This window comes from Pecten maximus, chromosome 9 (genome assembly GCF_902652985.1).
Source record: "Pecten maximus chromosome 9, xPecMax1.1, whole genome shotgun sequence".
NCBI classification, from domain to species: Eukaryota; Metazoa; Mollusca; class Bivalvia; order Pectinida; family Pectinidae; genus Pecten; species Pecten maximus.
The window spans coordinates 14,895,755-15,037,365 of NC_047023.1; the positions used below are offsets into that span (position 1 = coordinate 14,895,755).

The 141,611-nt window shown below is 35.7% G+C and overlaps 3 protein-coding genes and 1 long non-coding RNA gene across 4 annotated transcripts; 3 read left to right on the forward strand and 1 right to left on the reverse strand.

Moving 5' to 3' along the window:
* The first annotated feature begins 1,131 nt into the window (after window positions 1-1,131).
* Window positions 1,132-41,085, forward strand: LOC117334509 (molybdopterin synthase catalytic subunit-like). The gene is made up of 7 exons (XM_033894179.1): window positions 1,132-1,222; window positions 2,172-2,293; window positions 14,818-14,970; window positions 16,351-16,448; window positions 26,050-26,200; window positions 40,445-40,568; window positions 40,857-41,085. Exons 4-7 carry the CDS (start codon window positions 16,352-16,354, stop codon window positions 40,923-40,925), a joined length of 441 nt encoding a protein of 146 aa, XP_033750070.1. The 5' UTR covers window positions 1,132-1,222; window positions 2,172-2,293; window positions 14,818-14,970; window position 16,351; the 3' UTR covers window positions 40,926-41,085.
* Window positions 41,086-45,501: 4,416 nt separating this feature from the next.
* LOC117334935 (DNA-directed RNA polymerase III subunit RPC3-like) lies at window positions 45,502-60,495 on the reverse strand. The gene is made up of 15 exons (XM_033894793.1): window positions 60,309-60,495; window positions 58,368-58,629; window positions 57,839-58,022; window positions 57,111-57,200; window positions 55,778-55,882; window positions 55,526-55,618; window positions 53,958-54,038; window positions 51,990-52,041; window positions 51,494-51,554; window positions 50,528-50,594; window positions 50,128-50,211; window positions 48,827-48,928; window positions 48,643-48,692; window positions 47,152-47,289; window positions 45,502-45,641 (listed from the first exon to the last, which is right to left on the reverse strand). Exons 3-15 carry the CDS (start codon window positions 57,914-57,916, stop codon window positions 45,530-45,532), a joined length of 1,113 nt encoding a protein of 370 aa, XP_033750684.1. The 5' UTR covers window positions 57,917-58,022; window positions 58,368-58,629; window positions 60,309-60,495; the 3' UTR covers window positions 45,502-45,529.
* A 9,183-nt stretch (window positions 60,496-69,678) lies between these two features.
* Window positions 69,679-77,037, forward strand: LOC117333863. The gene is made up of 2 exons (XR_004534019.1): window positions 69,679-70,308; window positions 76,678-77,037. It is a non-coding gene; the product is annotated as an uncharacterized LOC117333863 (long non-coding RNA).
* A 23,004-nt stretch (window positions 77,038-100,041) lies between these two features.
* Window positions 100,042-122,962, forward strand: LOC117333864. Its single transcript, XM_033893283.1, has 4 exons — window positions 100,042-100,144; window positions 100,464-100,599; window positions 118,636-118,728; window positions 122,531-122,962. Exons 2-4 carry the CDS (start codon window positions 100,470-100,472, stop codon window positions 122,653-122,655), a joined length of 348 nt encoding a protein of 115 aa, XP_033749174.1. The 5' UTR covers window positions 100,042-100,144; window positions 100,464-100,469; the 3' UTR covers window positions 122,656-122,962.
* Window positions 122,963-141,611: the final 18,649 nt, after the last annotated feature.

The following is a 141,611-nucleotide window of genomic DNA, read 5'->3' on the forward strand; positions in this document are numbered from 1 at the left end:
GAATATTTTACCGTTTCCACAACCTTGGGTATTCTGCTATAAGGTATAGTCTGTTTCATAAAACTTCAGAATAACTAATCTTAATAAGGGCGCCCCCCACTGTCAAATACCCGCGCCCTGCGCCCTTATTAGGTCAAATACGGTATATGAAACACAATCATTATCTACATTGTAGGTTATATTGTTCATGTGTAACAGAGCGCATGATTAATTAAATTCATAAATCACTGCCTCCGCTAGGGATCGATTCGGAGACCTTTGGCTTACTAGTCTTACGCTCAACCAATCGAGCTAAAGAGAAGATCTCTCTAGCCGAGCAGTATATTGTGGCTAGTATTTTACAGGGTTACATACTCCGGACCCTATCCAGGAAAGAACTCGGTCCTCGAGTTTCCAGGGGTAACAGTGATGCTTTTGCAAGCAGGGATGAGTATCATTCCCGAGTTCCTACATGGACGCCAATGTAACAGAGTGCATGATTAATTAAATTTATAAATCACTGCCTTCGCTAGGGATCGAGCCCGGGACCTCTGGCTTACTAGTATTACACTCAACCATTCGAGCTAAAGAGAAGATCTCTCTAGCCGAGCAGTATATTGCGGGGCTAGTATTTACCAGGGTTGCAAATGCAAAGTTACTAACCACAATGAGTTTCTGTTCAGTAAATCAAATGTCAAATGCTTTGATAAATTGCACTAATGACAGTTCTAAGACATGAAGATGTCATGCCAGTTGTAATTGAAAACAATAAAAGGAGATACAATGACAACTTCATGCTAACTTCTTCAAATTCAAAAGCGATTTCAGGAATAGCACTTTGGGATCTGTCAAGAACCACATCATATCGCCTAAACAGTAAAGCAGGAATCTAACCATTGGCATTGTTTACAAATTCATATTTCCCGCTATGGGTTAGTTTTCAGCAAACTGCTACCTGCAAACGTTTTCTATCTAATTAAACTAATTTCAGAGACAAATTTACCCAAACATACATTTCAAAGTTGTTCCGAGCTCTTCGTAACGTTTCCTGTGACATGGATTCATTTTTTCATCGTACCTTTTCCTCTGCTTCTCTAGCTGAATGTGTCGACTGCTTTTTATTCCAAACATGCGCAGTAGAAAATGAAACTAGGATCACTAAGATGCTTGGAAATGGTAGAAGAGGATATGCTAATTAAGCGCCTCGATAACACTGATACGTACACACATGGCTGATGTAGAGGTGAGAGGTGTTACCTTTATTTAAGTTATTACCCGTGTAAACAGTTGTCAGGGTATGCTTGGTATTCAGAAAGCATCATAGTTAGTTAATCAAAACAAGGGTTACATCCGATAACACAAGCATTCCTTTCAAATAGTCGAAAAATCGCGGTAATATAAGGTGACACCATTGCACCACAGCCAGTGCTGTCAACTGATGTTGCTTCAATGTTGAAACGAATGGCTATAGCATACAGGCATATTCTTTCTTACCTACACACAAACGTAGATTTGCTAAACACAATGATGTAGCACTACTTGGAATTTGATAGTTATATGAATAAAGTATGTATTAAGCCTAGGGAGAAAACAATGACTCAATATGTGAAAATTTTAAAGACAATATGTACAGTGTAGCTGTTTGTGTGGCTAAAGAAGATTCCATGTTTTATCTATAGTCATCCCTAGAGCCAGAAGGATCGTGTTATGTAGGGGAAATACAGAAAACATATGATATTAAACTACCATATATCATGTGAATGGATTTTGACCATATTGTATCTGTAAGTGTCAATGGGTTTAGGGGATTCAGTTTTATGAATGACAGAATATTACATGACCTAGATGAGGATACATATACTGGAACACGCTTCCAAAGAGGAGACTACATAATATATGGAGTCCCTGGGTTTAACCCAATTAGGGTTGTGGCACTTATATATGTATATACCTATATATAAATAACTCACTTTGTTCATGGCAGTTCATTTATGTTTTAATTTAGCTTGAAGCAGAGCCTTATACGGAAAATAGGGTAAAATCTAAAAACACTAGGGTCGGACTGTATAACCATAACAGGTGACAAATTAGTGGGTTACTTATTTGAAAACATACAGATCTACAAAAACAGCCAAACCCAGTATAAATTTTTAAATGTTAAAGGAATGAAATTCATTTATTTTTATTCACAGGTATCTGTACTGTTCTTTGCCAAAAGTCGTGAGTTAGCTGGTAAAAAGACAGCTCAAATCATCGTCGAAAGTCCAACCAATCTTCAACAATTGATCAGTACTATTGTGAGCCAATTTCCCAGGTAAAATGCAAGCTATCTATCACCAGTAAAACATTTTTTTTTCCTTTTGCAAGAGATTGCAGATCATAGTAAAAATTCTAAACATTTAAAACATACATTGTATAATAATAACATCCCATTCATCATTCAAACGTCAACTCTTCATCTGTGGTCTATCACCATCAATCTGTAAAAAAAAAATGCTAATTTTTATAGCTATTTCGTGAGAAGTATTTGAAGAATATTTCTCAAACTTCAGATGTGGGTTCTGCTTGGTTCTTTGTTGTGCCCATTTAATTTTGGGTGATCCAGAAATCAAAATGGCTAACAGACAGCCATCTTGGTCTTTGACATTGAATTTGACAGTTAAAGTTTGTTATCTATATTTTTAAAGACAAACTGGAAGAATAGTTCTCAAACTTGATATGTAATTTCCCCTCAGTCCCTAGTTGTTCCCATTCACTTTTGAGTTGGATCTGGAACAGGTGGCCATCTTGGATTTTGACAGTTGAAACTTGTTATCAATATTTCTAGGTAAGTTCTTAGATCTTTATTAGACTTCATATGTAGGTTCCCCTTGTTATCAAATAATTTATGGAAAGAAGGGAAAAGTATAGAAAAGATTCATCTTTCATAGAACCAATACAAATCATTCATTGGTAGGTGCCAAACTCCCTCTGGGATCTCTTGTTTTGTTTAGTCTAAAGTGGCTGAAAGTTTTCCAGTTATTGGTTTTTCACTTAATTTGATCTGGACATCCTTTGACAACAGAAAACAGCATTGTATAAACAAAGGTGTTCACTTCAAAGGGCACAGCATTCCCAATATTGTATGACATGAAATGTGTGTGTCACAGTGTGTACATAATTTTGTGGTTGGAAGGTTTTAAATTATTTTGTTGCTGCAAAACTTTTGTGGTTAACCCATGCACCAATAATGAAATAACAACACATACAAAATATTTGTTGTATTTGTCTTCATGGTTCCATAGCCGCCACAAAAACAACAAATATTTATACACAACAAAAGTTTCATGTTAAACAGTAGTGAATAAACCTATATGCTAAAAATCCTATTCTTTCATGAAACTTCTCCATAATTTGGTTTATGCCATCCTTAGATTAATTAAGGTCCTGAATACAAAATGGTTTTACCCTGTTTGAGGGCAGTGATAGGGCCAGTCCTATTCCATCAGTATGGATCATCACTTATTTTGGCATTGTAAATCCTTAATCAAAGGGAATGCAAAACATATATATTGTATTTTACAAAAGTCAAACACCTTCATGGACCAGATAATGGAGAGATTTTTGTATTGTTCCTATTTTTTTCTAGAGCATCCTGGAATTGCAACTCGGGTTGTACAACTTTTATTTCCAAATTACACAAGGGAACTTTAGTAAACTGGCATAAGTGTTGTGTAGTGTCATTCAAACTTTCACTTACGTACTCTATAGTTTAATTTTGTGAAGCTAATATTCTGCAGTTCTCTCAGTCCTACCTAATTCACAGGAATCCATTTTGCACGACAATTCCTTTTAAACATTTTGCAGTCAACTATTCTATATATTTGTTTATAATATTTTAATTATATATACATGTTTATTGAAAACAAAATCAACAAACAACAATCTTCTGGTTAAGTATTACTGTCAGTCCGTCCATACTCACTCAACATCCTTGTGGGGCACTGCCTTCACCGATTCATTGCATCAAAATATCTTCTTCACCTACAGGAGACAAATTTTAAAGTATTTTTCTTGTTTACCCATTAATCAACATTAAATCTCACTGCATATGTGCTTTTTTAGCGACAGAATGAACGGAAATAAAAAAAACAGATTTTGAAATTCTGATTGACTTGCGCCGTGCACCCCACATGTTTACAGACAAAACACTGCACCCCACTAGTCGACCTTGGCCGATCGGCCGTCGGTCGGTCCGTCTGGCACACTTCCTTTCTGTGCAAAAACAGCAACAAATATGATCGGATTTTCTTGAAACTTGGTAACAGCATTAAATGTCGAAATGGCTCAGCCAAGTTCGATCACCACTTTTGGTGAACATTACTTGGCTGCGTAATTGCCCCTTGATTAACAAAAAATGTATTTTTTGGATGTTTCCCAGCAATAACGACAACAAATATTATCAGATTTTCTTGAAACTTAGTAACAACAGTAAATGCCTAAATTGCTCACCTGATTTTATCACCACTTTTATCGGATGATATTTGACAGAATTATGACCCCTTGGTTAAAGCAAAATGTCATTTTTTGTGAAAAGCTGCTTTTTCCACTCAATAACTGATGGAAATATTTTCCAGCTAGGTAGTTCTCTTCAAAGTTTATACAAGGACTCCACCAAGTTCAATAGCTTTGGCAACGTCAGATCTAATTGTATCAACTGCATGAAAATTACATGTTCCAACCTAACCTCAAGAGAGTTCACCTACAATATGATTACCCCCTCACAAAAGGGGATATACATTTTACAAGCTTGTTTGGTTTGAGATAGGTGACATGATCTTATTGATCTGAAATGAAGATATTGATATGAATCTGTCCGTTTGTAAAATATGTCGGTATTTAATATTTTCACCTGTTTTTAGGTCACCTGAGACGAAGTCTCAAGTGACCTATTCTAATCGCCTTTTGGGTCACCTGAGACGAAGTCTCAAGTGACCTATTCTAATCGCCTTTTGTCCGTCGTCGTCCGTCGTGCGTCCGTAAACTTTTTACATTTTCAACTTCTTCTCCAAAACCACTTAACAAAATTCAATGAAATTTGGCAGAAAGTTTCTATGGCTGAAGGTCAACCAAAATTGTGAATTATATGGTCCCCACCCCCCAGGGGCCTGAGGGGTGGGGCCAAAAAGGGTCAAATTGACTAAAACTTCAAAAATCTTCTTCTCTACTCTCAGATATGGTAGAATCAAATACTCTTCATAGATGGAAGGCTCTTCAGGTGCTTTACCAAAATTGTGAATTTCATGACCCTGGGGTCTCACATTTGCCCCTGGGTAGGGGGTAAACTTTACTATAGTTTATATAGGGAAATCACATTTTTGACTATTATTTGTTGGATTTGTATTTCAATTCATTCTAACTTGGTTCAAATTATCAGCATGGGATGACAGTTTGATGATATGTACATGTTGGCCCTGGTTGACCCCCAGGGGCTGGTGGGCGGGGCCAAAAAGGGTCAAATTGACTGAAATTTCAAAAATCTTCTTCTCTACTCTCAGATATGTTAGAATCAAATACTCTTCATAGATGGAAGGCTCTTCAGGTGCTTTACCAAAATTGTGAATTTCATGACCCTGGGGTCTCACATTTGCCCCTGGGTAGGGGGTCAACTTTACTATAGTTTATATAGGGAAATCACATTTTTGACTATTATTTGTTGGATTTGTATTGGAATTCATTCTAACTTGTATCAAATTATCAGCATATGATGACAGTTTGATGGTATGTACATGTTGGCCCTAGTTGACCCCCAGGGGCTGGTGGGCGGGGCCAAAAAGGGTCAAATTGACTAAAATTTCAAAAATCTTCTTCCCTACTCTCAGATATGGTAGAATCAAATACTCTTCATAGATGGAAGGGTCTTAAGGTGCTTTACCAAAATTGTGAATTTCATGACCCTGGGGTCTCACGTTTGCCCCTGGGGAGGGGGTCAACTTTACTATAGTTTATATAGGGAAATCACATTTTTGACTATTATTTGTTGGATTTGTATTGGAATTCATTCTAACTTGGTTCAAATTATCAGCATATGATGACAGTTTGATGGTATGTACATGTTGGCCCTAGTTGACCCCCAGGGGCTGGTGGGCGGGGCCAAAAAGGGTCAAATTGACTAAAATTTCAAAAATCTTCTTCCCTACTCTCAGATATGGTAGAATCAAATACTCTTCATAGATGGAAGGGTCTTAAGGTGCTTTACCAAAATTGTGAATTTCATGACCCTGCGAAAACGCATGCGCACAACAAACTAAAACACATGGAAACAAAAATGGCTTCCAATGTGAATCGACTGCGGTTGGAAACGATAACAGCTTCCGCAATGAAGAGAATAATGGGAAAATGGATCAAACATAATCCTAGAATTGAACTGGGGAAGCAGTACAATACAGTTCAAACATGAAAACAGCAGTAATACGGACGCTGCTCGTATTCTGCTTGATTGCTGGATAGTAGGTCATGACAATCTCGGTAATACACAAACTCGGTAATAGTTACATAAACTCAGTAATATTTATACAGTCTGTACCAGAACATCGCTACTGTCACTATACTATATGTACAGTGTTTACACTTATTTACACATAAATATGTGTGCCGGAATATATACAGAACGTGTTATTTAACATTTAAACCACTGTATAATATCGTTATCCCAGATGGAATATTTCGCCTTGTAAACTATCGAGTGTTTGTGTTAATTGCCGCGATTTCAAAACAGTCACGTGATGATCTAAAAATAATTTCCGCGCTAAATTTAGAGGGGGATTCCCAACTAAATCAAGTGGTCAAGCTGGACATAGGGATCGACTGTAAACATTTGGACAGCACAGAAACATACCTGGAAAGGAACAAAACACGTATATTCAATGAAAATTACAACGTTTTTACCGTGATGTCCCTTTAAAGCAAAATGTCATTTTTTGTGAAAAGCTGCTTTTTCCACTCAATAACTGATGGAAATATTTTCCAGCTAGGTAGTTCTCTTCAAAGTTTATACAAGGACTCCACCAAGTTCAATAGCTTTGGCAACGTCAGATCTAATTGTATCAACTGCATGAAAATTACATGTTCCAACCTAACCTCAAGAGAGTTCACCTACAATATGATTACCCCCTCACAAAAGGGGGGAAAGCAGGGGATATACATTTTACAAGCTTGTTTGGTTTGAGATAGGTGACATGATCTTATTGATCTGAAATGAAGATACTGATATGAATCTGTCGGTTTGTAAAATATGTCGGTATTTAATATTTTCACCTGTTTTTTCACCAGTATGTCCAGAAACGGTATTTGATTGTTTATAATTCGATTGTAAATTTGATGTCGCTATATCCAATGCATTAAGAAAGTCTTTCAATTCTGATAATTTTTCTTCATCGTGTTCCCATATTATAAAGCATTCGTCCCGATCGCGTTTCCACATTTTCATTATATGTTTTGTCAAGTCTTATCCACACTTATCTATTATCATATTGTAGAGCACCTCTTATATATATTATATATAAATATTCACTGGGTATTTATTTTCGCGTTATTTTTAATGACTGCATGTGAGATGTTTCTTTCAGCTTGTCCTAAAGGTGTTGTTTGACCAAGAGTGACCACAATCGGGGTAGACTGCACTTGGTCAAGCTTTTTAGCTCACCTGCCCCAAGGGCAAGTGAGCTTATGCCGTGGCGCGGCGTCCGTCGTCCGGCCGTCTGTCCGGCGTCAAATTTTCCATTCAAGCAACTTCTTCTCAATAACCAAAAGGCCCAGAGACCTAATATTGGGCCTGTAGCATGCTGGGGTGAAGGGCTACCAAGTTTGTTCAAATGAATAAAGTTGACCTTTATTCAAGGTCACATGGGTCAAAAAGGCTTAAATCTTTAAACGACTTCTTCTCAATAACCAAGAGTCCCAGGGAGTTGATATTGGGTCTGTAGCATACTGGGGTGAAGAGCTATCAAATTTGTTCAAAAGAATGACCTTGACTTTCATTCTAGGTCACAGGGGTCAAATATGCTTAAAGAAATTAAACGACTTCTCCTCAATAACCAAGAGTCCCAGGGAATTGATATTGGGTCTGTAGCATGCTGGGGTGAAGGGCTAGTAAGTTTGTTCAAATGATTGACCTTGACCTTCATTCAAGGTCACAGGAGTCAAAAAGGCTAAAATATTTAAACGACTTCTTCTCAATAACCAAGAGTCCCAGGGAATTGATATTGGGTCTGTAGCATGCTGGGGTGAAGGGCTCCCAAGTTTGTTCAAATGAATGACCTTGACTTTCATTCAAGGTCACAGGAGTCAAAAAGGCTAAAATCTTTAAATGACTTCTTCTCAATAACCAAGAGTCCCAGGGAGTTGATATTGGGTCTGTAGCATGCTGGGGAGAAGCGCTACCAAGTTTGTTGAAATGAATGACCTTGACCTTCATTCAAGGTCACAGGAGTCAAAAAGGCTAAAATCTTTAAACGACTTCTTCTCAATAACCAAGAGTCCCAGAGACCTCATATTTGGCCTGTAGCATGCTGGGGTGAAGGGCTACCAAGTTTGTTCAAATGAATGACCTTGACCTTCATTCAAGGTCACAGGAGTCAAAAAGGCTAAAATCGTTAAACGACTTCTTCTCAATAACCAAGAGTCCCAGGGAGTTGATATTGGGTCTGTAGCATGCTGGGGTGAAGGGCTACCAAGTTTGTTCAAACAAATGCCCTTGACCTTCATTCAAGGTCACAGGAGTCAAAAAGGCTAAAATCTTTAAATGACTTTTTCTCAATAACCAAGAGTCCCAGGGAGTTGATTTGGGTCTGTAGAATGCTAGGGTGAAGGGCTACCAAGTTTGTTCAAGTGAATGACCTTGACCTTCATTGAAGGTCACAGGAGTCAAAAAGGCTAAAATCTTTAAATGACTTCTTCTCAATAACCAAGAGTCCCAGGGAGTTGATATTAGGTCTGTAGCATGCTGGGGTGAAGGGCTATCAAGCTTGTTCAAATGAATGACCCTGACTTACATTCAAGGTCACAGGAGTCAAAAAGGCTAAAATCTTTAAACGACTTCCTCTCAATAACCAAGCGTCCAAGGGAGTTGATATTAGGTCTGTAGCATGCTGGGGTGAAGGGCTACCAAGTCTGTTCAAATGAATGACTCTGACTCACATTCAAGGTCACGTCGATCAAGTATGCTTAAATCTTTAAATGACTTTTAGCGAATAGCTTAAGTGCAGAGAGACATTATATTGGTCCTGTAGCATGCTTTCAGATAACTGCAGGATCCATATATGAAAAGATCACTGCATTGCAGGTGAGCGATTCGGGCCCATTGGGCCCTTGTTTACAGACATGCTTATGTATTGTACTAGTGTCACCATGTGATGGTAGAACCCACTTACCATTGTCAGCATCGCATATCTTGTTATATATTGCATTCTATAATCGGTCATATTTCACAACAATATCACCCATTGTAAAGAGTATATGTAGTAGGTATTGCCTGCATGGTTACATGGATTTTGACAATAATTAATTTGGGTTCAAAAGAACTTACCCAAAGGTGAAACAGTGTGGTCCAATTAAACTGAATTATAGTAGTATCTCAAATAACTCTAAGGAAAAGGTAAAAATTATGTGAAATTGTGCACTTGCCAATTAGCAAGTAGTAACCAATGTTTACTTGCCCACAGACCAAATCTACTGGCCCTGGTTTTTTTCTCACCCTGGACTGACGCATCTCTTAGGCAAGTGATCTTAACTTTGTATATATAAATGGTATATATCGGGTATGTAAACCTTCACTCTCTGAAACAGATGGCCACAATATGGAAAATATGGGAAATCTTCATAAGCACTAAGACAGTCATTCCGTACATATGAATAACATTGTTTTTACCTAATGTGGTGTATAGAGACCTAAACAGTGCGATATGCAATACATTTTTTTTAGTGCCCTCTCCATTCTCTTCTCTTCAATCACCAAAGATTAAAATTGTTCCCACTATCTCTGGTTTGCTAGCCTAACACTCTACCAATCTAAGGAGAATTACTACTTATCTGAGTCATTAGTTGGATTTCAATGTTTTATAAGAATGTGTGAGTTAAAAAAATCCAAATATATTAATGATTGACATGTACTATAAACCATGAAGTAGGAAACTGATAGAGGTCAAAAATCACTCAACTAATAATTACAGGCTTGACAATTCTACTACGATTGCCCAATGGAAAGACAGATGACTTATGACATTTTCTATTATCAACTTGAAGAAAATTTATATTTATTTGAATTGTGCAAGAATATAGTCACTGATCTGAAACAGACCCCTGGCTTGGATGAAATATGATTCCATTTGTCAAAACAAAAACTACTGTTACACACTTAACCGGTTGTTCTACTGGCTTTTGTGGAGACTTTGATATAAATATATATTATTGTTCTTGTTCTCATTGTTCAACATAATTCAATATCTGTGTTGAATTTTCTTTGATGATATATAGACATGATCTAAATCATATTAACATCTATATCTCATTAGTATATTCTCAGTGATCACAATGATTCTTCACCTTCATTCCATGTCCGGTAAATGGGCCAATTAATTCACTATGGAACTATTGATTTTCTACCCAATTTATCCAGATCTGTTTCAAGTTTGTAAAATAAATATATGTAAGGATCTTCAGGCTTATAATTAAACAACCTAAGAAGTTTTATATTATTTTGTGGTTTATAATGAAGCTCAGTAAAGGGAAAATATTCTAAAAGCAAGATTTAAAAAAAAAAAAAAAGAAAATTTTGAGATTTTAGTCTTGTTTCCATGAAATGATCCTTTTCGAAAAATTAATCAATATATAGAGGATATTGAATGGTTTCAACTTGAATATAACATTTATTTCACGAGTATGACAGAATATTTCAATATTTTTCACTCGTGCTTCGCACTTGTGAAAATATTGATATTCTGTTATACTCATGAAATGTATGTTATATTCAACGGGAAACAATTCAATATCCTCAATTTATTTCACTGGCAAAATTGGAACAAATATTTATGTTTATCCCTGAAAAAGGTGTTTTAATGTAGCTCTGACTGTACTTTATCATTCCACGATAATTCAGCAAAGTAAGGGCACTTAAAAAACATTTATTCGCTAATTGTATGTAAAAATTAATATTGTTGTTCTTTTAATGATATTCAGTGGGAGTTCAGTGACGAGTTAAGAAGATACATATATATGACGAGATCTTGGCGTTGGGTCTGTTCTGATATGTAAAGGTCCAGTGGGCAGATTCACACTGATCCCTTCACACAACAAAGGAAATCAGTCAGGTGGATTTAAGGCTTTAAATATCATTTAATCAGGGTTTGTTTTGTTGGGAACATCTCGGTACATGGAGCTATGGGGTCACAGTAGACCTTTACATTACGGCCTCAAAAATGTGTGGGACTAGAACAGGCAAAGTTGATGTTGCGTTTCAAAATTTTGAATTTGACTTAAAACAATCAGGACACTTATCGTTCACCTGTTTATAATACAGGATTCCAGATATTTGAAAATGATTTTCTTCCATTAAATTTAGCAGGTTGAAATGGGGAAGTTTGTATGACATGTCTGAAATAAATGATTTCTTTGAAAGCATATAGCAGATTGTTGTCTGTCCCACAAATATGGACAAACTTAGATATCTAAAATTACCAATCAGTGGGATGTGTTTTTTTATGATATGTCATGATGAGCCAATCTTAAGATAATAACTACACCTCCTTTTACAGTCAGTCATACCTGGATTACCTGGTAATTGAATGGAGTCTACTGAACAAACTTCTGGAAGATAAAATTTAAAGGACAGAAAACAGACATATATCTTCCATCCTCCTAAATGTTCTGCATGTCTGTTTTAATCATTGTCATGCGTGTAGGCAATGTAGGATATTAATCATTTTTTCATTAATTTAAATTTTCAAACAGTTGTCCAACAGTGCATGCATCTCTAAGGGTCAACACAAAGTAGGAAGGAGGCGATACACTATCAGAGATAAACAGACCAAAACCATCATTAACATCAGACCTTTAATCTTTGATTTTCTTCCATTTAATTTGTTTTCCAATTTCATACATCAGCACCTACTTTAATGTATATTAAGCTCCCAGATAGAGATCTGTACATGTACACACACACCTGAACTTGTTGTTTAATAAAAAAGATTTAACATTTTCTTAGTTAGTAAATGCCTGTGATAAATAATGTTTCCATAAAGTTTGATTTAGAAACCTATCTAAAGACTGATTCCATTGTACATTACTGCTACTTTGTTAAGCCTATATACTTCTATTTGAAAAATCTGTTAAGTAATTGTACTAAGAAACTTTGAAATTTCAAAAATGAAAAAAAAGGTTATAGTTCTCTGCACCTGAATGCATGGATTAAAAATTATTCAAAGAAATTACCATATGAAGTAAAAAATGTGGATAAATCCCTTAATTGCAAGTTTATACCATGGGGATCTGACCAATTAACTGTCTTCGTACTGTTCACTTGTTCTATCATGTGAAAATGATCAAAAGTATCATTTAATATTGATTATAACCATAATGATTGTATTTTATATTTAGATTGTCATGGCTATTTTTGAGAGACAGTATATAAAACAATCAGATAACTTTACCTGTATGAGCTATTGTTTTTATTAACTACAAAGCCTACGTCATTATCTTGGATCACTAAGCAATTAGCAGGGGTCCTAATCAAAATTGGCAGACAAATGGAAACATCTATAATTTTGTGATCAAGTAAGCTATCTTTCTGAAGGTTTATTGGAAGGTGCTCAAATCATTTAACAAAACAATTTTTTATAAACTCTACAATATTGAAGAAGCTAGGTTATAGTAATACAATGACTGCAGTCTCGACTTAAGAGATAAAAAAAATTGTAAATTCAGTAGAGTGTGACAATTTCATGTCAGCCTAAGAATTAACTGAGTATTTTTGTAACAACTTGGTATAAAGTGTACCAGTGTATTTGCCAGTACATCTTATTAGTTATGTGTTAATTTTCTTAAAGGCATATATGTCTACATTAAAATTAAGGGGAGATAATCATCACTTATGGCAGACGGGAATTCTTGTGTTTGTTGTGAATAGGGGAGTGATGTTCATTCTACACTGAAAATATACACATTAAGGCAAATCATGCAAATATTTCATATGTCAAGATGTTTGTATGGAAGATTGTCACTAGAACAATAACGTAAATTGAAAAACTCTAACATTGACATTGTATTAACTCACCTGTCAAAGAGCTTTAGACAGCTTATGCTGTGGTGTGATCACCATCGTTCATCCATTATAACGACTTCTTGTCAGTCACCAAGAGGCCAAAAGCCATCATATATTGATTTGATATCTTTTTGGATGAATTCAAGGTAAACAGAATTTGCAGAAAAAAATATGACCTTGACTCATATTGTAGGTCACAGGGGTCAAAATTTAATTTGTTAAAACATTCAAATATATTCTACTGATTGACCAAAAGGGAAAAAATCATGTTATTTTTGTGGAACATTCCTGCATGGAATAATGCCAGAGAAAATTTGCGAAAAGATATGACTTTGATTTATTTTCAAGGTTACAGGGGTCGTTAAACACTCCAACAACTTAATTCTTACTGGGATATAAAGCTTTTATAGTAACTTTGCATGGCAATTAGATGCAAAAAGGATATTCGCTGATCAGTAGTTGGCATGAGCAATTTGACCTGGCCTGATGCTTACATATTTCAGCTTTCAGATAATCATTGAAAGTGGTTTTGTAATCCATTGTTTATCAATCATTGTGTTAAAGCTCATTCTGAATGGTGCAATGTCGATATGTTGTTACTACATTTTGTATTTTTAAACTCGCATTGCATGTGTTGTACTGTAAATAAAGAAACTCCCTGTTCGATGATTTCCCCTGTAAAAAAGAATCTTAATGAAGTAGCAGGATGCACCCTGCTGTTTATGACACGTAATTGTGTTTCACCTTGAGAATGTTTAATACACCAGATGTAATAAATTCTCTATTTATGGCGACATGAACAGCGTTCGTCTGTGATGTCTAAATGTTACTGTTAAATGCTCAGCACCTGATGATTACTAAATTACTCTGTGTTCCATGATGACAATGTCGAGACATATTTAGAAATTAATTCACTTCGTATATGCATGGGCAGAATTTTTTCAGAAATTAGCGTTTGATTTTAATTTCATTTGGTTCTGAAAAATTTCCTGTCAGGGGATGGACAAATGTGACTGAAAGTGATATATATCACAGTTTACAATCCAGCATGAATTTAGCATGTACGTGCCAGAATTGTATTTATGATAGTCTGTTTTAGGTGCAGATTTATCAGTGAGATACTGCAGCGGTCCCCAGTTATTGCCAATATGAGAACATGCAGTGAGATACTGCAGCGGTCCCCAGTTATTGCCAATATGAGAACATGCAGTGAGATACTGCAGGGGCCCCCAGTTATTGCCGATATGAGAACATTCAGTGAGATACTGCAGGGGCCCCCAGTTATTGCCGATATGAGAACATTCAGTGAGATACTGCAGGGGCCCCCAGTTATTGCCGATATGAGAACCTTTAGTGAGATACTGCAGGGGCCCCCAGTTATTGCCAATGTGAGAACATTTAGTGAGATATTGTAGGGGCCCCCAGTTATTGCCAATGTGAGAACATTCAGTGTTCATGTTTTATTCACATAAACTTTATTTTGTTGTCGTTTTAGAGGCTCAAACACTTCTAGGGCATATTTTGATTGACATTGTGTTATGTAGTTTACAGATAATAGCTGATAATTTGGTGGTATCCATTAACGAGGACTACCTACAGGCCGGACAGGAAGTACACCTGAACACAGGGGATGAGGTCGCTGTAATCCCGCCTATCAGTGGAGGGTAGGAAGTATTGAACTGGCACTGAGCATACAGGTACAAATTAGCCGATAAAATGCAATCTGTATGTGCAGGGTCAAATAACAAGTCAATTTTCTTGCAGAATCTTATTGCAAACGTTCTAAAAATCCAGTTTGTGACAGCATGAATTCCCAATTGCATTTTCATTATCTCCATGATCAAAGATAAGAGGGGGATATTATGATATTCCATCCACCCATATTTTAGGACAATTATTAACTCGAGCTCAAGATGACCAATCAAAGTAAATCTTCCCCACACTTCCTTATTGGGAGTGCTTGCTAACGTTTAGGTCAAAAGGTCAACATTTAAGGTCTTGCATGCATTACTATAAATAGAAAATTGGTTCCCACCCAATAACTCAAGTTTCCATCTTGACTGAATAAGCTCAAACTTCATGTAGTTCTTCCCTAAAGACAAACAACTTTGAGGTCAAAGTTAAAGGTCACTGTTACTTAATATAATAAAACATTATGTCGGGATCACCTGATGATTTCTTCACACTAGTGGACTGATCCAACTCGGACTTCACGCAGTACTTTCTTATCAGGAGTGCCTTAACTGGGGTGAACATTCAAAACGGCAAGATACTGCTATTATAGATATAAAGTTGGTTTCTTAAAGCAAAATAACTCGGTTCCCTTTCACTGAGTCAACTTCACACAGTGCTACCCTACCAACACATCTTGTTTGCATGATTTCTTTTGATATGATAGGTTGAAGGTAAAGGTCACAGTAACAATTGATAGAATATATGCTTCTCCTCAACAACTTGAGTTCTCCCTTTCTGCACTGTAATGTAAGTTCAAATGGACTGATTAATGAGAGATCTTATTTTAATTAGTTTGATCAAACTCAAACTTCAAAGTGTTCCAGAATTTATGGATTAAGGCAAACAAGAAATATCTTTAAAAAAGATAAACGACATAGTTTTAATGTTGGTGGTTATAATGTAAAACTGCTGGTGAAATAAATCAGAGATCTATATACTCTAGTATATAAGTCTCTGAATTAATTAACGATCTAATGCGTTTCAGCACGGGTAACAAAATTATATAAGTTTGAATCATTTTTGGTTACTGCATTTGAATCGGGAATATAATTTTATTAATGTGTCATTTGAAAAGATTCATTCTGCATTCAATCTTAACTTGTTTCGTTTTTAACTGCATATCTGCATATTGCATTTACCGCTACATTGACCAATCACATATTTCATCTTGACCAGTAACGCCACCTGTCGCGTCATATCCGGGGCAAAAAGACAATTATACGGCTATGCCGAAAAACAAACATCTTTATACAAAACCTTTCCTTTGTAGTCCATTTTAAGATGTTGAGAACAGATTTTTAAGTTTAACAGAAACATTAATAGAATGTTATTACCTTGTACAGGATGGACCATGTAGAGGTGACGGAGGACAGGATCAGTACCGACAACACAACCAGACTGGTCTCCTCACCTTCATGTGGAGCCATCTCTGTCTTCATTGGTACGTGTTCAGATGTAGAATCAGTTATATCAGAGTCAATTGTTGGGTAATCACAAATATAGGTGATACAATTCATTAGGATACAGGTGTCTTTGTTAACCTAACCCCTGGTCCTGATGATACCTACAGGTGTCTATGTTAACCTAACCCCTGGTCCTGATGATACCTGGTCAGTATGTAATTATGTTACTACAGGTGTCTATGTTAACCTAACCCCTGGTCCTGATGATACCTGGTCAGTATGTAATTATGTTACTACAGGTGTCTATGTTAACGTAACCCCTGGTCCTGATGATACGTATAGTCAGTATGTAATTATGTTACTACAGGTGTCTATGTTAACGTAACCCCTGGTCCTGATGATACGTATAGTCAGTATGTAATTATGTTACTACAGGTGTCTATGTTAACCTAACCCCTGGTCCTGATGGTACCATGTCAGTATGTAATTATGTTACTATAGGTGTCCATGTTAACCTAACCCCTGGTCCTGATGATACCAAGTCAGTATGTAATTATGTTACTACAGGTGTCTATGTTAACCTAACCCCTGGTCCTGATGATACGTATAGTCAGTATGTAATTATGTTACTACAGGTGTCTATGTTAACGTAACCCCTGGTCCTGATGATACATATAGTCAGTATGTAATTATGTTACTACAGGTGTCTATGTTAACGTAACCCCTGGTCCTGATAATACGTATAGTCAGTATGTAATTATGTTACTACAGGTGTCTATGTTAATGTAACCCCTGGTCCTGATGATACCTGGTCAGTATGTAATTATGTTACTACAGGTGTCTATGTTAACCTAACCCCTGGTCCTGATGATATGTATAGTCAGTATGTAATTATGTTACTACAGGTGTCTATGTTAACCTAACCCCTGGTCCTGATGATACGTATAGTCAGTATGTAATTATGTTACTACAGGTGTCTATGTTAACGTAACCCCTGGTCCTGATGATACGTATATTCAGTATGTAATTATGTTACTACAGGTGTCTATGTTAACGTAACCCCTGGTCCTGATGATACCATGTCAGTATGTAATTATGTTACTACAGGTGTCCATGTTAACCTAACCCCTGGTCCTGATGATACCATGTCAGTATGTAATTATGTTACTACAGGTGTCTATGTTAACGTGACCTGGTCCTGATGATACCTGGTCAGTATGTAATTATGTTACTACAGGTGTCTTTGTTAACCTAACCCCTGGTCCTGATGATACCTGGTCAGTATGTAATTATGTTACTACAGGTGTCTATGTTAACGTAACCCCTGGTCCTGATGATACCTTGTCAGTATGTTATTATGTTACTACAGGTGTCTATGTTAACCTAACCCCTGGTCCTGATGATACCTACAGGTGTCCATGTTAACCTAACCCCTGGTCCTGATGATACCTACAGGTGTCTATGTAAATGTATCCCCTGGTCCTGATGATACCTGGTCAGTATGTAATTATGTTACTACAGGTGTCTATGTTAACCTAACCCCTGGTCCTGATGATACCTACAGGTGTCTATGTTAACCTAACCCCTGGTCCTGATGATACCTGGTCAGTATGTAATTATGTTACTACAGGTGTCTGTGTTAACCTAACCCCTGGTCCTGATGATACCTACAGGTGTCTATGTTAACCTAACCCCTGGTCCTGATGATACCTGGTCAGTATGTAATTATGTTACTACAGGTGTTTATGTTAACCTAACCCCTGGTCCTGATGATACCTACAGGTGTCTATGTTAACCTAACCCCTGGTCCTGATGATACCTGGTCAGTATGTAATTATGTTACTACAGGTGTCTGTGTTAACCTAACCCCTGGTCCTGATGATACCTGGTCAGTATGTAATTATGTTACTACAGGTGTCTGTGTTAACCTAACCCCTGGTCCTAATGATACCTGGTCAGTATGTAATTATGTTACTACAGGTGTTTATGTTAACCTAACCCCTGGTCCTGATGATACCTACAGGTGTCTATGTTAACCTAACCCCTGGTCCTGATGATACCTGGTCATTATGTAATTATGTTACTACAGGTGTCTATGTTAACGTAACCCCTGGTCCTGATGATACGTATAGTCAGTATGTAATTATGTTACTACAGGTGTCTATGTTAACGTAACCCCTCGTCCTGATGATACCATGTCAGTATGTAATTATGTTACTACAGGTGTCTATGTTAACATAACCCCTGGTCCTGATGATACCATGTCAGTATGTAATTATGTTACTACAGGTGTCTATGTTAACCTAACCCCTGGTCCTGATGATACCATGTCAGTATGTAATTATGTTACTACAGGTGTCTATGTTAACGTAACCCCTGGTCCTAATGATACCTGGTCAGTATGTAATTATGTTACTACAGGTGTCTATGTTAACGTAACCCCTGGTCCTGATGATACCTGGTCAGTATGTAATTATGTTACTACAGGTGTCTATGTTAACATAACCCCTGGTCCTGATGATACCATGTCAGTATGTAATTATGTTACTATAGGTGTCTATGTTAACCTAACCCCTGGTCCTGATGATACGTATAGTCAGTATGTAATTATGTTACTACAGGTGTCTATGTTAACCTAACCCCTCGTCCTGATGATACCTGGTCAGTATGTAATTATGTTACTACAGGTGTCTATGTTAACCTAACCCCTGGTCCTGATGATACCTTGTCAGTATGTAATTATGTTACTACAGGTGTCTATGTTAACCTAACCCCTGGTCCTGATGATACCTGGTCAGTATGTAATTATGTTACTACAGGTGTCTATGTTAACATAACCCCTCGTCCTGATGATACGTATAGTCAGTATGTAATTATGTTACTACAGGTGTCTATGTTAACCTAACCCCTCGTCCTGATGATACCTGGTCATTATGTAATTATGTTACTACAGGTGTCTATGTTAACCTAACCCCTCGTCCTGATGATGCATATAGTCAGTATGTAATTATGTTACTACAGGTGTCTATGTTAACGTAACCCCTGGTCCTGATGATACATATAGTCAGTATGTAATTATGTTACTACAGGTGTCTATGTTAACGTAACCCCTGGTCCTGATGATACATATAGTCAGTATGTAATTATGTTACTACAGGTGTCTATGTTAACCTAACCCCTGGTCCTGATGATACCATGTCAGTATGTAATTATGTTACTACAGGTGTCTATGTTAACCTAACCCCTGGTCCTGATGATACGTATAGTCAGTATGTAATTATGTTACTACAGGTGTCTATGTTAACGTAACCCCTGGTCCTGATGATACGTATAGTCAGTATGTAATTATGTTACTACAGGTGTCTATGTTAACGTAACCCCTGGTCCTGATGATACCTGGTCAGTATGTAATTATGTTACTACAGGTGTCTATGTTAACATAACCCCTCGTCCTGATGATACGTATAGTCAGTATGTAATTATGTTACTACAGGTGTCTATGTTAACCTAACCCCTGGTCCTGATGATATGTATAGTCAGTATGTAATTATGTTACTACAGGTGTCTATGTTAACATAACCCCTGGTCCTGATGATACCTGGTCAGTATGTAATTATGTTACTACAGGTGTCTATGTTAACGTAACCCCTGGTCCTGATGATACCATGTCAGTATGTAATTATGTTACTACAGGTGTCTATGTTAACGTAACCCCTGGTCCTGATGATACATATAGTCAGTATGTAATTATGTTACTACAGGTGTCTATGTTAACGTAACCCCTGGTCCTGATGATACCATGTCAGTATGTAATTATGTTACTACAGGTGTCTATGTTAACGTAACCCCTGGTGCTGATGATATGTCTAGTCAGTATGTAATTATGTTACTACAGGTGTCTTTGTTAACCTAACCCCTGGTCCTGATGATACGTATAGTCAGTATGTTATTATGTTACTACAGGTGTCTATGTTAACGTAACCCCTGGTCCTGATGATTCATATAGTCAGTATGTAATTATGTTACTACAGGTGTCTATGTTAATGTAACCCCTGGTCCTGATGATACCATGTCAGTATGTAATTATGTTACTACAGGTGTCTATGTTAACGTAACCCCTGGTCCTGATGATACGTATAGTCAGTATGTAATTATGTTACTACAGGTGTCCATGTTAACGTAACCCCTGGTCCTGATGATACGTATAGTCAGTATGTAATTATGTTACTACAGGTGTCTGTGTTAACGTGACCTGGTCCTGATGATACGTATAGTCAGTATGTAATTATGTTACTACAGGTGTCTATGTTAACCTAACCCCTCGTCCTGATGATACCTGGTCAGTATGTAATTATGTTACTACAGGTGTCTATGTTAACCTAACCCCTGGTCCTGATGATACCTTGACAGTATGTAATTATGTTACTACAGGTGTCTATGTTAACCTAACCCCTGGTCCTGATGATACCTGGTCAGTATGTAATTATGTTACTACAGGTGTCTATGTTAACATAACCCCTCGTCCTGATGATACGTATAGTCAGTATGTAATTATGTTACTACAGGTGTCTATGTTAACCTAACCCCTCGTCCTGATGATACCTGGTCATTATGTAATTATGTTACTACAGGTGTCTATGTTAACCTAACCCCTCGTCCTGATGATACATATAGTCAGTATGTAATTATGTTACTACAGGTGTCTATGTTAACGTAACCCCTGGTCCTGATGATACATATAGTCAGTATGTAATTATGTTACTACAGGTGTCTATGTTAACGTAACCCCTGGTCCTGATGATACATATAGTCATTATGTAATTATGTTACTACAGGTGTCTATGTTAACCTAACCCCTCGTCCTGATGATACGTATAGTCAGTATGTAATTATGTTACTACAGGTGTCTATGTTAACCTAACCCCTGGTCCTGATGATATGTATAGTCAGTATGTAATTATGTTACTACAGGTGTCTATGTTAACATAACCCCTGGTCCTGATGATACCATGTCAGTATGTAATTATGTTACTACAGGTGTCTATGTTAACGTAACCCCTGGTCCTGATGATACATATAGTCAGTATGTAATTATGTTACTACAGGTGTCTATGTTAACGTAACCCCTGGTCCTGATGATACCATGTCAGTATGTAATTATGTTACTACAGGTGTCTATGTTAACGTAACCCCTGGTGCTGATGATATGTGTAGTCAGTATGTAATTATGTTACTACAGGTGTCTTTGTTAACCTAACCCCTGGTCCTGATGATACGTATAGTCAGTATGTTATTATGTTACTACAGGTGTCTATGTTAACGTAACCCCTGGTCCTGATGATTCATATAGTCAGTATGTAATTATGTTACTACAGGTGTCCATGTTAACGTAACCCCTGGTCCTGATGCTACTTATAGTCAGTATGTAATTATGTTACTACAGGTGTCTGTGTTAACGTGACCTGGTCCTGATGATACGTATAGTCAGTATGTAATTATGTTACTACAGGTGTCTATGTTAACATAACCCCTGGTCCTGATGATACCATGTCAGTATGTAATTATGTTACTACAGGTGTCTATGTTAACCTAACCCCTGGTCCTGATGATACGTATAGTCAGTATGTAATTATGTTACTACAGGTGTCTATGTTAACCTAACCTGGTCCTGATGATACGTATAGTCAGTATGTAATTATGTTACTACAGGTGTCTATGTTAACATAACCCCTGGTCCTGATGATACGTATAGTCAGTATGTAATTATGTTACTACAGGTGTCTATGTTAACGTAACCCCTGGTCCTGATGATACATATAGTCAGTATGTAATTATGTTACTACAGGTGTCTATGTTAACCTAACCCCTGGTCCTGATGATACATATAGTCAGTATGTAATTATGTTACTACAGGTGTCTATGTTAACGTAACCCCTGGTCCTGATGATACATATAGTCAGTATGTAATTATGTTACTACAGGTGTCTATGTTAACCTAACCCCTGGTCCTGATGATACGTATAGTCAGTATGTAATTATGTTACTACAGGTGTCTATGTTAACGTGACCTGGTCCTGATGATACGTATAGTCAGTATGTAATTATGTTATTACAGGTGTCTATGTTAACCTAACCCCTGGTCCTGATGATACCATGTCAGTATGTAATTATGTTACTACAGGTGTCTATGTTAACGTAACCCCTGGTCCTGATGATACCTGGTCAGTATGTAATTATGTTACTACAGGTGTCTATGTTAACGTAACCCCTGGTCCTGATGATATGTATAGTCAGTATGTAATTATGTTACTACAGGTGTCTATGTTAACGTGACCTGGTCCTGATGATACCATGTCAGTATGTAATTATGTTACTACAGGTGTCTATGTTAACGTAACCCCTGGTCCTGATGATACCTGGTCAGTATGTAATTATGTTACTACAGGTGTCCATGTTAACCTAACCCCTGGTCCTGATGATACGTATAGTCAGTATGTAATTATGTTACTACAGGTGTCTCTGTTAACAATATAACATTGCTTTTTGATACATATTCCTTGGTAGGTAATTGTACATGTATATAGATTATTAAGTTTGCAGTTTGTTGAACCATTTCATAATCAATATATACTATATATGTTTAAGCATTAGCCTGCCTTAAATATTTCTAATCCTGATTTTATGGTAGAGTGTAGCTATTTGTATAAATTTCCTGGATTGATTCCAGTTTTATATACTTCTATATTGGTAATCTGACTGCCCTTATGTCAATATGTTTTTTCAAGGAATTACTTCCTACAGTGATTTTTCCATACCCACTTCCATAATGAGCATGCCCTTTCTGTAATTTGTATAATACCTGATATATCCCGCTACAAAACCTTCCAATCTAACCTCAATATTCCTGAGAGAAGCAATATACAAACTAATACTATATCTTCATCTGTGAAAACATCCATGGTATCATACTGTAATTATCTAAGAAATCATCAGAGAGAGCTATATATTCATTGCATTGTGTATACTTATACTTTTACTAATAACATCCCCAGATAATGCTACACTTATAACATCCCCAGATAGACCTACACTTATAACATCCCCAGATAGACCTACACTTATAACATCCCCAGATAGACCTACACTTATAACATCCCCAGATAGAGTCACACTTATAACATCCCCAGATAGAGTTACACTTATAACATCCCCAGATAGAGTTACACTTATAACATCCCCAGATAGAGTTACACTTAAAACATCCCCAGATAGACCTACACTTATAACATCCCCAGATAGACCTACACTTATAACATCCCCAGATAGAGTTACACTTATAACATCCCCAGATAGAGTCACACTTATAACATCCCCAGATAGAGTCACACTTATAACATCCCCAGATAGAGTTACACTTATAACATCCCCAGATAGAGCTACACTTATAACTTCCCCAGATAGAGTCACACTTATAACATCCCCAGATAGAGTTACACTTATAACATCCCCAGATAGACCTACACTTATAACATCCCCAGATAGAGTCACACTTATAACATCCCCAGATAGAGCTACACTTATAACATCCCCAGATAGAGTTACACTTATAACATCCCCAGATAGACCTACACTTATAACTTCCCCAGATAGAGTCACACTTATAACATCCCCAGATAGAGTTACACTTATAACATCCCCAGATAGAGTTACACTTATAACATCCCCAGATAGAGTCACACTTATAACATCCCCAGATAGAGCTACACTTATAACTTCCCCAGATAGAGTCACACTTATAACATCCCCAGATAGAGTTACACTTATAACATCCCCAGATAGACCTACACTTATAACATCCCCAGATAGACCTACACTTATAACATCCCTAGATAGAGTCACACTTATAACATCCCTAGATAGACCTACACTTATAACATCCCTAGATAGACCTACACTTATAACATCCCCATATAGAGTTACACTTATACCATCCCCAGATAGACCTACACTTATAACATCCCCAGATAGAGTTACACTTATAACATCCCCAGATAGAGCTACACTTATAATACCCCCAGATAGAGTTACACTTATAACATCCCCAGATAGAGTTACACTTATACCATCCCCAGATAGACCTACACTTATAACATCCCCAGATAGAGTTACACTTATAACATCCCCAGATAGAGCTACACTTATAACATCCCCAGATAGAGTTACACGTATAACATCCCCAGATAGAGCCACACTTATAACATCCCCAGATAGAGCCACACTTATAACATCCCCAGATAGAGTTACACTTATAACATCCCCAGATAGACCTACACTTATAACATCCCCAGATAGACCTACACTTATAACATCCCTAGATAGAGTCACACTTATAACATCCCTAGATAGACCTACACTTATAACATCCCTAGATAGACCTACACTTATAACATCCCCATATAGAGTTACACTTATACCATCCCCAGATAGACCTACACTTATAACATCCCCAGATAGAGTTACACTTATAACATCCCCAGATAGAGCTACACTTATAATACCCCCAGATAGAGTTACACTTATAACATCCCCAGATAGAGTTACACTTATACCATCCCCAGATAGACCTACACTTATAACATCCCCAGATAGAGTTACACTTATAACATCCCCAGATAGAGCTACACTTATAACATCCCCAGATAGAGTTACACGTATAACATCCCCAGATAGAGCCACACTTATAACATCCCCAGATAGAGCCACACTTATAACATCCCCAGATAGACCTACACTTATAACATCCCCAGATAGAGTCACACTTATAACATCCCCAGATAGAGCTACACTTATAACATCCCCAGATAGAGTTACACTTATAACATCCCCAGATAGACCTACACTTATAACATCCCCAGATAGAGTCACACTTATAACATCCCCAGATAGAGTTACACTTATAACATCCCCAGATAGAGCTGTATGGGGAGTATCATGTTCTATATGTTTTTGTACCAATCATCCTATTGTTTTCACCCTGTACTGAGATCTCCGGTAGATAACCACACGTAATCAGGAGATAAGTCTGGGTTATATATAGAATCGGTAAAATCTATAGCCTTTACCTGAGATAAACTCAGTTTGGATTAGCTAAGAATTACATCAAAGAGAAATATTAATTTCAAATAACATCAGCACAAATCCATATATTAATGTTCAATATACGATATGGATATTTCTATATCTACATGCATATATTTGGCAGGTAGATTTCTTGGATGCCACTCAACAAAGTTTCCAAAAATTAACGACCTTCATTCATATTCAAGGTCATGTATGTCCACTTGTTTAAACCCTCGAATACCTTCTTGTCATTAACTAATAGACCAAAAATCAAGATGTTTGTGATATAATCCCGGGATGATGCCCAACAAAGTTTACATGAAGAAATGACCTTGAACCGTATTCAAGATCTCAGGGTCAAAAACATTAAAAGAGATTTTTTTTATTAACCTATAGGCCTATAGTCAAGTTCTTTAATTTTATAAACTGACAGGCAGAGAATCATGAAAGGAGTTATACCAGGTGAGAGATGCGGTCCATTGAGCCTTTTGAATAATGAGGGCCTGTTATTTATTAAAGGAACAACAAGAGACAACTTTGATGGGAAGAAGGTCTTGCGGCTTGAGTATGAAGCATATGTCCCCATGGCCAAGAAAAAGATGATGGAGATCTGTCAACAGATCCGAGATAAATGGAACATACACAGAATAGCCATGATACATCGGATTGGGTAAGTACAGTTCTGTATTTTTTAGGTGTTTTTCAAAGTTTTAACATATTAATACATTAGACTTGACATTAGACACACATTCAACTCGTTCATCCATTTTCATATAATACAAAATATACATCGATATTTGGATTAATATGTGTTAACTATTAACAACCAAACAAAACATATAAAGTAGAAGAGAAAAAAACCCAGAAAAACAAAAAAGGTAGGATTGCTTGTTTTAAGCTTTACTCATCAGAATTTAATGACATGTTTGACAAAGGAAGAATAAATTCATCACTCATCAATGTCGAGTAATGAGTCCACAATGTGTATTATGTATTTACTATAACTAACAATGATTTTACACCTTGACAAATTCAATCTCTGTTTAAGAGGATTTCATGTGTATGAGTTTCATTTCATATGAGATTCAAGTCTGAAGAATTCTTCATTTTATCAATTTTGAGATTCAGTTTATCACAGAATTCAAATAATTTTGCAAAAAATTATTAGACTGGTATCACTAATGACATATGGCCACACTGTTTTTTCTCTTTGTCTCTTCCTTTGATGCCGACTGGTGTTATTACATGTGTATTCATAATCTATACTGATAACAGGGTTGTTATGTATATTACAAGCTTACCGGTTATAAGTATTTATATATTAAAGTATTTAAAATGCTGAAGTAGCCATCCACGTAAGTATGGTATATCATATACACGTCTCTTCCAGAAGGTAGAAAGTTGTAGTAACATTTATTATGAAGTGTTTACAAAGGGATACGATAGTAACGTGACCCTGGGGTCAGGGTCTGCTGAGAGTAGCCAGATCACACCTGCAGACCAGTCAATTTTAAACAAAGATGCACCCTGTACATGAGAAGTACAATTATACTTGATAGAACTATCCCGTGAAGTAATTTGACTATGGTTGAGAAGATGAATTATTTATATGACCATTTCCGTAAACTGTAAAACGAAAGTAGGTCTTGCCCAACTACATATAGATTACGATACAATAGCTATAAATTAAATCAGTGTTACATTCCATTGTAATTTAGCACAATGGTGTCTCAAAAATTGCGAAAATAATCCGGTAATGTTCAATGGTCTTCTGTTTTAATTACCGTCGTGTTTTCTGGGTCGCGTTCTAATAACTGACGCCACGAAATGTCATACAGCTGATGGACCGAAGTGTTATCCACTCCAAACCTCCACTTATCGACTATAGATGCCTGATTCTATAGCATATGGGCTTCCTACGTCATCAAATTCATTTCCCGCGAAATTACTGGGAAATCTAAAACAATTCTTTAAATGAAATGAAGCGAAAGAAATAGAAAACGTCTAAATAAAAGTATCGTGATCAGTATTGAGTACAATGTTAAAGTTCATTGTAAATAATTGCTACTATTTGCTAACCTAAAGCATAAGTAATCTAAATCAAATTATTTTAAAATCCATATTTCGTTTCTATTATAATCTTAAAATTTGTATCACAAGATCATTTAGAAGCTTTGCAGTACTTACTCTTCCAAACGCACAGATGCTTTGATTTTAACAAATATGGCGACCTGAAGCTGCGAGGCGGTTTGGATTGGAATTAAATTGCGTATATTTCGGCAAGTAAACATCGTACAATGTTCCCGTATGGTCAGATCATCTAATTTTGTCATTATGTATTCAGAACAGTTGTTGTTTAGTCGCTACCGTCATTAACATAAAAATTCGGATTATTATAATATAATTTTAGGCATGGCCTATGTGAGAGCGCAGCAATCCCGGTGCCCATGGAATTCGAGAAACAAGCACACATAATCTAGTCTACTAGAATAGTAAATCCCACGTGATTTGTTTCATCTTTGCGAAACGTAGTACAGTTTCCGATGGTGTGAAATGTAAAACAGACTGGTCGTATCACTGCCTCAAATATCATGTGAATTTAAATACATGCTTTATTTAGCGTAAGATATATATATAAGATATATATATAATATTGTAATGTTTTTAAAACTCGAGGATCAAGACCGTGATTTTGATGCTAATCTATTTACGGTGGTCACGTGACTCCTCGAATACTGCGAGATCTGCCGAAGTTTACCGAGTCCACACATCACGTGGTATGCAACTCGAACGGACCGGAGCTGCACTCGTAAAACACCGGAAATATTTTCGTTGAAAATTATACCGTTACGTTTTGAATATAAAAAATTAAGAAATTGTTCGAGATAAATTTTATTAACAAATTCTAACTAGTGTGAAGTCAAACATTTGCATATTTTTAATATGTTGATATTTTGTTATCTCCCGAGAATGTGACTTTGAATACAGTCTTGCGCAACACTGGATCTTGTCGTGACTTCCTGTTTCCGGTTACTGAAAAAAATTTTGAACTCTAAGTATATTGGGGGAAAAGGGGGGGTTTCCGAGACATCTCTACCATTAAGTTCGCTACGCGAACAGGCTTCGCCCGTTTGAGCTGCGCTCTCTATAAATACTTATTTAATTATATGATATCACACCAAACATCTATAATGAGATAGAAATCATTGCATTGCCACATGGGAATCAAATTACCATGCAGTCCTGATGGGCTCATTAAGTTGGATCTGTAAGACATTTATATTAATATAATTTTAGGCATGGCCTATGTGAGAGCGCAGCAATCCCGGTGCCCATGGAATTCGAGAAACAAGCACACATAATCTAGTCTACTAGAATAGTAAATCCCACGTTACAAAATGAATATATTGCCAACAGATCTATACACTGGTTTGTAATAAAGTATATATCAACAAGAATTATGATTTAGATAACTTACTGCAAAAACTAATCGTAGAATAAGTCTTAAAATAGACTGATTAAGCGAAGACAAGTTGACGGGACAGCACAACAAAAACATTCGGAAGTCCTCTTTATTTTATGTGCTATATTTGGTAAACTTGTATGCAACTCAAACGGACCGGAGCTGCACTCGTAAAACACCGGAAATATTTTCATTGAAAATTATACCGTTACGTTTTGAATATAAAAAATTAAGAACTTGTTCGTGATAAATTTTATTAACAAATTCTAACTACATGTAGTGTGAAGTCAAACATTTGCATATTTTTAAAATCTTGATATTTTGTAATCTCCCGAGAATGTGACTTTGAATACAGTCTTGCGCAACACTGGATCTTGTCGTGACTTCCTGTTTCCGGTTACTGAGAAAGTTTTTGAACTCTAAGTATATTGGGGGGAAAAGGGGGGGTTTCCGAGACATCTCTACCATTAAGTTCGCTATGCGAACGGGCTTCGCCCGTTTGAGCTGCGCTCTCTATTAACTAGCTACTGTGGCTACGTTGGCTGGTTCATACTTATTTTTACCACATCTGGACTAAACAGCAAAGTTTTCTTACCCTATTGGCACACTGGTCACCAGGGCATATAGATATATATATACCAGTACTTACCTGTCCTTACTAAAATAGTCCTGGTTTTTGTCTGTTCTAGAAGTAGTCATCATGGGTTTGCATTTCAGTCAGGACAATCTGTTTACCATACACCTCTCATGAATGAATGAATTAATGTCCTGACTTGATATGACCTTCCATTCAGGAGAAATAGTGGTAAGAAGATTTTCAGAGGAAGGCTGTATTCGATGGCCATCGTGAATGTTGCACATGTCTGAATTTTAGTTAGGACGATTGACAGACCTTACACAACTTTATACATGAAAGTCTTGTCTTGATACAACATTCTGTTTAGAATTGTATAACAAGACTTTCAAGACTAGAAAATTGTCAAACAAGGAACTGCTTTTTAGCAAGCCATTAGATGGAGAGCCCACTGGTGGCCATTTTGAATTTTGTCAGTTGAAGTTTGTTATTGCTATTCCTCAAAAAATTTGCAATGGATTTTTTTCTTAATTTTCAACTTTAGGTTCCTCTTGGTTCCTGGTTGTGCATACGGTATTCCATTTTGTGACTGATCTGATAACAAGGGCCGTTTCCGTTTTTGTGGTCCAAACGGACGGACCAGTTGGACCAGTGTTATTTATGAAATATAGGAAAAAGTTCCCACTGGAAGATTGTCATCAAATTGATTATTGATTGTATAAAAGGAAAATAGGGAGAAATGGTCCATGTTGGGTTTATTAAACTACACAGGTACTGGTTCTCTGTTCTTCTGAATTTATTCAATAGTAATGAATTATTGATACCATACACTGTTTTAATGTATGTACTATAGATAACTGTGGTAGAGACAAATACCAGAGAGGTAACAAAGTGTGGCCAGTGTCACTTGATTCTGTATAAAGCCACAACAGTGTCACTTGTTTCTGTATAAAGCGATATACAATTTGTAACACTTTACTGATCCAGATCCAGTGTCATGACAATCATTTTTCCAAAAACACCTACCTTATCAAATCAATCAAATTGACCAGTACCTGTTTTACCTAGATTTCATGATAAACTTTCCCATATTGCCTATTCAGACTAAACCAAACGGTTTGATAAGGTAAGTCAAGAGTTTTCCTATTCAGTAGGATGATTTTGCAATATTAAAAAACTCCTTGACGCAGAACACTAATGAAAGTGTAATTGTACCCGACCAGGTATGATATGATGAATATTTAAAACAAACTTCATGTGTTTTGCTTCAGTAGCTTAACATTATTTGATTGCACTATGTCACCGATGCTCTTATGGTAGGAAAGTGGGATTTCTAATCAGGTATTCTGTTTATAGATTTTTCTGCTGTCTGTTTTGTCTCTGGGTGTCCCATTTCATTCTTTGTTTCTGATGTTCCATCAGGCTTTCTTATCAAGGGTTTCAAGTGTTGATAAAAAAAGGCTGCATTGTTTTTTTGTTTTTTTTTTTTAATTATTTCTTTTATATATTGGGAAGATTATAACTCTCCGATTCAGACACAGATCTTGATGTATGGGAATGTTTTTGTACAGATTTGTTTAGGAAAATAAATAAAAGTACTCCAAGATATCTCACTTTTATGTAATAGACATACAATGTTACAACTATCCTCTTTGATCAAAGTAGAATAATGTAGTACCTGTAGTAGAATTAAGAATTTGTTTACACTGAAAAATGGTTCTTTTATGTATCAATGTAGCTATGAACTTCAATTAACTGTCTGAAATAAACATGTATGATTTTAAGAAATTAATACTATCAATAAAGGGCATCCTCCACTGTGGATAGCATCTTATGACCTTCATATGCCCTTATATTTTTAATCAGCTGTTTTGAAGACATTAAATATCCCAAAGAAACAAAAGGAGTCCCGTTGGGGCAATAGGTTATAAGGTTACCATATCATCCTTAGTTAAGTAACATATTTATCCTCAAATAAACCCCCTCACTGTAAAAGTTTTAAACTGAACTTATCCTTAAATAAGCCCCCTTGCCTATTGTAAAAGTTCAGTACCAATTTTGTACCATATTTATCCCTGAATAAACCCCCTCACCTAGTGTAAAAGTTTGGTTCAGTATTTATCTTCAAATAAATCCCTAACCTCATGTAAAAGTTAGAATTTGGGTTTAGGGAGGGCTTACTATTTAAGAACCACTTTTAGCTTTCTATTTTAAAATTGTTGATTCTGCAAAAAATGAAGAAGGTGGCTTATTTGTTAACAGGGATTTATTTGTGGATGATTACAGTAGATTTTACATTCTGTTGGTATGGTGGTAGAAATCAGTAACTAGGTCATTAACAGATTAATGACACAAACCAGGAAGGGCGGTTTCTGAAAACATTTCAGAATCAAGTTTCCAATAGAGAAATGGATGTGAAGGAGATCCCTGTCTGTATGTTTATACTAATTAACACAGGTAATTACTGGGAGCTTTTGTAATGATCTTTTTATGCTGTCCTGTTTCTATTTTTCATGCTAACGATCTGCTCCTGTGGATCCAATATAGTTTTCCTTTGATCAACTAAGCGATTGATTGCTAATTATAAATAAATGTCAACACTTTCAAATAATAGAAACATGATCAACAGAATTTACACATAAATTGGCAACATACAACTATTATCATCATGTTCTTTGTTACAGAAGGTGTTTTCTGATTTCTCTTGTGTACACATTTCCTCAAAGAGACATGTACCTATTTAGCGTTCACCACAGTCCTGATGTTGGCTGTCTCATAATGGTGATCTTTTTACCTCGTGGAGATTAGACATAACCATTTCTGATGTTGGCAGTCTTATCATGTTATCACGCCTCTCATGTTTCTCCTTCTTGAAAGAGAGAGTATCTGTTTATTTTATGTTTTCCATCCCCTCAAGAAGACATTACCCAGTTCTGTCATGTTTTTCTATCTTCAAAGAGTTTTTCTTGTGTCCTTGATCTCCTTTATCTACTTATCTATGAGGAAGTCTTGAAGTCCACATCAGTAACCTCCCTGACCCATTTACATACTTGAAGTTCACATCAGTAACCTCCCTAACCCATTTACTTACTTGAAGTTCACATCAGTAACCTCCCCGACACATTTACTTGAAGTTCACATCAGTAACCTCCCTGACCCATTTACTTACTTGAAGTTCACATCAGTAACCTCCCTGACCCATTTACTTACTTGAAGTTCACATCAGTAACCTCCCTGACCCATTTACTTACTTGAAGTTCACATCAGTAACCTCCCTGACACATTTACTTACTTGAAGTTCACATCAGTAACCTCCCTGACCCATTTACTTACTTGAAGTTCACATCAGTAACCTCCCTGACCCATTTACTTACTTGAAGTTCACATCAGTAACCTCCCTGACCAATTTACTTACTTGAAGTTCACATCAGTAACCTCCCTGACCCATTTATTTACTTGAAGTTCACATCAGTAACCTCCCTGACCCGTTAACGTACAATGAGGAAGTCTTGAAGTTCACATCAGTAACTTTATACTGACCCATTTACTTACTTGAAGTTCACATCAGTAACCTCCCTGACACATTTACTTACTTGAAGTTCACATCAGTAACCTCCCTGACCCATTTACTTACTTGAAGTTCACATCAGTAACCTCCCTGACCCGTTAACGTACAATGAGGAAGTCTTGAAGTTCACATCAGTAACTTTATACTGACCCATTTACTTACTTGAAGTTCACATCAGTAACCTCCCTGACACATTTACTTACTTGAAGTTCCCATCAGTAACCTCCCTGACACATTTACTTACTTGAAGTTCACATCAGTAACCTCCCTGACCCATTTACTTACTTGAAGTTCACATCAGTAACTTTATACTGACCCATTTACTTACTTGAAGTTCACATCAGTAACCTCCCTGAACCATTTACTTACTTGAAGTTCACATCAGTAACCTCCCTGACCCGTTAACGTACAATGAGGAAGTCTTGAAGTTCACATCAGTAACTTTATACTGACCCATTTACTTACTTGAAGTTCACATCAGTAACCTCCCTGACCCATTTATTTACTTGAAGTTCACATCAGTAACCTCCCTGACCCGTTAACGTACAATGAGGAAGTCTTGAAGTTCACATCAGTAACTTTATACTGACCCATTTACTTACTTGAAGTTCACATCAGTAACCTCCCTGACACATTTACTTACTTGAAGTTCACATCAGTAACCTCCCTGACCCATTTACTTACTTGAAGTTCACATCAGTAACCTCCCTGACCTGTTAACGTACAATGAGGAAGTCTTGAAGTTCACATCAGTAACTTTATACTGACCCATTTACTTACTTGAAGTTCACATCAGTAACCTCCCTGACACATTTACTTACTTGAAGTTCACATCAGTAACCTCCCTGACCCATTTACTTACTTGAAGTTCACATCAGTAACCTCCCTGACCCATTTACTTACTTGAAGTTCACATCAGTAACCTCCCTGACCCATTTACTTACTTGAAGTTCACATCAGTAACTTTAACCTGACCCATTTACTTACTTGAAGTTCACATCAGTAACCTCCCTGAACCATTTACTTACTTGAAGTTCACATCAGTAACCTCCCTGACCCGTTAACGTACAATGAGGAAGTCTTGAAGTTCACATCAGTAACTTTATACTGACCCATTTACTTACTTGAAGTTCACATCAGTAACCTCCCTGACCCATTTACTTACTTGAAGTTCACATCAGTAATCCTCCCTGACCCATTTACTTACTTGAAGTTCACATCAGTAACCTCCCTGACCCATTTACTTACTTGAAGTTCACATCAGTAACCTCCCTGAACCATTTACTTACTTGAAGTTCACATCAGTAACCTCCCTGACCCATTTACTTACTTGAAGTTCACATCAGTAACCTCCCTGACCCATTTACTTACTTGAAGTTCACATCAGTAACCTCCCTGACCCATTTACTTACTTGAAGTTCACATCAGTAACCTCCCTGAACCATTTACTTACTTGAAGTTCACATCAGTAACCTCCCTGACCTGTTAACGTACAATGAGGAAGTCTTGAAGTTCACATCAGTAACTTTATACTGACCCATTTACTTACTTGAAGTTCACATCAGTAACCTCCCTGACCCATTTACTTACTTGAAGTTCACATCAGTAACCTCCCTGACCCGTTAACGTACAATGAGGAAGTCTTGAAGTTCACATCAGTAACTTTATACTGACCCATTTACTTACTTGAAGTTCACATCAGTAACCTCCCTGACCCATTTACTTACTTGAAGTTCACATCAGTAACCTCCCTGACCCATTTACTTGCTTGAAGTTCACATCAGTAACCTCCCTGAACCATTTACTTACTTGAAGTTCACATCAGTAACCTCCCTGACCTGTTAACGTACAATGAGGAAGTCTTGAAGTTCACATCAGTAACTTTATACTGACCCATTTACTTACTTGAAGTTCACATCAGTAACCTCCCTGACACATTTACTTACTTGAAGTTCACATCAGTAACCTCCCCGACCCATTTACTTACTTGAAGTTCACATCAGTAACCTCCCTGACTAATTTACTTTCTTGAAGTTCACATCAGTAACCTCCCTGACCCATTTACTAACTTGAAGTTCACATCATTAACCTCCCTGACACATTTACTTACTTGAAGTTCACATCAGTAACCTCTCTGACCTTTTAACTTACAATGAGGAAGTCTTGAAGTCCACATCAGTAACTTTATACTGACCCATTTACTTACTTGAAGTTCACATCAGTAACCTCCCTGACACATTTACTTACTTGAAGTTCACATCAGTAACCTCCCTGACCTGTTAACGTACAATGAGGAAGTCTTGAAGTTCACATCAGTAACTTTATACTGACCCATTTACTAACTTGAAGTTCACATCAGTAACCTCCCTGACACATTTACTTACTTGAAGTTCACATCAGTAACCTCTCTGACCTTTTAACTTACAATGAGGAAGTCTTGAAGTCCACATCAGTAACTTTATACTGACCCATTTACTTACTTGAAGTTCACATCAGTAACCTCCCTGACCCATTTACTTACTTGAAGTTCACATCAGTAACCTCCCTGATCCATTTACTTACTTGAAGTTCACATCAGTAACCTCTCTGACCTTTTAACTTACAATGAGGAAGTCTTGAAGTCCACATCAGTAACTTTATACTGACCCATTTACTTACTTGAAGTTCACATCAGTAACCTCCCTGACCTGTTAACGTACAATGAGGAAGTCTTGAAGTTCACATCAGTAACTTTATACTGACCCATTTACTAACTTGAAGTTCACATCAGTAACCTCCCTGACACATTTACTTACTTGAAGTTCACATCAGTAACCTCTCTGACCTTTTAACTTACAATGAGGAAGTCTTGAAGTCCACATCAGTAACTTTATACTGACCCATTTACTTACTTGAAGTTCACATCAGTAACCTCCCTGACACATTTACTTACTTGAAGTTCACATCAGTAACCTCTCTGACCTTTTAACTTACTGTGAGGAAGTCTTGAAGTCCACATCAGTAACTTTATACTGACCCATTTACTTACTTGAAGTTCACATCAGTAACCTCCCTGACACATTTACTTACTTGAAGTTCACATCAGTAACCTCCCTGACCTGTTAACTTACAATGAGGAAGTCTTGAAGTTCACATCAGTAACTTTATACTGACCTGTTAACTTACTGTGAGGAAGTCTTGAAGTTCATATCAGCAGTTTCACTTACTTGTTTATGTACTATGAGGAAATCTGGAGTGATACTGAAGTTAAATTTAACCCAATTAAATTGTACACAGTAGTATTCATTAAGTTAACAGATTCTCTGTAATGTTCAAATTGTCAGGATTGTGTTTAATGCTTCCTTTTAATCACCTATTAAGTTGTCCAACAATGCTGTGTTAATGACCAATATCAGAAAGAGGATATGTATACTAAACTTGTTATAGTTATGAATTTATCTCTAGTGCCATAATTACTTGTTAATGGAATGATTGCTTGTTTTGGCCTTATGGAATTTGAAGGCAATAAAACTATTGAATATTGATAGGTGTACTTGTCCGACTGTTTGCTCACAAGGGAGGTAATCAATAATTAAGCTTATGACCTACTAATTTCTACCGCTGTTGTGACATTTGGATACATAGCAACCTTGTTGGTGTGAAACATCCCAACAGACTATAATTTATAGGTGGTACTTCCTTTTGCAGTTTCCCTGTGTGATGTTAAACTTATATATGGCTAGCTAATTACTCACTAAGGCTACTATAATAGGCATGAGTAATTGACAAGGAGTTTTCCTATTTATCCAGTTTTCAACAGACAGCTGTTTGAATAACTTTGAGCTTGTGATATGTCTGTCTTTAATTACATTGTTTTGTTTATTTCTTAAAAGTAAGTAGGGGGTAAGTCTTGGTTTTTATGCATGTGCCGATTGGAAATGGATCAGTGAAGCCACAAGGCAATCATGGAAAGTAAAGATTATTCTCACCACATTTTAGTGTAGAGATTGTGACAACACCAAATTCATGATAATTAATTTATAGGTTCCCCTTGGTCTCTAGTTATCAATGTGCAGACACAATTTTAAAACTTATTGAGAAATCAAAATAGCTGACATGGCTGCAGTGCATATTATAGGAATCATAAAAGGGGGCTAAAAACAAACTGGTAGTTAATTGCTGCTTTTGCTGGCTTAACACCCAGTATTTTGGGAGTGGGACGCCAGGTTCATATATTGTCAATATAATGTGACCACGTGGGGTGTCTTAATGGATGCCTTCATATTGCGGTCTAACATTCACTACATGCATGCAGCTAGCACACTGGGAGGCTGTCCTTAAATGAACTTAGCTGTTGATAGGACTTCATAAACAATACCAAACTTAACCAACATGTGGCCATTGAAGTTTAATATCACTGTTTTTTTATAAGAATTCCATGAATATTTCTCAAATATGTGTAAGGTTGCCTTGATCCCTAGTTGTGCCCTTTCAATTTGAATCTGATTGGGAAATCAAAATGGCCAACAGACTGCCGTCTTGGATTTCAAAAGTTGACGATTGTTATCCCTATTTCTTGAGAAGTAGTGTTATCTCTGTTTCTTGGGAAGTAGTGGAATGTTTTATTATTCAAATTTGATTTGTAGGTTCCCTGTCCCTAGTTATGCCATTGCAAATTTGAAAGGGACTAGAAAAACCAAAATGGCCCAGTCAGGCAGCCATCTTGGATTTAACACTTGGAATTCATTGTTGCTATTCCTCAAGAATTTCTAAAAATTGATTTACCAGTTCCCATCCTAACCACTGTATTTAGCTACCACTATTTCTCAGAACGTTTTTGATGGATCTTTAGCAGATTTCACATGTAGGTTTCCTGTGGTCCCCACATATGCATTGCCTATTGTTATTTCTCGGAAAAAGTTCATTTTAGGTATCATTATATATATAGCTAGGTTCTCCATGTTATCAATGGTCAAGTGGAAAAGAAAGGAAAAGTAGAGCAGGAAACTAGTCTTGTATAAACCCAATAAAGATCATTCAATGGTGGATGACAGTGAAATCTCAAATTACACATACAACTTGTATATATATGCTTCCCACATTGCCTTGTAATGCATAAGTATTATAAAACTTGGTATTGCATGATCTCCATAAAAACTTAACCCAGAAATAGAAGTGGCTCTTATATAGAACCCCAGGAGTATAATGGTATAGGATGTCTACATTTGTTCATCCAATGTAAACTTTTGTTTGTTTGGAGATTTCCTCCGACATTTTTCAGCTGATCTTTTTGAATTTCAGTAGGCTTTACAATCATGATTTGAAGTTGTGTTCCCCTGAACAGCATTGTGAATCAACTAATTTTGTGAACGTTATTGCCCTTACATGCAATCTCTCAGTTTTCAACCAATTTCTTTCAAACTTTGTAAATTTTTCTATGCCATGAAATTGTACATTCTCAGTGGCATTGTGATTAAACAATTTATATTGCCTTTCAACGTTTGTTGACATTTGATACAATAATGTCTATTTCTTCGGCTTCGCACGGTTGTACATTGTTCTGCCCCATGCTACTCGCAGACCTAAATTCTAAGGACAAATTTCTCCTCTCAAATGTATGTAGGTACATCGTGTGATAATTATGTTGGATGTCAAATCCCTCGGCACTTTCAGTGTGTTGCAGGTATGAATTATTGCTTTGCAGAAATTAGCACCAGGCCATTAAGGAAACCAATTAGGCAACTCTAAAACTCATATGCGAATAATGAAAATTGGCAGTGTAATTCTCTGTGGAAATGATAGGCTTGTACTCCCACCTGTGTCATGTAATATTTATTGTAACCGCAGTTACAAACTGATCAGTTAGCATATCTGTAATAAGAAGGAGTAATGAAATCTCACTTAAGCATACATCCTACCACTAGACTAAAGGAAAGGAAATGTTCTGCTTGCTTGAGCTAGTAATGTGACCTAGCTTATAATACTCTATACTAAATACAACCTCCTTCACAAAGTCTTGTCTATAAGACAACCACAACCCAAGTTTTACCTCTTAGCCAGCTGCTTTACTTCTACCTCTTAAGTTGGAATGGCAACAGCACCAAATCTCCTGCCTGCACTTAAATTAGGCTCAAACTAGCATCCTCTTGGTGTCTTAGTTTTCTAACCCTGCCACTGAGGCGAAAGTAAATTTCCACCAATGTGAACTACAGTGTAGTAAAGTGATCTCTAATCCTTCACTTTTACACTGCTCCATTCGTCACAAAGTCTTCACCCCCAAAGTCAACCACAACCAAGGTTTTTTGGCTGACCATAGGAAGTCCCTCCATCTCCTGTTGCTTAAGCCAATTAGTTGCTGTTTCACCTGAACTAAGTTCTTAACGAAAATGTTTTTTCTGAGGTTTGTAGCTATTTTTTTTAAGTATAATTAATATGTGATACATGTTCTTCCTATATACGAGAAGAAAGAGTTTTGTCTAAAGACTTGAAAAACAAAAATATACACTCCTACTGAAAATAGACTACTATGGGAGAAAAAAGGCAGGAAATCTCCAGATGGGGATTTCCCCCCTCAACAGTAAATGTCAGGGTTACCAGGGTTACTGTCCTTCGAGTACCTGTGTGCTATTATTTGCCATCAAACCTATACAATCACATTATTTATCAGTTAGCAAAAACTTAAAAATTTAATTGTTTAAATTTCACACCATATGAACTTCAAATGAGGTAGTAAGTTATCTTTATTCCCTTCACTTTTACATTTATAGAAAATAAATGTTTGTAAAAAAAAACATATCTCTACAGAGCAACTGTTGTTACTAACTATCAAACCGAGATTGTGTCCTTGGGAAAGATGTATACCAGTTGTTCTAGATAGCTATGATATGATGTGCTTCTAATGTGTTCAGCGAGATAGTCATAAGCTATTATGAAGAAATTTACCTAAAAAATGACTTGTATGTGAAACGATAAACCCAGATTTAAAAAAAATATACGGTAGATACAGAGATTCCAGGGCAATGCAGGATAAACTAGTAAATCTTATAGTAAGACTTATGAACACAAATATACTGTATAACAGGAAAGTTTGTCGTGTATAAAATTTCATTGTTTTCGTGGTTGTAATGGAGCCACAAATATTGTTGTAAGTATTGTTGTTAAATTATTGTTGCATGGACTAATCACAAAAGTTGGTACCCACGAAACAATTGTTGGTACCCACAAAACAATTTGAAAGCTCCAAACCATGAAAGGAGAAACACGCAAGCATTTTATGTTTTACAGTATATTAAATGTATATGCTTACTGTAAACCTAGATTGTTATTACAGGGTGGTACCAGTGGAGGAAGCTAGCATAGTGATAGCTGTATCATCGCCACACAGGAAAGAAAGTCTAGAAGCTGTTGGCTATGCTATCGACACTGTCAAGGCAGTGGTACCGATATGGAAAAAGGTACTAGTACCAATGTGACTAATCATCACAGCTATTAAATGTATCTCTGTAAATTAAATTTGTGAAACTTGAATGTCTCTGCTCCCATTTTGATGGAAAGCATGAAGGTATCAACTCTAATGATTAAGGTAGCAGACAAAGTAGATTTTGGCCTTAAAAAAAAATGTTTTATTCAGATGAAATTAAAAATTTGGCTCCTTAAACATCAATGTAAGATGTGAAAAGAATTCATATGCATAATCTCAGCAATATAGATAGTGATGTCTAATGGAAGTGTGATTTTTACAGGAGATCTATGGGGACGAAAGTTCAGCCTGGAAGGAAAACAAAGAGTGTGCATGGAAAGATACTTCCTGATATCAGACTTGTTTCAGTTGAGCTGTGTGACAAGTTCCAAGTCATAAGACCTTAATTGGAATGTATTAAGGAAGATTTGAAATTATCATTGGAGAAATGTTATATTTACTAAAACAATGTATCTGAAATATTAAACAGAGAAAAAGTAAATGTATCCAGATTACTGCATTATTTCATGTCCTAAGAGGAGTGTAAATAATGTGAAGGTTGTTGGCTAAATAACAATGTGTCCCAAGTTTTACTGAGGTACAGAACGTGTACGAAGGCCCATAACTCTTACAAAAACTCAGAGTTCATTTTTTAGAGATTTGAATCTATTTTAGAGTTATAGATTCAAATCGGTAATTTACTGGCACAAAACTTTTAAAGAAAATGAAATGAGGCGAAATGAGGAGAAAACAGATTGGGATCATTTCTAGCTGTACAATGTTCTGTGTTAGGTAACATGGATGTATCCTGATTTCACCAGGTTTCATCTATAGATGATCAAGGGTCATAGTGCCATTATAGTGTTGATATTACACATGAAAGTCATTTTATTACCATGATGTCCTTGTCACTTATTTATTAATAAACACACTCGTGTACTGTTTTAATTTATCCCACTATCAACACCCATGTACTGTTTTAATTTATCCCACTATCAACACCCATGTAATGTTTTAATTTATCCCACTATCAACACCCATGTAATGTTTTAATTTATAGGGACCGTGGTGGCCGAGTGGTTAAGGTGAACCGACACTTTATCACTAGCCCTCCACCACTGGGTTGCGAGTTCGAAACCTATGTGGGGCAGTTGCCAGGTACTGACTGTAGGCCGGTGGTTTTTCTTTGGGTACTCCGGCTTTCCTCCACCTCCAAAAACTGGCACGTCCTTAAATGACCCTGGCTGTTAATAAGATGTTAAACAAAAACAAACCAAACCAAGTTTTAATTTATCCCACTATCAACACCCATCTAGTGTTTTAATTTATCCCACTATCAACACCCATCTAGTGTTTTAATTTATCCCACTATCAACGCCCATGTAGTGTTTTAATTTATCCCACTATCAACACCCATGTAATGTTTTAATTTATCCCACTATCAACACCCATGTAATGTTTTAATTTATCCCACTATCAACACCCATGTAATGTTTTAATTTATCCCACTATCAACACCCATGTAATGTTTTAATTTATCCCACTATCAACACCCATGTAGTGTTTTAATTTATCCCACTATCAACACCCATGTAGTGTTTTAATTTATCCCACTATCAACACCCATGTAGTGTTTTAATTTATCCCACTATCAACACCCATGTAGTGTTTTAATTTATCCCACTATCAAATTACTTTTTGTCCCTGGATGAATCCATTTTTGTGTATTATAGCCAAAGTCTCCCCCTACTCAGTATTAAATTCAGTAATGTTTTGTCAAGAAATAATAAGTTGAAAGATGAAAAAGTAGAAAAATGGCCAAACTCACAAAAACAAACATCATACAATTGATACAGTGATATTATGACATTTATTGCATTTCATTATGACTCTACTGTATAACATGAAACTTTTATTTTGTATAAACTTGTGTTTTTTTTATGAATACAATGAATATTGTTGTATGTGTTATTGTTACATTATTGTTGCATGGGCTAGCCATGAATGTTTATACCCATGAAATAATTTGAAAGCTCCAAACCACAAAAACAAGTACATAATACAAACATTTCATCTTATACAGTACATTAATGTATCACATAAAGGTGACTATAGTTATAGAACAAAAACAGTGTTTTCAATTCTGCTTCAAAAAATTCTCTTAATGTCTTGATATGGCCTTTAAAATTAAATTTTTAATGAAATCAATTTTTAATGAGATTTGGAAAGTGACTAATATTTGTTTTCATTATCCATGTGAAAATGTTTGCTTCATCAAGCTGATATGAAGTGGAATATGGAAACACATGTAACATCCTCCATGTTATATTGGTCACTATCAATTCTCACTTAAAACCCTATCTACATTAATTTAGTAGTGGGAAACTATGGTGTTTGTACGTACCCTTTTATATTTATTAGATCATCTTATATAATTTTAGAAATATATACACTACATGTACATTAATTTATTATGCTATGTGGTGGCTGATGCCTTCCAACTTGTCACCAACATATATTTGCTTCGTACTGAGGTTGCTGTACAATGTTATCGGTCCATTAGAAGCTACCACCTTGCCTCCAAGGCATGCTTCTAAGAGTGACAGGAGTCAAAATTAATGACATCATCATTTACGACTTGGTTACCCAACATAAAATGATGACGTTATGTTATTGTGAGCAGCATCCTCCAGGAGATCCATAAAAGGCTCTTGCCCTGAGGGAGGAAGTAAGGACCATGCTTCGCAAGAGCACGTCGAGAAGGTTCCTTTGATGATATGCACATACGGCTTAAGGTTTGCAAGAAGTGGTTGCCTGGATTCTCATCATTTTTTTCAACAAGCACATGGACTCTCCTCACTTCAAGATTGAGATTCCACAGGACGTCTCAGCAGCCCTTTGGGACAGAATGTGAGCAACTTCAGTAGACCCGAAGGATGTGAAGGTTGCGAGTTTCCTTTACACCAGAAATATAGATGTTCATATCTACTTCTATGATTCCCTCAGGGTTCGGGACTTTTATATAATTTTAATTGTTATAAGCAGAAGTGGCAGAGGATATATTGTTAGTCACATAGACTTTACAAATATCCAGTGTTGTGTATATTCATATATCTTTATTGTGTATACGTTTAATTTTGCACTAAATAAAATCCTAGCATTCTTTAAATTGTTTTGTTTTAATTCATTACTGGAATAGAGATATTATAATGGCTGTTTGTTTAATTCACTTTGGACTCTACTGATCAGTTGGGCGACAAAGCAAAATAGGACAAACAATGAAGAAATATTCTTTACACAGTTTCATCAACGTTCCTCATATACTCAAGAAATTCCTTAACTAAAACTCAACTTAACGAAATTCCTTAACTAAAAATTTTCCTGAGAATTACAGAAAGTTCCTAACTCAATAACAAACTGGTCTTACTGCAAAACCAAGGAAAATGAAAAAAAACCCACTAAAATCTTCCCTTTTTTCAACAAAACTAAGGTAAAAAAATGCCTGTATTTTGATAGAAATGTTGTCTGTCTTGTGGCAGACAAACTGCACCTTTTCTGCCATTGCTATGGGAGTTGTTGAAGGTGAAGAATCAGAATATAGAAAACCACAGCTATGGTTATGGAATGGGGATCTAAACATTTTCGAATACAACTCCAGGGGCAATTTTACATCGTGATTGTGTTCATCTCTTTATGCCCAATCGATGCTCTATATGGTTATAGTGTGGGATCTAAATGGTTTCAAAGATATGTGAATGAAACTAAATCCCCAGGGGTGGGGAAAGACCCCTGGAGCCTATTTCTACAACAGGATTGTGTTTATCTCCTGGTGCCTAGCAATGCTATACAATATATATGGTTATGGGATGGGAATCTCAACATACATTGCTTACTTACAGAGAAGTAGTAAATATCAATATTGACAAATGGACCTCTTTTGGCCCCACCCATCAGGCCCCTTGCAGGTCAGCCCCACCATTTGTACAATTTTGAATCCCTACCCCAAAAGGGATGCTACCAATCAAATATGAGTGATATCCACTGCTAAGTTTCAGAGAAGTAGTTATTTATATCAATTCAGCCAAATTGACCCTTTTTGGCCCCGCCCCTCAGGCCCCCGGGGATCAGCCCCACCATTTGTACATTTTCGAATCCCAACCCCTAACGTTGCTACCAGTCAAATTTCGGTAATTTCAATCAGCAGTTATGAAGAAGTCAATTGATTGATGGACGGACGGATGCCACAGTATGCCATAAGCTCACTGTGTTCCTTCAGACCAGTTGAGCTAATAATTATTATTATCAACAGATAAGACCAGTGATAAATTGTCATACAAAAACATACAGCAACTGAAATCAGGTCTTTCATGAACTAGAACTGTCGCCAGGATGGCTGACTAATACCCCCGCAATCTGCACGAGTCAATGGTGAATTGGAACTGTTAATTAGAGGCTAACTAAGATAACCGAGTAATATAGTGACCAGTTGCCATAGCAACCATAATTTTGAGAAAAAGAAAGTGGCATGCACATCTACACATGGTCCTCTATATTTGTGTGAAGTTTCATTGAAATCGGCCCTTCGGTTTAGGAGGAGTTGTCCGGACAAACTTAGGAAGTTATGGTTCTTATCGGAAAACCTGTTTATAGTGACCAGTTGCCATAGCAACCATAATTTTGAGAAAAAGAAAGTGGCATGCACATCTACACATGATCATTAATATGTTTGTGAAGTTTCATTGGAATCGGCCCATCGGTTTAGGAGGAGTTGTCTGGACAATATGTGTCTACAGACGGACGGACAACCTGATTCCAGTATACCCCCCTAACTTCGTTGCGGGGGTATAAATAAGTAGGTTTACACTAGTAGTCCATACATATTTTATACTGTATGTGTATGAATTCCAAATAAAATACATAAAACAGACTATAACATAAGTAAGATATTTATTTTTGTCAGCGTTTCTTTTTAACAGCTACATTCTCCAGGTTGTGTTGTATAGATGCCTGTAGATAGGACTGGAGAACGAAGAGTGTGTCGTCTAGCTGGCTCTCACATTGGTCTAACCTACAACACAGAATAGAGGGACATGTCAGGAGTTTATCGCCCCATGAACAGACCGGGTCATTTTGAGGAGGGTCTCCTTGCAGTAGTTAGTGACCTCACTGAAAAATATACTGGAGACTTGTCAGATCCCATGCATTCAGGGTAGTTTGGGTAAAGTGTCTTGCCCGAAAACCTAACCAGGGCAGCTTTTCTCAGCTTACCAAGAAACACAAATCACCACATGAGTAGGGGTGTTGAACCATGTACCTCCGGCCTTCACTTGCTCACGTGGGCAGCTGTCTAATTATAACTAATTTTATCTTACAAAGTTTAATATGTTTGGGACTTTAGGCATATAGCTCTTTTAGATGTATCACAAACATATTTAGTTTTATATTTTTAATCTTTACCAGAGTTCAGACATACTTATGATAATTGGATAGTATTTTAGTAATTTTACTACTGTCAGCATGACTTTGACTACCTCTCATCCATTCTTTGTGTTCTTTGTGCTTTTTGTAGATTTGTACTCTCTGTATGACCTTGTTAACTTACATTTGTACTGTCTGTATGAGCTTGTATGACTTACATTTGTACAGTCTGTATGACCTTGTATGACTTACATTCGTACTGTCTGTATGACCTTTTATGACTTATATTTGTATTGTCTGTATGACCTTGTATGACTTACATTCCTACTGTCTGTATGACATTGTATGACTTACATTCCTACTGCCTGTATGACCTTGTATGACTTACATTCGTACTGTCTGTATGACCTTGTATGACTTACATTCGTACTGTCTGTATGACTTGCATTAGTACTGTCTGTATGACCTTGTATGACTTACATTGTTACTGTCTGTATGACCTTTTATGACTTATATTTGTATTGTCTGTATGACCTTGCATGACTTGCATTAGTACTGTCTGTATGACATTGTATGACTTACATTCCTACTGTCTGTATGACCTTGCATGACTTACATTCGTACTGTCTGTATGACCTTTTATGACTTATATTTGTATTGTCTGTATGACCTTGTATGACTTACATTCCTACTGTCTGTATGACCTTGTATGACTTACATTCCTACTGTCTGTATGACCTTGTATGACTTACATTCGTACTGTCTGTATGACCTTGTATGACTTACATTCGTACTGTCTGTATGACCTTGTATGACTTACATTCGTACTGTCTGTATGACCTTGTATGACTTACATTCCTACTGTCTGTATGACCTTGTATGACTTACATTCGTACTGTCTGTATGACCTTGTATGACTTACATTCCTACTGTCTGTATGACCTTGTATGACTTACATTCGTACTGTCTGTATGACCTTGTATGACTTACATTCCTACTGTCTGTATGACCTTGTATGACTTACATTCGTACTGTCTGTATGACCTTGTATGACTTACATTCCTACTGTCTGTATGACCTTGTATGACTTACATTCGTACTGTCTGTATGACCTTGTATGACTTACATTCGTACTGTCTGTATGACCTTGTATGACTTACATTCGTACTGTGTGCTTGACTTTAAGTATCTGCTCCTGTTCCGGAGGACTGATAGTCTGCTCAATCTCCTCCTTCTGTTCTGGATCAGTCAGTGTCACAACAATGGCGTCTACTCTCTCCTTCTTGTCTAGAACTCTCCTATAAAATACACAGTACAGAGTATTATCACATCAGCTGCTGTACCATTTCACTCCTTGTCATTAAAATTAACTACATGTATACAGAAATGTTTCATGACTCCTATTTATAGAAAAACATTGATAACTGGTACCACAGCTTTCTGTAAGCCAGGCCGTTGTGTGAATTTGTACAGAATATCCTGTATATAAATCAGTGTGATATACAGTAGAGATATTCCAGGATCAGAAGTTCATATATGTAGATATGTCTTTTTAGCTCGTCTCTTTGAAGAAGAGTGAGAGCTTATGTTGTCACTCCGGCGTCGGCTTGGTTTTTTAAATGTTAAGTTTTTGGTGCAAGTGTTGAAAGGCATAGTAATTTATGGTAATATGGTCCCTGTGGGGGTTAAACTATCCCCTGCCGCAGTTAAACTAAAATATTTTTTGGGAAAAAACCAGATTTTTTAAATGTTTTGGAAAATTTTGCGTCAAGTTTTTGGTGCAAGTGTTAAAAGGTTTTTATACATCACTTTGTACTAGGGTGCTGATATTTGGCAATAGAGCCCCTATGGAGTAAGACAATCCCTTCCTGGAGTAAAACTTTAAAAAAATGGATTTTTTCTTTTTAAATCTTTAAATCCTTGGACTTTGTGTTAAGTTTATGTTGCAAGTGTTGAAAGGCATAGTAATACATAGTACATGTATTAGGTTCCCTGTGGGGGCTAATCTATCCCTTGTCGTAGTTAAACTGAAAGATTCTTATTGGGAAAAACAGATTTTCTAAATTTTTGTGCAAGTGTTGAAAGCTATTAACACATCACTTTATGATTGTACTAGGGTGCTGATAATTGGCAGTAGAGTCCCTCTGGAGTTAAACTACCCCATGCCGGAGTTAAACTAAAAGATTTTTTGGGGGAAAAAAACAGATTTTTCAAATTTTTGGACTTAGAATATTTCTGCATTACACTATCCCTTCTTGGAGTACTAAAGTGAAACTGAAAAAAAAACAATGAAAATGCTCACATTAGACAATTTATACCGGGCCACATTTTTCAAGGGAGACAACTCTCATAAGGATAATATTTCATCAAAAAATTGAAGAAATAGGTCCAAAAGCAATTACATACAACAGCATAGCTTGTCTCCCGAATGTTTGTCAATAAATAATTTATATATATATAAATTGGTATGGTTTTGAAAATTGCATGAATTCACAAAACACAATCTGATCAAGTAAACAATATAAATATTTTTAATGCAATTTGCGAAACCATACCAATTAATATATTTTAATTATTTATTGACAAACATTTGCGAGGCGAGCTATGCTGTTCTCCAACAGCTCTTGTTAAATATATATAAGGTGTATTACTTGTTCTCAGCCACTTCTGTCTCGCGTCGTACCATTGCATTCTTCACAGCCTGGGGGAACAAATACATACAAATAATTGTCTATCAAAATAATGCGACTTCATTGGTGGAAAATTTTCAGGTAATAAATTATTTTGGTTAAAAATCTTTTCTTTTTTTGTAATATAACAATAAACAGTGTATACCTTGTAACATCTCTGCTCCACAATCCTGGCTACCTTGGGAACGTCAACATTGAAGAGGTAGAATGTGCGGGAGGGAGCATGGTCAGGAGTTTTGGACACTTCCTGTGAGATGTATACATGTCCATCAATTTTATTACCTTTATTTTTACATTTGAAAAAATTCAAAGTGCTTACACAGAAAAACTGGCCATGGCACAGTCGAGTAATGCCTGTTATGTTAAGAAGGTAAATCTGATAAGAGTTCTGGAGGAAAACCATTAAAAAATAAATTCAGGTTAGATTAAATGAAGTGTTCATTAACAAGGTTCTAAATGCTTCTTTGATGTTAACAAAAACATTTGTCTTAATAGAGTGATGAAGTTTAAGATGGCTTCATATACTACTTTTAATACTAAAGTGATGAAAATGGTGGGGAGCAAATTTAAGTTAAAGCTGACAGTGCAAATTAAAAAGCTTCCAATTCAGATTATTTTTCAAATATATGAAGCTGCAATATTCAGAAATCGTTTCTGAGATATCACTATGATTACAATATGTTCCGGTCATTGTATTTAAGGGAGTGCCAACAAATTAGTTAATTCTCTGCTTGGTTTTTGGAAATTTAATGACAGACAATGACGAACAGAGTATGATGGCTAAAATGTCCTCCTGACCCTTCTGGTCAGATGACCTTAAACTACATAAGAGTTCCTAGCATAACACAACATATTATGTGCTCTTATATATTCTGTCTTGCTTTTTTATTCCTATTCCATATATATCGTGAGTAAACAGACAACCTAAGCTAACACAAAGTCAAACGATAGTGACGGGCCCCCTGTGGTTAATACTATAGTTCCAAGCCCCTCAATGACAACGCTTAGCCCCAGATATATAAACTATTTGGGATCTGAACATTATTTGCCGCTGATTATTTGTGAGCTAATTTTATTTTGAGAGGAATTTGGGATAGCTGTGAGGCAATCTTTACTTCTCTATTATTACCTTAGATAAGTGCAGTAGTATTCACATGATCACTGAGGTCATTCAGTGAAGAATACTTATTGTAGGGATGCAAGCAATGTGACATTTACACAGGCTTTTTTTAGTTGTAGGATCCAGGTATAAAATGTTGGCACATCCTTAGACATGATAACCGAAATATATAGCGGGTATCTCAGAAACGATTTCTAAATACTGAAACTTCATATACATTGTATACATGTATTTTCAAAAACTCAATTGGAAATTTTTTAACTGGCACTGTCAGTATTAAGGTTGTTTTATAATAACTGGAGTGATGAGGTTTACATAGTACTCACTGTTAGAGTGATGAAATTTTCAGAAAACATGTTATACAGCAATTCCTTAGCTTCCTTGGCAGATATCATAGCATAATCCTCAATCTGTAATACATATTTAGTTTCATAAATTATTAACTTGATCAGACAGCTCAACATATTAAATTTCTATTTCAAAGGATAAGTACCACTGTGAAAATTAATGAAACTATAGTAAGGAAAAGGATACAAGAAAATCACCAAATATATTTTGGCAAATTTGCAATTTAAACTGTCACTATGTTTATAAAGAACATCAATTTAAGAATATGAAAAGTTAGAAGAATAATTCATCCAAGCTTTACAATACAACATCTGTTTTGACAACATTTTAATTTTGAACTATGGAAATGAAGACTGTATGACAATAAATTAAAATTACCTGTTTTTGCTTTGAGTGTTGCTTCAACAACAAAACTCTGAAGATCCTTAAGCACTTGGAGCCAAATCTGAGGTAAAAAGAATAATTAGTAAGTGATATTTTATCAGAATTATCACACTACACTACAGAAATTAAGATATGCAATGTATGCAATGGCAAACATTTACTTTTACATGTGTGTTTTTCGTTTTATTCTAAACATTATGGAATTTCTTTATCTAATAAGAAAACGGAATACTATTAGGCTTAACAAATAGAAGTTGATCATATCCACAGTATTAAAAAGATTGTACGAGGGCTGATTGAGATGTTGTGAGCCTGGTGTTGAAGGAGGTACTCAAGGATGTTCTTTTTAAGTCATACTATTCCCTGACTATATAGGGCTGTGTACCTAAGGACTGATCTTATTTGGTTAGTTCAATATCGACGAGGTAGCACTCTAAAGTAAACAAGACAAGCAGCTTTTGCAAAATGGACAAAATCGGTTAGGGTTAGGGTGAAAGAGTCGGGACAATGCTCCTGTTCACAAGTCTGTCATTGCCATGGCTGCCATTATCGATTATGGCTTTAACATGATTGATCATGAGGATCTAACTTATTCCCCTGATCTCAGCTCCATCAGACTTTCATTTATTTCCAAAACTGAAACAGCTATTTCAGGAATCCTAACCTTAACCCAAACCCTTATATGCAATGGATGACTTTCTGAACAGCCATGAAAAGGAGTTCTATACAAGTGGCATTGAGGCCCTTAAACACTGCTGGCAAAAGTGTATACATCTGTAGATACAGAAGGGGATTATGTTGGAAAAATAATACAATATGGCAAAATTTAAATCCTTCAACATGAGGCTCACAACTTTTCAATCAGTTCTCATATCATATTTGTTTTAATGCTGTGTGTTAATACTGTCAAGATTATGAACAGTACAAACCAACCACTAAAGGGAGACAATCACAACTCACCGTTCCTGTACTACAGACTCTAAGTGGGCCTTCGCAATCTCTTGCAAACCTTTGTAGAAATCTCAGCAGTTAAGGAATTAATGAACAGTAAATTAACACACTAAGAGAAACATATACCTGTACTACAGGCTCTGAGTGGGCCTTCGACATCTCTTGCAAACCTTTGTAGAATATCAGAAGTCAAGGGATTAACAGTAAATTACACACTATGAGAAACATGAAAGCAAGGGCAGATGCATTATACACCTGAGTGTCTTGACCCTGTTCAATGATTTTTTCTCTCTTCTTTTTTTTCTTCTTTTTCTTTATATTCAATTGGAAAGAAAAATCATAAAATTGAAGCTTTTAATGTATGAATATGTATCATTATGTCAATAGGAGTATGGAAATCTCAGCCCATATTTAATATCTTGAATGTGATATTGGTACTTCAGTTATAGTATCTTAGGAGGGAATTGATCAGTTGTAATATTTTGTTTTATTTTGAAAAGGATACTAACAACATACAAACCACCAGACATCTCATCCACCTTTGTGAACATTCCATTCTGAAATATAGGTATTACCAAACACTTAATTCTTAATAACCTTCAACAAAATATATAACTTATTTTACAAAAATACCCTTTCATTGAGGAATATTATTATATATCATTTTTAGAAAGCTGTGGATGGGATTAGATCTGTGGACCACTGTTAGAAAGCCATAGATGGCATTAGATCTATGGGCCCCTCTCAGAAACCTGTGGTTGGTATTAGATCTATGGGCCAGAGTCGGAAAGTTCTTAAAGATATTAGCTCTATGGGCCTCTGTCAGAAATCTGTGGATGGTATTAGATCCATGGACTACAGTCAGAAATCTGCTAGTGAAATTAGCTTTATGGGCCAGTTTCAGAAACCTGGGAGGCACTAAACCATGGACCACTGTCAGAAAGCTGTGGGTGGTATTAGATCTATGGACCACTGTCAGAAAGCTGTGGGTGGTATTAGATCTTTGGGCCACTGTCAGAAAGCTGTTGGTGGTATTAGATCTATGGGCCACTGTCAGAAAGCTGTGGGTGGTATTAGATCTTTGGGCCACTGTCAGAAAGCTGTGGGTGGTATTAGATCTATGGGCCACTGTCAGAAAGCTGTGGGTGGTATTAGATCTATGGGCCACTGTCAGAAAGCTGTGGGTGGTATTAGATCTATGGACCACTGTCAGAAAGCTGTGGGTGGTATTAGATCTTTCGGCCACTGTCAGAAAGCTGTGGGTGGTATTAGATCTTTGGGCCACTGTCAGAACGCTGAGGGTGGTATTAGATCTATGGACCACTGTCAGAAAGCTGTGGGTGGTATTAGATCTATGGACCACTGTCAGAACGCTGTGGGTGGTATTAGATCTATGGACCACTGTCAGAAAGCTGTGGGTGGTATTAGATCTATGGACCACTGTCAGAAAGCTGTGGGTGGTATTAGATCTATGGACCACTGTCAGAAACCTGTGGGTGGTATTAGATCTATGGACCACTGTCAGAAACCTGTGGGTGGTATTAGATCTTTGGGCCACTGTCAGAAAGCTGTGGGTGGTATTAGATCTATGGACCACTGTCAGAAAGCTGTGGGTGGTATTAGATCTATGGACCACTGTCAGAAAGCTGTTGGTGGTATTAGATCTATGGGCCACTGTCAGAAAGCTGTTGGTGGTATTAGATCTATGGGCCACTGTCAGAAAGCTGTGGGTGGTATTAGATCTATGGGCCACTGTCAGAAAGCTGTGGGTGGTATTAGATCTATGGACCACTGTCAGAAAGCTGTGGGTGGTATTAGATCTATGGACCACGGTCAGAAAGCTGTTGGTGGTATTAGATATTTGGGCTACTGTCAGAAAGCTGTGGGTGGTATTAGATCTATGGACCACTGTCAGAAAGCTGTGGGTGGTATTAGATCTATGGACCACTGTCAGAAAGCTGTGGGTAGTATTAGATCTTTGGGCCACTGTCAGAAAGCTGTGGGTGGTATTAGATCTATGGATCACTGTCAGAAAGCTGTGGGTGGTATTAGATCTATGGACCACTGTCAGAAAGCTGTGGGTGGTATTAGATCTTTGGGCTACTGTCAGAAAGCTGTGGGTGGTATTAGATCTATGGACCACTGTCAGAAAGCTGTGGGTGGTATTAGATCTATGGACCACTGTCAGAAAGCTGTGGGTGGTATTAGATCTTTGGGCTACTGTCAGAAAGCTGTGGGTGGTATTAGATCTATGGACCACTGTCAGAAAGCTGTGGGTAGTATTAGATTTAAGGGCCATTGTCAGCAAACTGGATAGAGTTAGTTCAATGGGCCATCATCCAAACAATGGGTTGAGAAAAGATGGATGGTGCAACAGTGTTAGTTATATAGGCCACTGCCAGAAAGCTGGGTTGAGACACGTCTATGGACCACTGCCAGAAGATGGTTGTCTAAAATCTGAGGAATATATTACCATATCATCACACAACATTGTCATGTACATCTCCAACACATGTCTAGTTAGGAACAGCTCCTTGGGCAAGGCACGGAACACCTGTCAGTGGAAAATGCAAAAGTGAGACACAAAAGCAACCGTGTCTTATCCTAGCAACCTTTCTATCTAACACAAGATTATTTTATGATTAAGTATAATTTTTTATCAAGGCTCTGTCATTCTAGCAAGAAATTCTTTCTTTAGTCTAGCTAAATTGAAAAAGAAACCATTTTTTGTTTTCATAACATCACTAGGAATTTAAAACATGCTTGCCAAGACTCTCATCACATCTTTAGCACTGATATCATTCTTGTTAACTTGTCAATTGTCTCATGACAAAGTCAGTTGTTTGTGTATTCACTACAAAACACTAATTCAAAGTCAGCAGATCATGTAGCCATAGACCAGGTGCAGTTTGCTTTAAGGGAAACATTCAACATGTCGTTTGATTGCATATTTCTATAGTGCTATCACATTGAAATGCTTTACCTGGACTAAGTGAAAACATAGTCATCAAGTTAACACAAGTACGGGTTAACGTAAATACAGTGCAACTTCTCTAAACCAATCGTGTATGGTGCATGGATATTTGGAGAAGTGATTCATTTAGACTGGTCAGAATCGGGGGATAAGAAGTTATTGAATTCAAAGTATGCAGGATTTATAAAAAAAAATAGACTAATTGAATAAGTTCTGACATTGAGTGCAAACGTATGCCATAACCTTATCATTTTATCAGCACTGACCTTTATTCGGCCCGTGGCTGCATCTCAGTGCTTATATTATGGGGCATGATAAGGGACATTTCACTGCAAACTATAACAATTTTACAAAAAAATAAATAATAATTTTAAACATTAACCAGTTTCTATTCAACCTTATTCGGGATATTGGTATTGTATTTTGAAGCTTGATCTACTATCAGTTTCCTTATTGTATGCAAACTTGTCCACTGCAAGAATAGCTCTTGGGGGTCTCATGCAAATTAGAGGCAAAACTCAGATTGTATAGCTCTTCTTGTTTTCTTATGGTAAACAGTATGTACTGATTTGATGATGCATGGTGATTTGGTTTCATCTTGACTGCTTTGATTATATATATAATTACTATGCAATTTAATCATAATGCTCCTCTGGTTATAGGTGTTTGCATGCCCAAAGACAAAGGTTATGATTAAAATCACCACAGGTGTTGATTTCACGGTTGGTTTGGTGGGCACCTGTCATGTTCACATAGGTAAGGCTAGTTTAGAGAAGTTATTTTGGGTATATTTTAACTATTTTGGACAGGATCAATATTGGGAAGTTTTGTATTACTATAATAAAGAAGGATCAAATGTGTACATCAACATATCGATTGGTATTAAGAGGTACTCAGTTTTGAGAATTATCGATTTTGGGAAGTTGCACTGTATTGCAAAGTAACAATAGCAACACTATAATGTACCTAATTCCCACAAACACTAATGTATCTCACTCACAAAACAAATAATTACCTCATTCACAAACCACCAACACTTACCTCATTCACAAAACACAAAAACTTACCTCATTCACACTTATTGCACATGAGGTGGTAGCACCTGATGAAAATTTTGTCTCACTCAGTCTCAGAAATGTCCGCAGCACTTCCCCTGCTTTCTGTTAAAAACATGATTTAAACACTTGTAAAAAGTGTTATTTTTGACACATGAATATATCAATTATTTATTTTAAAGTCAAAGATGCATTGCATTACGTACAGTCAATCCCAAAGAAAGAATATGTAATAATTAATTATTATGAATCCTCATGACATACCTTGTCTATTTTGCTAGCAGCAGAAGCTACCAAGACCTGGTCTCGGAAATGTTGGTGGAACCGGTCAAAATTCACTTTCCAGTAAATACCATCATCTTTTGGGAGCTAAACAAAATTATGATTACATGTAATTATCAGGCTAGAGAAAATCACGGCAGCATAAAAAACAAGTGCAATCAATGATTGCGAGAGCTCACCGGCGGCAGCAATCACATGTACACTATGCATTCATTTTTTATGCATGTATATAAGCATGTCATTTTGAAATTGTACGTCACATAATATCGCTCCTAGACCTCTTATAGATGTATAAACCAAATAAGAAGGGTGTGGGCTTACAAGCTTTCCAAAACTTGCCCCAAAAATCTTTAAAGAGGGTTTTTTTGTGCCAAAAAAATAAGTCAACTAAATGGTAAAATGCTAAAAAATCACAAATTTTTTTCTGCATGATTTTGCCATAACATTACTTCTAGACTTCTAATGAATGTATAAACCATATTAGAAGGGTGTGAGGTGTATACTTTTGGACTTAGAAGCTTTTCAAAAACTGATCCCGAAAAACTTTAAAGTGGATTTTTGTGCTAAAAAAGTTAAGTTCACAAAATGGTAAAATGCGAAAAAAAATCCCAAATTTTTTCTGCATGATTTTGCCATAACATTACTCCTAGACCTCTAATGAATGTATAAACCATATTAGAAGGGTGTGAGGTTTATACTTTTGGACTTAGAAGCTTTCCAATAACTGATCCCGAAAACTTTCTGGGTGGGACGCCGACAAAAATGCCGACGCGGACGCCGGGGTGACAGCATTAGCTCTCGGTTTCTCGTAACCGGCTAATTATTAAAACAAATAAGAAATTGCACAAATTATTTGTCAAATTCAAGACACCATGCACAGGCAGGGATGTAATAATCAATGAAACAATGATAACATTGTTGATTTACTCATGTGATGTAACAGGAAGGAGTATTAAATCATATCCTGCTTGTGCTCAAGACTCAGAACTATTTACACTTCACTATGTAAGCGAACTCTTTGCTGCAAGTACAATGTTAAATTCTCACGAGTCTGAACTAGTAAGGTAACCTTTTACTCTTCACTTTTACAGTGGTTATCAAGTACAATGTAGATCTTAGATATGTTGGGCAGAAAGCGAAACTTATCATCTGCATGATATATAAAATCCAACATTGTGGATGACGGAAAAGTTAGAACAGTCGTTAAAGCCATATGCATTCTGGTCTTTATAATATAACCATGTGAATATGTTATAAACAATGAAAGTATAATATATATACTGGCACATACATGGCAATAAAACTATTAATTCACCTCTGTATCCTCCTGTGACTCTGTCCTGCTCCTTTTGGCTGGAGTTCCCTCCCCTTCTGTGGATCGCTTTCCTCTTTCTGCTGACTTCTCCTTTAACATGAGATATTGTAAGATGAGCACAATGCATAATAGTGGACCAGACCTTTGCAACACAATTTGACATTGAATCAATTTATTATCCAAAAAGACTTAGACCACTGACCCTATAAACCGATAGGTTTCACTATCTCGTGAGGGAATTCTGGATTCTGTGTGGCATATGTGTCTATCTTTGACCTCCCTGGTATGACTTTATCTTAATCCTGCTGACATCTCTAATTTACAAATGGACTAATCGACACACATGGATTGACAGATGACACCTATATGCTATATCCCACTCCACGACTCAATGTGAAGGAATAATTAATTCCAACAGTGACACAGTTAGTGTTTCAACTTATTTTTTTCTTTCAACAAGGGTTACTTCCCTTCTAACACCATACATTCTACCTGTCCTACTTTTCAATGTTATTACACTCGTACTGTGATCCCTTGTGTCCTATGTTTAGTATAGATTTCCTTTCAGTATATACCGGTAATGACTTATAATTGATGTTTTACATTTATTTAGTTCTTTGTATATATCAGAAATCCTTTGGGTTGCTATATATGACTAAACAGATTTGTTCTGAAATAATTTCTTCAATATTACACATGCTCTTAAAATGATTCTTTAGGTAAGTTACCATCAATATCCATATTTGGAATGATATAGAGCTCCTCCTCATCAGGTGCTTGTCCAGCAGCAGCAGCAGCCACAACATCTGTGTCTTCTTTGTCTATACAATTCGGACAGCGCTGAATGAAATGTGTTTTTGCTAAATTTTCAAATTTCTCCTTCACAAGCCCAGCTTTTATCTTAGGGATGTCCTGTGTAGAAAATTTGAAATGCATATAACAGGTCATGTCTCGAAGAATTAGAACTATTATGATAGATGTAGATTAACTACTTCTTTTCTCTAAATCTCCATCAGATCTTTTCTTATTTCATTCATTTCACAATTAATTACAACTGAATCGTAATTATATGCACGGTAAACACATATCCCAATATTTTATCAGGGACTCTTTTATCTTTCCGAATTTTATACAAATGAATCCTTTTATACAAGCAAATAATCGTTGTTTGCTAATAGTCAAGGCATCTTCTTCATTAATATACATACGTAAACACCTTTACCTTCATGGACCACATTATCAAGCCTATTAACTTACCTGAGGCATCTAGGGCTTCGTTGAGTTTGTCTGTAATAGTAATGATGGTCTCACTCATCAGACACTGCCCCTTATTTAGAAGGTCCTCCACCAGAAGTTCTGCTGCATCTCCATACAGAGTCTTTGCACAGTAAATGTAGCGAGGGAAGCGAATACGCCATTGAATAACATCACAATCTATAGTGTACTCTGTCAATCCTTTCTTGTTTAAGTGAAATGTGACAATGTTGTGTTGTATTAGAAGACAGAGGAGTTTCTTTACCTGTAAATTAAGAAAGTCATTAGTCTACACAGTTATTGTTAATGCTGGCCTCTAATCTGAATTATTCTGATGTTCTAGATCTATTGACTCTTCATCATTATATGACCTATTTTGGTCTGGTGTTTATTAACTCTAGGCCAGACCTATAAACAAATGTCGATAAAATGGACTAGCAAGCCCTTTATTGCATATTAGTTATTATGATGCATGCAGCAAATGTAGCCCCATATGTATACAAGTTATTGTTTCGTTTCAATCAATTCTATTATTTACAAAACAAATGGATTGGACAACAGGCGCTAGGCAAGCCTATACAGTATATACCTAAATTATTGTTTTTATTGAAAAATAATATGTGTGAACTTATATCTGCCTATTAAAACTGACTGAAGGTTTACCATAAGTCCTCTCCTCACATATACAACACATCTATACAAGATGTGTATGTAACAGTATACTCAGCCTCAGTAAGTAAATACTTTAAAATGTTATAGTGATATATGTATATATCAAACTGTATAATGATAAATCTTAATTATTTAATTATATGAAAATCACTTAAATCATTTAGAACCATTTATATAATACTGGACAGTAGTTTAAATAAATTCATTAATACCATCGATCTGACAGGGTATATACAGTATACGTATTATCAGGAGTATTCATGATGCCTGGAGCATATGCGAATGTTACAGTGCTTACAACTTAAATACAAAATAAAGTTGAACTCGGAACAAGAAAAATTCTAACAAAATGAAATAATTGGTAATTATATATATATAATTGATCAGGCAGTGTTTTAATGCCTCAAATGATCATGTTAATGCCCAAATCACATTTGTATCTGGTAATACACCCAGGAGACAAACACATAAACTCAAAAAGGGAGTTAAATTTAGCCTATGACAGGGCAATGTTGAAATTAAATTATATACATGATAATTTTGACCTATACTTGATTAAGGACTCACACAACTTAATCAGCCAATCAACTGGTGTTTTACCTGAACCCTGAGGAAAATGTGTTTCTTAGTACTGTTTTCCAGAGTAAACAACATATGAAATGAGTACTTTCTTTATACGAGAATAAAGATTATATATAATTAGGGTCTTGAGAATTGGAAAATCAAAAATATACACTCCTAATGAAAATAGAATGACGTAGGATTCGAGGTGGAAAAGGCAGGAATTCCCCAATGCACTGCAAATGTCAGGGCTACTGTCTTTTGAGTACCGTGTGCTCTTATATATGCAATAACCTACAATATAACATTTATCCGATAGAAAAATCTTCAAACCTTAATTTGATATAGATTTTACATCACTTGAACTTCAAACGAGCGAATGAAGGGATGGAGTCACTAGTAATAATATATAAAAAATATTAATATATAAAAAATATTTAGTTGTGCGAGTCATATTAAGAAAGGACAAAATCCGTCATCCGTCAAAATAGGTGACATGGTCGAAATGTTTATTTCGTGTTTAATTAATTACACATTGCCACTATTGTTAATCTATTTATGTGAAGAAAAAAACAAAACGAATATGAGACACGCAAAAATGACAATGAGGTAGTTTCAAAACGGCCTTGGGATCTATAAAATGGCTTTTTGATTATGCGACTCTAAATCCGTTGAATTAGGTGTCGTCAGAGAGAAAAATAAGCTTTTTACCTGTTTCAATTCAAGTCCAGATTCCGCTAATATATATCTAAGTATACATGGCCCTTTCTTGAGTAAAACTTTAGCAACCTTCGAGACTAATTCCCCAAAATGTTCCCGTAAAATTAAACAGCACAGTGCATTTCTGTCTTGTGACATTTTCGCTCGAAAGCCTGCAATATCTTCACAGACAATGTCACACAGACGCTTTATTTAAACCCGACGTCACCAAGGAGCTTGACGGACATGAAAGAGAATTACTAGGAATTATTTTTTGACTGGATAGATATTTCTGAAACTTCACATGTATGTTCTCCTTCGACTCCAATTAATTGTGCCCAATCAATATTCAGACTGATTAAAAAAAATGAATATGCCAGTTGATATTTGCATGTCATTTCTTAAAAAATGGCCTATGCTACTGAATGATATAATAACAGTATTTATGCACATTCAGTTTTAATTTTGGAATTAATCCAAAAAAAAACACAAAATGGCAAACATGGGCCATCTTGGATATTGTCCGTTAATGTTTGTTATCACTATAGGTTCACTGTGTAATTTAACTTAGCATTTTGATTTCATTCTACTAACCAGAAAAAAGTCATATTTTGTAAGAGGACATATAGTACGGAAAAGTACAATTTACATAGAAATGATCGATCAACGCCGTACAACTAGTCTAACACTGGAGTCTATGATTATTATCTATATATTGAATAAAAATCAATAAACAACAAAGTTATTGTAATATATATATATATATATATATATATATATATATATATATATATATATATATATATACGAAGCAAGAATAACGTTTGGTTAAACAACCAGCCGGTCAGCAGTATTTGTAAGGATTATAATTACCGTATTCGACCCAATAAGAACACAGTGTGCTTACCAAAACACAAATGGGGCGCTTGTACTACGTGAAGTGGGGGAAAAAATCGTGTGAAATTTGAGTGATTTTTTTTGTAATTTTTATTTACATACATTTATGTGAAAATAATCTAGAGTCTTAAAAGACAAGACTATATTGGCAGATCAGTGTGGTAAGGACATTTTTACACGTTTTAATTTAATTCACGCGCCCATCCTCTTTTCCTGAAAAAGGTGGGAGTGCGCTATAATAGGGACAGGTGGGCTTATTAATGAGGTCGAATAGGGTAGGCGGTACTATGAAATATTGGTATCATGGATCATGGTAAAACGTGGGAAAGTAATTGTGCGTCCGGATATATCATTGGAAGCGATTTTAGCATCGGAAAAATGCACTTTTTAAAATGTTTAGTTTGGGATTTTAAGCTATTAATTCTTTATACGGTGACGGATCTAATTTTTATTATTGTATCGTCTTTCTTATATCACTGCTCATTCCTCGGTATTTCTAGTGATTATATGTACAATTACAAACCATTCATTATCACTTCTTACAAGTCCGTCAACGTAATTACAACTTGTCTACCGTTTCATCTCTAATTAATCCCAACTATAACATAGGCCTTTCCTTACCTCAGATTTAAGATTAAGTTTACAGGCCGAAGAATAACATTTACATGTTGTTTTTTATATATAATTATTCGATTCTACTCTATAATTATATTCCTATCTATAAGGCGCTATTGACCGGTGAGCAAGTTGTAGAATCCTTTGAAGTTTCACAGACAGTTCGTTGACCATTAAATTCCGTTTCTTTAGGTTCGCTCCTTTCATTTAATAAACCAGTCAATCATGGATTGTTTAATTTATTGATTTCAGAATATTTTATTGTCAAGATGGTACAGACAAAGGGAATTGGGCAACAGGACAAGCCTATAAAAGCCCTCTCCTTATGATATATATATACAACATAATGTACATACCAAAAATAAATATGAATGCTATAACTAATAACTGCAAAGAGATTCCAATACATGTATATTACTAAATTCAAGCGGGAAATTGCATTATGATATTGACTGATCATACTTTGTAATCCCTTAAAAAAAATAGCAACAGACAAAAAGCAGTCCATTCACAATCAATAGCCTGTGCTATATTCATAAAAATGAAGAAAAAACAGTTATGATAAATTTACAATTTCCAGTATTGAGTCAAGAAAATCGTCTGGTATCGACAATGAATCTCTGAACCAAGTCAAGAACGGATTTGTTTAAAATAATATCCACATCAAAAGAACCAAATAAAAATAATTGAGTATTCTGCAGCATATGATCACCTAGAGCAGCTAGAGAGTTGAAAAGGGATTGCCTTTCAATGTTATAAAGAGGGCAGTTTAGAAAGAGGTGAGAACAATCTTCAACTGGATAGCCACAGTTGCAGAGGGGTATCTTTTAAATGAGAATTAAATAAATCTGCATTTAGATTACTCACAGAATTTCTTAACTGACATAAAATTATATTAATGTTTCGATCTCCACCGTTTTTGAAAATAGTAGTACATTGTGTATCACGATCTAAGTCAAGATGTTGTAAGAATTCACGCTTTAAGGTATTTAAAGAGGACATTGAGGGAAACAGACAAGTTGGATTGTTCCATTCAGACATGATTTTAGGAAAAAAGCTTGTATTATAAAGGTTTGTTCTAGCCTGAGGCACATAAAAAAGTCTATTATGACGTAATGGGTAAGCAATATTATTTGTGTTCATATAAGGTAAAATAGATTCACTAAGATGAGCAGGGCATAATTTATTAAAAATCTTATCAAACAGAATATGTTGATGAAGATGTCGACGCTTAGAAAATGGAATAAGACCAGATTCTCTATAAAAAATAGCATGACTTGTTCACCGTCTCAAACCAGTAATGATGCGTATAGCCTCGAGTTGGATCGACTCTAAGAGCTCACACTCTCTTTCAGTACAATTTGCCCAAACTACGTCGGCATATTCTAATATAGGGCGAATGAATGTTGTATAAATTAAAAGCAATGAGTGTCTGTCAATTTTATATTTTAGCATTAAATTGTTTAATTTATCGTGAAAGCATAAATGGTACATATATCATATATTATATATTACAGTGAGCCTTATCAGTCAGTATATTACCAAATACTAGTAATCCACGTGGTAGTTATAATCATTTACACAGTTAGTACGAGGGATGATTGATATGTTGTGAGCCTCGTATTGAAGAAGATATTCAAGGATGTTCTTTTTAAGTCCTTCTATTCTCTAACTATATAGGGCCGTGTACCCAAAAACTGGTCTCATATGGTTTATTCATATCGACGAGGTAGCACTCTAAAGTAAACAAGACAAGCAACTTTTGCAAAGTGGACAAAATCGGTGATAAAACAGTGATCTAAGATTTGCATAAAACAGGTTTAACACCTATGGATATCCATATTAATGATATGGTAGCAACACAAGGGAAATATGCCCCTTCATATGCTACGTTGAAAAGGTGGGTGGCGGGATTTAAGGGCGACCGACAGAGTCTTGAGGGTGACCCCCGTCCTAGAAGGCCTGTCAATGTTGCAACCCAAGAAATGGTCAATAACGTTCATGATATAGGTATGCCTGGCAGACAAGTCACAGAAAGATATATAGCCAATAGAGTCGGCATTTCACCGGAAAGAATACATTCCATTCGTACGGAGGATCTTGCAATGAGAAAGCTTTCGGCCCGATGGGTACCAAGACTTCTGACAGTTGATCAGAAGCACACCAGGTGCATATTATCGCGTGCTTATCTTAACCTTTTTGAGGAAGATCCTGCCAACTTTCTTTAGGAATTTGTCACTTTGGATGAAACATGGGTCCATCATTTTACCCCGGAGGCCAAACAACAATCGAAGCAATGGAATCACCCTGGCTCTCCCCGCTAAAGAAAGCAAAGACTGCATGTTCCATTAGCTGGGAAGGTAATGGCCTCGGTTTTCTGGGATCCAGGTAGTATTCTGTTGATAGATTATCTCCAAAAGGGACAAACAAATAATGGCACATACTATGCTTCACTTCCGAGGCAGTTACGGGAAAATATTAAACTTAATCGCCGTGGAAAGCTCACTAAAGGTTTGTTATTCCATCAGGACAATGCTCCTGTTCACAAGTCTGTCATTGTCATTGCTGCTATTCACGATTGTGGCTTTAGATTGATTGAGCATCCGCCTTATTCACCTAATCTCGTTCCATCAGACTTTCATCTTTTTCCAAAACTGAAAACAGCTATTTCAGGCACCCACTTTCAGTCCGATGATGACGTCATACATGCAGTGGATGACTTTCTGGACAGCCAAGAAAAGGAGTTCTATAAAAGTGGCATTGATGCCCTTAAACACCGCTGGCAAAAATTTATAATACTGAAGGGGATTATGTTGAAAAATAGTACAAAATGTCCAGTAAAATTCAAAGCCTTCAATATAAGGCTTACAACATATCAATCAGCCCTCATAACTGATCAACGTGCGAACAAAACCGCAGGTACTTGTGTGTTTTTCATTATATAGGGCTAGTAAGAAAATAATCAATCGTTTTATAGCAATAACATGCTTAGATGCTTTATTTAAAAAATTAAATTCATATGACTTTTTAAAGCCACAACGTGGACTTAACTTAATAAACTTTTAAAATTAAGTATCTGACTGCCCTTAAACGATTTATTCCCGTCTTACTCACCATTTCTAGTAAAATTTGAACAAATCATCCGCGAGGAAATCATTCCACAAAGGTGGCGTTTCCAGCAATGTTAATGTTCCATAGGGGGCGGCCTTAATAATTTTATATCCTTGAAGACAACTCACTGATACATATATTCATATTTAATTTGGACATTATTGAGGGTATAGGGAGCTTTATCACTTATCCTAACCCTGATCAAAGATAAAAAGTTTATAATTTGTGCAAAGTGTTGATTTTTAATTTGACGTGTTTGACCCCAATGACTTGTTTGACGATAGTGGACATAACAGACCACCCTATCAAACTCCAAACATTAATGTACACATGTGCCATTCCTAATGTAGGTGCGGGTTGTTTAAGTTGTCTTTAGGAGAAACATAAAAAACTAGAAATCTGCTAGAAACATAATAATTCCCCAGCACAATATATTGGTTGCTTTATGTTTTAAAAGCAGATGGTAATAACTTTTCTGATGATCAAGAGATAGGCATGAGTGTTAAGTGTTTCAAGAACACGAAACAAGCCGCAACCTTAAGATCAAAACGTTGGTGGTGATGATAATACGTGGTAGAACATCCCATTATTATCCAGAGTATCTATTTTATGGCCAGTCATCCCACGCCAAATGTACACTATGTGCGAAGAGTTTCAATAAAAACTTAACCATTTTGTACAAAACATCAACTCATATTTCATCACAAACTGCGGTGTCCTTGGTCCACACGTTTTTGTCCATATCATCTCGCAGGGAAAGATGTTAACCCTAACGTTGGAATTCGCACTGATGAAAGAGAAATGTTGACTTCCCAGCTACCTTCCAGATCATAGGAGCCCATTAAGGATCTTTTCGAGATATCACATATGCTATGAAAGCAGGTGTCTTCCTTTACTCTGCTTTTCCCCTCTGGATGATACAGAATTCACATTGTACACTCCAAACAACGAGAAAGCGCTACTGTTGTTCTCGGTAAAAGTGAAGACGACATATCGTGGAAACAGTGTTCAACTCTTTTTAACACGAGGGTTTCCAGTATATTTAAAACATTTTATTCAATAGTAAAAACGTTACACAAAACTATTTTTCCTTGGACGTGAACATCTTACCAGAGAAAGACATTCTGGAGCGCAACACAATATTCTTAGCAGTTTTTGGCAAGCGGGCGACTGCCATTCTTGACTATGTATATATAGAGGATATCTAACAGTGTCTTCATTAGTACCAGATCGATATATTTCACGAGTGAAGCTGATATCACTTTTATATAATGGATTGTTTTCGATATTTCACTGGTAAAAATGTAATAGATCTTTATTCTTAACAGGTAGGATCATCATCTCCAGAGAATCCCCTGTGGCCAGAAGAAGCAGAACTGTTTTCAGTTCATTATCATTGCCCTGCCTGATGGTTACATTCTGGATACAGAAGGACCCTGTCCTGGAAGCGATAACGATGCGAAGATTACGAAAATCATCATGGATAGGCTGTCCTGGATGGAGAATGTCGGTGTTGACCGAGGGATTTAAGGATGTTTTATCTGATCTGGAATCACGTGGCTTGACAACAAAAATGCCGTCTTATCTAAAACCTGGGCAAACTCAACATGACGACCTACAAGCTAACCTTGATATATTCATAACTAAATCTAGATGGGTAGTGGACTCATATCACGGACAATTCAAGCAATGGCTGTTTTTAAAAAACAAAAAAACTTGCCTCTAACTATTTCATTTATGTCATCGAGAATAGTTACAACCTGTCTTAATGGAATCCGAGGACTAATATATGGTAGATTAACAGAACAAGACAAAAAGGATATGGCGCTTGATGACCAAATGAAAGCACGGCTTAGTGTTCACAACACCTCGGCTCAGCGCACCAGAAGGGTCAAATACTATTTTTCAACTTAGATGCGACTGCGGATAATTATAACTTCATGGAATAATTTCGGATAATATCATATGGCACATACCAAATACTGCTGGCAGTTGGCTACATTAGTGATCACCCCAGTGATGATGGTGACTAAGAGATCTGGATCAATCGGCACTCACGGGACATTGTACGAGGCCAGATCCACTCGAGGCATAAGAGCAGTATAAAGTGCAATGTTTGGATCCAACATGAGAGCTCCGACACTATTAATCCCATAACGTATTATTATATTATTATTGCCAGTGTCCTGCCTGACACAGACCCATGGGAATATGTAACCACGTAGCCAGTGTCCTATACTATTTAGAGCAGCCGTCATCTTCCAGGTATTGTATGGTCGACTTGGATAATTAAAACTACCATGTAGACCAACACTGACATGGTCAATCATATTTTAGGAGGAGAAAGCCATATTGGATTCAAGACTAGATGGTTTAATGTATAAACTAACATACATTGTAGCATACCTGGTACAAATAAAACCAAGTATAAACATTTTATTTGTGTTCACTTTACAACAGTTCAATGCAAAACATGTTTTACCCTATGCTCGTTTTTTTTACGAGGGCTGATTGATATGTCATGAGCCTCATAGTGAAGGATTTTAATTTTGCCGGACGTATTGTATTATTTTTCAACATAACCCCCTTCAGTATCTATAAAGTTTTGCAAGCGGTGTTTAAGGGCCTCAATGCCACTTTTATAGAACTCCTTTTCTTGGCTGTTCAGAAAGTCGTCCACTACATGTATGACGCCATCATCGGACTGAACGTGAGTGCAGTTTTGGAAAAAGATGAAAGTCTGATGGAACGAGATTAGGTGAATAAGGCGGATGCTCAATCAATCTAAAGCCACAATCGTGAATAGCAGCAATGACAATGACAGACTTGTGAACAGGAGCATTGTCCTGATGGAATAACAAACCTTTAGTGAGCTTTCCACGGCGATTAAGTTTAATATTTTCCCGTAACTGTCTCATAAGTGAAGCACAGTATGTGCCATTATTTGTTTGTTCCTTTTGAAGATAATCTATCAACAGAATACTACCTGGATCCCAGAAAACCGAGGCCATTACCTTCCCTGCTGATGGAACAGTCTTTGCTTTTTTTAGCGGGGAGAACCAGGGTGCTTCCATTGTTTCGATTGTTGTTTGGCTTTTGGGGTAAAATGATTGACCCATGTTTCATCCATAGTGACAAATTCCTAAAGAAAGTTGGCAGGATCTTCCTCAAAAAGGTAAGATTGGCACGCGATAATGTGCACCTGGTGTGCTTCTGATAAACTTTCAGAAGTCTTGGTACCCATCGGGCCGAAAGCTTTCTCATTGCAAGATCATCGGTCCGAATGAAATGTACTCTTTCCTGTGAAATGCCAACTCTACTGGCTATATATCTTTCTGTGACTCCTCTGACAGTCATAACTATATCATGAACTTTATTGACCATTTCTGGGGTTGCAACATTGACAGGCCTTCCAGGACGTGGGTCATCCTCAAGGGTCTGCCGGCCACCATTAAATTCCCCCGCCCACCTTTTCACTGTAGCATATGAAGGGAAATTTCCCCCTAGTGTTCCTACCATATCATTATGGATATCCTTAGGGGTAAAACCTTTTTTTCATAAAAATATCGGACCACTGCTCTTTCACCGTTTTCGTCCATTTTGCAAAAGCCGCTAGTCTTGATTACTTTAGAGTGCTACTTCGTCGATATAAACTTACCGAATGAGACAAGTCCTTGAGTACACGGCCCTATATATTCAAAGAATAGTAGGACTTAAATAGAACATCCTTGAGTGCCTCCTTCAATACGAGGCTCACAACATATCAATCATCCCTCGTAGCAATATTGTTAAACTCTTACTATTTAGGGGCAATTGATACTGTACTGTCTGAAGACGTTTTTAGCACAAAATAACGAAAGAACTGCAATAAGAAGTTGTATAATGTAAAAATATCATATTCTTTCTCAAAATCAATCTCATTTTCTATCTCCTGTTTCTCATGCATTAAAATGTAACGTATTGCTTTGCATATATGCTATCTAACATGATATACCTAAAGACGTTATGTGTTTACCCTGGTCAGTATACACATGTACAACAGTAACGCATTCCGGGGAATCTCTCCTCACGTTTTCGTCCTTTTCTGATTACTAGCAGTCGTGTCTAAAGGCAAGCATAATTTTATAATAGGACGTTTTGATGCGTACATGTATGTCAAAGAGGATATCAAATATCGGGTTAAAATGTAAAAACGCACCGCGCCGCAGCGAAAAGTGAAAATAATTAACTATATTATCATAATGAGCGACCAAATCCCATTCCAAAAAGCAAAATAATGCTTTTGGGATTGAAAAAGCGCAGTAGAGGGATTTTTTCTCACTGAACTGGCCGAGGTAGGTTACCATTAAGATACACGAGACAAATGTATTTCGACAGCAGCAGTGCTGTTACACGTAACATTAGTTAGGTATCGTTAATATCGGTGTTAACTATTGGTACTGCGGCGTTAGTATCGGTACAAGTACAATACAATGTTATTTTTACGCAACTAATTACACACGTTTCCAGTCATGGCACCATAGGACCGCCCCGTTTAATTACCCTTATTGAAAAACAAGCACAGTATCTATCAGCAAACCGTGATTGGGTTCTTAAGAGTTCATGAATAAAATAATTTAATCACTCGCATACAAACTGGCTTATTTGTTTCATGTTAATTTCACATAGAAATAATACAGTTATCCATTGGTAGAGTTCCCAAAGCTGTAAAGGAATCAATGACCAATAAAGTAGAGCACAGGCAATTACAGATGTAGCTTTTGACCAAGTGTAAGTTGATAACAGCTTTTCTTCTTGACCTTTAGAACTACTTGTAGATGTCTAGTCAATCTCCCAATGGGATTCTTTAATGGATGTTTTTATAAATGGACTGAAGCAGAAAATACGCCAATGTTGTGTACAAAGGTAATTTTTGGAAGTTATAACTTCCTTAGCTTGCTTCCAAGGAGGAAATTTTAAGACTATTTACTCGAAAGTCGACATATCTTTAGCAAAGAGTGCTCGTTTCAAGAACTTATAAATATTCATGAGCGATTGTAAATCTTCCTTGTTGGAGACCAGATTCTATTCGAGGAAGCACGTGCGTCAGACGATGTAATTCCGGAAGTCAGTGTAGTGAGGTGTTTGAATGAAATAAAATACTACCCACATATATAAAGGAGGACTGCGTGATCATTCCATTATCGTGCGGCTCAACATTTGTTGCGACTTTTCATCAAAGGCAATTTTGTGCTAGCATTGGTACCTCCTCAATCAGGTATATCTAAAGTCGGTACAATTAGAGGAAGCATGTTTAAAAGTGCATCCCTTACCTTGCTGCTCCTTGCCACACCTGTGCTACTGACGCTGTTTATGGAGTTGTCAGAGGCGTACACCATCCCAGATAAAGGTACAGTAAACACAATATATATATGTAAAGTAACTAAGTTTGTAAGACAGTGATACAAACTCTTATACAAATTACATGTAAAACACCGAAAACAACTTAATGAGAAAATCTAAAAAATGTATACTTAAGTTTAAAATGAAAGGATTATCTATAATTTTCTATGATAAGCGTTGTGCATTATTTTCTTATGCTAAAGATTATTTTCACATACATCTCAAGTCGATAGTGCCATTGGACATGATATGGCCTTTTTTTATACGAATGAGACAGCATTGTAACTAAAGGGAACGAATTATGGTATTGATCTTCATGAAAACATTTCATAAATATCTGTGTTTTATGTAGATTTTAATTCAATTTTACCCGCAAGAATCTACTTGTTGCCGGCGTGATTCAAAAATGATATAGTTATTCAGGTGATATGGCAATGTGCTCTGTCAGATTTTTAAAACATCGATAAAACATCAGAAACCTTCGGATTAGTAATATAGGTGTCTATCACCATGCTTGCTAATTCATTTTTGACGTTACAATGGTCAAGAGGGCAATGACATATCAAATTTGATAAATGCCACTCCTATCGTGTATGAGTTTATATTGATTTTCACCCGATCACACATAATGTAAAATGATTTACAGTAGGCGTGACTTTGTATGAGGTATGAAAGTCAGAACGTATTATAAAATAAAATGATTTACAGTAGGTAGTGACTGTATCAGGTAAGAGTCAGAAAGTATTATAAAATAGAATGATTTACAGTAGGTAGTGACCGTGTATCAGGTAAGAGTCAGAACGTATTATAAAATAGAATTATTTACAGTAGGTAGTGACTGTGTATCAGGTAGGACAGTCAGAGCATATAAAATAAGATGATTTACAGTAGGTAGTGACTGTGTATCAGGTAGGACAGTCAGAACGTATTATGAAATAAAATGATTTACAGTAGGTAGTGACTGTGTATCAGGTAGGACAGTCAGAACGTATTATAAAATAAAATGATTTACAGTAGGCGGTGTCTGTGTATCAGGTAGGACAGTCAGAACGTATTATAAATTAAAATGATTTACAGTAGGTAGTGACTGTATCAGGTAAGATCAGAACGTATTATAAAATAAAATGATTTACAGTAGGTAGTGACTGTGTATCAGGTAGGACAGTCAGAACGTATTATAAAATAAAATGATTTACAGTAGGTAGTGACTGTGTATCAGGTAGGACAGTCAGAACATATTATAAAATAAAATGATTTCCAGTAGGTAGTGACTGTATCAGGTAAGAGTCGGAACGTATTATAAAATAAAATGATTTACAGTAGGTAGTGATGTGTATTATGTAGGACAGTCAGAACGTATTATAAAATAAAATGATTTACAGTAGGTAGTGACTGTGTATCAGGTAGGACAGTGAGAACGTATTATAAAATAAAATGATTTACAGTAGGTAGTGACTGTGTATTATGTAGGACAGTCAGAACGTATTATAAAATAAAATGATTTACAGTAGGTAGTGACTGTGTATCAGGTAGGACAGTGAGAACGTATTATAAAATAAAATGATTTACAGTAGGTAGTGACCGTGTATTATGTAGGACAGTCAGAACGTATTATAAAATAAAATGATTTACAGTAGGTAGTGACTGTGTATCAGGTAGGACAGTGAGAACGTATTATAAAATAAAATGATTTACAGTAGGTAGTGATGTGTATCAGGTAGGACAGTCAGAACGTATTATAAAATAAAATGATTTACTGTAGGTAGTGACTGTGTATAAGGTAAGACAGTGAGAACGTATTATAAAATAAAATGATTTACAGTAGGTAGTGACTGTATCAGGTAGGACAGTGAGAACGTATTATAAAATAAAATGATTTACAGTAGGTAGTGATGTGTATTATGTAGGACAGTCAGAACGTATTATAAAATAAAATGATTTACAGTAGGTAGTGATGTGTATCAGGTAGGACAGTGAGAACGTATTATAAAATAAAATGATTTACAGTAGGCGGTGTCTGTGTATCAGGTAGGACAGTCAGAATGTATTATAAAATAAAATGATTTACAGTAGATAGTGACTGTATCAGGTAAGAGTCAGAACGTATTATAAAATAAAATGATTTACAGTAGGTAGTGACTGTGTATCAGGTAGGACAGTGAGAACGTATTATAAAATAAAATGATTTACAGTAGGTAGTGACTGTGTATCGGGTAAGACAGTCAGAACGTATTATAAAATAAAATGATTTACTGTAGGTAGTGACTGTGTATCAGGTAAGACAGTCAGAACGTATTATAAAATAAAATGATTTACAGTAGGTAGTGACTGTGTATCAGGTAGGACAGTCAGAACATATTATAAAATAAAATGATTTACAGTAGGTAGTGACTGTATCAGGTAAGAGTCAGAACGTATTATAAAATAAAATGATTTACAGTAGGTAGTGACCGTGTATCAGGTAAGAGTCAGAACGTATTATAAAATAGAATTATTTACAGTAGGTAGTGACTGTGTATCAGGTAGGACAGTCAGAACATATAAAATAAAATGATTTACAGTAGGTAGTGACTGTGTATCAGGTAGGACAGTCAGAACGTATTATAAAATAAAATGATTTACAGTAGGTAGTGACTGTGTATCAGGTAGGACAGTCAGAACGTATTATAAAATAAAATGATTTACAGTAGGCGGTGTCTGTGTATCAGGTAGGACAGTCAGAACGTATTATAAATTAAAATGATTTACAGTAGGTAGTGACTGTATCAGGTAGGACAGTCAGAACGTATTATAAAATAAAATGATTTACAGTAGGTAGTGACTGTGTATCAGGTAGGACAGTGAGAACGTATTATAAAATAAAATGATTTACAGTAGGTAGTGACTGTGTATCAGGTAGGACAGTCAGAACATATTGTAAAATAAAATGATTTACAGTAGGTAGTGACTGTATCAGGTAGGACAGTGAGAACGTATTATAAAATAAAATGATTTACAGTAGGTAGTGATGTGTATTATGTAGGACAGGCAGAACGTATTATAAAATACATGATTTACAGTAGGTAGTGACTGTGTATCAGGTAGGACAGTGAGAACGTATTATAAATTAAAATGATTTACAGTAGGTAGTGACCGTGTATTATGTAGGACAGTCAGAACGTATTATAAAATAAAATGATTTACAGTAGGTAGTGACTGTGTATCAGGTAGGACAGTGAGAACGTATTATAAAATAAAATGATTTACAGTAGGTAGTGACTGTGTATTATGTAGGACAGTCAGAACGTATTATAAAATAAAATGATTTACAGTAGGTAGTGACTGTGTATCAGGTAGGACAGTGAGAACGTATTATAAAATAAAATAATTTACAGTAGGTAGTGATGTGTATCAGGTAGGACAGTCAGAACGTATTATAAAATAAAATGATTTACAGTAGGTAGTGACTGTGTATCAGGTAGGACAGTGAGAACGTATTATAAAATAAAATGATTTACAGTAGGTAGTGACTGTATCAGGTAGGACAGTGAGAACGTATTATAAAATAAAATGATTTACAGTAGGTAGTGATGTGTATTATGTAGGACAGTCAGAACGTATTATAAAATAAAATGATTTACAGTAGGTAGTGATGTGTATCAGGTAGGACAGTGAGAACGTATTATAAAATAAAATGATTTACAGTAGGCGGTGTCTGTGTATCAGGTAGGACAGTCAGAATGTATTATAAAATAAAATAATTTACAGTAGATAGTGACTGTATCAGGTAAGAGTCAGAACGTATTATAAAATAAAATGATTTACAGTAGGTAGTGACTGTGTATCAGGTAGGACAGTGAGAACGTATTATAAAATAAAATGATTTACAGTAGGTAGTGACTGTGTATCGGGTAAGACAGTCAGAACGTATTATAAAATAAAATGATTTACTGTAGGTAGTGACTTTGTATCGGGTAAGACAGTCAGAACGTATTATAAAATAAAATGATTTACAGTAGGTAGTGACTGTGTATCAGGTAGGACAGTCAGAACGTATTATAAAATAAAATGATTTACAGTAGGTAGTGACTGTATCAGGTAAGAGTCAGAAAGTATTATAAAATAGAATGATTTACAGTAGGTAGTGACCGTGTATCAGGTAAGAGTCAGAACGTATTATAAAATAGAATTATTTACAGTAGGTAGTGACTGTGTATCAGGTAGGACAGTCAGAGCATATAAAATAAGATGATTTACAGTAGGTAGTGACTGTGTATAAGGTAGGACAGTCAGAACGTATTATAAAATAAAATGATTTACAGTAGGTAGTGACTGTGTATCAGGTAGGACAGTCAGAACGTATTATAAAATAAAATGATTTACAGTAGGCGGTGTCTGTGTATCAGGTAGGACAGTCAGAACGTATTATAAATTAAAATGATTTACAGTAGGTAGTGACTGTATCAGGTAAGATCAGAACGTATTATAAAATAAAATGATTTACAGTAGGTAGTGACTGTGTATCAGGTAGGACAGTCAGAACGTATTATAAAATAAAATGATTTACAGTAGGTAGTGACTGTGTATCAGGTAGGACAGTCAGAACATATTATAAAATAAAATGATTTCCAGTAGGTAGTGACTGTATCAGGTAAGAGTCGGAACGTATTATAAAATAAAATGATTTACAGTAGGTAGTGATGTGTATTATGTAGGACAGGCAGAACGTATTATAAAATAAAATGATTTACAGTAGGTAGTGACTGTGTATCAGGTAGGACAGTGAGAACGTATTATAAAATAAAATGATTTACAGTAGGTAGTGACCGTGTATTATGTAGGACAGTCAGAACGTATTATAAAATAAAATGATTTACAGTAGGTAGTGACTGTGTATCAGGTAGGACAGTGAGAACGTATTATAAAATAAAATGATTTACAGTAGGTAGTGACCGTGTATTATGTAGGACAGTCAGAACGTATTATAAAATAAAATGATTTACAGTAGGTAGTGACTGTGTATCAGGTAGGACAGTGAGAACGTATTATAAAATAAAATGATTTACAGTAGGTAGTGACTGTGTATCAGGTAGGACAGTCAGAACGTATTATAAAATAAAATGATTTACAGTAGGTAGTGACTGTGTATCAGGTAGGACAGTGAGAACGTATTATAAAATAAAATGATTTACAGTAGGTAGTGACTGTGTATCAGGTAGGACAGTGAGAACGTATTATAAAATAAAATGATTTACAGTAGGTAGTGATGTGTATTATGTAGGACAGTCAGAACGTATTATAAAATAAAATGATTTACAGTAGGTAGTGATGTGTATCAGGTAGGACAGTGAGAACGTATTATAAAATAAAATGATTTACAGTAGGCGGTGTCTGTGTATCAGGTAGGACAGTCAGAATGTATTATAAAATAAAATGATTTACAGTAGATAGTGACTGTATCAGGTAAGAGTCAGAACGTATTATAAAATAAAATGATTTACAGTAGGTAGTGACTGTGTATCAGGTAGGACAGTGAGAACGTATTATAAAATGAAATGATTTACAGTAGGTAGTGACTGTGTATCGGGTAAGACAGTCAGAACGTATTATAAAATAAAATGATTTACTGTAGGTAGTGACTGTGTATCGGGTAAGACAGTCAGAACGTATTATAAAATAAAATGATTTACAGTAGGTAGTGACTGTGTATCAGGTAGGACAGTCAGAACGTATTATAAAATAAAATGATTTACAGTAGGTAGTGACTGTGTATCGGGTAAGACAGTCAGAACGTATTATAAAATAAAATGATTTACAGTAGGTAGTGACTGTGTATCGGGTAAGACAGTCAGAACGTATTATAAAATAAAATGATTTACAGTAGGTAGTGACTGTGTATCAGGTAGGACAGTCAGAACATATTATAAAATAAAATGATTTACAGTAGGTAGTGACTGTGTATCAGGTAGGACAGTCAGAACGTATTATAAAATAAAATGATTTACAGTAGGTAGTGACTGTGTATCAGGTAGGGTAGATAGAATGTATTATAAAGTTTAATGAGTTAAATTATTTTGTTTTTTATTAGTCTATATGAATCTTCTGCATGTTTATATAAACTGTCATGATTCGATTCTTAAGCCATTAATTGTTGCAATAAAATGCGATGTAAAATGATTTCATATGAAAATACTAATCTCTATTGATTTAAGAAAAAGCGAGAAATTCTATTGAGACCCATCAAAATGATCAATTTAATTCTTCAGAATATCCGATCTCAATAATTTTCTGAAGGAATACTAACGGGACGGATTACATCTGATCTATGTCTTGATAGCTCTAAATCATTCTTCCAAAGGCTATATTTAATTCAATTATTGTTCTTTTATGTTTACAGAAATTGACAAACGGCATGATTTGAGTGACTTACTGACCAGGATTATGGCTCGGTATGGGCAAAGCAGTGACTATAACAGTCCCCTTTATATGCGCTTCGGAGCTGCTGGTCGGAAGTAATTTACATTATGACACTGTGTAAGTGGAATCAGAACCTGGTGTTTGCGATGCCATCCCATAAACACGAACTACTAAATTTCCAAATCAATAACCACCTGCAATGGAAAAACTACCAGATATCTTTTCTTCTTTTTTTTTTTACTTCTTTTTTTCAAGGTCGAGTGGAACGAACATATTTTGTACTCGTACATATCGAAAAACCGTTTAATTGAAATAAAATAAAATCTTCAGTTCCTCTAAATGCCTTCTTTGTCTTTATATTGATATATGTATCTTGTATAATTTGAAATTACAATTAGGTTACTGATAAATGAGCTAATCTTTATATTTTGATGTGCATTTCGTTTTTTTTTAAATTTTTTTAATTTTATATTTGGATTACCCAACTGATGAATGAGCTAAAATCTATACTGTGGTCAGGTTCAGTTAAATTCTCTGATGACTTTAAAGCCTTACATTGAACTATCTTAAATATTACCTGAAACTTAGGATTTTATATTATCAGTTACTTAGAATTTTACATTACCAATAAGTAAGGATTTTAGATTATCAATAAATAATAATTTTATAATACCAATAAATTAGGATTTTATATTACCAGTAAATTAGGCTTTCATATTACCATTAAATTAGGATTCTAAATCATCAGTCACTTAAGATTTTGTATTACCAATGAATTAGGATTTTGTATTACTAGTAAATTAGGATTTTATATGAACAGTAACTTAGGATTTTTTAGTATCAGTCACTTTGAATTTTATATTACCCGTAAATTAGCATTTAATATTACCAGTAACTAAGTATTAAGGATTTTATAGTATCAGTCACTCTGGATTATATACTACAAATGTACCAGGATTTTATATTACCGGTAAATTAGGATTTTATATTTCCAGTAATTAGGATTTTATAATGTCAGTAAATCAGAGCTTTTATTGACATTTTAGTTTCATTCATCGCAGGAGCAGATAAGAATTTTACCACAGTAAAAAGAACATCTGATGAATAAATATTTAAAATCCCACATATAGAATGACATCGACAAAGTATATGTAATGACAATAAAACTGATTTGTTTTTCAAATGATGTCTAACAGGTATCTACATTTACGAGTAGATGAAATGCCATCCAGGTAAATATTCGGTACTAACCCGTAAACAGGCCGGGAGAGTAATACATTCGCTTGTAATAACACAATACAGGATGCTTTAAGGTTCCTGACGTTATGTATTTACAAATTGTTTCAAATTTATAGGATTTATATCGATATATCATGTCTTAACCACGTCATCTCAGCTGGCATTATCTTCTTTTGGACGAACTAGTAGATTTATTGTCTCATAGATATTAGATAAGTATCAGGGCACGCCCACACACATCTCTTTGAAAACCGTTGTGTACTGACACTGTATTTGTTCTTTTTTATCTCCTAGATTTGCTGAATGTCGCTATTTCATTCAATGTTGTGCCAAATCTAATTCTATAAAAGATAAAAAAAAAACTTGTTTTGATCGTGAATAGACCATTGCATTCATAATGGATTGTAAGTTAACAGATATCGAGCTAGAACATACACATGTATTGTAGATCGATATCCCATGACACATTACAAAACATTCCTTCACATGAATAATTGATGTTGTTATCACAGGGGTGAGTACTACACCAGCTGACGGAAGTACTGACCTTCTGAAGACGTCTTCAACTGTCAACACAGGCCTACTACAGCACGCAAATAGTCAATTTACACGTTTTCCTAAGGTCAAAGTTTACCTTGTAAAATAACGAGATGATACTTGTCTAACAGTCGCAATGTACATCTGATATACAATTTTTCGTCTAATCCCGACATTTCCCAGATTTAACCTTGTCCAATGTAGTGTACAAAAGATACATGATATATTACTACATTTCAATACTAATTAAGTGTTGGGTACAGTATTGCCAATATACAATGTGGTATATATGTGTGTGTGTCGTCATTCTCGTCAGTGATGCAAGGGACATCATGCAGCTGTTTCGTCCTTCTAGGACTCGTCAGTGATGCCAGGGACATCATGCAGTTGTTTCGTCCTTCTAGGGCTCGTCAGTTATTCTAGGGGAACTCAAAATTTGTCTAAGTAATGCTAAAGCTGAATCGAGGAATGCAAGCACCTTAGTAAAATCACAAACTTTAATTCAACATATCAAATTGGTACTGATCTTCGTGGTTTAAGCTAAAGTTCCTAAGTCAATATTTCTCACAATACCTGTTTGGTGTACATAACTATTATGACTGCCAAGGCATACCATATGAACTTCAAAATAGTATTTTGACAATTCCTTAAAGTTCACATTATACCATCATGTTTATATTCAAGAATAAAGAGGATGTATCATTCTGGAAAATAAGTTTTCAACACCAACTAAGTACCGAAACACCTTGAAACACATTCTTGAAATGTGATCATGTTAGTCTAGCCGGACTGTATCAACACAGGCGAAAATTGACTTCCAGTGAAGCGCCTTGACTAGTTTCACCGTAGAATTTCTCTTTAAAACCAAAAGAAATACTTTTTTTTATGAATTTGATACTTTCTGTTGGAATCAGGTCGTTCGTCAGTCTGTACATTTGCATGTATACAGATATTTTCTCCTCACAGTCCTACAGTTTTCATCAAAACTTTGTGGATATAATCAGAACAAACTGATTTTGTTAGCATGGACTAAAGGGAGAGATTGGCAATCAAGGTTAAATTAGGGACAAATTAAATAGTTAGATTGAATTAAATTAGACATCTTCGTGACAGTTCTAATTTCGATAAGAGATTTTCACCACACTTATGTAACAGTGTAAAGAAAGGTAGGTAATATGAAACCGTAGCAAATAGAATGAAACGCACAGACATTGTCTGTAGTGTGGGGAAACTAAATGCTGTATTGAGGAGTAATGGTCGTCTTATTGAACTATCTTAGGTAACTTATATTGGGGATAACATATGAATTATATTCAGGATCACACAAACTAATATTGAGGATCACACAGAGCTTATATTGACGATAACACAAAATTTATATTGAGAACCACATAGAATTGATATTGAGACCACACAGAACAATTATTGAGTATCACACAAAATTTATATTGAGGATCATACATAATTTATATTGAGTATCACACGATATTGATACTGCGGACCACACAGAAATTATATTGAGGGCCACACAGAATTAATATGGAGGGCCACACACATATTTATTGCGGATCACACAGACATTATATTGAGTATCACACGAAATTGTTATCGAAGATCACACACATATTTATTGCGGATCACACAGAAATTATATTGAGTATCACACGAAATCGATATCGAAGATCACACAGAATTGATATCGAGGACCACACACACATTTTTTGAAGAGATCACGCAGGAATTATATTGAGAATCACACAAACATATTGAGAACCACACACTAATTGTTTTTAGAAACACACAGAAACGATATTGAGGATCACACAGAATTTATATTCTGGAACACATAAATCATATTGAGGACCACATAGAAATGATGTCCATGATCACAAAGAATTTATATTGAGAATCACACAGAATTCATATTGAGAATCGCGCAGATTTTATATTGAGAATCGCACAGAAATGATATTGGGGATCAAACATAATTATATTAAATATCACAATGAATTTATATTGAAGACCACACTGAGTTAGATTGAGGATCACACATACATGTATTTGATATTGAGTATCATATAGAAATCATATTGAGGGTCGCACTTATTGAAAAAAAAAGAGAATAATGGGAACCGAAATATTTTAACTCAAATCTGCAAAATATGAATAAAAGAAAGGAAAGGAAAAGAAAACTGGATCATTCGGTATCAATAGCATGATCTCAAGCTTATAACCAGGGCAGTGACAACACGACCAACCACCTGATGTAGGGATGAGATTGACCATGTTGAATTTTACACACCTCAATGAAATATAATATATGCTATGGGGATCATTTTATCGACGATAAAACACTTTACCATAGTTTCCTCGAAACATAATTAATTAGAACATGCATACTCTGATTACCAAAAGACTGTGTACAGGGCATGATCATGCTGAATCTCAAAGGATAGAAATTATGTGTAAGTTACCGTAGACCCAGCAATGAATAAACGTTATCCTACAACTGTTTCGTCCTTCTAGGATTTGTCGGTGATGCCATTTGATTTGGTGTTGATACCTGGAAGGCGACAGAACAAACTTAAAATACATTTATATGTAAGTCAAATGAAATGTCAAAATGTGCATGGAAAGGTACGAAAGCTGCTTTTGTTTAATTGATTTCATAGTTTTCAAGATTATATTTACAAAGAACGTCAAACACATGCATATATTCTGAGCAACTTTTCACTTTCAATAGAAGTAATATACTTTAAGTTCGTGATCGATTTACTAGTTAGTTGAATAAGTTGTTCTTTAATTTATCTAAGCAGAAAATACATTATGTACCAGCTGTGTGAATTTGTCTCTAAATTCAGCACACACCAACTCGGCATACGACATTCAGAATTGGAATGGTGATACGACATTCAACATTCAGAAATTGAATGTCAAGCCAGCTCGGCATTCCAATTCTGTAGTCGCATGTTTTATGTTGAATGTTCCATAGTATTAACAAAAACAGAACTCAACTTTGATGAGCAGCAAGAACAGAAACGCAGGAGACATCAAGAAATAAAAAGCTCTACAAATAACAGGGATACACGACGGGCAATAAACACATCAACAAAAGACCCCGCAATTAACACTGCTGGAAGCCCCAGCATTCCAAGACGTTAAAAACGAGGTAACTTCTTCATACATTTCAAGGATTGAATTATGTTATTCCTTTTGCTAGTTGGAAATACTTACGACACTTTTGCTGCGATGGATGGCGGGTTTTAAAATGCTTTGTACGTTTGTCACTAATTCCTGAAGTTCTCCATAAGAGGAGAGCCAATTCGGGCCCTTTGATGGCTATCACCGGTAAGTTTTAATTTTTGTGTATACATATGTAGATACCTTGATGTTAGGTGGTCATGAAATTACATGAAATTAAGGGTTATTTTTCAATTTATTTTATTTTTAACATATCAATGTATCATACTTATGAATAAAGATTCCAAAAATATCACTAAGTTTCGTCAAAATTGCGCAAATCGGGAAGTTGACCTTCCACTTTACCCTTTCATAACTCGAAATGGCCTCTGACCTGAACTTAATTTCATGTCATATCATGACCACCTAACCTGAAGGTATATATATATACAAAAAATAAACATTATCGGCGATTGCCACCAGAGGGTCCAAATTGACTCCTTTGTAATAGAATATGTGAAGGCATCAGTAAAGGCATAAAATTACAACTGTTTGTCATCAGATTTGTTCCACAGTTGAATTCCTGTTTGCGTGGCTGAATTAAATTTGCCTATAGTTTTGCCTATAGTTTTGCTTATAGTTTTACCTATAGATTTACCTATAGTTTTAGAATGATATGCTCTATCCATAACTTCCTCAAAATAGATTGTTGCTAAATATGTTTACGTGCGTAGTTTGACATATGGCTACATTGTTTTTATCCAAATGATTTCAAATGCAGCACGTCAATGCAAAGTAGGGCTTATTGTAATGACCCTAAACTCGAGTAAGTCATAATCTATTATACTGTTCGGTAGCTTAGAAGTCATACTGGATGCTAGTAAATGTATTTAGTCAATACTGCGTTTTGGTTTTCTACACATATCTCGCACTTTTAGATATAGACGTAGATGTCAGAAGTCATACCTGAACAATGCATTAACACTCGAGCACTCTGTTTGCTTTTACCGATGCCTAGGTTAGATTTGAGTCCTTTGTTTGTGATCAATCAACCACTTAATCTAGGTCTTACGTATCTACTTCAGGTCTAGTATTCGACCATCCCTTGTCAATGACGTCGTGAAATGCACTAATCTCAGTTTACGAGAATCTCATTATTTCTTATCTGTACTAACAAACAAGAGTGTGACAATTTCGTTGACGATACCCTTCTCCACAGATTTAGAAAGAAACTCTTTTTAGAGCTCATCCGAGATAAACATTACCTTGCTATGGCTTGGATCATCCTCTGCTCTCATTGGTGCCGACCAGAATGATTTTAGAATCAAAGGGTTATGTATGTTGTAGACTGCTGTATGTTGACCAAAGATAAAAAGGAGAAAACATTTTCTGAAGATAATAGATAATATTTGCTTCTTGATTGGTATATACTTTTTAAAACTTTTCTTAGTTTCAGTCAAAGAGTCTAATGTGTGCGAGTTCTGCTCTTAGACTTGATTTGCTGGTATCAAGCACTGTTCGGGTGCCTTTTTAACATCCATGAACGCAAGCATTCGGGGAAAACCAGAACTTTTTGAGGTCTACGTCTTCTCTTGGTCAAAGCCTCGCGTGATTACAACCTTCTACTGGCGCACCCGCAAATATCAGAAATAAACTTCGAATTGTGAAACATACAGAAGAACCTTTCTTGTTGGAAAGGGTGGTATTTCTTTGATTGGTATTACTATCTCATGGTCAGGTAGTAAGCTTTTAGCTGTGACAAATTAAGACGTCCATTGTAAGCAGCGTCCAGACTAAAATTATGAAGCTCAGCTGAAGGTTGTAGTTACTCCTTGTACGGTCATGCATCGAATGTTGTCAGGTATATCAAACCTCAAGTGCCAACGATGAGGATGTTATTGGTTATGATGGACACTATCTATCAAGTAGCTTATTCATGCTTCTTTGATATATTCCAGTTGCCTAAAAAATCGTGATGTATGAAATTACTGCACTTAATTGAAGTCATAGGATCTACGATATTCATGTAAAAAATATAGAGAGAATATATGATATATCACTGTCATAATCGTAGTTAAGGAGATATTGACGATTATGTTCACTGTCATAATCGTAGTTAAGGAGATATTGATGATTATTTTCACTGTCATAATCGTAGTTAAGGAGATATTGATGATTATTTTCACTGTCATAATCGTAGTTAAGGAGATATTGACGATTATTTTCACTGTCATAATCGTAGTTAATGAGATATTGACGATTATTTTCACTGTCATAATCGTAGTTAAGGAGATATTGATGATTATTTTCACTGTCATAATCGTAGTTAAGGAGATATTGATGATTATGTTCACCTGTCATAATCGTAGTTAAGGAGATATTGACGATTATTTTCACTGTCATAATCGTAGTTAAGGAGATATTGATGATTATTTTCACTGTCATAATCGTAGTTAAGGAGATATTGACGATTATTTTCATTGTCATAATCGTAGTTAAGGAGATATTGACGATTATTTTCACTGTCATAATCGTAGTTAAGGAGATATTGACGATTATTTTCACTGTCATAATCGTAGTGAAGGAGATATTGACGATTATTTTCACTGTCATAATCGTAGTTAAGGAGATATTGATGATTATTTTCACTGTCATAATCGTAGTTAAGGAGATATTGACGATTATTTTCATTGTCATAATCGTAGTTAATGAGATATTGACGATTATTTTCACTGTCATAATCGTAGTTAAGGAGATATTGATGATTATTTTCACTGTCATCATCGTAGTTAAGGGGATATTGATGATTATTTTCATTGTCATAATCGTAGTTAAGGAGATATTGACGATTACTTTCATTGTCATAATCGTAGTTAAGGATATATTGATGATTATTTTCACTGTCATAATCGTCATTAAGACGATATTGGCGATTATTTTCACTGTCATAATCGTTGTTAAGGAGATATTGGCGATTATTTTCACTGTCATAATCGTAGTTAAGGAGATATTGATGATTATTTTCACTGTCATAATCGTAGTTAAGGCGATATTGGCGATTGTTTTCACTGTCATAATCGTAGTTAAGGATATATTGACGATTTTTTTCACTGTCATAATTGTGATTTAAAAAATATAAATGATTATTTCCACTATCATAATTGTAGTAAAGGATAATTCGTCGACTATTTTCACTGTCATAATCGTAATTAAGGAGACAGACATTGACGGTTGTTTTCACTGTCATAATCGTGATTTAGGAGATATTGGCCATTGTTTTCACTGTCATAACCGTAATTAAGGAGATATTGACGATTATTTCACTGTCATAATTGTAATTAAGGAGATATTGACGAATAATTTCACTGTCATAATCGTAATTAATTTGACATTGACGACTGTTTTCACTGTCATAACCGTCATTACGGAGACATGGACGATTGTTTTCACTGTCATAACCGTAATTTAGGAGATATTGACGAATAATTTCACTATCATGACCATAATTAAGGAGACATTGACGATTGTTTCCACTGTCATGACCATAATTAAGGAGACATTGACGATTGTTTCCACTGTCATAATCGTAACAAAGTTGATATTGACGATTATTTTCACTGTCATAATCGTGATTAAGGAGATATTGACGATTATTTTCACTGTCATAATCGTGATTAAGGAGATTTTGACGATTGTTTTCACTGTCATAATTGTGATTAAGGAGATATTGACGATAACGCATTATTATCGTACCGATACGAAAAACGCATTTCTTGTGTAATATTCAAGGTAAAAAAAGTTTCATATGCCTTTTTATTACACGTTGTATTATTTTACCAATTAAAACAGACGATGTTTTTTGTGAAATATCGTAATTTTTTTACATCTAATAAAATCACTTTTGCACTGACACAGGTGTAAGCTTTTCTATATAAACTGCATTTAATACATACGTAAAAAGTGTTTACTCGGATATATACGTAGGGCAAAAATAGATTTCCTAACACAATAACCTTTAATTAGACATCAGACCCACAGCTGTTCTTAAATTGTACGTACTTATAGTTGAATGGTATAAATTAGACCCGGAAATATCCTTCTACGTTAGTTTGAAGATTACATTGCACACTCCTCGAATCGACCCTTCTGCTTCCGGCACTATAACAACATCCAGTCATTTTTTAATCAACTCGCTTTAGTAATTCAAACCATAAAGAAAAATGCTCCTTTTGTGTGCTCGAATTATTTAAACATATTTCATATTTATTTACAATACGCATGTGAAGCGCAACGAGAACTTATGAATGAACGTGAGAAATTACGCAATTTTCCAGGTCAACATGTTAATAATTGTACCTGTAAAATGAACAATGACTTTAAAGTTCAAAGGTATTAAAATAGCTATTATGGTATACCAGCCGTGATAGAATACATAAATCATGACATGCGCAATTAGTGTACCGGAAACAGGATATCAATAAGATGGATAGTGATAAATACCAACAAAGGGACTTAGCACCACACATCTATCAGATAATATAACGGTACGTGTACTTCGAAATTTATCTCCTGTTTTTGAATGAATGCGTAAAAAAGGTATCAACACAAACTTAAAAAATATTGAATTCATAACCCAGTAACATTTGAAAGAACAAAACTAGAAAAAAATCTAAACCAAAAAAGAAATCAAAAGAATTTTATATCATGCCATCTACTTTTGCACGATTGGATTTTTAAGCAGGAAACTTACGGAATTATCAAAGCTCTCTAACAGTTAAGTGCTATGTCATTTATTTTCCGGTAACACAACATTAATCAAAATAACGAATAAATCATTACGTCATAGGCAGGTAATATATCCTGTTATCAACCAGTCCTGAAATATAAAATTACCGTGCAATTTAAATTTATTGGTGTCGTATTAATATTGTAGCTTGAATAACTTAATTTAGTATCTGAGAGATAAATATTGTACGAATGTGCCCGAATCTGTTTATGGAAATATGAACGCATGGGGTGTATTACCAGTTAATTTAACTGACTTAGGAAGGCTCAAGCTATTCCTATCTGATATCGATGATAGTCAATGAAGAAATGCGAACACACGAGAAAGATGTAGATAATTCGTCTCCTGTATCTTTAATTGTTCACGTATTTGTTCAGAACGCCATTTTAGTGCATGGCCAGTTTTACGCTTTCGGTGATTTTTATATCGTCTAAGACAAGTAGGGAAATCAGGAATTTGTTGATTACACGGCATACTCGAGGACTGAATTCATTGTACTGTAATACTCGTCATTTCGAAAGAAATCTAAAACAAATAAATACTGGAACATGACGGAAAAAATATTTCCAAAACATCAAAATGGCTAACAATGCGCAGAAGAAATCATTACCGAATGCTTGTTACTACAAATCTGTTAAATCATATTTGATTAAAGCTTTGTCAATATTCCACGGCTTTACTAATTGTTCAGCTCCTTTTGGACTTCCGACATTGATCCATGAAATCCTTCTTCTATAACCTTGATTCACCGGTTTTGCCGCTTAAGTCGTTAAAAACGGCATCGATGACATTTCACGAGGCTCTATGTCCATATCAATGATGATTACTGAAAGATAATTGATGGATATTTTCGTCTCTACGGCTATTTTTTCTAAATTGGATTCACCTTTTCGTGACTTTAGATGGCGTATAGAATTGTCGTTCGAGGTATCAAGATTAGTTCACAAACCTTTCTCCATATATTATAGGAGAAATAACATCTCTCCTGTGTTGGGAGATCTGGGTAAACTTTTATAGAATATATGAGACAACAAATAGTGCCCGGTCATTGCAAGAGTCAAAAATAAAATGGCTTCCTTTGTCATCTGTGTTTCTATTCTATGAATCTAAACTAAAATACAATCATATACATGTACATATCGAAGGTTACAGATGTACATTTCCTGTCGAAATCTATACGTTGTAATCAATGTTTTCCTAACATATTACGGACGAGCTGTTATAATCTTAATGTCAGAGTTTGACTTTGTGCAACAGAGAAACATCCATTTTAAGGAAATTGATTTTGCTCAGTGGTAACAGTTGATACAGTTCGAGGCCCGGTCAGGACACAAACTATCATTCACAAATTATGACGTCATCGCTGACCGATTTCCTTCCACTTTCTGTCGCAAATGTCAAAATTCCTTCGAAGCAACAAATTATCAATCGTTTCATAGTGATGACTCCGCACTGTTGGTAAGGGTATTTCAAGTTCAGGCTGTGTGTACGATACGCATTTCGTATTTTTGTTGTAAAGGCAAACTCGCATTAGAATTCACCTTACCCTCGAACCCTTCAAAGAAATAAAGCATATATATCAGATGGTGATGGAAATAAACATAATAAGGTGATGCTAAGGCAGACTTGTAAATTAACACGCATGAGAAATGGCTAAAAAACATAACATGGACAAAACAAGTATGATGGTATGTGGAATAGCGACGAAACCAAACATTACATGGACAAAACAAGTATGATGGTATATGGAATGGCGATGAATCAAAACATAACATGGACACAACCAGTTTATACAATGGTGAAAAAAACCCAGCGAATTATGTACACAACACACATGCTGACGGAACAATACAGAACATAGACAATATTTGTACAATACACAAACAATATGAAGGCTATAGTTCCACCCGGAAGGTATTTATAGTTGAAAATATGTCAATTTCATCAATACAGCCAATACTCTTCAGGTTGTTTAATGAACCTTCATAATTGTAATATAACATTTTCCTAGATATAATGACAAATTGATGAGGTTTGTTATATCAATGGCCTAAACGTGTCGTAGTGTGCCCTCTAGTGCGACATGTAAATATTTGTCCTGATAATTGACTAATTATTAATTAGCTAATTAATTTGATCAAATCTTTGCTACAGTGCTGACTTCAATCATACACAAATCAATAATAGCAATAAATCTTTGTGATAATTATTTGCCCATTATCCCATACAAGCGATCATTTCATTAATCATATTTCTAAGTAAACATATGGATATCGCTCTCCAGCTTCGCCTCCCATACATGGCTGGTATAATCGAACACTATCATGGTACAGAATTTCATTATTTTTGGCAAGAAAACCCTTTAATTATCTAACGAGTCCAACACGCTACATGCAACTACTATTTCTAGCTTATTTCCCCAAGCTTAATTTACAGTCCCTTCGCAACATGGCATTTAATATCAATCTACGTCACTAAATGTTTGTGTCAGTAGTTAGATAATACTCTTATGGCGAGTATAAAACGTCACACGTTCTCTTTAAATTTGTCTGACGTCAGTGTGTTATCGTATACCAGTTCACGTATCGAACATGTTTGTCTGATTAGTACCGCGTCGCCGAATAAACTGTGGATAGAATTTCATTTACAAGTTTCCTTCCTAAATATTTCCCTTGTTTGATTCTTTGTTGATTTAGGCGTTATAAATTATCAGTACAATGTTTGTAATTTCCGGATAGAGACACTGTGTTACAAATTTGTTAATTAATTACTTAACGGTGCATTAACAATAATATCGTACTATACCATATGTCTCACCTAAAGTATCTACAGAGAAAGTATATTAGTCCATCATATGCTTTCACTTAATTGACTGCACGCGATGCTTTCTTAATATAGCCTTGGGTATTTATTGTTTGAAATTAGAAAGGCTCCATACTTCGTCGGATATATCTATTTGTTTTTAAGGAACTGTTATTCTTTCAAAATGAAAAATATGTAAGCATGGAAAATTGGGGGGATATAAATAAATGCATAAATTAAAAAAAAAAAAAAAAAACAAGAAAAACTACAAAGGATCATGCATATTTTCTGTCTGAAAACACTGCAACAACTGTTTCTCAATATTAGTCCCGTATCAGTGAAACCGGAGTTTCCTCTCCGTCCTTTTTGTATGAGGTACGTATGTACATAGGTAACACCAACGTTTGTCAGCGCTCTAGTGGCGTCATTCCTTTAGGGGTTTTGATCTAAATTCAGACGATAATTAAAAATATGTCTCATGATATATCTCAGAAAAGTTGAGTTTCAGGGTTTTTGGGTCAAGACCACTGTAACTATTTTAAGCGGGGACCGGTAGGGGATAAGTATTGCTTGAGCAATACCCATTTCGCTTGTTTTTTTTTTGTTGTTTTTTTTGTGAAGTTTAACACCGATGTTAACCAAGTGCACGTATACACATATATGAGTACTGAACAACTTTGTCTTTGATGAAACGTTGACCGCTTCCAGATGGTAATGAACGATATGAACACTGTCAATTTGAACGAAAAAGATTAAAGGACAACTCTTGCAATCAAAGGATCAAAGTAATAATAAAGTCGGACCAGTTATTGGTAACGCTAGTATGATTATTAACTACAAGCGTGTTTCCGTTAAATGTCAGCTCTATTAACGAGTGAAATTTGTCATGGCGAGCAAATAGAACAGGTACGTTAATATCGACCGATATTGTTGAATTTGTAATAAATCAAACACTGACAAAGAATATACTTCATGTTTCTTTCTCCCTGATATGGAAGTCCTCTGAAGAATGATTTCTTTTCACGTTCTTTGTAATTTCGTTTTTGTTTTTCTATCTTATTTTTTTTTCTCTTCTCTCTTATAACCTGTAATACTTCTTCCTACGAAATACCTCGGGTTTAGTCATTGTGTTGAGCGTCCAACAGAATGAAGAACATTTTGCGTTCAGTTGCCAAAATCTTCTTGACATATTTGGCGTGTTGTCATTTGTTAATTTAACCATGACTATTGTATCGTTTCTAAAGTAGAATGGTTTTTAAATCTGTTTTCAGGAATCCCCATCGATTGGAATTTTGTTTTCACGTTTGTTTTCAATGAGTTCTATTTTTGCATTTAATTGTTCCTCTCTGTTTAATAGTACAACTGTACTTGCCCTGAAGGTCACATCTATCAATCAAAACACCGACTTTAAAGGCTAAATGATGCTCCTACCTACAAATACCATGTTCGTCTTACATTGGATGGCATTGTAGATTATACAAGGCATCGCACCAGTTCACCGAAATGTCACTACAGACGCAGGAGAAGGATTGTTGTCTGAGTATTCTGATAATGAGATAGCCAGACAAATTTAGGAAGGTAAATAAGAAGTTCAAAGCGAGGAAAGGCAATATGGATGTGAAACAGGCAGCAGGCCAGCCTTTCCTTGTGTGTGTCCTCAGGTATGGTGGAAACTTATATAAAGAAAAAAACATAAAAACTCCTCCTGTTTGACTAACAGAGAGCAGACAGACATCATTTGTTTAAGGATATTAACACCATCAAACAGGGCATAGCCCTTTGACTGAGTTTTACCTGGATTAATTCATTCGGCTTGTTTGCGATATATGCTATGTGCAAAGTCTTATTAACATCAGTTCGTTTGCCTAACACAAATAAATGTGCTTGCATCATAGTAATGTAACACCGTTTAATGCTTTGTTTCACTGTGGGCGAGGAAGTGCACCATATACCCTCCCAAGACTCACCCTTTTTGTTTTGTTTTGTCAACTGGGTGCGAGCCGATCTGTTTACCGTGCGAGCGATCAGTAATTGTCTCCGAGAAAGGACTGTGACGACTCAAGTCTGTGCTGATATCTATACCCAGCATGGTGTCATTTACGGCAGTATTCTAATAGGCCTCCTTTTTCAGTAAGAACACAGCCGTATTGCGGCAATCAATCAAAATTGGTAGGTCAAATGAAGCCTTGGGCAATATGATATTAAACCAACATTCCCTGCTACAAATGTGATACCATGAATCATATATTGTCGCACAATTTTATATAAAGTGATTCACCAACTGAAGACTGGTTTTGTTACAGTAAAGATAATGCGGAATTAAACATTGCCCAGTTATTGGAATCTGTTATTTTAAACAGGAAACTCCAAAAGTCAGGACGTTTTGGAATATCGTTTATCATATTTGGTACATCTCGATTTTTTTGTCACTACAATGGTTTAGTTTGGTTTATTTTGTTGAACGTCCTATTAACAGCCAGGGTCATTTAAGGACGTGCCTGGTTTTGGAGGTTGATGAAAGCCGGAGTACCCGGATAAAAACCATCAGCCTACGGTCAGTACCAGACAACTGCCCCACGTTGGTTTCGAACTCGCAACCCAGGGATGTAGGGCTAGTAATAAAGTGTCGGTACACCTTAACCACTCGGCCACCGCGGCCCCTGTCACTGCAAGCTTCCTTAGCTGTAAAATGATTACAACAACAAGACATGGTCCCAGAAACGTTTTAAGGAAATTAAAAAAAATGGAGATACGCGATGCGCCGTCAATTCTAAAGACAGATGAGTTTTCTAATCAATGAATCATCACGTCAGTAACTTTAAGTAATTTAAGATATTAGGTTCCCAGTATTTTGCATACTGTATGAAATCATCAATATTCCAGTTAAATAATCATCAAGCATTTTCAACACTTCTTGAAAATCTTGAAAAACTATCAAACGTATATGAATATGAATGAGGCTTGCATCCTGACAATTTCCGAAAATGTGAAATTAAAGAAACTCAGGAGCGACATTTCCAATGAGTAACCAACAAAAAATTTAACAAACACAGTGAAATCCAGATGATCTTTCATGTTCTTGAATTCTATGATTATTGGTCACTGCAACTGCAACTAATACCACATTTTCCCCATTGAAGCGAGTATCTAGTCAAAAGAAAATAACTTTAAATAATGTTAAAGGTTCAAAGCCAACACTGTAAAGGTTGAGCGAACTAAGAAATGAACTTTTCCCATCAACATAACATTTGAAGGCTTAAGGAAAAAAGAGGAATTGTTCCGCAAGAGAAAGCGTCTTCTGTTTCATTAAAGGTTACGTTCCCGCAATGTAGAAACGAATGAAAGAATAACGAAATCATGAACCATCTAGCATATTAACGAACACAGTACACTGAAGATCGAGAATGGACATAATTCCCAAGGAAATAATCTGCATCACCATATATGCTGTGTTGTATGTTTTCCCATCAGCAGTCGATATTTATCGTATGTATGTTTTGTATGTTGCTGAAAGTGTTTCGAAGGACGGAAAAAGTAAAGAAGAGATTGTTTTTGCGGCTCCCAACATCGCACCTCAAAATATAATACCTACCATACCAATGAATCCTATATTCTTTTACCGAGAGGCATAACGTAAAAGTGCCCGTGAAAGGCAGCAAAAGAACTGTAATTTCAATTGTAAACACTACAATGACATGTCATGGCGCGGACCTAGCTTAGAGGCACGCACTTGATTATATCTTATCTAGGTCCGTGGTCATGGTAACAAGTTCCTCTAGGTATCTAGTGTTCGAGTGAAAACCGAGTGAGTTCTGTACTAAAAAAATAAAAGACAAAAATTCGCTTTTGTAAATGGTTATAATGATGCCCAAGAAAGAAAAATCCATATCATTAAGCAGTAAACGGTCTTCTTTGGAAAGTTATGGTCCTATTATTCCCACAGAATCGCAGACAAAGTGAATAATGCGCCAATCATAACGCGCCAGTTTAATTTGAAAGTTTCGTTATATTCAAAAGTCAAATTTTGAGCGGTCAGTGGGACCTGTTCTGATTACGTCACGACTACAGGCGAACATTCCCTACAATAACTGACGACGTCACTGCCACTGTTCTTTATATCACTCCACCAATATAAATTATGAAAGAATACTGGTATGATAATTTTTCCTTTTCAATAAGGTTATATAGTAACAATTCGGTGCAAATGGAAATATTGACTATTATAAAGCTAACTAAGTTTAAAGAGACCATTGGAATTAACCGAAATGTCTCGACAATATTGCAATACTGCAATACATAACTGGAACCGACTTTGCGAATCGTCAAAGTAAAAGTCTGGTCACGAAAACACACTTGAAGGTCATTATTATCATTATAAAGTAATCGAAGAGACCAGAAGAAACTCCAGAATGGAAGCAAACAACGCCATACCACAATTCTCCTGTACCTCATAGTGCGTCATTTTGTCATAGAATTCGACCAGTACTTCTGTAGTGCTCAACAATGCCGATTGGTATATGAAAACACCTACAGGTGTTGGAACGCTATAACGCACGATAGTCATTTATAGCGCAAAAGGATACAGCCAGCATCATTCCATAGTTACAATAGGATAATTGTTGGATGCTGGCAGACACTCTGACTCTTCTTCCATTTCTTATTATATCTTTAAAGTATTAAAAAACAGTTTTCATAAATACTCATTTTCAAGTTTTTTTTATAACAAATGATCGTATTTCAGTTTTTTCCAATGAGTAGTGAGATTAATTTCAATGCCCCTAATCGTGTGTGATGTAATAACATATACAGGAAACCGTTCCAGATTTCGACAACTGCAAAGCTGAATCAGTATTTCTGAATATCAAGCAGCTTGCAATGGTTTTGCCTGATTTTCTATGCTTGATATCTTGTTCTAGGTGATGAATCTAATTCGAAGATTCCATTTGATACCTCCTAGTCATAACAATATATGTAAATAAATGTAAACATCCAACCGGGAAAGTATATCAACAAATATTTTTCATAAATATTTTCATATCTATGGCCATTGAATAACTTTAAATCTTACCCGTCTGTATGCTTTAATATGACCGCAATTTGTAATATAGGTGATCCATACACAATAACGATAAACATGATTGATTAAAAGACTAATTTAAGAAATTCAGATTTAGAACCTAACGTATGGTCTAGACTTGATATGGTCAACCAGAATCCTTTGATTTATTGCAATTTTGAACTGCGAGAGTAATCTTAATGGTAACTCATAATTAATTCATTGGTCTAAGGTCAATATCACTGGCTAGATTTCATTGATAAGCTCCAGAATCGGTCACCATGCGGGTAGGTGTTCCTAATAATCAATAAACCACGCATTATCGGTATAATAGTGTTTACGTCGTATTGTGTAGGTTGATTTGATACAGGCGATGTCTACCACTGACATATTACAGAGTTGTTTAATTATTTCATTGTGTTTTCTCTACAAATGAGTATCTCGTAGGTTGAATTCATTTGAATTCATCGTTTGGATAAACGCATGTTAACTAACAAAAGCGTTATCACTTCTGTTTATTTATTTGTATACCTTTCTTCACCCTATTCATATAAAGAGGGAGGTTACAGAATATTAGGATACGTAGGAGTCATTTTAAAGTTTAAATGGTAATATCTTTGAGATATAATACCTAGAACCTGTCATATGGTCACGCGGTACTGGGAGCAATCTAACCAGTCATGACCGATAATATGAGGGTTTGGTTTGCTTGGTCACATGGACAACAGCAATGCATTCCGTGACGTGGTTGTATTGTCAAGTGTAGCGTAAGGGGGAAATGGTTCGGAAAGTAGATTGGATCTGCAGATTTACAAGTGCTAGCTGCACAGTATTTATTCTTTTTAATATGGCACAATAAATTGAAAATTGACAAGATTGATGAGGTCTTTGCCAATTATTGTTTTCTAAAATGGCCATATAAGATCTATAAAAAGCATTTCAGAACAACGATGATTTCACGACTGCTACCATGTCCGATCTGCAGGAGGTCTTTATCAACAAAGGTAGGTCAAATGTGAAACCGAAATGAAGTTTAAATGACGTCACGCAATCACATTAAGAATATATTAACGTCAAAAATCCCGTATTTATTGCATGTTCATTTTAGAACATTTGTCCATTTTGGGTACTGTTCCAAATGGGGTAGCGTCATGTTATATTAGATGTACCTTGCACAAACGAACACATTGATGTACCTCGTACACACCCTTCAACCTTTTTTGTATAATCATTTATTAGAGAACTCACATTGATATATATATAAGGTTTCCAACAATATCCTACTGTTCATCACCAATCAGATTATATGGGCTAACAACCTACCAGTTTAGTATCTCTGTGATAATTACAAGGCATTCGACAGAGTGTGGTATAGGGGACAGAGTGTAATATGGAGATGGAAGCGAATTTCTCTCTCTGTCTCTCTGTCTCTCTGTCTCTCTCTGTATCTCTGTCTCTCTGTCTCTGTCTCTCTCTGTCTCTTTGTCTCTCTGTCTCTCTGTCTCTCATCTCCAGCCCCCTTTGTTTTCATATATAATGCATTAGTTTTATCGATTTGAGTTCGAATTACGGTTTTAATACGTTTCAGATGATTATGTTTTTTATGGAAGAGCTATAAACGAAAGTATTATATAAACGAAAGTATTATATATAGTCGCCTTATATTTTTTTATTTTCAATAATACATTTTATCTAATCCTTGTTCTAATCTCTATAGACAGAAACAGTATCTTTTTCAGTCATGACGATAGTTAAGACATCAGACTTTATTGCAAACGATTCGATAGATGGCTTTCATTTCGTGAATAAATAAATGTTTATTAATGATGTCAGATTGCGGATATCACATTACTGATTGAGGCCATATGGCTAATCCAGAATAGTATAATGACCCTTTTATAGGAACTTATCCTCCTTTATATGAGCATGGCCCTTTTTATAGGACAGGTCTGTAATGACATTTTCATAGCAAAGATATCATTTTAGAATAGAATAACAATTTAAGGAAGAGAGAAGACCTATTTATACAACAATTTTCCACTGTTTAGAAGCATGACACTCAATTAATTTTTAACATAACAGCTCTCTATTTAAAGGAGAGTGACCAGTTTATAGGACACGCACCCTTATATAGACCGTTCCTTCAATACAATGGTACCCCATCCGCGGCTCTTATTGACTATTGTCTTTAACCTTCACCGCGTATCATTTTGGTATGATTTCAATAAAAATTATAAGAATCCTTGATCGTTTTCTGTACTTCAAAAGTTATATCTTTTATTCATGAACTGATCTCCCAATCTTTTTTTGTTTTTGTTTTTTTGTTTTTTTGTTGTTGTTTTTTGGGGGATCTGCTGCTTATTTAGTTTTTAGTTCCACTCCTTAGTTTAACGGCGGGATTTCGTCTACATCTATTTGATATCATTACTATGCATTATAAAATTCCAATACAAGTCTTTTATGTTGAATTGTCGTCTTTATAATTTATTACATTAGACCGTTCCTATACTAAGAATTGTTTTGTCTGTTTGTACAGCATATGAATGGTAATAAGAAAGCACAATGATCGATTTTCCCCATCGGTCATATAAATTCCAAACATGAAACCATATCTTTCCAATGAGGAAGAATAAATCTAATGCATATGGTATGTCCTGTCCCTGTTTGTTAGCTGTATGTTGATATCGGCCATTATCAATTATACATTCTATATACTGTTGTGAGGTTGTTATTGACTATTACAAAAAGACCGAGTTTATGATTTCATGAGGTGAAGATTTGAGCGGGTCTTCAGGCCAATTCTACATGAACTACTTCGCAGGTAGACAATTTTTTTCATTTGTGAGACAAAATAAATTTTATCAAAAGATCAAAATAAGATATCACCCTTTGATATTGGCATAGTAAGATCCAATACTTATATTTCAATTCAACATGCTTGTTTTAGCAAGGGTGTACTTTCTCAAGTCTCTCGTTGATAAGTAAACGCGAGATCTTGCTCAAGTCTAAGTTTGGCAAAAATAAATCGCCATATCACTGTAAAGTTCTCGTTTCCGCCAAATCAGACACACTTACGAGTATTTCACAGATTCAATGTATTCACTTATACCGAGAAATTTAATTACGCGCGAACACCAGTAGTTTAACATAATCCTGACAATGAACAACCAGACCATACCATCACCGTGAACCTCAAGAAGAACAATACCTTTAAAGACTTCATCTCAAAACCTTCTATAAGGAAACTGGGGCCGCAATGACCCAGTGGTTGAGGTGTCCCGACATGTTATCAATAGCCCTCAAACTCTGGGTTGCGAATTAGAAACCCATGAAACTCTGGAACTAACTGTTGGTCGATGGTTTTTCTCCGGGTACTCCGGCTTTCCTCCACCTCCAAAACTAGGCACGTCCTTAAATGACACCCCGCTTTTCATACCAGCATGATACCACATTTGTCCATATCAGGGCGATACCACACCTGTCCATACAGGGAAAGGCTTTGTATAGACTATGCCTGTTGCCTAATTCCTATTGTGGTGAACATCTGTACAATAAAATATTCTGGAATATAAAAACCAGGACCTCTTACTCACTCAGCATGCTTGTGGTGTGTATTATATTCATTCCGTCGAAATATCTTCGTCGCCTTTAATAACGCGCAGCTACATATCCCCGAATGTAAAGCGTTTAGAGAAGCAACTCCCAATTTAGGAAAATCATTTCTAACAATTAAGATACCATCTATTTTAATGTTCTACACTTTTGATTCAATTTCGATAAAGCAGACACTATTATCTAACAATTTCTCGTCCGTTAAAATTCTGGAAACATCTTGCGGCGCCTTTTCATGTTTTCAATTATGATTGTTTCTTCATTTTGTATGGACACGTTTGCTAAAGAGATCAAGGAAGTACAGCTACCAAACAATAATACAAACTCTTGTCTTTGTGCACAGTTTATAACAGAAGCCTAAGTAGTATATAAAGTGAGAAATAAATTATTCAGCCTAACATTCAATAGGAAAATCGATGACAAAAGAATTTATGGTATATTTTTCTAGCTTATCGATGAGATTGGACCTTTTGAAGTATAAGCTATACATACTTATGTCCTTAGCAGCATCTTACTAATTATTTCGTTTGAAGACGATGTCCGCAGGAACAAATATGCCAACAAACCATTCCTCACTCCCCCAAATCCTGTCATATTATACCGATAATTGGCTAACCAGCCCCTACCCCTGAAATATCCAAAACTGCGCGTTCAGCAGCGATCTAGGTACAAGTGTTATAGACTTTTAGTTTCATTTAACTGACTAAACAATCTCTTGGGCTTATTCTCAACACTGAAGCAAAAATCGAGGACTTGCTAACTGAGACGCAAAGAAAATAATTGAGGTTCTAGGGAGAAGTAACTCTATTTGTTTTAATGTTTAACATTTTTATATTGTTAATCAATGTTCCTCAGCAAAGGGTACACAAAACCAATACTCAATACCACAAGGAGTTCCTACATGGTCGCTTCTTTATAAACAGAAAGTATATCTTTGTTTTTGAGGATCAATGATGTAGAAGAAATCCCATTTGTTTTATTGTTTGCAAAAAATATATATTGGTAATCCATGTTCCCAAGCGGGGAGCGATGGCTAAGTCGGTTAGGGTGCTGGCCTTGTAGTCTTGGGGAAGATCCGAGGTGAGTGGTTCGACGCTCCTTTACCGTGCTGGTTTTGTGCCGGTCTGTGCTGTCGTGGTTTGTCCCTGGGCAAGATGGTTCACCATAATTGCTCTGGATTGCATGCGACGTGCCTCTCGTATTCTGTTCAGTAAGGTAGTCACCAACTACTACCAGGAGATCCCGACTCAAAAAGACCCTGCTGTTCAAGGGGATAGCCCATCAAATATACAATCAATGCTCCCAAGTAGAGGCCACACGCAACCAATACTCTATACAACAGTGAGTTTCTACATGGTCGCCTCTTTATTAGCAGAAAGCATATCTGTGTCTCATTTTCACACAGAGTAATTAACCTGTTTGGGTTTGGCACATGATGCTGTGGTATACATATGATGTAGTTCGTATTAAGTATTTTTATATTAAAATGTACTGTTCACGTTTGGTCCAATTCCCGACAACTACCATTCCTTTAAATGCGTATAATATGTATAATCTGATGGAGAATGGAGATATATTTCTATATGGCCTACCGCGTTATACAAATAACTACGAGTCTGGTTCCAGATTCATGTCCGTGATCCACTACTTAAGGGGTGTTGTAAAGTTGGTGCCACTAGCTACCAGTAAATATCCTCTTCCGGGATTGGCATATAGTTTGTTTTGCGTGGTACCCTATTTGTCGTAATTTACTGGAATCACTGATTTTAGCTTGCTTTCTGGCGACACCGAAAGTCCACTGGAGGGAATACGAGTAGGCTGCAATTGTGACGACAAAATGAAATCTGTCCCCGAGGGACAGTGATCCGTGTTCTCCTGGCGCTTGTAAAGGAGGAAAGAGTCTAGGGATCAAGTAGAAAGCCGCACAAATAAGCGTAAACAAATTAGTATAATCGACATTTCATGTTAAAGCTTGGCAACCTAATATTGCATCAATCTAATTTGTCCGCTACGTACCTGTCCAATGACCGAAGGCTATATTCCGTGGGAAGGAATTAGTCACGTGACCTATACATTATGTGCGTAACGAGTTTCATTGAAAACTAAAGATAATTTGCACTTGAAAGCGCCCCCGTATTTCGACTGTAAAACCTCCCCAAGGTCTGTCACCGTAATGAAAGACACACGCGCGTGTGGTGCGACTACGTCGAGTTATTGACTTGGCACCGCTACGGTGTTTGTATATACACACTAATACACATATATTTCTCTATATTAGCGTACATTTCAACTTCAATTGACCAGTTGACAACTCTCTTTTCAAACCATCACTCCTATATTTACAGGCGAAATTAATCAGTTTGTTTTCTTATAAAAGTGACGCAACATCTCTGTGAAATGAAGTTTTGGAGGTAGCACAGCACAACGTTTGAATTTATACTGTTTAAAATTGTTTACCTTAATAATTTCACTGGCAGCAAATAACATTGGGATTGAAGATCTGGACTGTTTTATTAACTTTGGATCTCAGTAAAAGACATCCTGTTTTTTACAGTAAAAGATGCAGCCAAATCTATGCGTGTGTTCCTATGTGGCGGCAGTGGTTGTCATTATGTCGAGTGTTGCATACTGTTATCCCAGAAAACATTTATCACAGGACACTCAGCCTGACGCAGCATATTTTTATGAAGGTAAGAAAGTCGAGACGTCTCTGTCTCTCTGTCTGTCTGTCTGTCTGTCTGTCTCTCTCTCTCTCTCTCTCTCTCTGTCTCTGTCTGTCTCTCTCTCTCTCTCTCTCTCTCTCTCTCTCTCTCTCTCTCTCTCTCTCTCTCTCTCTCTCTCTCTCTCTCTCTCTCTCTCTCTCTCTCTCTCTCTGTGTGTGTGTCTCTGCCTCTGTCTCTGTCTCTGTCTCTGTCTCTGCCTATCTGTCTCTCTCTCTCTTTCTCTATTTGTCTTTGTCTCTTTCTGTCTGTCTCTCTGTATATATTATATAATTATAATTTGCTATTGTACAATAATATAGAGTATGCACAGTAAAGGGAAGAAAAGCATATTTTATCTTATAAACGGAAAATACCCATGGTTTTATGTCTTACATATGGTACATAACAACAATCTCGGGTCTTGCATGTCATCAACAACTGCAAATTTGTTTAAGTTTTTTTATTGTAAAATAGGCGTCGGTTCTTCTTTTGCAGTTCTTTGAGATTGCTTGTGGGTAAACAGAATTAACAAACAACATAAATTGACTAACTGGCTGAATTATGGCACTGATGCAATCTCACGCTATACTTTAACATCTGTTAAGACTTATCTCGATTGTCCTCTCGTCTCTTATGTCATTCCAAGATTGTAGTATCATTGCCGATCCCTGTACGGACGAAACCGTTTCAGATACGTTATTGGACATATGGTGTAACTATTAACGGTGTTTGTTTGTTTGCTTGTGTTTTTTATCGAGGTATATACAACAAAGAAGTATGGAATCAATTTATTATTTGCTGTGTCAAGAGATAGCAAATTAATATGTAGGCCTATGTCTATTTTTCGTTAATTGACCATTCATAAACATGTCTGTATATTTACCATGATATAATATACACCATTACCGTTATACTGTGGTACCATATGTTTATACGTGCATTTTAGTACTTTTCAGAGAACAACATTTGTATTTAATTTCATAATGTATTCGAAAATTTCACAACATTACACTTGTTATTAGATGACTGATCGATACCACTCTAGTCATACTCTTTAACACTGTATGTAATATGTGACAGGGACTTATAGAGGACACACAACACACCGTTATATTAATCATAACTATACTTCATAAAGTCGTCGTTCAGTTGATGTTGATACCGAAGTGTGAGTTTTAATTATCCCACATTATAAAATTTCATTGATTTGGTTTAGACTGTTTGTGGTTTTATGTCATTTAAACATTTATCGTCATATTTACGGATGGTGGGGTCACCGAATGGACATCCCATCCTCACATTTTAATGACAACAGACAAACCACTCCTTACTACCAACCCATTTAGCCTAAAATTTGTACAGAGAGCAGTAAGTTTCAATTGGTCTGGGGACAGAACTCCTTACCATAATGACAAGGAAAGGGTTATTGGAAATGTTTACAAATTGTTCAATGAAACAATATATTATTTTGGTCCCCTATCCACACAAAACTCTCATTATCGTTTTATATTACAATGAGAAACACCTATATTTTGTGGTTTCAATCTCCGGTACTTAATGACTGGCAGAGAATGATGAAAATCTGTTTTATTCACCGGATCTATGTTAAAATGTACTTTGGCTTGGGCTTCCAACAGTTATGTACTCCGTTGTGGGTCATTTAAACCGCCTATTGAGAATTTGAAGAAAACAAATGGTCCCAAATCTCCTGCCAAGCCAATTTATTTTGAAATAGCACGCTATGACGTATTGACAGCCCCAGAAAGTACTAGTGATAGTTAGCTGTGTTCAGGTTTTCACTTCCGCCATCAATTTTCTTTTGGTATGAAACCCAGTTTTTCGTACGGTTATTATCTTTACAATTGATACTTGGGCCATGATTTTGCGTGATGTGAATATTGGAAATCACCATTTTTGTTTTGTTTTGTTTCGTTACTTAAAAGAGTCTTGCCTATGTGTTTTTCTCCGTCTTGTTAGTGGTGACTCTAATTGTGCAATTTTACACTCAACGTGTTATGATACGTTATTGGATATAAAGTGATGACAAAATAGCGAAATTATAATTCCCTTTGTCATGTTTTACATTGCCACTGTATCATTCTCCGATACGTCAACAGTTATGAACGCATGCTAATATATTTTCACCTTTGACCATATTCCATAGTAATTGACAAGCTAATGATGATGGTAACACCATCTTGTTATTTACTGGTTTTTTTTTTTATTTCATCAGAACGTTGGTCGGGTCATTCTTTATCAATGATGTATTTTAAACAACGTTATTGTCTGTTTTATTGCTTTCCAGACGCCATTTAATTGGTGTCGTTAGAGCTATGTACGTCATAACATCACAAAAAGCGTCAGCAGAAAAGAACTCAGCGGTATCTTTTTAAAAGTCTTTTTTTATTGCTAGGGATATCATAAGAAAAATTTAATTAAGATTTTATTTTGTCAGCACGAAAAAAGACAAATATAAAAAAAAAATTAAAGTGAAAGATAAGCCGCAAAAAGGAAGTAAATTGGCAAAATGAATTCACGAGACAACAAAACAAAGGGTTTGAAATGACATCAAATACAAAAATTACAGAGGAAACAAACATGGAGAAAAAAAACTGAGGCGACAAACCAAAAGGAGCCGAGGAGACAATAGGAAAACATAAACAGAATTGAGAGGACAGCAAAACTAACGGGAAAGAGAATAGAGACGCCAAACTAAAAGTGACATATCAGAATCCGAAACAAAAGGAGCCTGTCTTTTATTCCAATCATCATCATAATTCTTGGTTGTATCCTGCCAATATCAAATAGCATCGTTAGTAACGAGATTTCACAGCATAGCAGTTTAGGACTTCCTGAAATGCCCGATTTAATCAATTTAGAAGCGTCGGGATTATGTCTTGTATTTAACTACCCTCAGTCGTTATCTCGATAATCAACTGCCAGTATAATTGATGACAAGATGGCATTGTGTCATAAAACCGAGACATATATCATTTGATGTCATTGAATACTTCCAACAAAGGGTTATAGTTGTGCTATTTGCCGTCTTCAAATTAATCTCGTTCGTAGAGCTTTTTATTGTCATGGTGTTTAGAATCCTTATGAAAAAGTGGTTATTGAAACTTGGGAATACATTTTTTCATCAGCTTTTATTGTATCTATAAATGGAATATTTCATTAATTGCGTAACTCAAACATATTCAGTTCACATCTCAAGGGATAAGCGTATTTATTGGAGTACAATTGTCACGATTAACAACATTCGCCATAAAATCGATGGTTGGGATGGCTGGCTATGTATTACTAATGACACGAGGATACAACCCGGTGTTACGGAACATAACGAATTGGTATCATGCGTGAAGCTTGCATATGTATATATTTCCGCTCTATTAAAATGGAAATTCTTTGTTGATAGAGATCAATTGTAACATTTAGGGATTATTTTTCTACCAACTAACCATACCAAAGTTAAAACATAGACCCTTGCGCATTTTACTTACTATATATACAATTATAAATCAATTTAAATCAATGTAATCGTATCGCCATTAAAATGAGTTACAGTTTGCTGACCTCACTAAGAGTAACTGGGTTGTATGGGAGACTCCGTGTCAGATGTCGACTACTAACGGAGAACAACACAAGATTTGGAGAAATGCAGCTTGATCATGGACATGTTCGACATCATAATTTCGAAATATTCTAATTAGTTATGCGACGTGAAGTCAATAGGCGTGTTGTTTCCGTTGTCACCACCCTAGTTCTCATTTTGAGAATGGACTTAACTAGGATTTGACATAGATTTGTATGACGGGTGTCGTCGTGACCTAGATTTGTATGATAGGTGTTGTCGATGAGGCAGAAGACGCTTTCTCTGTCGGAGCACCTGGTCTTTTTCTCCGTGTACTTTTTCTTAAAGGAAGCAACAAAAAGTCTATTTCCAACATTAATATATAGGTTTAGTTTTGTTTATTTTGTTTAACGTCCTATTAACATCCATGGTAATATACAGGAAATGATTCTTTTATAACAGCATGGTCCACAGGTTACGGGCCTTTCAACTGACGAGTGCTCGTGTCCATAGATGGGGAGAACTCCTCATATGAAAACCGTAAGACCCAAAGAGCAGACCTAAAACCCGTTAAATAAATATGACAAAATGACAAATGTTATAAAAGAAGAATTGCCAAATACATAAGTTGTATGGAAGTAGAGAACAATATATGGCAAATGATGCAGCATATCTATGTTCATCGCTTTTGTTTCCCCCGGGTGTAAAAGTAGCTGTCAAATACACACATGCTGTAGGTAACAACAGGAGTGTTTTCATGATTTGACATGTAGAAGTGGTATACGGTAGAACAGTAGTGAGATTCGTTTACGTCATGGGTCTGAGGTGTGTTGAGATAAGAACACGAACATGACGTGGTAGTATAAAAGGACAAATTGAAATTAAGTAAATGTGTTTTCATAGTATCAGTTGATAAGGGAAATATATCAGACGTTTGATCTAGTATGAATGGCGTGTAAACGGAACCGTAATGTTAACTCAAAATCGATTAAAACGAGGAAAACTATTGATAAAACTAATGTTGACACAGATACCGTTAAAAAGTACAACGAAGATAGACGTCTTTTGTTTCATTGACGTCATGCAATTCTAGTTTAAACCCGGGTATATGTAATGCCATGTTCTCAAAATGAGAGACAGGGCGGCAGAACCACCTGGCACGTCCGTGAGTATCGGACAGATCTAACTACATATCACACAAGGAGCTAAAATACTCTTCAATGAAACCGTGATGTCGACTATAAGACTTGCTCATGGTTTCATCATTTTCATCGAACGAATCCTTGTTTCAGTATGTCAATACTCGATATCTGTCACAGCAATCGTGATATTGAGCATCAAACAAGTATGGATTTACTTGATATATCCATGTTTTGATGTTTTGGTGTTTTACATCCTCGCTGTAACTAATGCCATATGACGGAATTGTCCGTAGATCATTTGACCACTTTAAAGTAATTTTAAAGGATATTACGTAAAACAACAGACATGGTCGTATGGAACTCCACCGGCCATATTATACTGAGGATAACCAGTGTCGTCACGTCAAACTAAGAGCCAATAAATGCCAATCGCAGCCATTACATAATTCCCTTTGGTGGACACTCAGCACTAAGGCCGAATTGGAGGTATTGACAAGGAAGAAATCACGAACAAACATATTACAGAGGGAAAATAAACGTGTCATAGATGTAACTAGGATTCAACCATAAGACGTGATTGATAAAACCAATATTATCTTTGGTGATAACACATACATTATCTGACCTGCGCTGATGTTTAAATGTAGATCACTATTATCATCACCTATATATCACACACCTATCATTACATTCGTGTTTAATTACCCCAGTATTAAATAAATAGTATTATCTACTTATATTACATGGATAATACCCCATATTATAATATATTATCTACAATACATAATACATGTATATCAAGCCCATATTATACATCTAGTATTATCTATGTATATCACATGTATAATCACCCGAATATCATACATATATAATCATATTCTATAGCATATATACAAAATATAGCATGTTTTAACACTTCCACGTGTCATTTTCTGTAATATTCTGCTAAATCCTCTTCGCAGTGATATTCGCTCAGAGGCCAGAATGTTTAAACGAGCGCGGACACAAGCGATTTATTTCAAATAAAAGTCAGGGCCCCAATCCGTTACATGATGAATTCACTACTGCACGCCCATACTATCATTGTCAAACGATGACAAACAACTAGTTGATAATGGCGACCTTTCATCATTTCCCATAACGAAAACAAACAGGTTTGTGCCAGGAAAAAATAATCAGTTATAATATTCATAATAAAAAAAATACTTTCAATCAAAAATGACGGAGGGTTTGAACGGAAAATTCATTTGATAATCTTCTTCCATTCAGACATTAGATTAGAATCCCCACTTTTGTTAATCGATATCGTTTACACCTATCAATGACAAAGGTAGACACTAGCGTTTGATAAACGCTCCTGCTACCGGAAGTCTGAACTGTTGTGTATCATACATACTCGTGGGAAATTATAAAAGTTTGAAATTAATATCACCTGAAATTCTCCTTATAACCTATGATCACCTAGAGAATAATGTCTGACATCTATCAAATAAACCCGGCGTTGAAATTTCGATTTATTAGATGAATTAGAATTTCTGATCTCGTAAAAAATATTAATCTCCGCGACAATTAAAAGTTGGTTCATAAACATGGAGAATAGGCTTGTTTTTGTGTTGTGACGCACTTCACGTTTTAATGACTGTAATCAGATTCATTAAAGCCCTTAATTAACACATATTAAAAATCAATATTTTCCTGACTGTTGGAGTTATAGTAACTGACATTTAAGATCTTCTGCTGGTTATCTTATTCCCCGAAATATATTTAGTATATTTATTTCATCCATTATCAAATCGTTTTCCACTTATGTGTCTTTTACTGTAATATTGCTGTACTGTATTAAGGTTCGCCGTTATCCCCGCACGCCTAACTCAAATTATTTTTAATTTGCAATGGTTCAGAAGATTCGCTTTTTATATTTCAACTTCAACCAATTGCCATATAAAAGACAATATACAGCTCCTATTTTAGTTATGACTTTTACATTTGTTATTTGGCATCACGATTTCAGGAAACTACATTGGTGTGCTTCGTTTGATATGCCTTCTGGTGCCGTTGCCATAATCCTGCTTCTGAATTTGAAGACATAACATTAATCACCTTGCTTTGCTTTTAGTGTAGAAGACGCTTATTCTTTGGAACATCTGGTCTAATTCTCCTTGATTGTTTTATAAGGACATTATCTAAATATAGTAACAGTTCATAGTTTGCCATAGTTTTATCGATTTTGAGTTTACAACTTCGTTTGAATATATATACTCTATGTTGATAGCAAATGTATCATGCATAGTTATCATTACGTGGCATATATTTGAGATCTATAGTTTAATCCTTCAAGGTAATTTGAGAGTAATCCTTACCCATTCCGGCATTTAAAACTCTCAGGAGTTAATCCAGTGTCATATTTCAATATTCCTTAACAAGATACGGTTATAACCTTCTTTTTCTGAACATAATCGAAGACAATAATTGCCCTTATGAAGTGTTTTCATGCAGCTGTGGTTCAGGCTAGCGATGTGCATTTGTCACAGGAATGATTGAATTAAATGGATTGATTTCAATGTTGCTAAGCCGATTATGAAAACAATGCTGTTGATATATTTTTCGTAATATTAGACCTAAGCTTTGCTATTAATGTGTATTTGGTCGCCAAACAGTTTAATGCTGGCAGCTGTAATCTTAATCATTTCGGACAAAGAAACAACAGGAATACCGACATAACGACAAAACCATAGTTCAAACCTTAAACCGTGGGCAAAATATAATATATAGATCTACCTGAAGACTCCTGGAAAAGTACCATAATATTGAGTCCAGGTGTTCCAGAGAGTAACGGTCTTCTGTTTCATTGACGACACCCACCAGAAAAATCGAGGCCAGATTCAGACTTAGCTCCAATCACAACATTAGAAAAAATGAGCAAGATCTCATAAACTTTCAATATCAAACGATTGTGTATGTTCTATTATGCATCTAATAAACAGCACTGTTTGTTGTTCTTGGAAATAAATAATCAATTATTAATGACACAAAAATTATGAAACAAACTTTCCACGATGGAATATCATTATGTTGCATATATTTACGTCTGCATGTTCAATCATTAAATGATTGACTGTAAAAGGTTGATCTGAAGCATGACGATAAGATACAGGTATTTCATAAAATGAAGGCATGTGCATGTTGATATGATGGCGCAATCGCGAGACAGCAACTTACTTCAGGCCGTATTTCTATCATAACTGTCCAAATATCTGTTTTCTCATTGTGACATTGTGACAAATTATCAAATTATGTATTTGTAATAGTTATCAATAAAAGTCTACATTCAAGTTATTTTATCAGATTAATTGCAAAGAAATGTAACACCATGAATATGCAGGGGGGATACGGTAAAATCTAGTTTAAAACTTTTCTTCGGAAGAAGTACAAAATTACCCACACAAGAAACAATCTGAAAGCAGTAATTGTATTAGCAACGCACTTCCATATACTTTCATTGCAGGCAGTAATGATTACTGGGTTTGAACGTAAAATTTGTCATTGTATCCCAAACTACTCATTAAAATATATTAGAATGAATACCAGCTGGTATACAAAACAATAAATGTCAGGACGAAGGATGTATGCAGTATATCAAACTTGCAGCTTTGGATACAGAAGTAAGAAATAACAACTCGTATTTAATGACAAAATAGTTAAAGATTTCATACCAGCCATACAACTCGAGGAAATCATTTAACACAAAGGATGAGAATAAACCACATATACTATATAAAATACGCTATAATATATTTCACAGAAACAAATAACTACATGTATTTATACATTCCATCTTGAAGCGCCGATGTCTTATCTTTTATCTTGTTATTTTTGAATTATTTTGATGTATAGTATGTAGAGGATTAACAGTAAAATACTGCGTGGGGAAGAAGAGGAAGATTTTAATCAATCTGAACAATGGACTATCATAATTGGGTTTTAGGTTAGGAGGATGAAATATCAACGTTGATGAAATAAAAGATAAGTAGTTATCTGGGTAACAAAATAAAGCCATCATGATGCTAGCATAGAATCCATGGTGATATGAAATATTTTAACAAGGAGAGCGTATAGCGTAATATCAGGTTAAATAAACTGCATTTCAAAGAGTTCTTAATACCACATCAAAGTCTCCTTTACGTCGGGGGAGGGGACATGAAGGTTATTATTTGTTGAAACAGGTATTAGTGAGGTAGTTATTGAAACAAAAGAAAGAATAGTAATACAGCTTCAGAAGAAATATTCGCCGCAGCTACAACTTCTATACACGGCAAAAATAAGTTTGAGCAAGATTTTTAGTACAATCTGAAATACTTTATCAAAGATGATGACAGTCGTTTGCAGCAATTTTGAAGAAGACGAACTGAACACCAGAGAGTAAATTCTAACAACTAATGCTTGGACAGATACATACTGACGTCAAAATGAATTTGTTCTTCTGGTATTTTTGAGTCCTCGATGAAATTGGAGAAGATATAAAATACACTAAAATGGGAAACATCCTGTAAATTAATCATAATGACTTGTATTATACCAAAGATAGATTTGGTATGCTGAATTATGACTTTTAAACTAAAGTATTTATTACACAATTTCTACGTCCTCCATGACTCGTCAGTGGTACTTGGGTCGAAATTCTGAGATTCAAGAAGGGATGTCCGAAATATCAAACTGGGCCTAAACATATGTCAAAATATAGAAATAAGGTGTACTAATTATATAGATATATATTACTATAATTCATTCAATTTGGTGAATCTAAGATGTTTATAATTGTAATATGTATTACATTCTGAACAAGTGCTTTAGATATGATAAGCACGCTAACGTAAACAAGAGACTATTAATTACCAATTATGTTTGGGGAAAACTGTTTTGTACTTAACCAAATCATGTACGTTTCCATGTATCTGGAATTTGTCAGCTGACACCCTATTAGGCTTAACGTCGTAACATAATCACTGTCAGTAAAATTCAATACCAATAACCTATACTAAAGTTGTATTGTGTAGTAATCATTTTGGCTCTAATGTACATAACTCTTCATTAGTATTAAAAGGTGTGTCCTTTCTAAAATCCTATGCTTTACTAGGATTTTAACTGTCATGTTAACCAATTAAACCATTAATTTCGATAGATTAATGTACATATATACACAAGGGATGAAAACATTCCTGTCAAAATAATATCTGCTCTACGAAAACATGTGCTGTTACTCTTGCTGAATCCGAGACTAGACGATATGCAAACCCAGGGGGCTCAGAACACACGGTATCATCGATTCCGACATAATAGAAAATGAAGTTTCAAATTAAATAATAGGATGCCAAACAAAAAACAAGAAGAATTGGCTCCAGTTTTTAGAAAATCTTATATAATTTTAGAAAGCGTAATCATATCCATTCAAATTTTAACAGTATCTGGTCATAGTGCATTTGCTGAAATTGAGCATTCCCTTTTTAGGAACTGAATGACGCCCTCGAGACTAAGGATATAAAAGTTTCCTCAGCTGTTCACAGACTATTCTGATGTCTCACATACGTCTATTGGGCAGCATATTCCAGTGAATCAATGCAGATAGCGCATGTGCTAATCAATAAAGCGTTGGCTTTGGGACCGGCTTTTTATTTTATTTCAGAATCAGACTGTATATAAACATAAGGTGTTTACCGTGCTTTTGTCGTTATCAATCTGAAGAAATGTTAGGCTTGACAAGTTCAATAATAATAGCGAATACTCACATGCAAACTTCTGAGCGGTTTGCACGTAATTTTGAGGAATAAGTAGAAAGCAGCAGACCTTAATCAAATCAGATTAGACCACTACTTAATTTTACTTCACTTCTTAACTGCTCTACCGCTCGTTCCAACATCAACACGACCCAATAAAATGTAGACAAAATGGAGTATATCCGCTTATGCTTTCTGGTTTGAGGTTAGTTAGCGTTAAACTATCCATTCTTTTTTTTTTTAATCCTTAACATGCAGTACACTTTATTTACAATATCAAAAACAGTGTTACTTAATATAAGATTAATAGTATCTGTTTTAAGAACACATAAATACATTAATTAATGCGCATTTGACTAGGGCAGTGGTCTTTTGCATTGTATTATAATAATGAGCCGTCTCAACACGGAACAAATTGTATCAAAGCAATAGACGGGTTCAAAATTGAATAAAGCCGAGAAACTAAGCGGGAAGAGTAGAGCTCAATAGACAACAAAACATTACACAATACATGAAACGCAACAAAAGAATAAACTACCCCAGTCAGTACAGAACATAACACTAAGTGTGGAACACAAATATCAATGTGGAACAAAACACTCAGTGAGGAATACAGCACTAAGTGTAGAATACAATACACAGCGTAGAGTACAACACTCAATGTGGAATACAGCACTAAGTGTAGAATACAACACACAGCGCAGAGTACAACACTCAGTGTAGAATGCACCACTCAGTTTGAAACACAGCACTCAGTGTGGAACAGGGCGGCAATATAAAAACAACATTCAGTGTAGAAAACAACTGTTCAGAAAGCAACACTCAATGTAGATTACAGCAATCTCGAAACAATATTCTGAGTAGAAAACTTAAATCTAGATAACAACATTGAGAGTAGAAAACAATAAAAAAAAAACCACTCACTGTAGAATTCAAAATTCAGTACAGAAAACAACAATCCAGAACCCAACACTCAATGACACAAATTATTGAGGAGAGGAGGCAGGTGGCAATTACAATTGTTCATATATAAAGCAAAATATACGTGGGATGGTTTACAATATTGTATATTTACTTTTAAATCCACACAATCAGTTTATTCATATTGCCAAATAGATATAAAGATTTTATGTCGGTTACGTCTGAAGACAGTTGGTTATAATCGAAATGTACACGTCATCTGTTGAAGTAGTTTGTCCCACGTAAGTTGTACGCGTTAATATTTGATAGATAAATATTGATACTTAATGTCGAATCCAGAAATGATATACTCTTAAAACATAAAATGCCCCTTTGTATTAGCAGCGTCTGGTCACGATGTAATTGTTTAAGCTACGTTCCTATTCTTATTGAGCAGTATACCCTTGAGACAATATAAAGAAATGTGGAAATTCCTTATCGAAACATGTGGACTATTTCGAAATTTCACGTACGTCATTCGGACAGTGTATTCAATAAGAAGGGAAATCGATGAATTTACGACATGTAATATTGTTTAAACTATTGCCAATGGGATGGTTCTGATCGTTAATTGGACAAGATGACATTTTCTCTCCTCAATAACCCCGATTGATTTGCTGTGACCATCTATATCTTTCCAGTGTACAGTCAATATTTCTCACTTGATTCAGCAGAAACATATGTGGTTTGTGTCGCTAAAATAACTCCACAATCCGAAGATTTTTTAATAAACACTAAGTAGCTGTATTGACGGAATAGCAATGTGGTCCTTAAGGAATAAAATATACTGAAAGGCTAATTTGATGGGTTTTGATTCCTTTGAAATCATTGAGAAATATTGTACTACTATTGAATAGAACAAAAAAAAGTTAATTTTGACATATAGCATTAGACATCAAAGGAATTAAAACGTATGTTTTAAGTACAGTATGAAACATATTTGCTGTTTTAAGATATAAAATGAAGCCTGTGAAGAGTGAATTTCTGGTTTACCACTCATTTCTAACAAAGTTATCAAAATATTTGGACCTGTAGACAAAATCTAAACTTGAACTGAAGCATACTAGATAAGAACAGTTGTTAATGGATGAGGATACAAACTGTTTTCATTTTCATTTATCAAAATAATATAGATAGTGTATAGAACAACTGTTTATGTGTCCGTGATAACATTAAGATAACGTTCCTAAACACACAATGAAGATTTAACGATCGTATTTAAGCAACATTGCGTTATATTGTATATGTACGTTGATAAAATCTCACTTCTCTGATAACTGTGAAGGAAGTTTCTTTCTATCGTCACACTTTTAGCGTGTTTATTAGTTTAAGGGAAAAGGATACATTGTAGTAGAAATCTTGTAATCTTTATTGAAATTCCCATTTTATTTTATCTCCGAAAAAATCGGTAAAATATAACCACACAAAATAACATTATGTACAGTATCCCAATCATACTTCTAAGTTAGCATTTTACACCTGCTTTTTTATACGTCATGGCTTTGCTCTTATCACAGACTCTCCACGATTATACAGCTCTTATACTTCATTGTGTGTTTATTTGACAAGAAATTATAAAGCTACCTGTAATGTAGCTCAGTGCTTGCCTTAAATAGCAATCTTCCTAACCTAACAGAAATATTAATTGCATAGGTTGAGACTCGGAGAAAATTCACATACTTCGCTCTTCTCAAATGAGCTACAATGGTTCAAATTAATAGAGGCAATAGAGTCCTTATGGTGGTTTCCTCTTTAGGCATTTTAAGGTAGAAACAAGTTTATATTGCGTATTGCCCATATCTTCGTACGCGTCAGTATAGCTGTCTATCATTACAATAAACGTCAGATCCGAAATTTTATTTTGGTGACACTAACAGGGGTTCAGTCACAAGTTTCATCAAAATTCCTTAATTAGAGAACATTAAGCTTAAAATTACTTATTGGCAATCATTCTGGGATATATAAGGAGAAATCTTAATTCATTAAATGTAAATTACTAGTAATCAATTTCCTTAAGATAGGCACATTGATAGAATTGGGGCGGGACAATGATTAGTGATCATGATCATGGTTATGTGATATTAACTGTAGATGTGAATATGTTAACCACAGCCATCGCAAGTACATTAAACTATTGGCTACTCCTAGCGTACCGTCCCTTTAACAATATCAATGGGGGAACTTAATTAATATGTAAATAAACATTATAACAGGCTGAGACTCAGAGCTGTATTCACTATGGACAAAAAAGCTATAGGTACAGAAATGTATACATAGGGATTGCAAAATATCCCTTATAACATGAATATGCTCACCAGGTAGTCTCAACAAAATGATTTTCCCCCTATTTTGACCCCAACTCATAGAGGAGCTAGTAATCCCATCAATGTATGCACAACAATGATAGGAAAGATATTCTAAGGGTTCAATATTGAAGTATATCTGAAGAAAGTGTTAACTACGTGTTCTGTTAGTAAACGTGCCTGGTTGTTTACTGGATGGTAATAAAAATGCATGAGTGTTCATTGATCTCACTCTAAACAATCAATATGGTAATCCATCAGCTGATCAAAAATTCAAATCGTACTTCAGGAGGAACGTCCAGTGTAATGAACAATAAGACTTATCGGATGATTAAAAAGGGTTTTACATGTGGACATGAACATGCCGTCCGTTAATTGGTATGAACTTTTATACAGTATTTCCCTACGTCCAATTGGAAGTTGTTTACGTTCGGTCTAACAAGACATACAGCATTAAGGGAAAGGTATGAAACAAAAGAACTAATCCTTTCGAAGTACGCTTTACTTCTTTGATGTCTAATTCTTAATATCAACTTTAAGGTCGCTCCTTACTAGGAATCAATACATCATTCATCAACTTTAATGTTTTTCCTTGGTTTAATCTTTTTTATGTCCTATTAACAGTTAAGAGATCCATTAATGATAATGTAAAAAAACAACGGTAATTCTATAGTGACATTTAAATCAAATGTCGCATCCTGGACTTGTAAGTATGACACTCTACCCGGACATGATTACATTATATCGACCCTGGGCTTACCCGTTTTTTACACCACACAAGTTGTAGGTACAAAAAGAACGCTGTAAGAACGAAATGACTGACCTCGATGAGTGGTAGGAATCCGTTTAAACTTACCTCGTTTGGTCGAAGACCAAGCGCAAAGTTTCTTAGATTTTATTTCATAATTTGGACATCAACTTTATCCTGGTGTCTGTAACTTTCCCCCTGAGTAGTTGAGTCACCACTAACTGTTCCATAGATGACGCAGCATCTGTCTATGTAGAGTATTAGGCTATTTAAGTACAACAAACTAACTCCCTATGATATGAACTTCATTAATATGTTGCATTAAAAACGAATTATTCTGATATAAGAACATATTGTTCAACCCATGACGAAACAGACATATGAGGGAGTTTTCTATAACTCAATTAATATTTTGGGTGCTATCCACGTTTCGGCAGTAATTGTGTTTTCTTTAAATATGCACTTTAAATGGTAAAGGAAAAGAGAAAGTTATCTTTCAATGTTTCGAACTGTCTCAGAGTCTATTGTTATAATATCAGCGAGCGTCCCATCAAGAATTTCATCCATAAACGTGTGACTTAAAAGAGATGAACGAGAACAGCCGGCCCTCTCTGTGTCGCTGTCGATATTTACAGCTGTCAACGGTAGACAAAAAAGGCATTAACACATCGTTCACAGACTACGGGAAAAGAGGAATAACATATATTTATACATCGTTCATATGAAAGTGTCAACTCTCGTAAAGAAACATGTCTGCTACACTTATTAGACCTTCCGTTTCGTTTTTTACAAATCCACGGCCTTTATCAAGCAATGCTAAGACTAAACCAAAGTTCAAAAATACGTTCAGATGTTCTGATATAGTAGCGCTTAAAATGGAAAGACTTTTCACGGACAAGCACTTTCCTGTACCTCCGAAGTAGGCGATATAAATTATCTGTTCCACACAATGTTGTAATTCAATGACTGCGTGACGTCCAGTCAACACTCTTTAATGCTTATCGCCGACAGACGTGTCAATCTACAGCAAAAATTGTTATCAATACAGCGTATACAAACGGCTCAACAGCGTTAATGTCGTAAGCGAGACTCCATCTTTATGTGCATAAGCGGCACGATATTAGCACGATCACTTAGCAAAACATCTTTATCTCACCATTAGTCTGTGTTGGTGGAAACGTTAGGGTCACAACGGCTGTCCGGGGAATCCCCATTTATAATTTCCGTTTTAGGGTTAAAATCCCAACAGGAACAAGAAAGCGGAACTCGACGTGAAAATTCTGCTCGAGGCGAATAAAAATTGTTCACACTTCCGGCATAATTCTCACTTTCAATTACACGTACCGTTGCAATTGAAAGGGAAAAAAACACAGAAAATGTTTAAGCGATAATTGACTTTGATTTTTTGATTTACAAAGTAATTGCAATTATTTCATAGAATAACACTCTAAAGCATTCACAAAATCGTTCACAATAATAAAAACTCAGAAATTCAGGCTTAATTAACGAAATAATGCATTTATAAAAAAAATCACAACTTACCGGCTTAATCAAAACATATGACAATTCGTTGTCATATTATACCAGGACTACCATGTGTACAGAAGAATTGATGAACCGTGGCTTTTAAGGTTCCAAAAAGTTTTTGATATATCCATAGCCTCTTGTTATCAGTGATTCCATTCCTAAGCAAGGCAAACGGCAACATGAATATATTTCTGAGAATCACGACCGATACCATAATAAAGTAAATCAGGAAATCTTTGGTTGACAGTATCTTTGTAAAATGTAATATTCCAATAAAAGCATGTGGACATTGTGCCTTTTTCTTTCCGACGTGATTTTATTTTCATATGATGCTGAATGTTCTTAAATTTTACCTCTAAACCAGCCACTTACCTCGATCTTTGATTATGATAATACACTATAGCTATCAGGGACAATTTACCACTAAGCTGTACCATAGCAGTATTTCAATGTCCCTATCACGATTTGAGTTTCTTATTTCTTGATAGACATTTCGAAGTAGATTTTATAAATCAATGACTTGTTCCAAATTTCACTGCGTGATAAATTATGAATATTAATGGAAATAACAGGGTCGCAAGATATATAGGCTGTTGAAAAATACAAGGAGGTCTACTGTTGGTCATCATGACAAAGATGATATTTTCTACTGGATATAAGTTCGATGATTTAAAGCCTACTGATGATTTAGTCGTCACTAACTCGATTCTGATTTTGGGAACGCGCCATTACACTGATGTGGCCTAAATTGACGTAGCCGCTGTTATGGTTTTCGCCGTTTGCAGTTTAAACAGATAAAAAAAAACTCCCTGATCCACTGATTTTTGCCTCAACGCTGAAGGGTTCCAATATACACATATGTTTATTCGGTTGTTGCCCTTTTGTTTATCAATTTTGAGTAAGAATACTATTTAAGTTTAGTTAAACCTGTATATATTATTATCAATTGCCTGATACTACGACTGATATTGCTGCTATACTATGACAGCGTTTGAGTAAGGCTAGGAATAGTAGTGAAAGAAAAACGTAACCTCGATGGTAGAAATGTTTCATATGACTTGTAAAAACATATAAATGATTGAGAAAGTTTTAAAATTGCACACAAAAGCGCAAAATATATCTCCTGCATCTATTATTTTTTGGCGTCTCTTCAATTAACTGTTTGTCTCCCCTGTTCCTTTTGTTTTGATATACATTATATTGCATTCCTTTTGTTTTTGTCCCAGCTTTCTTAGCCAATTTTGCTGCAGCTACGCTGTTTGTTACAGAAATTAAATTCATGAAATGTTTAAACAATAAACAAAAACAATACGATAGGAGAACAATGTATCAGAAAACGATATCGTAACGTAAACATATAAGGCTACATTGGTTTAGCATAGTGTAGAGCTGCTGTTTATTGTCCTTTTTAACAGCAATGGTAATTTAAGGACTGCTTCCTCTGTGTGCGAGATACATGCGTGTTGTGTATGTGTGTTTTGGGAAGTTGTGGTATGTACGTGTTTGTTTCCTTGTGATAGCGCGGAACTGATATCGACTTTGTAGTGCTCCCCCACTGAAACGTATAGCTATAATCACCCAGCAGGACACTCCAATCGGTCACATTATACTGACAAGGGGCGAATCAATCGCCACACTTTTAATATGCTGAGGGTTAAGCAGGAGTAGAAGCTATTTAAAATATTTTTGCATGTCTCGGCCAGGGAACAGAACCCAAAGTGTTCCTCACAGAGGCGAACATTCAACTAAAGGACAAACTTGAGTCAGTGCAAGGGAGACATTAGGGAAAAGAATCTAGTCGTCGCTTACGATCATACAATTTGGGCAGCATGTACAATGGTATGCCCTACCTGTAGGGCTATATTGGAATCTCATGAATGACTGGAAGACGTCACATCAATAATGGTATTTTGTTGGTTTTTTTTTTATTATTATTATTTCATACAGGATCGTAACAATGTAAACAGATTTTCATATTGTATGATGGTTTATATTTCAGATGTATATGATAAAAGAGGGCCCCTAGAAGACCCCGTCCTGTATATGTCGCCGCGGACTTACCAACCTCTGGAACATTTCATAAAACGAGGCTGTGAGTATTGTAGTTCATGTGTGTTATTTTCAGGACGGATTTATCAAAAATTGGTCTGATAATAAAAAAAATACGCAACAAACTTATTTTTTGAAGCGTAAACATTATTTTTGGTATGAAAATTTAGTGTTGAAAAATTTCCCCGTCTATACCTAAATTATTTAGGGCCATTTTTATTTTTTCTGGCCTCCCTTCTGAGTTTTGACCCCAGTACCACTGAAGACTTACATCAAGAGACAGCAATATTATAGTCTTTATATTCATCATATTACATAAAGTTCCTAGATTTATATGTAAATATGTTTTATGTGTCTGCTGGCTGGTAAACTCGACTGATACACTTCCTGCATGCCATATTTATACTGAATAATGACTATGGTTGAGATAATAACACATACAATCTATATCATTTTTTTTTCTTTTTATTTCTTTTGCATGTTACATAATATTACAATATTACATATAAAATACAGTGTTATTAGAACATACACATAGATAAGTGAAGCTATGATGGAAATTTTGATATATATACATATTTCGATCCTTTGTTGTATGCATATCTGTGTTAACATGTATATCTCCAACGTTTTTTAATTAAACAATGAAAAAAAAAAGATTAAATAATCGCGTGTATATTCCTGTCCTTTCTATATTTCTAATTCCTCCCTCTTGGTTTTCAACATTTTAGATCTCTCTCATCCCTGACGGGTCCTAGAAAAATTAAGCAGCTGCATTATTCTTTTTCGGCAGATGTTGTAACCCGTAACTTTTTTTACGCGTAGGTAAAGGATATTTTTCACTTCTTTGTATGTATAAAATATTAAAACTGAATGACATCACTATAAATGTCGCACACTGTTTAAATTAATAAAAATTGCATTTGTTTAAATAAAAACTAGCTTTTAGTCTTTGATGTCAATTGTTATTCAGCGCTCAAAGGATTCATCATCAAAATTCAAAAGCCCGATGTAAGTGCCAGAATTGTCTCCGTTTAATATAATCACCCACGGCTCAAAGAGGTACCAAATTGCCTCTGTGACGTTATCATTGCTTTGCCCATACTGGGGTTACCGAGGGAAATACTTTAACAAATGTATTGTAGTTATAACCTTGCAAAACGCTTAACCCCTTTTTATTGAAAGGAAATAAGTATCATTAAAGAACTAATTCAAATTTCTCCTTCCGTTGAGTATGTCTTTAAATATATATAATATACACAGCGCAAAGAAATCAAATGCACTACCACCCACTGGTGCCTCTTTTTTTAAAGCGGGGGCGCAATGGATACAATTTGTCAGAGCTGTAGATATCTCATATGTAGCAACACTGATTTGCTGGTGAACTACCGATATCGAGTCTATAAATGGGTTTGATCGGAGGCTCTCTATCGGAAAATTGAGCGTCTTTGACTAATGATGTGGATAATGGGATCGTCTAAATGACTGCTCTCCCGGCGTAGGCTGAAAAATCACCCGTAGTGACTCGTCTAGATGTGAAATAACACATCTGAATTTCCCATATTACTTTTGATAATGCTGATCAAAACGATTCGTTAAATATTATAACTTGTGTTGTTACATCATAGCAGTAGTTGAATGTATCGTTTTCATATTAAATTACAACACCATGTACAATAACATTTGTTTGAATCAAACGGCCCTCAACACCAAAAGGGCAGATATAGCCCCGAGCGTAAATAGGATTTACAAAACACAACAATGAAAACAATTACATGTTTAACCGAGACTTTGACTTCTCTGGGGGGAAATGCTACAATGGCTCGATAGTCCGAGCACAGTAAATTTTCTTTTACTTTTCGCAGATTAAAATAAGTATGCATGGAGCTATCGTGAACTTGTTTCAGATAGCAACATGCGTTTACCTGTGTTCACCACTGACACGCGTCACGTAAATGGTTGTATCTGCTGCTGATACAGATATACATCAAAAACAAACATCCATACAAACTTATCAACCGTCCTCTCCAGCTTTTATCTAACACATCAGATTACCAGACCATCCCTATGTTTGCGACACAGATAATTTGCCCGCCGGAAGCTACATGTGAGCTAATTAAGTGGAATTGTCTCATAGAACAGAAGTACGATCTTAATTGATGTGCAGGAGCTTCCGGCGAGTTATCAATCACATCCTAGTCTATAATAAGGAATTCGTACCAGTTATATTTGTTTTATTAAATGTTTACATTTTATATCGTCATAATATGGAATTGTCTGTGTTTACCTTTTACAATAAAGTAGTTATCAACATCTAACACTAATATTGTTTCCTTTGTTTCCTCAAAATATGAAGAGGAATAGAATTAAAGAACATTATAAATATATATCAAACAACATCGAAAGAAAAGAAAATAGCTATATACTATACATACGGAATATCTACTGAGCGAGTTGAAATCATGACATGAAGTCCTTTCTAGAGGACACTGATACCTCGTTGCAGCACTTCCGATATCTGTTTTCTACACTCTGAGTAATGCTTATGAACTTGTAGTGGACAACACTCTCTTTAGCGTATTTTTGCCATGGATTAGTGCAACCACAATGATTGTATATGGAATAATGCCCCCCCCCCCCCCCCCCCCCCCCCCCCCCCCCCCCCCCTCCTCTCCACCCCCTAACATAAAATGATAAGTAATTATTGCATGATTTGTATTCAAAGATCCGCATACATATGTCAATACGTTTGTCTAACTTGCATCGGAGTTGATTTTTTTTCTAACTACTTTTAACGAATTCATATATAAAAAAACAAATTTGCCATTTTACATCAATCAGTTTCAAAGCCCTGAACAATCTGATTCCTAGAGCCTTCATACATACATTTTTCATCATTCCTTCCATATCTTATGATTTGTTCTTGGAACAATAGTAAGTATACGAGTCCACGCCGTAATAAATATATCCATAGAATATTATATTGGTATCCTATCAAACCTTAAGGCAAAGTATTTTTATGATGGTTATAGAAGACTTCCTCTAGTATCAGTTTAACACGGATAGGTTTTGTTAACGTCTTTTTTCTAATCTAATAGGTATTACTTTGACTTCTCTTCCTCTTTTATCCGCTTTGCTTTAGATCTAATACATATTTCCTATACGTGGATTATTCAGTTCCTTCTTGGCTTCATCCAATAACTCTAGAAGCAGAACGGAATCATATGACCTACAAATCTTTATCTAAAGGCTTGCGTGATGACATTTCTCGAGTAATTTTTTAATCTCGGCTAGGTTCCACCGAATATGAAATATTCATCAGACACACTTAGAAGAGGTTTTGTTCAGAGACTTACTGTGTGTTATCGCTATCATTTAAATCTGTTATAATAAGTAGCACCTACCTCTCCTAAAGGCCATTTGTATAGCATTTACATTGTTTATTCATTGGAAGTCTTAAGGTGTACAGTTGTAAGCATAGATAAGCATAACAAAGGATTAATACTGCAACCTCCGCTTGAAAACAATGATCGGAATTTTGTGTGAATATATATATGTTAACTTTTCCCCTAAAGGTTAATCACAATACGATGTAAATATGTATACGTATGTTATCAGCCATTGGTCAAGATTTCCTAAAAGTCCTAACAAATACCTCTAGACCTATGACAAATGGAAGCTGGACTGAAATTGATTTTATTTTATTCCGTAAGGATGATAGTTAATATCAGGAGCAATTACTTAATGAGACCATTTTTATGAGGCGCTCTTCCTTCTTAATGATTGGATGATTAATCAGAATCTGTATTATTCCCTTATTGGTTTCCTTTCCTTTCTAATTGCAGACCAAAGCAAACGGTACAGTTTGAATGACCTGATTGCCCGACTTCGAGCTATGGTAGGGAGTGACGAAATACGTCATTCCGGAAGATCGTCATATCTTCGATTCGGCGCAGGCGGCAAAAGATGATAATGACAACGGAGAAAAAACTTATTTTTATTGGAGATATTGCTATGTTAAAAATTACAGCGTAATGAACACAAACACATATTTATTTCATATCTAACTTTTATTTGGAAGTATTTCACACTTCAATGACTATCTTCTCTACCATCGTGTCTGTGCATTATCTATTTTGGGGGAAAACCTTTTGAAAACATATTCCATTGACGTAGAAAGATAAAACTAAAGGGTGTGTTTAAAATAGTATCGGATGCTGTGTCGTGTATACAGCTCACTTTCTCCCTAAATCAATAAAATGCAGATTTTATTTGTGTTCTTGTGTTTTTGTTTTGATTTAAACCCTTTAATGATTTTGACAAGATAATGAATGTATCCAAATCATGTTACAAACAGAATATAAGTGAATCCTTATCACTATAACGATCTGCATATTGTGCATTTAGTTTTCAACAAATAGGCATATTTCGCGCAAAAAAAAGGTGTTGAATTTCAATAAAAAAAATCTTGCTAGATGTCCAATAAAGGTCATACATGAATTTATTCTTGGTGTATTTGATAAAATCTTTCATAAAGAAGACTTGTTTGCATAACCTTTTTATTTAGGAAAATCATTATTGTCCTTGAACCATGACCCCTATAAAACAAAAGAAAGGGCAAGACGATCATTGAGATACGCTGAAAGATAACAAATGAATTATCGACAAATACACGAATGCATATCCGGGAAAAAATGTCTCTAGACAGACGGCGGAAGGGGCATAACTCTCTTTATCATTTGCAAAAGTAGACAATACCAAAAATTAATCCAAAGATTAAATGACTTTGGAAATCCTTCTGTGTCCCTGACAGACATGAAAACATGACAAGATGAATTGATTGCACCCAAAGTAACCTTTATGGTCCTCTCACACAAGCTTGTTCCTAATGCTTTCCTTGGCAACACAGTTATGCTATCTTTATACGTTAATCTAGAATATCTTTTCATGTTCGTAAAAAGCCAACATTCGATAATATAGGTACTTCCTTTTGCCAGTTGTTCAGTTTATAATGGGTGGGTAAAAGGACTTGGTATGCACCATATGACAGCAGGAGTGAAGTGTTAACGTGTCCAAACGATGGTTATTCAGAGTGGTGACTCTTAAAATTTCGCTTGCGTATCCAAAATATCCATGGACACTGTCCTAAAAACAGCAGATTTTGCTTTGACGTTGAATAAAATAGAAGAGTTGTAGAGTCAAAAATGAAAAAAGATAATTTCACGAAATTTGCTCGGGAAATACACAAAAAAAAAATGCCTAGCATTGTGTCGCTATGAACTCTATCGAAGTTATATGTTTCATTTGCCTTTCATCAGGAACATTAAAGTTAGGTAAACGTCTGTATTGCGTCGTGAAGTTTGGATCATCGTTCATATATCCTGTATGCATTTCCTTCTATATATCATTAGGACTATAATACACTTCTAACAGTCAGTTATATTCGGGAATAGACAGGTCAACCACATTCTAACCACTTCAGTACAGTTATCTTTATTCAGAAACAAGCATACGAACAAAATTTGACAGGGAGACAGGAAGAAGACATCACTATACTCACCGCCAAAGGCGAGTTTATATAACAACGACACAACTTGAAATTTGGTAGACTGCAACTGTCCGTGAGGTAATATACGCAATATGTTTAGGCGTGATTACAAAACGGCCGCCTTCGGGAAAGATATACTTAAAACATGAAGTGCCAACACGTACAGACATTTCTTCTTACATGGACATCATTGATTCGCGAACAATGCCAACGGCAAAAGGACCTTTAAATATCTAGACGTCTTTTGTTGGTAGCATACTCAAAAATCTATCTTTCAATCCTGGCGCGATCGTCATGTAATTATTTCTATATTGGCAAAAACATTCCCAGCTGTTCTTCCTCCACATTTCGTACATGATCATATGAGTCTTATTGTGCATGGAGAGCGTAGGCGAGGATTCGGATACCAGTTGTTTACCATATAGTAGTGTACATATTCCAAATTGAAATTTAATAGATTTTAGTTGGCAGAAATAAACATTATAGATCAATACTAGTCATTTATTCTCGATTAACATATTGCTTAAAGTACATGCGATGTGAATCCTGGAAACAGGGGCTCTGTGAAACTGAGTTTCTTTAAGTCTTCCTAACCTAGGTCATATTGACGATTTGTAACGTTTCCTCAAGTCATACACTTCTCATTTTTCTTTCTTTCTTTCTTTCTTCATTGCAAAAACGTATCAAGGAACGAAAGGAGGGTGGAATGTTTCATCGTAAATATTGTCGATCAAGCAAACAGAAATGTCTTTACAGCATTGTCATATACGCCCACGTTACGACACCATAAATAATAAATGATACCCATTAAGCATTAACATGTCCAAGACAATTGTGAGTCATAAATATCGGGATATTTATGACAGGTAAAATTGCTCCATTTGTTTGAGGGTCAAAAGCCTCATAAAAGTTAAGTTCATATGATGACGATCTCTTTAGATGATACAGCGATTTACGGGTAATTCTAACGATAGATTTCACTCGAATTATTTGTGTCTTTTGTTTAATTCCAGGAACATGGTTATAATGACACGCCAAGTGGTCACATTGTACTGTACCAATGATGAATGTCAGACCCGGCGAGGCACAACGGATACTGTTTTTTATTATTGTTCTGAGGTTTTGTTTTATCTGAATCCGTAGTAATTGATATCAGATACATCAACAGAGGCCTAATTGGAAAGACAGCAGAAACGGAATATGTAAATAACACACACTGTTGTCACTTTCTCCCCTACAATAGAGGCTAATAGTAGTTTTTTACAAAAAATGTGTAATGTAGTGTGAATGACCAGGGGGGTATGCTATCTCTCACTCTTGTGATATGTTAATTAAAATTGTACAACAACAAGAAAACGGGTATGTTTTCAATACTATACCGAACCCTTAATGGTGTGTCGAATATGATAAACATGGATTACCATACTTTTTTTTAAAGTTACAGTTTATTTTCGCGAATTTTAAGCCTTTTTTCACCTGTCCTAGGTTTTAACTAAGAACTGTTTCAGGTCTATACAAGAAATTATCGACGTAAACTGTTTTTAGATGTCCAGGACATTTAAGCATTTATATACCGCGCGCGCGTGGGTGTGTATATAAATGCTGTTACTGAGGGATGAGTTACTCGTAAACGTGAAGATTTTAATAGCCTTATACTCGTACTCGTTATATGCTAAGGTCAATCATTTATTAAGATCATGATGGCGGGGAACATCGTGTTAGCTAATAGAATCATTGAAACAATATAAAAACAATTTGATATATTATATGTTAATATACAGAAACAAGATGGTTTTTTTTAATAAACCTTCCTTAATACTTTTTTCCCTACACACGAATAAGAATGATTAATTGTTTTTACTATATCATTATGTTAATGATTACTTAAGTATGGAATAGATAGCAAGGACGTATCCAAACAAAATGATGAGTTATTGGGAGCCCACATCCAAATTTAATATCTTCCCGAACATAACTCATGATAATGTTTTTACCCGTTACCAGTACAATGATCGACACATAATGTATTTCAAGGATATAATTGCAGTGCATAGTAATAATGATAAGTATATTGCATAACTCATATCCATCCATTCCCATTAACTCTACTCGGTATGAGAAATGCTTTCAAGACATCAATGTGTATAGCATTATCATTAGACTGAGTGGTGTGGTAATACTGTCATATGACGGATAGATGATATTTGTTTATGAGCGGATATAATGTCGTATGTCCAAATAATCTCTAACCATAGCAACATAAGGGTATTCAATTATACTCAGTAGTGAAGTTGAACTAGTTCTCATTAAGTTTTTGACAGTACTAGTTGAATATACAAGGATCAGGAAATGAGTTACGTACACATCACGGGCACGCAGGCTTTCTCTTGACTGACAGTAAAAAAAGTTTATATTTTAACTCACAGTTTACGTGACACTAATTAACAATACACGAACTGAGCATTAATGTTCCGAAGCAACAATTGTTCTTTCTGGTTTAATGTATATTATGGAGAGGGCCTTTAGGCTTTATCTGTTTCCCATTTTCTAAGACCTACTGTAATCAATCAATTATTCTCAAATGAGTAACGCTTTGGTTTGGCTGACACACCAATCTCTGTGGATCTTATCATTTTGAAGCTGACGATATTCTATTTTTCGTTGGGATAAAATATCAATCAATATTACAACATAATACAGGCGCGAAACACTCTGTGGTATGAAAATATGTGTTCTTGTTGCGGTATTCTCATTGTCCATAATAAAAGATACAAGAGAAAATATCGGAATGTTGCAGGATACAGTATGTCTGCAGGGGACGTTTCCGCCAGATAAGTCATATTGCAGCCTTGTGCATTTGAACTTAGCCCAATATTTGATTACGTCCACGTGTCATCTCTCCACAACAAAGGAATTATACGGGCATTGTTTATTACGTTACTGCGGATTTGCACAAACACAGAAAAGTGCCGACCCTATCAAACATTAGTCAGTTTTAGAATCACTAGATTACAGCCGAATGTATAAGCCTGGTCAGCTAAATTCTGCTTTATAATGAAATATTTAGGGATGGTTGACGTATTAAGGTTTTTTCATCATTAATGACTTTCATACAATTTATTTCGATTTACAGGCTTTAAGCCCATATGAGAACTGTCTCGAAAGATCAAAGGTCAAAGGAGGGGCATTTAAAGTGTCATCACACTGAAAAGTGACCACCTGGACACTGAAGCGGGACACTCACCTTGTCTCTTAATTAATTTTGACAATTCATTACCTGCAATCATCGCTGAATATAATCTTAATGTCACGCTGAAATCAGCATGCTCGGACTGGGGACAGAGCTATTAATCTTAACCTTCCTCATTACTACTTACTTTACAGTGCTAGTCCATCTTCGTCTTATTCCTCAGTTGGAATGGATAATCTACGATTATGACATATCGTTAGCCAACACAGTTCCCGGCATCCTTAGAACACGTCACGTCATTCCGTTCAAAACAGAGGGACAAAAAGGTAATAACAAATCTAATGCAGACACTTCTTTTGACCATGTAGTGGATATCAGCAGGAATCGCCCTTTGGAATTCCCCGAGCTAATTTAACCATTGAGTCATGAACGATAGGATAACTGTTTTAATGTGCTTTGTTATTAGGACTTGAACCGTCAATGACCTCGAGACTAATCACAGGGCACCTCAAGAGTAATATTATTTCGAAGGTTGAATGTTACTGGTCGTAAGGGACATTGGTTTCTGTTCATTACTGCCTTAGCCGGTCCCTTTTTCTGCAGAAATTCTATTAAGGGACAGTTTTACACACAGCTTACGTACATCATAGGTAGGCTTTAGAAAAACAACATATCTGGAAAAGGAAAGAAATTTAAGGTATTTAAGTGAACTAGAGAAACCCGTGAGTGGTCTGTGGATACCATAGGAAGGTAGGACAAGTAAAAACAATATCTTTGTGCATATAAGTATGTGTATGTAAATAGTTTATGATGATCAGCCTGCGATCGTGGTTGTTAAATAGATATTTAACATGAGCAGTAAGTGTTTTACGATTAGAGGAATGCTACGAATTGTCAACTTTGTCAGGATTTGGACTGATGCCCATTTGTACTCTGTAAACGTATCTTGTTGATCTTGTTTCATAACGATCATTTGTAATTGGTTGAACGTCTTTGCAACATGCTGGGTAATATGAGAAATGAAGCTTAGCAGGCGTCTATAACAGAAAACAAAACGCAGATAAAAAGGGCACACAGGAACAAAATGAAAAGCACATGAAAGAAAGATAAAACTCCGAAGTATTGTTTGGAACCAGAATATCAATTTTAATCCCTTCAATGAACCTATGCGGAACTTAAAGAGAACAATCATCGATTCGGCTAGTTTTACTTCGCCTCTTCGACAGCACGCATTGAGATACTTAACAGTCGGCATCAGAGACACTACTCCCGACCCTGCAGGAAGGTGGGTGGGTGGGGGGCGGGGGGGGGGGGGGGGGGGGGTATCGTTGATCTATTGACTCGTCTTATTTCTCTATGGCTTGATGGATTTCTATCTTCTTTTTTTAACTATTATTGGAGGGAAACAGGTTGTATAAAAGGAGAGTCATGTTTCGATGGGATTGCAAAGGCGAGGTTTAGTAGAGGGAATAGAGAGATACACTGTACATCATGTCCTTCTTCTGTAGGGCTTGATTAATTGTAATAAAACTTGGTGTGGAGAATGTTAAGTTAAAGGTGATGTATAAACTAAAGGTCAGGGTTCCTAAGGTAGTTTTATTAGTATTTATAGCAAATACAGTCTGGAAATTATGCATACTTTCATTTTCAGACGTGAAAATGGTAAAATGTCAGATGGTGATACACCGTTGTAAGTCCAGCCTCAGCCAGTTCGAGGCATTAATACGCCTGTATGCTGTATCATATACATTTTATCGTAAGAGGCAACAAATTGGAACTCCAGCAGGATCGATCATGCGTTCCTACATTTAGGAGGATACAAAGGAACCTAAATTTCGACACCTGGGATCATCGTCCTCTTTACATAGGTTCCATACCTATCCCTTTCTATCCTACTTGACTCCCCTGGGATTCGTCTTCGAATGACCTCAGATTTAAGGTAATTGAACATTAGAAAGCTGGTCAGATGTATGTCTGCATTCAAGTTTCTTACAGTATTTGTTTCATGGGCAGCTTCGTGATCCATTGGTACCATACTGACACTTTCATCGTTAATATCTTGTTAACGTTACGCCTAATCTCGTCCATATGGAACAATACATCGTTAGTAAGGTAACTATCGCAAAGCGTATTCACGAACTCCGCGCTGTCAAATCTAACAATGGCGTTAACTAGGAAAATGTTGATTTATCTATAAAGATTAGCTTATATACCTTGGAGATTCTCGATCTCATTGCTAATTCAGCGTCGATTAAAGGTCAGGATATCAAAATCAGAATTGCTTGGGATGCTTCCGTCACAGACTGCGTCACACTGCTCGGCAGCCCTCGCTGAAGGCTTCCAATTTGGGCGGACAGCTAACAACAATGTAAAACAAAGATGTCTGCCTAAGGAGACAACCCATAAAAGATTAAATAGGGCACCAAACGATAGCATTATTATATTATTTTATATATAAATGACGTACTACACAAGATTTAATAATGATAATGAAATAGTATACATATCAGAAGCTATACGATGTCTTTAAATAACTATGAGAGGGCTCGTCTCTATATAATCTTTTATGGGAACAAAATCCCAATGTATTAAACTAAGTCTCTACACCTAGAATCTCCCGCAGAGATTTATTAGGACCATTCTACAGAAAAAGATAAAGGGGATTGCTGTCGAAGCCATACTGAGTCGATTCGATGAAAGATTGGCTTTTTTCCAAATGATTCTCGGGGATGATTTCCCATTGTCAATGATCACGGAGAAGATTTCTCTTTGTCAATGATTCTCAGGGAAGATTTCCTATTGTCAATGATTCTCGGGGAAGATTCCCCATTGTCAATGATCACGGAGAAGATTTCTCTTTGTCAATGATTCTCAGGGAAGATTTCCTATTGTCAATGATTATCGGGAACACTTCCCACTGTCAATGATTATCGGAAACACTTCCCACTGTCAATGATTATTGGGAACATTTTTTATTATAAATGATTCTCGGGGAAGATTCCCTATTGTCACTGATCTCGGAGAAGATTTCTCTTTGTCAATGATTCTCGAGGAAGATTTCCCATTGCCAATGATCTTGGGGAAATGTTCCATTGTCAATGATTCTCGGGGAAGATTTCCCTTTGTCAGTGATTCTCGAGGAAGATTTTCCATTATCAGTGATTCCCCGGGAATATTTCCTATTGTCAATGATTCTCGGGGAAGATTTCCCTTTGTCATTGATTCTCGAGGAAGATTTTCCATTATCAGTGATTCCCCGGGAATATTTCCCATTGTCAATGATTATGGGAACATTTTCCATTGTCAATGACATTTGGGGAAGATTTTCCATTGTCATTGATTTTCGGGAAGATTTTCCAATGCCAATGGCTCTCGGGGAAAATTTCACATTAACAATGATTCTCGAGGAAGATTTTCCATTATCAATGGTTCTCGGGGAAAATTTCCTATTGTCGATGCATCATATAGGATATTCTATATACAAGCAAGACTCGACATTATATAAAATAAATGTTTATATTTTATGATTTATGACTAATGTATTGTATAATATATTGTATATACTTATTTATGATATCTCATTAAGTTTCTATTTCAGATATTACATACGGTATATTTTAAATATGCTACTAAGCTTAAGTGTAAGTATATCTACACCGAGGCATGAAAAATCCATCTGTTCAGATGGCTGCTGAGATGTGTTTAAGGAGATACAATATAAGATAGAGGAAATGGAGAGAAAAGCGATATGTCGAGCTAAATAGATAAAATGCAGCAGATAAATATCACCATAAACAATCAGATGACAAAAATGGAAACGTTAGACGACCATTTAAAAGATTACGTGAGAGAAAAGCCTTTATTTAAATGTCCATATTAGAGTAATACTAATGTTTCAGAATGTGAAATTTCAGCACAATTGCAAAACATTTAAATCGTTTAATACACCTACATTTATTACCGTCAATGTGTATCACCAAACAGCACTCCCATCACACAGAAATCAATCTGTTCTTTATCAAATAATCCGACAGCAGAAGGCATTGGAGGAGAAAATATGTGAATAAACGCATTTTAACATTAAACCAAAATATATCGAAACCATTATAAAATGATACATTAAAACTATTAAGTAATGGCAATATTTTACGGAATAAGGGGATTTCTATCAGCAATTATTTTTTCTGCTCTATCCCAATTGCTATCTATGTAAATAGAATATAAAAAATGTTCTAATAAAATTAAGTCTGCAAATCGTCGGTGTAATGGTGTTGGATATGAATCATTTCCCATGGTGTCACTAATGCACATGTTTGCCTTCCAGGGGTTTACGGCCTCCAAACAGTCAAAGACTAGCTATCAGGGATTGTCAATTTTGACAGGTAAAATTCACAGCTAAAGGAGGCACCTATAAAACATTCTGACTAAAGATATCTCAAGCAAACGCACGTAAGATAAAAATATATCAGAAGTATATTACTTACCTATATCCCTTTCCGGAGGATCCCGGAAACATAATCACCTAGCTTACTTAAGAACATCCGCTTGTACATAGCCTTCATCGACCTGTATACTATTTCCTATCGACTCTGTCTTTCTGTGTGTGGGTTTTTTTGTTGTTTTTTTTCTATGCATCTCCTTGACACACATCCTTATATGACCCTGACTGTTACGAGGACGTTGAACCCCTAAAACAAATAAAACGTGTAAATCTCAAAACCATTTGTGATATGAAATACCCGTCTGCATTCGATATCTATCACGCAAATCTTTATATCGGGGACAAGCCATTGAATCAACTGCGACATGTAAATATTCTGAATGGAAGTAGCGATGTTGCAATGAAAAGTGTTTATAATTTGAAAATCGACTTCGTCGCTCTTAATATACAGCATAATGGCCGACCGTCCCAATTTAACATGGAAGTCTTAATATACAGCATAATGGCCGACCGTCCCAATTTAACATGGAAGTAACTAAAGAGTCTAACCCCTAGCCTGACGTTCATGAAATGAAGAGTCTTTGGAATTCTTGAAAATCCGTGTAAATAGGTTTGGAAGTTGTCCCTGCTTATCAGCTATACGTCCCCATGCATGCTTCCAATATGAACGTTGAAATTAGCAGGGAAAGCAATTACACTAAGTTCAAATTCAAATACATCGCATGTTTTATTCTCATAGCTACCACGTAACATCTCTTTGAAAAAGTAAGCCTGTGCCACGCTCTTATTCTGTCAAAAGCGAAAACGGTGACGTTGTAGAATATAGAGACGCCGACTGTCAAAGCAGCAAGAATTATAACATAACTATTGCTGTATAGAATTTCATTGGAAGTAATTACAATGAACTTTTGAGATCAAAGTAGACAGCTTAATGACAATGGTTTCTAAACACTGAGCGAGGAACCGTGTTATTAGATGTGTATTCCATTATATTTCCCAAGCCAATGACGTAAAATCGTAAACGTCCAGTTTTTATTCCAAGTCATTAATGTTGTAACTCGATATTCTGGCATTAATGTAAGCATCTGTAAAAGGGTGTACGACATGCAAACAAGTACACATCACCTTTAAATTAAGTAACAGATACAGTATATTCCGAGTAACGAGTATAAAACTACATTACACACGAGATTTTGTCCTTTTAAGATTTGACAGTGATGATAGGAGACAACAGTGTGGAAATCCACAGGAAGTCAAAAAATAAGAATAGATTTAAAAAGATATAGAAGGGGAGGTTACTTACCCAATGATTCTGACGTTTAGACATTTTAAATAGTTTTTACCGCACGACGCCAGATATCTAAAATAATGTTCAGAAAATAACAGTTATGTTTAGTATCCACAGGAGCCGTGTACATGTTCTCTGAAAACCCACGCAAATACAGCAACAGGAAGTGGTTGGTTTGTGGTTGGTTTGTGGTTGTCATGTGGTTGTCATGTGGTTGTCATGTGGTTGTCATGTGGTTGTTTGTGGTTGGTTTATGATTGCTTGTGGTTGTCATGTAGTTGTTTGTGGTTGTCATGTGGTTGTCATATGGTTGTTTGTGGTTGTCATGTGGTTGTTTGTGACTGTTTGTGGTTGGTTTGTTGTTGTTTGTGGTTGTCATGTGGTTGTCATATGGTTGTTTGTGGTTGCCATGTGGTTGTTTGTGGTTGGTTTGTTGTTTTTTGTGGTTGTCATGTAGTTGTTTGTGGTTGTTTGTGATTGTTTGTGATTGTTTGTGATTGTTTGTGGTTGTCATGTAGTTGTTTGTGGTTGTTTGTGGTTGTCATGTAGTTGTTTGTGGTTGGTTTGTTGTTTTTTGTGGTTGTCATGTAGTTGTTTGTGGTTGTCATGTGGTTGTTTGTGATTGTTTGTGATTGTTTGTGATTGTTTGTGATTGTTTGTGGTTGCCATGTGATTGTTTGTGATTGTTTGTGGTTGCCATGTGATTGTTTGTGGTTGTTTGTGGTTGGTTTGTGGTTGCCATGTGGTTGTTTGTTGTTGGTTTGTGGTTGTTCGTGATTGTTTGTGGTTGTTTGTGGTTGGTTTGTGGTTGTCATGTGGTTGTTTGTGGTTGTTTGTGATTCTTTGTGATTCTTTGTGGTTGTTTGTGATTGTTTGTGGTTGTTTGTGATTGTTTGTGGTTGGTTTGTGATTGTTTGTGGTTCTTTGTGATTGTTTATGGTTGTCGTGTGGTTGTTTGTTGTTGTCATGTGGTTGTTTGTGATTGTTTGTGATTGTTTGTGGTTGGTTTGTGATTCTTTGTGGTTGTTTGTGATTGCTTGTGGTTGTCATGTAGTTGTTTGTGGTTGTTTGTGATTGTTTGTGGCTGGTTGTGATTGTTTGTGGTTGGTTTGCTGTTGTTTTTGGTTGTTTTGATTGGTTCGTTGGTGGTTGTCATGTGGTTGTTTGTGGCTGTTAGTAGTTGGTTTGCGGCTGGTTTGTGGCTGGTTTGTGGTTGTCATGTGGTTGTCATATGGTTGTTTGTGGTTGCCATGTAGTTGTTTGTGGTTATTTGTGATTGTTTGTGGTCGTTTTGTGGTTGTCATGTGGTTGTTTGTGGTTGTCATGTAGTTGTTTGTGGTTATTTGTGATTGTTTGTGGTTGTTTTGTTGTTGTCATGTGGTTGTTTGTGGTTGTTTGTGGTTGTTTGTGGTTGTTTGTTAATGGTTTGTGGTTGTTTGTGGTTGTTTGTGATTGTTTGTGATTGTTTGTGGTTGGTTTGTGAGTGTTTGTGGTTGGTTTGTGGTTGTTTTTGATTGGTGTGTTGTTGTTTGTGGTTGTTTGTGATTGTTTGTGGTTGTCATGTGTTTGTCATGTGGTTGTTTGTGGTTGTTTGTTGTTGGTTTGTGGTTGCTTGTGGTTGTTTGTGATTGTTTGTGGTTGTCATGTGGTTGTTTGTAGTTGTTTGTGGTTGTTTGTTGTTGGTTTGTGGTTGTTCGTGATTGTTTGTGATTGTTTGTGGTTGGTTTGTGGTTGTCATGTGGTTGTTTGTGGCTGTTTGTTGTTGGTTTGTGGTTGTTTGTGGTTGTTTGTGATTGTTTGTGGTTGTTTGTTGTTGGTTTGTGGTTGCTTGTTGTTGGTTTGTAGTTGTTTGTTGTTGGTTTGTGGTTGTTTTTGCTTGGTGAGTTGTTGTTTATGGTTGTTTGTGATTGTTTGAGGTTGTCATGTGGTTGCCATGTGGGTGTTTGTGGTTGTTTGTTGTTGGTTTGTGGTTGTTTGTGATTGTTTGTGGTTGTCATGTGGTTGTTTGTGGTTGTTTGTTGTTGGTTTGTGGTTGTTTGTGGTTGTTTGTGATTGTTTCTGGTTGGTTTGTGGTTGTCATGTCGTTGTTTGTAGTTGCTTGTTGTTGGTTTGTGGTTGTTTGTGGTTGTTTGTGATTGTTGTGGTTGTTTGTGGTTGTTTGTTGTTGGTTTGTGGTTGTTTGTTGTTGGTTTGTGGTTGTTTGTGGTTGGTTGGTGGTTGTTTGTGGTTGTTTATGATTGTTTGTTGTTGTTTGTGATTGTTTTTTGTTGGTTTGTGGTTGTTTGTGGTTGTCATGTGGTTGTTTGTGGTTGGTTTTCGGTTGCTTTGTGATTGTTTGTGGTTGTTTGTGATTGTTTGTGGTTGGTTTGTGGTTGTTTTGCTTGGTGTGTTGTTGTTTGTGGTTGTTTGTGATTGTTTGTGGTTGTCATGTGGTTGTTTGTGGTTGTTTGTTGTTGGTTTGTGGTTGTTTGTGGTTGTTTGTGATTGTTTGTAGTTGTTTTGTGGTTGTTTGTGGTTGTTTGTGGTTGGTTTGTGGTTGTCATGTGGTTGTTTGTGGTTGTTTGTTGTTGGTTTGTGGTTGTTTGTGGTTGTTTGTGATTGTTTGTGGTTGGTTTGTGGTTGTCATGTGGTTGTTTGTGGTTGTTTGTTGTTGGTTTGTGGTTGTTTGTGGTTGTTTGTTGTTGGTTTGTGGTTGTTTGTTGTTGGTTTGTGGTTGTTTGTGGTTGTCATGTGGGTGTTTTTGGTTGGTTTTCGGTTGGTTTGTGATTGTTTGTGGTTGTTTGTGGTTGTGGTTGTCATGTGGTTGTTTGTGGCTGTTTGTGGTTGTTTGTTGTTGGTTTGTGGTTGTTTGTGGTTGTTTGTGATTGTTTGTTGTTGGTTTGTGGTTGTTTGCGGTTGTCATGTGGTTGTTTGTGGTTTGTTTTCGATGGTTTGTGATTGTTTGTGGTTGTTTGTGGTTGTTTGTGATTGTGGTTGGTTTGTGGTTGTCATGTGGTTGTTAGTGGTTGTTTGTTGTTGGTTTGTGGTGGTTTGTGGTGGTTTGTGGTTGTTTGGGTAGCAGTGTACAGTAAAAATGCCAAATTCTGAAAAATATGGCACATGTTTTAGATATGTAAACATTGCCAGTTAACCTTACATATAACCTCTAATAAAGTATATATATTTGAAATCTGTACAACATTTGCAATTTTAATAGAGCTCTGAAGGATAAGTAAACTGATATTTTCTGTGATTTTTAGAGCTGTGAATACCATGGTAACAGCTTAAAAAATTCTCAAAAATTGCAAAATATTATGATATTTGACCCAAAATGGCACAATTCTCTACACAATTTTTTTCCTGAAACCTATTTAAAATTAAATATCTCTATCCCAAAGACAGAATTAATCTTGTTTGGACATATGTTGTAAATTAAGTTTTTCCGCTATCTTACCTTTTCTGTGGGCTGCCATTTTGCGCTGTAGGCAAAACTAAATTTCCTGTGTAAACACACGTTCGGAAAATCCGGATATTTAAAATCCGGAACCAATTTATTGATTTTTGTTTTAATAAATGTGAAGCCTGTATGTACTACTTCATACTGAATATACCAATTATAGTGTACATTTATTTTTTCATTTTTTATGCATATCATAATACAGGAGTTATTTGCTTAACAAAAAAATTGCCCATGGCCAGGCTGTCTTACTGTGGTGTGCTACCTTGTGATTGATTTTTGGTTGTTTGTTTTTGATTTTTGGTTAGTTTTTGGCTGTTTGGTTGGTTTGTGATTGTTTGTGGTTGTTTGTGATTGTTTGTGGTTGGTTTGTGGTTGTTTTTGCTTGGTGTGTTGTTGTTTGTGGTTGTTTGTGATTGTTTGTGGTTGTCATGTGGTTGTCATGTGGTTGTTTTTGGTTGTTTGTTGTTGGTTTGTGGTTGTTTGTGATTGTTTGTTGTTGGTTTGTGGTTGTTTGCGGTTGTCATGTGGTTGTTTGTGGTTGGTTTTCGGTTGGTTTGTGATTGTTTGTGGTTGTTTGTGGTTGTTTGTGATTGTGGTTGGTTTGTGGTTGTCATGTGGTTGTTTGTGGTTGTTTGTTGTTGGTTTGTGGTGGTTTGTGGTTGTTTGTGGTTGTTTGTGATTGATTTTTGGTTGTTTGTTTTTGATTTTTGGTTAGTTTTTGGCTGTTTGGTTGGTTTGTGGTTATTATTGGTTGGTTAGTGTTGTTTGTTTCAGGTTGGTTTCTTGTTGTTTCTTTTAAGGGCTGATTATTATTCGTATCTCCTACCCAACATGAATTCTAAATAAGGAGTGTTCATAGAGTCAAAGCCCTTGAAAACCTGAAGCCAAATTTAGGCAACACGAGGAGGAAAGAAGTCAAACTATTTAAGTTGAAACACATATGGTTCCACCTTGTATGACAAGAATAGTGAATGATAATTATAGAAAATAGATAAAAATGCTATTTATTTGAGATACTGAGGGTTGTATTGAATCCATGTTGTTTTAAATGGACGTGGATTCCAAACAGGGAAGGAGAGCGAGGCACACAACCTAGAATCTAGGCAATATAAAGCGAAAGAAATCGAGACCACTAAATTAGCCCAAATGGTACAACATTCTAAGGCCAGACTCGTGAATGATAATATCAGAACACTGATGGACATAAGATTGAATAAAACATAAAGAATAAAGGATGACAAGTTAAAATCCGGCGCTGACCCAGAGCTTTGTGTGACCAGCCGATTGATCAGTGACAGCCACAATGATCGTCCATGTCATTGTGGCGGAGGTGAAAATAACAAGGATATAGATCAGGGACATAGTAAAAGGTCATTGTTCACCATACATATTACTTATTTCCGCTCACCGGAATCTGTTGTCAGAAGTAATAACTGATGAAACCTACGATGAACAGATTATCCATACTTAACCTAGTATTAGTAAATCTAATTTATATCCTTTAGACACTCTTCCTCAAAAAGCTTCTTCTTTTTTTTTTTTTTTTTTTGTTGTTGAAAAAATCCTTTCCAAATTGCGGTAATGTGGTTTAGATGAAACGGAGGTGCATTCGAGGGAATGAGAACACATTCTAGTTGTATATAGAATGCTATAGAAAGAAAATTTATCGATCTTTTCAAGGATCATAAGCATGTATTCCTACACTCAATAGAAAAATGTTGGTTTTCTTTATCGAGTGACGTAGGTAGAGCCGTTTTCAGTCAAAGAGTGCTTTCCACTCTTACCTATATAGTGAAAACCGTGGGGTGTCATTTTTACCGAATTTTAATCTAGACGCCGAAAACGTCTACAAATGTGTTTATACACGCCAGAGAAGCTAATTACACATAGACTAACTAATCCTCAGGTCCTTGCATTATTTTGTCCTTAGATCTCGGCAGTTCGTGTTTATAAGAAGAATAACAAGATGGATGAAACTAAAATTCATACACACCAATGACACAGTGTAAAACTCGAAGTGGATCCCAGACAGAAAATGGATAATCTCACTTCTCGTACGAAATTATTCAGACGTGGTTGACTCTCCTCTAAGATCCAAACTACAGCCAACACAGTGCTTGGGGTCATCGGAACACCAAAGTGTCCAGACTATGACAAGGGATTGTACAAAAACAAAAGTGGTTAGCACTTTAAACATACATTTAGTAACATAAAGGGTATAGAGTTACACCCTACAGCTGTTTAGTAACATATAAAGTGTAAAGTTACATATAAAGTGTAGCGTTACAACCTACAGCTGTTTTAGCAACATATCAACTGTAGAGTTACAGCCTACCGCTGTTTTAGTAACACATCAAGTGTAGAGTTACACCCTACAGCTGTTTTAGTAACATATAAAGTGTAGAGTTACACCCTACAGCTGTTTTAGTAACATATAAAGTGTAGAGTTACACCCTACAGCTGTTTTAGTAACATATAAAGTGTAGAGTTACATCCTACAGCTGTTTTAGTTACATATAAAGTGTAAAGTTACATATAAAGTGTAGAGTTACACCCTACAGCTGTTTTAGTAACATATAAAGTGTAGAGTTACACCCTACAGCTGTTTTAGTAACATATAAAGTGTAGAGTTACACCCTACAGCTGTTTTAGTAACATATAAAGTGTAGAGTTACACCCTACAGCTGTTTTAGTAACATATAAAGTGTAGAGTTACACCCTACAGCTGTTTTAGTAACATATAAAGTGTAGAGTTACACCCTACAGCTGTTTAGTAACATATAAAGTGTAGAGTTACAACCTACAGCTGTTTAATAACATATAAAGTGTAGAGTTACACCCTACAGCTGTTTTAGTAACATATAAAGTATAGAGTTACATCCTACAGCTGTTTTAATAACATATAAAGTATAGAGTTACACCCTACAGCTGTTTTAGTAACATATAAAGTGTAGAGTTACACCCTACAGCTGTTTTAGTAACATATAAAGTGTATAGTTACATCATACAGCTGTTTTAGTAACATATAAAGTATAGAGTTACACCCTACAGCTGTTTAGTAACATATAAAGTATAGAGTTACAACCTACAGCTGTTTTAGTAACATACATGTATAAAGTGTAGAGTTAAACCCTATAGCTGTTTAGTAACATATAAAGTGTAGAGTTACACCCTACAGCTGTTTTAGTAACATATAAAGTGTAGAGTTACATCATATTAGTAACATATTAAGTGTAGAGTTACACCCTACAGCTGTTATTAGTAACATATAAAGTCTAGAGTTTCATTCTACAGCTGTTTTTAGAATAATGTAATGCTATTTTTTCCTTTTTTGACTCGTCAGTGACACTAAGGGCCAAAACTACTGAAAACAAATCCGCAATATTACCTGGAATATTCAATCATGAATATGGAAAGAAGAAAAAAAGACAAGCATAAAACGTTGGTATTTCGTATGTGGAGTCGGCCCCTGTTCAATTACGTGATGCACTGGTTCCACTACATTCCACATTAATCTGAACTGGAAATTGTTAGTATCTAAATCCATTGACCTATAGTGACATTATCCGTTGACGGAAGTGAAGTCCCGCCAAGTCACAATATAGGTCAAACTAAGCATACCTTACAGGCAATTTACAAAAATGAAAGTCGGCAACTGTTACACATTCATATTTGGAGATACGACATTCGTTGAGACGTTCATACATCATTAAATAATGGCATATTGTGATGAAGAAAAGATACCAACAAAAAACATAGATTTCTATGGAGACCGTTATAAGTCGAAGAGGTCAGGTGTTCCGGAAGGGAAGGCGTCTTTACTTCATCAACGACATCCGCCATACAAAGCTAGATCAAATGAGAACTAGATTGAAACTCTCGGCACTTTAACAAGCATTGAACACATCCTTCTCCATATCGTACAATTTTAGATAATAACATATTTCTTATTTTTATGAAATGGGATCCTGATGCTGACCGTAAAACTTTCCCATGGTCCTCATCAACCTGCATCTAATGAAACATTGTGTTGTTGATTTTTTTCCGTCAGTCGTCGACATTTGTCGCGGAAATCCTGATAATAAACAGGGATATTACTGTCTATAAATGGAAAATCAGCAACTAGAAAACTGAAATTTAAGCTGTCCGAGCTGGTTACATTGTAAGAAAAATCGAGGTAAGAGATTGATAATGAAGAGTCTTTTGTGTCCTTGCTTTCAAGTTCTGCGTACAGGGTTTCCGATGGACATGGTCAGTAACGTTTTACCTATTTAAAGGTAAGGCATTGACAATACACCTATAGTTGGAGTTGAAGTACTTTGCGGGATATGTTACCTCTTCTGATAAGCTTTTCTGTATACTTAACCAGCTTGTATGAAACCAAAACGAGTCCGCCAATAGAGGGACACAGTATGTTCCCATGGGAATGCCAATGGTCTGCTGAAAGATCTTGTCACCAAACTCATCAAAGATGTGGTCGATCAAAAATTTAATCATTTTCACGATTTTGTCGTCGGGGTATTTTCTATGGTTTATAATCTAATAATATGAAAAAATTTCTTGAAACTTCCGATTGTTATGAACAGTTATATCACATCACAGTAGTTATCATAGAGTTTTGTCTCGGAGATGAAGAAATCTCTTGTTCAAAGACGGCACACTATCAATTAGATGAAGTGCATTTGAAGGATTTTTCAAGGAGGTTTGTTGAAGACGTCAGGTTTATCGGCTTCGCAAAACGAAATAGATTTCTAAATTCCAAATGTGACATTTTTACATCGTCTCCTCGTCGGAAGACACCGATTAAAGCTCGGTCTGTACAAACTTTGTTTTTACTGCCGTGGTATAGAGCAAACATATGTTTCCAGAACCAAATTTCCCAGCTTGTTTTCAAATCCCTATATGTATATATGATTTATATTTTGATGTTGTGTGCAAGTACTGGAATATTAATAAAATAGTGTTTATCTCCCAGGACCAGAAGTCAAACCCAATCCTATTTCCATCCCTAAATGAATCA

Excerpts from the sequence above, each read along its gene's own strand:
- LOC117334935 (XM_033894793.1), bottom strand. The coding sequence starts at position 57,916 with ATGTTGTGGCTGCTGCTGCTGCTGGACAAGCACCTGATGAGGAGGAGC. Across the intron at positions 48,693-48,826 it reads TGGAGCAGAGATGTTACAAG|GCTGTGAAGAATGCAATGGT; the intron begins GTATACACTGTT and ends TTGTTCCCCCAG. Across the intron at positions 45,642-47,151 it reads GTCAAGCACACAGTACGAAT|GTTAGACCAATGTGAGAGCC; the intron begins GTAAGTCATACA and ends TCTGTGTTGTAG.
- LOC117333864 (XM_033893283.1), top strand. The coding sequence starts at position 100,470 with ATGCAGCCAAATCTATGCGTGTGTTCCTATGTGGCGGCAGTGGTTGTC. Across the intron at positions 100,600-118,635 it reads CGCAGCATATTTTTATGAAG|ATGTATATGATAAAAGAGGG; the intron begins GTAAGAAAGTCG and ends TTTATATTTCAG. Across the intron at positions 118,729-122,530 it reads ACATTTCATAAAACGAGGCT|ACCAAAGCAAACGGTACAGT; the intron begins GTGAGTATTGTA and ends TTCTAATTGCAG.
- LOC117334509 (XM_033894179.1), top strand. The coding sequence starts at position 16,352 with ATGGACCATGTAGAGGTGACGGAGGACAGGATCAGTACCGACAACACA. Across the intron at positions 16,449-26,049 it reads AGCCATCTCTGTCTTCATTG|GAACAACAAGAGACAACTTT; the intron begins GTACGTGTTCAG and ends TATTTATTAAAG. Across the intron at positions 40,569-40,856 it reads TGGTACCGATATGGAAAAAG|GAGATCTATGGGGACGAAAG; the intron begins GTACTAGTACCA and ends TGATTTTTACAG.